This window comes from Pseudochaenichthys georgianus, chromosome 22 (assembly GCF_902827115.2).
Source record: "Pseudochaenichthys georgianus chromosome 22, fPseGeo1.2, whole genome shotgun sequence".
Taxonomy (NCBI): domain Eukaryota; kingdom Metazoa; phylum Chordata; class Actinopteri; order Perciformes; family Channichthyidae; genus Pseudochaenichthys; species Pseudochaenichthys georgianus.
Window position 1 is genome coordinate 32,045,003 of NC_047524.1, and position 144,179 is coordinate 32,189,181.

Sequence of the window (144,179 nt, forward strand, 5' to 3'; positions counted from 1 at the left end):
GTAATGCACTGTTGATGAATCTGTGACCCACGTTTTTCATTCATTGCATAACTACACTATTGTGTATATGATATGTCAATAAACCTTAGAAAATCTTGAAATCTTGAAAGGGATGTGCAAAGTAGCAATTATATACAGTCTTAGAGAATAACGAGTAATGAATATGCTTTAAAAGGATCTGCAGATAAATATTTATTTCACTATTTTTTCTGTGTAGGCCTATTTGTTTTATTGCGTAGCACTGTTGGAGGAGCCTGTGACCTAAGGGGGGGGGGGGGGGGTAGGACACGTTCGATTCCTGTTTTGAATAGTGTGCCGTCGATGGGTTTCATTCCATTTCAAAGTCCTTTTTGACGCTCTGTGTAAACTTCGCACACTGCCACTCCAACATCCAATCACAGAGGTTGAGGTCTGATCACGGGTTTGTCAAGCTAAGCACATGGTGTCGTCCCAAACGATAGCTGAGGATTCTGGGTAGTGTAGTGTCTTCGGCCATCCTAAAACTCCGAAAAAACATTTGTTTCTCCGAATCGAAGGGGGAAAATACAAAAGCATTGCACACAATTCAAACCAATCAATGTTGTGTAATTAGTCGATGAGTAGTGCAGATATCACTGTAAAATCAGTTGACAGTAAGGAGAATACTTACTTCCGGGTGTACAATTCTCCGTTATCCAATGGGAATGGACGCTCGTAATACAATACAGGGGACATGATCATTATCTTTTAAATAACGTTAACTAAAGGGAACAATCTATTTGACACAGCTGAAGCTCTGGCCTTCCTTAAAAACTAACTAATTTAATAAAAATCACAGTTGCATTACACACAATGCACTGTTTTTTGAGAACACAAATTCGTAACTAATGTCATTTTTACATTCTGACGAAAAATAAAAATAATTATGAATACAAATAAAATAAAAGAAGCCTCCCGTGAGTTACTACAAGCTATAAAGTAGATTTAAAAAACATTTTATAGAATAAAAGCTCACTGCGGTGTGCACCACGACAAAGGAGCCTCATTCACTTTACATTGGGGTTGTTTGCGTGGTGCCGACACGTAAATGTAGCAAAGTTCGTGACTCCACCACGCATTGTGGTGTTAAGGAGTCGTGGTGGAGTCACGCATTCGGGTGAGATCAGGTTGGTTTGTCACTGTCACTGGCTGCTTCTCAGGTCGATTAAATTAAATCCTTGCTTCCCTCACTTGCGTCGTTTCCCTGCGTGTAGTCCCTCCCACCAGGGAAGCATGGAGAGATGCAAGGAAACTACGAGAAGCAGGGAAATTAGTTTTAAGAGCAATGGGACGTCCTTTCCTCCGGAGCGTCACGTGAAGCGACGTCCGTTTGTGATGACGCTGCACAGCTGTTCGTCTGGCAGCAGCCAGCTCTGTACCCGTTATTTCCACAAACACCCCCGCCTCTGTTAGTATGTACAATGTACAATCTTAGTCTCAACACTTTCCCAGTGGTACAAGCTAACAGTCATGGCAGCTAGCTAGCTGACGGCAGCTACTGTTAGCTGTTGTCAGCAGTTAGCAGTTAGCCTTATGAGCAACAAGTCAAACGTTCTGTCCATCAGGAAAGGTAAAGCAGCTGGATGACCAGAGAACATTTTTCCGTAAAATTTGTTCCACTTTCTTAAGTAGTTCCTCCAGGGAATCACCGCTCGCCAGTGTTACATAGTGAAGGAACAGACATTCAGGGCGAGAGTGTAACTGACAGATAAATCATGCTCCCTGATACAAGTCAGAGTAGCATCCAACTCTTTTTGAAGCTGATATTTTAGGTAGACGATGATATTCTTTCTTTGACATGATCAGAATGGTGGTTTATTTTCTGTGGGATAGGTTTTACGGGTGAAATCTAATCTCATCATTTACATATATTTCACATATCTTCATATTTTCTCTCTTACCCTGTCATTTAAAATGAGTCCTCTCCATTTTATTAGCATAGATGGATGGATTTAAACATGTATACATTAATATGTCTTGTATCAACCCAATGAGCATCATTGCGATACACACCATGATACAAACCCACTGAACTGATTACCCAAGATCCTCAGCTATGGTTTAAGCTTGGTGATTGGATGTTTTAGCCGCAATGCTCGTTGGGATATGGTGTTAATGCGATATGAAATCCGAAAAAAACTTCGGAGTTTAGGATGGCCGAAGACACTACAATACCCATAATCCTACAGTCCCTTTGCTTGACAAATCCTGTGATTAATCTTCAAGCTCTGGGATTGGATTTTGGAGTGGCAGTGCACCAAGGTTACGCCAAGCGTCGAACGAAACCACGGCAGACTATCCAAAACTGGACTCGAATGGGACCAGCCCCCCCCTCCAGAACAACACACTCTCACTCCCTAAGCGTCCAATAGTGACGTTTGGTCAGTGTCCGTGGCGTCCAATTGTGACGCTCCTAGGCTCCTTCAGCGTCATAAAGGGACGCAAATAGCTTTTAACTGATTGCAATGTATTCCCATCTGCGTCGGGATTTGACGCTCATGGAAGCACGGCATTCGTTTATGCCGGCTGCCCTTAAAGGCAATGTGAGCATCCATTCCCATTGGATAACGGAGAATTGTACACCCGGAAGTAAGTACTCCTCTTACTGTCGATTGATTTTACAGTGATATCTGCACTACTCATCGACTAAAAAACACCAGATTATCCTTGTTAATTACACAACATTGATTGGTTTAAATTGTGTGCAATGCTTTTGTATTTTTCCCCTTCGATTCGGAGAAACAAATATGTTTTCTGAGTAAAGGATGGCAGAAGACACTACACTACCCAGAATCCCCAGCTATCGTTTGGCCTACACCATGTGCTCTGTTTGACAAACCCCGTTTTTTTCACCATTCATTCCGATGGCTGGCGTCTATGTCACGTGATCTTCAAATGTGAAAACATGGCCGAACTTCGTTTTATTCTAGGTGTAAAATGCCTATTTTAAAGTTAGTTTGGCCATTAAAATGCGTTTTGATGTCATTTGATGCGAGAAATATGAGTTGTTATTTCAGATTATGTGTGCAGTGGATGTACATGATCTTTAGTTTGCTAGTTATTACGAAGATTACTTCAGGAAATCGCGACGTTTTCATTGTTACCAAGGTGGTTGCTAGGGACGCTGCTATCGATATTATTTCTGTTATGTTGTGTAACTGTTTAATGGTGTTATCTTTATTGCTACCCCCTTCCCCATCAATGTATAGTGTTGGTCCACAGCCTAAACATATTAGTTTAACAAAATCCGCATCTAAAGATACGTTATTTCCCCCCTGTGCAATTCCAGGCTCACATCTCAGAGCACACCGTCATTAACAAATACCGGAAACAGACCGAAATAATAATAATACCTTATTCCGAGTGTGCTTGGTTTTCTCTTTGAAAGTCATCACATAACGGCATTGTAATACACGGTTTGGCTGCATTACATATTACATATCTGCCGTAGTTCTGTATTTATAGAGCCCTGATGAGAAGACAAACATGAGGAACTGAAAACGTGACGTGGATCATAAATATATCAGCCATTAAACAACATCTTACATTTCTTTTCACACAATGCGTCTCCTTGCAGTATCAACACTAATTCGGCTCACTTTTATATTTGATCCAATTGGTAGATAGGCTGTATTTACACCATAAAGGTGCACAGCTGATATAAAGGGACACCTGGTGGTTAAAGCATGTTATTGAATTTCAATATTTTTATTATTAGATATTAATACGATCCCTATAAAGTATATTCATTACTCGTTATTCTCTACTAATTGTTAATTAAAGACTGTATGTAATGACTATTTTGCACATCCCTTTCAAGATTTCAAGATTTTCTAAGGTTTATTGACATATCATATAGGCCTACACAACTATGGTGTAGTTCTGCACTGAATGAAAAACGTGGGTCGCAGGTTCCTCAACAGTGCATTACAAGACATCTATCAATATGTGTGCATACCTCCAGCAATGTTAACTATGTTGAAGCACTTATTTTAACTGATATTATACATAATGTATTATACTCTTATAAGATGTATGTAGATATTTCATCTCCGGCCTTGTCAGGTATTGAACAATCAATAAATAAAGAACACAGAATTGTTGAATATAAAACACAGAATTTATGTGATTATACTAAATGATTTTCAAATAAACACAACTGCATTTAACTGTTACACATGCTGATGTAACGCAAATGTTCCAACTTGGGATCAATAAAGTATATCTTATCTTAAGCTGATCGATGGCTACTGCCATATTTGCAAAATGTGCCTCTGAACCTTGACAAGTGCATGTTTCAGGCTTATCAATTAATTTAATGTAATGTTATCACAGGGGTCACACACATAAGACCAGCTGTTAAATAAAGCTCTTCTGACCTTAGCTGGCATGTGGGTATATATATTAATGCTGCCCATAATGGGCACAAGCAATTTTCACCCATTTATTAATTATATGTTTTAAATGTGAGTGTTTCCTGTCCCCTAAACCTCCAGGGATGTACACAGTTTAATACTGGCAACTTCTTATTATGGGAAATACGAAAACGTCTTTTAAAACTACAACTCCCAGTAGAGACGTGCCATAGAGAACATGTTGCGAAACAGAATAGCCAGCATGTGTAGTTCTGGGGACGGGGTGGGGGAGGGGGGACGCGGTGGACCCGTTCAAATCCAGTTTTGGATAGTCTGCCGTGGTTCCATCCCATTTCAAGTGCTGTTCGAGAATCGGCTTAACCCTCGGAGCACACTCTCCAATCACAGAGCTTGAGGACTATCACGGGGTTTGTCAAGAGCACATGGTGTAGTCCAAACGATAGCTGGGGATTCTGGGTAGTGTAGTGTCTTCTGCCATCCTTTACTCCTGGGAATGGACGCTCACATTACCTTTAAGGGCAGCCGACATAAACGAATGCCGTGCTTCCATGAGCGTCAAATCCCGACGCAGATGGGAATACATTGCAATCAGTTGAAAGCTATTTGCGTCCCTTTATGACGCTGAAGGAGCCTCGGAGCGTCACGATTGGACGCCACGGACACTGACCAAACGTCGCTATTGGACGCTTAGGGAGTGAGAGTGTGTTGTCCAGAACTACACATGCTGGCTACTGTGTTTCGCAAAATGTTCTATGGGACGTCTCTACTGGGAATGTTTTCGTTTTTCCCGCAATTAGAAGTTGCCAGTATTAAACATATTGGTGTTATCAAATGTAAAACATATAATTAATAAATGGGTGAAAATCACTTGTGTCCATAATGCGCAGCATTATATTAATGCCGTATACCCACATGACAGCTCATTGCTACTTTGTAATTCTACTCCACTACAATTCAGAGGTTAACCTGGTATTTTTACTCCACTGCATTTATTTGAGTTACTTTGCAGATTCTGATTAATGATGTGAAATATAAACAACCCTTAAATCAGACTTTAGTTACACCTGAGTCAAATTCAGGGAAGGTGATTGTCAAGTGCCAACAATCAGGAGAGATATTTGATAGTTGGTGCTTGAGAAGACTAAACATTTATCTGCAGATCCCTATAAAGTATATTCATTACTCGTTATTCTCTACTAATAGTTAATTAAAGACTGTATATTATGGCTATTTTGCACATCCCTTTCAAGATTTCAAGATTTTCAAAGGTTTATTGACATATCATACACAACTTGGATCACAGGTTCCTCAACAGTGCATTACAAGACATCTATCAATATGTGTGTACCTCCACCATTAAACTGTCATATTCTGCACATTTCTTATTCTATCTATATACATAAGAGTATAATTAATGTGTATAATATCAGTTAAAATAAGTGCTTCAACATAGTTAACATTGCAGGAAAGCAATACATTAGACGTTAAGTACTTTGTCAGGCTTAATATTTATCTGTAGATAGATACCCCAAAGCTTTTTTCTTATTTGAAAGAAGACCTTAATCTATAATATTATTTAATGTTTCAATAAAGGTTAATTCGTTTTTCTGTTTTGCACCTCCTCCTATTAATATCTTTGTACATCCTGCACTAAACTGTTTTATTGTAGAGATCACTTCCAGTATCTTCTTAATTTTTTATATTCTACATTTCTATCATTGACCTTCTACTTTACCCCTATGAAAGTATATACTCTTAATATTTTTTTCATCAAATATAACATTAAAAAAAGTATTCAATAATGTGCTTTAACCACTAGGCGGTGCACACAAGGTACACACAGCATGCCATAATAACTGTTTATTATTAGTGTAGGACACGTATGTATGTATAACATCTGAAGATGTGTAGTTTAAGTTTTATTCATATTTTCACATAATTTTACAGGATATTGCTATACTATTTCTCATGTTTTACTTCTACACATTAATATCTGATTTGTAAAACATCACAGACAGAAAGGTATATCCGTCATTTAATGGTAAGCTATTGAAATTGTGATTCCATAAATGTGTATCCCATCATCCAAATCCCCTGACTATTCCCTCAACTCAGTATTTACATTCTTTAATTCAAAGAAAATCAGTAATATCTTTAAAAACTACAGTCCTTTTCTACCAGCTGTGCACCGTTATGGTGTAAATATAACCTATCTACCAATTGGATTAAATATAAAAGTCAGCCAAATTACTATTGATACTGCAAGGAGACGTATTCTGTGAAGAGAAATTGAAGATGTTGTTTAATTGCTGATATATTTATGATCCACGTCACATATTTAGTTTTGGTGGCAGTTCTTCCAGTTTGTCCAGAAGTCTTCTCATCAGGGCTCTATAAATAAAGAACTACGGCAGATGTGTAATATTTAATGCAGCCAAACCGTGTATTACAATGCCGTTGACATGTGATGACTTCCAAAGAGAAAAGCAAGTACATTCGGATTAAAGTATTATTTTATTTAAACATTTCCCAACGTGCATTGCGGCTAAACCATCGAATCACCGAGCTGAGGACCTTGCCTACGTCTGTTTCCGGTATTTTTTATGACGAATGTATTTTTGTTATACACACATTCCTTCACATTTACATTTTAATTTACATTAAAGTATTTCGTGAGGCCTTCTAAAATGTTTTTAAATATAACTACGGTTCTAGTTGAAGACTTTGTAAATTAACATGAACCGAAGCTGTTGCCTGGCAACGCAATCGCACAACGTCACGTCCGTTAATTCCACATCCACACGCATGGGTTAACATCGATTTAATGCATTAATGTAGCCTTTGTTTCTGCTAAAAAAGGTGTCGACTAGCTGGGGCAACAGGAAAATCGGCGAAATCGAGTGTGATTATTAAAAAATAAGTCATTATTATATTAATATTGACAATAACAACCGACCGTCGGGGTAGCATTTGCTTGCTTCCGGGTATATCTCCACTGGTTGGGCCATGTTAACAATACCGTGTAACTGTTACGTTTGAAGGGACGAAATCGTGGCATCTTCACGTCTCCCAGCATGGTAAATCGTCACATGTTCACGTCTTGCCGTGATACCGGGTTGGTAATATGGCTTGATGAAAGATAATCAAATAATGATATCCAAGATGGCTGATAACATGGATTAGTTCAGATCAGGGCCCATGATTTCTGAAAGCAGTTTGGTTTGACCTGCTGGTCGTCTTCCAAACATATACATGTTGTACACATTTTTGCACATTACATGGCAGCCTAGCTTGGAGCTGTCAAGATATGATTACTCTCTGGACTAAAGTGATGACTGCTTACACTTTGCTACTACATGGACACAAGTCATACACTGTGGAATTATCCGTAAGGTTACTCAGTACAAAGGTGCCCATCTATCCTTCAACACACACACACACACACACACACACACACACACACACACACACACACACACACACACACACACACACACACACACACACACACACACACACACACACACACACACACACACACACACACACACACACACCACACACACACACACACACACACACACACACACACACACACACACACACTGACATCCAAATCCTAACAGTGCTTAGATCCACATTGCTGTTAGATGGTGTTGCTGAAGCGGCTGTATTCAGACTCGGCACGTATCAGCACATTTACCCTCCTGTCTGCACTTATCCTCCGCCTTTGATCTGCAGCAGCATCACCTTATCCTCACTGCTGGCTCACCTTTCAGAGGGTTTCATCTGCCCATTGAACACTACGAGCTCTGCAATCATTGGCTATGGACACAAATAAAGACTGACTCGAAATACAGGGGGTCAATTCATTTCTGAATAATCCCAAACTCTAGCTTTTCCATCAATAGGCGGTAAAATCTACATGAAAGTGACATTCAGACCAAATGTACACCGTAATAGGAAAAGGCACTGTCGAGTGCTTTCCCAGCACATATACAGGTCTACATTCACACCCACTCATACAGAGGAAAGGCTGCCATAGGTTGCACCTGCTCAGAGACTAACATTCACACCCACTCACATACAGTACCATAAGCAATTTAGAGCGAGTTAAGTATTTTGCCCAAGGACATCTTGACCTGTTGACCTCAGGGGCTGGGGATCAAACCATCGACCTCCCAATAAGAGGACCTGACTCCTTAGCCAACGTGCAGTTTTTTAAAACGAAAAATACAGACTCTTGTACTATGCAAAACCTTGTCATGTAAATACAGTATTGTTGCAGCTTTTCAGTATGACTCATATCACACACACACACACACACACACACACACACACACACACACACACACACACACACACACACACACACACACACACACACACACACACACACACACACACACCCCAAGCTTCTGAATTCAGGGCTGCAGCCGACAACTTCAGAACCTTCTTCTTATGTTTACATTTAATTGTATATTTTATTGCACATTATAATTTAACTTAATATGTTGATACAAATATCTCTATTTGATCTTATATTGCATATTCTTGCTACGTATTTATACACATATCTTTTTTTTATTTCAAAACCCAACTCTCCCCGGGATAACATAAAGTGATTGTTACTTGATGGTGACTGCAGTCTGCAGACAGGAGGTGGTGGCAGACTCCATCGGCTTCATGTGTGTGCAATGCTCTCTTTGGGAATTAGAGAGCATTGAATGATTTTAAGTCTAATTGAAAAACCTTAACACAGAAATACAGCTGGAAATGTTTTGTGTGCTGAACCTACCATGCAGTTGTTAAACCGAATGTCATCCCACCCCGGAGACAATAAGCGTGTTGGCGTGGATTTTCAGGCATCAGCAACAATTGAGAGTTTTTGATTCTTGACTTAAATGACATTTACCAAAAACATTTAATCAGAGTTAAAGTTGCAATAGATAGTACGCATGTGTTGTTTACGAGTTCATCTAAAGCATGAGTAATATGCATGTGTGCTTACCCTCTGAAACCTCAGATCTTTAGTACTGAGTGAGAGTCACGTGCAGTTAGCCTAAGCTCACAGAGTGGAAGCATCATACATGACATTACATGTTAGACGCTTGTATCCAAAGCGACTTCCATCCACTCAGTACTGTGGATAACCTCCACAGGAGCCATTTGGGGTGAAGTGTCTCAGGGACACAACGACATGCTGACTGCAGCGGGACTCGAACTTGCTACTCCCTGATTTGAAGTCCAGCACACTTTCCACTGAGCCACAGCCACAAACCATACATGTAAAAACTTGATGACCTTTTTGTTAATTGCAACTGAACCATCCTTTTTACCTTTTATACGTTGTTTTAATGCGTATTATGTGATTAAAGGGGACTGCATGGTAAGCTAGCTAGCAGTAGCACATCATTACAAACTGCTCATCTAACCAAATACAATTACAGACACCAGAACTGATACGTTAAACAAAAAGTGAGAAAATAACACATGTATAAATGTTTACCTGACCAACTGCAAGCTAGCTGGTGCAGCATTCCACCCTGTACTTTGTGGCTGTTATACATGTGACATCCAGGTACTTAAAGTGCACTGTGTTCGGCCATATTTGTAAAATAGTACATGATTTGAGATACAGCGACGGACTGCAGATTGTATTTGAGCCAAGCTCAGACTGAGTGCACAGGCTGCCCATGTTCCATGAGGGTTCAAAGTATCTCAACTGAACTATTCATTCACTTTGTCTTCATATTTCCAGTCTGAGGAGTTGGAGGAGATGAGGTCACACAAATCAGAATTGTATCACTTGGGCGGTGGCTAATTATAATTAATAAAGTTGGGTTCAATTCGTGTTTCCATATTAAATGACCTGCTTTTGTTCTTGAACTCTTGACACACTGTCTATCTGACACAAGCAGCTTCTCAGCGGTATTGACTCAGATCTTAAATATAAAAGGACCAGCAGCTCTGGCATGTTCAGAATAGTGAGAATTGTCTTCCCTTACTAATGTATATCAACTAATCTGATCTGAGAAGACAGAGAATAATATGAAATGTTTTGCAGCATGAGAGTATATTGTCCTTTTAGTGTTAGAATGCAGGACAGTGAATGTAACAGCTTGATGCCTCGAATGAACATCTCTGATCAAATCCATAACAGAAACATGATCAAAGTAAAGACCATGTTTCTTCTTGTTAACACATGAAGACCCACAGCCTGACACACCCCCTTCCTCAGTGCCATAGAGCTCCATTGTTGTGAAAACTCATGGGAGACACAACGCGTAACCCTGCAGTGCATCATGGGAAGTGCTGATGTCACAGACTGGAGGCTTTGATGGAATGATAAAAGCAAGTGGGAGCTGAAATTGGTTTCTCTCATATCATCTTCTGCATGCTATTTAGGCAGGAACAATACGCTGATACAGTTACTTAGCAACAGTAATACTATTTCCCCCACAGGAAGTTTAGGTATCATGAAGGATATTTTATTTCTTTGAATGTGTTTCCTGGGGGTGATTAAATAGAAGTGATATTAAGCTTGAACAAAGTAATAGAGTTGTGTTTTGATTGACAGGTGTCTCTGCCATTCACAGTCTGCTGCTGCGTGTCACCTACTCGTCCACTCGTCCTACAGTTACTGTTAATACTGATGATGATAGTTATAGTGAGGATGGCAATACTGATTGTGATGAGTGGTAAAGCCAATTTCCAGCAACGAGAATCCCATGAACGCTTCTCCAAATACTAATATATTATTAATACAGTAATATTACTGTAATATGTATAATTATCATAGTCATTCAGGACTACATGTCATAGTAGCTTTTTTCATATGACTCTTGACATGTAAGAGATACTATTCTGAATAAATATATGCTATCCTCTTTCATATCACATCGCATATGGTGCGTGTACTGTACTATACTGTATCTGATAAATGTCTTATGGCAGATATTTGTATGTATTCGGCTAAAATGTTTAGTTTATTCGCTTTGCGCCCATTGTGAATTCCTTATGAGGATGAACACTAATGAGAGTTTTGCTGCAGGGGCCTCCTGATTGATATTTTCAGCTCATCCAATCTGCTTCAAGTGAAATGAAATGAAGATATGGAGCTCACTGCCAACACAGTGACTCATAGCAACAGGCCTTTACGGGCCCTACACACGGCGGCGTGCGTTGCCGCTTGAGCGGTGTCTTGAGCTTGGGGAGTCAACGCGAGCAACGCGACCAACAACCAACCACATGAATGTCCCGCCCCGGACTTACAAAGCAAAGCATTCATGCTACATCCATGCTGGCTAAATATACTGCCTATGCTTGCTAGCTGTCCATTCAAACGAAGTGCACTGGATATAAACTCCCCAAACAGGCGAAAACCTACCAGTTTCCCCCACTGTCTCTGCCACCCCCCCCCCCATGCCTGGCTCCTCCGGTTTGTATCCCTGTATGTGAAGAGGGACTGGTCATAGAGGACTGGTCATAGAGTAGGTTTGATTGGCTAGCGCTTGTACTGTCAGATTTACATACGAGGGATTTGATTGGCTGACGCCTCTGTCGAGGCGGCAAAAGTAGAACATTGCTCTACTTTTGCAGCGAGCACCTCGAGAGAAGCTACGCTTTGCTCCCACAATGCAGTTCGGCGAATCGTGACGTCACCCCATTCAAAGTGAATGGGCAGAAGCGTTGAAGCGGCAACGCACGCCGCCGTGTGTAGGGGCCGTGAAGGTGATATCAAACACTTCATACTGTGTGATCCAAAAGCTAACGGTACGGGAATTGATTGAAATGACTCCTTACTAAATGTGACTCGTGTTATAGTAATACAAATTAAAATCTAACCTTCGCCATTTTCAAGCTGCCATGTGCAGATATTGCTGAAAGCAAGAGAGAAATGAAGAGAAACCATCATCATTCAGACAGAATGTTCCAATATGAATGTTGTTGCTGAGCTGAGTACAGTATTTTCAAAAACATATATTTATAAACTTATTTAGTGCCACAAAAGTAATACATATTTAAGAACAATATCAAATGATTCAAAATGTGTGCTGCTCAGGCGTTCAGTTGAATAAGAATGGACACAATCCAAAAATACTGATGATTAAAAATACAAATTGTTTTTCTTTTGCATTATTATTATTTTTATCTTTCTCTCAATTGTTTTGATGCGTCTTGGAGCACCAGGAAAAGCGTTATAATATAAATATAATATTGTTTTTTTAACCATTCACAGAAATAAATTGTACAAGTTGTTCTCAAGAGTTTAACTTTAAAGTGTATATATTTATATATATTATAATTATATTACTGCTTTGACCTTGGGCAGGGGGCAGAATGTAAAGGATGCTGCATGGTCACCTGCACGCGCCTCTACCAGCAGCGCGTGCACAGCTGACGTGAATGTGAAGCTGCTCGCATACATCTGGGCGCGTATCAAACAATAAGACACATCTCCCATCCCATCACTCAGTCTGTGTACAGGAAGTCAATATGATTCCGCGCCGCAGCGTGCATGCGAGCGCGGCACTGCAGAGCCTCCCCCCTCCCTCTCACATCCTCCCCCTCCTCACACACCATGGACACGTTTCTCACACGCTCCCGCCGCTACCATTAGAGTACGGTCGCGAGCTGCGGACAGAAAGCTTCCCGCCTCCCTCGCTGACTCCGGAACCCCAGTCCCCCCGGCTGGAGGAGACATGAAGCGGCTTTTGGTGAGAGCCGTGCGGGACAAAGCCATGAAGCCCTGGCTGCTGCTGGCTCTGCTCGGATTGAGGTGAGTGTGTGTGTGTGTGTGTGTGTGTGTGTGTGTGTGTGTGTGTGTGTGCGCGTGCGTGCGTGCGTGCGTGCGTGTGGTGCAGATGTGTTACCTGTGAAGCCGGTGCAGTGGCGGCCTGATGGAACACATTCAACCTCTGCTTTGTCTGTTCAAAAGAACCAACCATGTTCATATCCTCTGTGCGTAAATCCGGTGGATGTTCCGGTGACAGGTTGGTGTGTGAACTGTGATTCACAGGGTCTGTCAGTGTGTCAGGTGGGCTGTATGGACAGAAGACCTCTGGCAGTTGGTCACAAAGGTGTTAAAATGTGCTCATGTTAAATAGAAGCTGCTAATCTTTTTTTATAGATTTTCTTTATTCAACACATCACTCTGCATAGGATATTCTCTCTGAGGACATTCTACAAAGGCAGATTTGGAAGGTTTATAAATGTCAAGACAACACATTAATGAAATTACATTACTAATTTTAGATGTTGATACAATTATTTGTGAATATCTTTGTTTTGGTCTATCACCAATGTTCCTGCCGTTCATAATCCATCTCACAGATGATCGATTTACAGTTTGCATTTAGTGATCTGTTACATTGACATCTCTGATCCACTGCAGCTCCTATTTCTTTTGTTTTGAGAATAAAATACAATTTAAAATTGCAGAGATATGCTTTAGTCCCTCCTGGATACTGCACCTCGCATTATCCACCTTCATATCGCTCCCTCCCTCTTCCCAGTAATTGGCTCTGATTTTTCTCATTCTATGATCATAGTTTGTAACGTATGTTTAAATGTTCAGTCTAAGCTAAGATTCATTCTGACAGCATCAGATAAGATATTACAATGGTTTTCACAGGCTGAACCTCTAGATTGACATTTTATTGTGAGTACAGAAATAGTTTTCTTAATGTTCATTCATCGAGATGTTTGTGTTACGATGTGTGAAGCAGGTAGGACCCAAATGCAGATTAACGTGCAATTCCTTGATTTCAAGGCTATCAGGACAATGACAGAACAGAACACTCACAGAGGACAAGCCAATACTCAAGACGAACCGACAAAGACTGACAGAAAAACCAGAACTTAAAGACACACAAGACTAATCACACAAACAAGACACGGGTGAGGAGGGAGGAGAAAACACAGGGGCCACAGGTGAACACAATCGGGTAATCAGACACACCAGGGAAACTAACGACAGGGAACCACAGACAGATCTAAACAAGACAAAACACAACGCAGACAGAAAACCAAAAACAGATATAGACAAGACAAAACACCATAAAGACAGATCGTGACAGAACCCCCCCCTCAAGGGACGGATTCCAGACGTCCTAAAAACCCCCCCACAAAAGTCCAAAACCTCAAGCAGGGTGGGTGGAGGGGGTCCAGAGGAGGGACACAAAACTAGGGCCACCAGGGTGGGTGGAGGGGGTCCGGAGGACGGGTCTGGGCTGACAACCCAGGGGCACAGCAGAGGACCAGGAAGGGATCTCGGGCGGACGGCCCGGGGGCAAAGCAGAGTTCAAAAAGGGGTTCTCGGGCGGACGGCCCGGGGGCAAGGCAGAGTTCGAGGAGGGGCGAAGACCACAGCTCTCAGGGGACCGGGCAGGAGCCGGTGTTGACCGGACAGTAACCAGAGCCAGTGGGACAGTTGTCGGCAAGATTCCCCACGGAAGAGGACAAGGAGTTGGCAGGACCCCCGGCGAGACATGTAATGTCGAGGCCTCCAACGAAACAGGACATGGGGTTGGCAGGACCCCCGGTAGAAGAGTAGTCGGCGGGGCCTCCAACGGCACAGGACACAGGGTTGGCAGGACCCCCGGCAGGAGAGTTGACGGCTGGACCTCCAACGAGACAGGACAAAGGGTTGGCAGGACCCCCGGCAGGAGAGTAGTCGGCGGGGCCTCCAATGTGACAGGACACAGGGTTGGCAGGACCCCCGGCAGGAGAGTAGTCGGCGGGGCCTCCAATGTGACGGGACACAGGGTTGGCAGGACCCCCGGCAGGAGAGTTGTCGGCGGGGCCTCCAACGGCACAGTACACAGGACTGGCAGGACCCCCGGCAGGAGAGTAGACGGCGGGACCTCCAACGTGACAGGACATAGGGTTGGCAGGACCTCCGGCAGGAGAATAGTCGGCGGGGCCTCCAACGGGACAGGACAAGGAGCTGGCAGGACCCCCGGCAGAAGAGTAGACGGCGGGACCTCCAACGGGACAGGACAAAGGGTTGGCAGGACCCCCAGCGGAACCTCCAACGGTACTTGAGTAGGGACTTTAGTGGGAACTCGAGAGAGGGCTTGAGAGGGAACTCGAGAGGAAACTTGAAAGGTAACTCGAGAGGAGACTCGAGAGGGGACTCGAGAGGAGACTTGAGAAGTGTCTTGAACAGGGACTCGAGAGGGGACTCGAGAGGAGATTCGAGAGATGAATTGAAAGGGAACTCGATAGGGGACTCGAGTGGGAACTTGAGAGGGAACTGGAGAGAAGACTTGAGAGTGGACTCGAGAGGGAACTCGAGAGGGAACTGGAGGGGTGTCTTGAAAGGAGACTCGAAAGGAGACTTGAGAGGGAACTTGAGAGATGACTCGAGAGGGGACTCCAGAGGAGACTCGAGAGGGAACTCGAGAGGAGACTCGAGAGGGAGCTCGAGAGGGAACTGAAGAGGGGACTGGAGAGGGGACTCGAGAGGGGACTGGAGAGGAGACTGGAGAGGGGACTCGAGAGGGGACTCGAGAGGGGACTCGAGAGGGAACTCGAGAGGGGACTCGAGAGGGGACTCGAGAGGGGACCTGAGAGGGAACTGGAGAGGGAACTCGACAGGGGACCTGAGAGGGGACTTGTGTCGGTCGGTACGCCGACAGGACACGGGAGCTGGCGTCGGCTGGAGAGCCAACAGGAGACAAGGAGCTGGAGTCGGCCGGTACGCCGACATGCCTCGGGGAGCTGGCGTTGGCCGGTACGCCGACAGGCCTCGGGGAGCTGGCGTCGGCTGGAGAGCCAACAGGAGTCGAGGTGCTGGAGTCGGCCGGTACGCCGACAGGACACGGGGAGCTGGCGTCGGCCGGAGAGCCAGTCCTGGAGCCGAAACTGGAGTTGGGACCATGGCTACTGGGGCCGGTACTGAAGCCGGAACCATGGCTGCTGGGGCCGGAGCCATGGCTGCTGGGGCCATGACTGGGGCTGGTACCATGGCTGTGTGGGCCGGTTCTGTAGCAGGGACAGTGGCTGCATGGGCCGGTTCTGGAGCCGGAACCATGGCTGTGGGGACCGGTTCTGGAGTCGGAACCATTGCTGCTGGGCTAGGAGCGGAAGCCTGGACCCTGGCTGTGTAAGCCAGGTAATGGAGAATGGAAGCATGGCTGCGTGGGCCGGTACTGATGCATGGATCCATGGCCTTGTAGGCCGGTTCTGGAGCCGGAACTGGGGCTGGAACCCTGGCCTTGCGTCTCTTAGGAGTCTTTTGGAGGCTTCGTGGACCTCCAAACGCCAGACCAGACCCCAAGAATGGGTCAGAACATGAAGACTGGCACTCAGCGCTACGTGAGAAAACCCTAAGCCACTCGGGCAACAAGCTCCAGAGCCAGGGCTTGCGAGCAACCTCCTGACGTGCCTCCTTCAACGCAGCCTCTCTACCCTGTCTAGATGAGGCGCCTTTCCACGTATAAAAATGTTACTCCAGAGAGTATCCAAGACATTCCGCCTGTAGCGTCAAATGGGCTGAGTCTGCTGGGTCCATAATGGTCGGTTCGTAATGTTACGATGTGTGAAGCAGGTAGGACCCAAATGCAGAATAAAGTGCAATTCCTTTATTTCAAGGCTATCAGGACAATGACAGAACAGAACACTCACCGAGGACAAGCCAATACACAAGACGAACCGACAAAGACTGACAGAAAAAACAGAACTTAAAGACACACAAGACTAATCACACAAACAAGACACGGGTGAGGAGGGAGGAGAAAACACAGGGGCCACAGGTGAACACAATCGGGTAATCAGACACACCAGGGAAACTAACGACAGGGAACCACAGACAGATCTAAACAAGACAAAACACAACGCAGACAGAAAACCAAAAACAGATATAGACAAGACAAAACACCATAAAGACAGATGGTGACAGTTTGAGCCTCACCGCTTAGTGTGTGAGGTGGTTACTCAGTTCATCACAGTTTGGGAGCCAGTGATAATCACATGTGTGAAATAGAAGACATCTTGTTCCTACAGTAGAACATTAACTCATTCCCCCTGTGTATGGACTCTGTTGCCTCAGCATCAGCAATCAGAGCAGACACACAGCACTAGTTAACCAACCAGAACACCTTTGGTAGGACATGTACCCTGTACCAGGTTTCCTCTGTCAGAAGTCACCATCAAGAGGTGACAGGTAACACCAGAGGCAGGGAAGAGAAGACTACTACCCACATCAGACACTGTGAACACTGTGAACACTTATTCAGTGTGTGAATTTATTCAGTGTGTGAATTGTAGTGTGCTCTCAAATCGCACACGGCTGCTGTGCCCTCACCAGAAGTGTCGATTGGCGCAATTAGCTAGCGAGCATGTTAGCAAAACTAATTCCCTCCAGCAAATCAATACAGAATGCTCAATGTATCCAATACAATTAACAGCCATTATTTTCATCAGTATAATGTTATGTCACTGGAATAGTAAAAAACACCCACATGTGTCAATGTTATTTGTATAGTGCTGTGTTCACCAGAGTAACCGCAAACACAGCTTAAGACTTCAGTTACGTTGGCAAGATGGCGGTCTTTGGGTGTGAGGAGTGTCCAGCGTTCCACACTCCACTTTTTGACTGTCATGAGTGCACCATCCGAGTACTCAAAGTGCACTTTGCCATACTTCCCATAGGCATGCACTTGTGCACTCAATACAGCAAATGTAAGTACAGAAGTATGCAATTGAGACACAGTAAAGCACTCCACCGTGGCAGGGAAACCCCCCTCAGGGAAACACCTCACCTTAACCGTGCCCCTTCTCTAATATGCCCTTTCTTTGCACAAGTGCCACACTTAATATTTCAGATTTTCAAACTAAACAGAATATATGGTAAAAGACAACCTGAGTGAACCCAACAGACGTTTTTTAACCAAGAAACCATCTTGTAATTTGACCACACCAGCTGTTATGCCATATGGGGCCAGGGGTGTAAAGCGGGGGGGGGGGCCTCTGGTGCCCCTCATCCTTCTCCTAACGTGTTCTGCCTTTTGATCTCAACTAAATGTAAAGATTTGTGACCGGACAGTTGCAGTGCTAATGCATTAAAAAACCTGACAGAGTCAGACAGACCATAGACAGAAATAAAAACACCTGGCAAAGTATTTGAAACTTTCCGGTACTTTAGGTCCCATTGTCGTGCCAACAGGAACAAAACTTTCTTGCAATCACCCATGTGAAAAACGAGTCCCTGAACTCGATACCCTTTAGCAGAAACACCTGCAACCAGAGGCTTCAGTAAGGCGGGCATTTCCAGCACGATTCAACCCTGGTCCAAGTTTTTGGAGAGGATGGCTCTCAGTGGTTGGCTAGAGTCCAACAGCCTCACTAATGACTTTGTATCCTTTTCCAGACCAATATATTGCAATCACTTTCATTCCGAGTGTGTTTCATGAATTTAATCAAGGTTTTAGACGTTATTCCTTAACAAATATCAATCCCAAAGCAGGTCAACTACGGCAAAAAACAGGAAGTGTTTAGGACAGGTCTCTAAATAGGGAGAGTTAACTGCACACTGTGCTGTTCCTTGAGCTCTTTCGGCCATCTTCACATTGCTAAAAAAGTTCTCTTAAAGTGATGTTTGGATCCAACAGGGCTGGCAGTAATCAAGCTTTATTGTGTCTAGGGGTGCAACAACTAATCGACTTAATCGATTAAAATCGATTACCAAATGAGTTGCCAACTAATTCAGTCGTCGATTCGTTGGTGACGTCATCACGTGTGTTTTACGCCCCGTTAAGCTCTAACTTTATTGGTCTTTGTATCGGTACTGAAGACATTTAAAAAATATATGTCATGTATTATTGCTACAAAGACATTATATCGCAGTCTTAGTGTCGCCAGCTCGTTTCTAATATGCAAAAAGACAAACAAATGCGTCTTTGATGTATTTTCGATCTTTCTCTCCCCCGCCTGCTTGCGAGGGGGCGGGGCAGTTTACACACGGGCAGCTGCAACATGCAGCAACACACACACACACACACGTGGGAGATGGCGGAGAGAACGCGCTCCGAGGTGGTTAAACCTTACCCGTCTCGATGTGGAGAATGCTCGTTGCCAAAAGTGGAATAAGAGTTTAGCATGTAAGGGCGGTAACACGAGCTATTTGTCTAAACATTTAGCAAAAGTGCTCCACATCCAGACGGAGGAATGCACCGGGTTCGACTGTCTTTCTAGTAGCTCTGTAGCCCCGTCCACGGTAACGTGTCCACGTCAGGTGTTATGTATGCTAGCAGCAACACACGGAGCTAACTACATTATACAAACATAATGATTAGAGGTAACAGAGTTATTTGCGGACTTTTGGTGACAGAGCCTTCAGTGTGGCATCCCCCACCCGCTGGAACTCTCTCCCTCCCGAAATCCGCAGCGCCCCAACCCTGGACATTTTCAAAAAAGCCCTCAAAACGCACCTTTTTACCAAGGCTTTCCCCACTGTATAGTTAGTTTAATAAGTTTATTTTTCCGCTACTTCCCCCCCCCCCCCTTAACCTGTCTGCCTTTTTTCCCCTACTCCCCCCCCCCTACCCGACTTGTAAAGCGACCTTGGGTTTCCTGAAAGGCGCTATAAAAATATTATATATTATTATTATTATTATTATTATTTAGTTTGTTAAAGTTTCAGCTATTCTGTTTACAGTTGTGTCATCAGATTATTTAATACGATTTGTTAAAACACTGTTGTTTCTTTTGATGTGAAATATTATTTATTTAATTTGAATAAAAAGCAATGTTAGTTTTGTTCACAATTTAAGTTATTTCAATAATATATGTATTTTTGAATCAAGTATTCATCTTTATTGTCTTCATTGTTAGTTTCCACATGCCTAAAACAACCTCAAGCTAAATCTAAAAGTTGATGGCTAAATAAGAGCGTTTGAGAAATTGTGCAAGGCATACAGTAATAGTCCGAATAGTCGATTAATCGTTTCATTAATCGATAGATTAATCGATTATCAAATTAGTCGTTTGTTGCAGCCCTAATTGTGTCTAATTAAAGCTAGTTAGCAAGGTAATGTGGTCCATTGGTTGAACTAAACAGGCAATTGCTCTTTAACACAGGACTTTTGTGTTGGCCACTTTTCCCTTCAATACATTACATTTTTAATTTAGGTTGTCTCTGTTGTATACTCATTTTTGAAGATCTGTAATAGAAGAAAAACCATGAAGGATGCACATACTTTTTTCATAGCAATATGTCCTTCCTCCCTGACCCCTCATCCTCATTTAATACTTGATTTACTTGAATTGTACACACTGAAAACATTGAAACGTTGACTTCAATTAAATGTATTATGTCATCAGATTACACATAATTGTATTTGCAAGCAATAATATTAAGTTGATATTGCTTTCAACTAACCTTAGGCAGCTTTGTGTAATCTGTTGACATAATACATTTAATCAGTCAACTTTTAAATGATTTCAGTGCAGTACTTGGTGATCTGGTGGCAGCACAGGCTTTGTCGGTTTTAGCTTACGTAGCAAACCACTAGAAGAGATGACATTGGAGGAAAGTCTCCGAAGGAAAAATATGCTGATACGGACTGAACTGGTGCACAATCAGTACATTTACACTGGTCTCCGGGGCTCCAGTGTATTCAACACACTGATGCCGAGTTAGAAGAGGAGTGGGAATCTGCCTCGCTGGCTTTTTCAACTTCAGATGAACTCCAGCAGAGGCACAGTGTTACAGAAGGCATGTGTTCGTCTAAAGACCGCCACAGGACACTCAAAATGTTATCTAACGAGCTGAACAATAAAAACACCCAACATTTGACTAAAAGTCAGTTTTTCCACCATTGTATGTAATGCTTGCTAATTGCTTGTATCTAATTATCGGCCCAATTTCCACCTACTTTGTTGACATTTAAATGTAGTAATTTGACTCCAGACTCTGTCAGAACCTCGGTTTTTGCAACAACATTGAAAACTTATTTCTGAATCAAGTAAACCTGACTCATACATGATATAAAAATAACTATTGTAAGGTTTAAAATGAATCAGCGACAACTGACAAAGCATCTATTCTGAGTTTGTTCAAAATGTCCGATCACCTTTTTTTGCTCCCGATCCGATTCCGATCATTTGATTTTGACAATCTGCCGATACCGATTTTTCCCGATCCGATCTTTAAAAAATAGATCTTTGAAATAGTAGAACTCTACATAAACATATATAGAGAACGCACACTCATTTCATTATGCAGCCCCCCACACAAATGTCACCTGCTTTCCTCTCTGAAAGCTATGCTTGGATAGGTTTTAACCGTCCTTGTCCCATGACCTCCCCAGGATCAGTCAACCAACAAAAGTTAACGGTTCCCATAACCTCAGGCCCTCTTTGAACTTCCCTCCACCCGAAGTCAGCTTACTTGGAATGAATAAATGTATTGATAATTCAGGCCGACTATTGTCTCCAGGCCTCTTTATGAGCCTTGCAGGGAATGAGTCATTAACTAACAAGACTTTAACTGCATTCTTTCTGAGGAAAATCTCTCTTGGAGTTCCCCTGTTCATTGCAAAAAACATTGATGATTAACAAAGAGACTCAGGGGCCTCTCTTGATATCTGGAAACTGCAACAAGACTTTCTGCCATTCGAATGTAACACACTTCTTATATATCAGGTGACATAATAAAATGAATATACCAGAAATACGCTGTATTAAATGTTCTACTATAACATTTTACTTCAACACATGACACAGCTGCAGAGGGCAGGTAAAGACACTGGAGGGTCTTCTCAATTGAATATTTCACCTCCTCCTTTCCCTCACTCGCGTCCCTTCCTTGCGTCTTAGCTCCGCCTCCGTAAGATGCAAGCGAGAGACACGAGGAGGAGACGCGAGGACAGAGGAGTCCTCAGAAAGGCTTCTCAATTCTCTAATTTCCCCTCCTCGACTCCTATCCTCGATACTTAGTCCCGCCCACAGGAGATGCGAGCGGAGGAAGGAGAAGGGGAACCGAGGAGAGAGGAGGGGAACCGAGGAGAGAGGAGGGGAAGCAGCAGGCGGTTAGAGAAATGAGAACTCCTCTCCTCTGAGCGGTCATCTTAAAGAGACGTCCATTAATGATGACAGGAGGCACAGCAGCCCTCTGTCTGATGGACAGATGTGTTCATGATGACTTATATATTTACTTTGATTCATTCACAGTGCGGGAAATGAGACAATAACAGGCTACAGATGCGGACATATACACACACATTTATATAAATATATACAATTTCAGAATCAAACAAGTATGAGAATACTCTCATAATAACGTAACACTATCAGAGACTGGATATGTCCCCCCCCCCTCTCTGCCCTCTCTGGTCGCTACAATGAGGAAATTAAATTACAGGCCAAAAGTTTTATTTACAAGTATTAAAAGTAAGGACACCAAACCAACGCACGCACGCGCACACACACACGCACGCACGCACGCACGCACGCACGCACACACACACACACACAGTACACAGTGTCGACTGGTCATTAGGGTCAGGTGCACAGCCCCACCTAGTGTCAGCAGAAAGTATTAAAATAACGATTACAAACAAAATGCAAAAAATAAATTAAAATATAAATAAGATATATTTTAAGATCATGTTTAATCATCTGATTCGTCTGTACATTGCTGTTTTAGTATGTGTTCTTCTAATTAGTGTCTACAGTGTGTGCCTATTGAGCTGTTTAGAGCCATGTGGGACAAAACCCGATCATGCCCCTCCCTCTGACTGTCTAAGTGAACGGTGACTGCAAAAACTACACTGCGCATGCTCAGAGTATTTTCCTATTTAATGTGTGTGGCAAAAAATAATGACCAGAGGGGCATATAGCTGCCATCCCCACCATACGTCATCTCACATCATTCAGAGCTGATTGGCTGTAAGTACGTGTGCCGTGAAAAGTGTGATGTGTGATGTGTGAAGAGGAGACGAGAGAGCTGCAGTGACGCGTCCTAAAACCCGGAAGTAAGCTGCGCATGGCTTCCCTTGACAAAAAAGCGATGAGATTTCTCCATAGGATTTTAGAAAATAGCTCCAAATAAGATCTGTAGGAAACAAACCTGTTAGATAAATGCACGTTTTGTTCAGCCGGATTATATCCACATGTCTACCCTACTTTTATAATTTTCGAATCATAAATCCATCATTTAGATTTATGATAGACTTTTGAAACTACAAGAACATAAGGAGGACTTTTACAAAAAAGTAATAGAGATTTTTGTCCAGAAGGATAGGCAAATGGACTTAATCTTCAAGTCAAGGTAAGACCGCAATGTTATTGAAAATGGGATCTTACTAAGAGAGAACAATTCAATATGTAAATGATACAATTACATTTTTGTGGGTATCCTTCTGTTGAACTGTCTGTTTAAAATTAATTGAAGCATCAGACAAAAAAAGCTTTTGAAAATAATATTATATTTTGATTTAGGTCAAAATATAATATTTGTAAACCCGAAGAGTCAGTGCCAGAGCCTCACCAGCCATGAACCTCACTGCAGAAGCTTATAGACATCTAAGTGTGTTGTGCCCCACCACTGACTTTACCACACGCACTACAGCTCCTGAAGCATATGATATCAGACTGCAGCCTCTCTTTGGTTGTAGATATCTACTAAACTACAGCATACAAATACAGAGAGTAATGTAGGCCTGTTATACTGAGTGATATATATTATACACACTGCTCTGCTTTCTGCACGGACCTCACAGCTGTTCTCACTGTAAACATTGCGTCGCGATGAAAGCAGTTAATAAAATAATATCCAGGGGATGCATGCAGAGCTGTCATTGGCTGAGATAAGTCCGGCCGTGCGTCACGACTCTTTGAAACATCTCTGTTGCCGGAAATGCATCCACGAAGGAGCTGTGGAGGACCGTGGAGGACCCATCAGTGTATCCTCGGTTAGAGCTCCTCCAGAGAGCCTCCTCGGTCCTCGGTCCTCGAAGTGCATTTAGAGAAATGAGATGTCCTTCAACATGGCGCGGTGAAATTCATTTCCGGGTCACTACCAGAGGACCGAGGAGTCGAGGAGGGGAAATGAGAGAAATAAGAAAGGCCCATAGAGACAGACAGACAGACAGACAGACAGAGAGAGATGGATGGAGGGATGGATGGATGGATGGATGGATACTTCAGGAATTACAAAATTACTTAAAAATGTAATAAAATAAAGATAAACATTACAAATGTAAAAACAATACATATCCTTACTAAAAAATACCTATATTCAGGAGTATCTAAACATTGTAAAATATACAGAACAAATACTCTATAATTGACGAATCATCTGAACATATAAACATAGTGTACTATACATATATGTGGCTAGAGTTTTTAAAAAGCAAGTCGTCTCGATCCATAATTCATGTTCATCATGCAGGCATGATTCAGATAAACATAGGCTTGTGTTGGACATCATATCTCTGTTCCAGTGAGAGCACAGAGTGATGTTCTGCTGCACTGGGCTATGTTGCCAGGGTTGAGGTTATGTACTCGTACTACAAGTGGTCCAAGAAAGTCCCAAGGTCTCTTTTGAGTATCACTTTTATCTCATTAACAGAACAGAAGCAGCACACCTTCTGCTGGTCCCACACCTCTTCATCAGCTAAATGGTATGGTGTTGGCAGAGACCACTGATGTTGTGTAATGTCTTCTTAACATCATTTGTTCAGTTCCTTTAGCAAACCCTGGCTGTTGTCCTTGGAGAGTTCTGTTAGATCAGCACAATTCTTGATAAACTGAGAATCACTTTCAACATCATTATCCTCCTGTAACCAGAACAAAGTACTGCCCTCGCATTTCTTGTCAGCAAAAGTGTCCAAAAAGAACAAACTCAACTTGTGGACTTGTTTGCTCAACATAACTCCATCTTGAAAATACCTTTCCATTCAGTCAGTGACGACATTAATGTAATAATGTAAAGCAAAAGTAGATCTTACCATAGACGACCGTAACCAAATGGAACAAAACGTTACGTTTGCATTCATGCAGGTTACTGATAATAAAATAGTTATTTCATAGACTAAACAATAAGCAATGTGACGTTGTGTTTTACAGGCTACACTAAAGATGCAATGTGCAATGCACTGCCAGCAGAAGAGTTGCTTCTCTCTGATAAAGCTTATAGTTAGTGCTGGCTCCGGCTTACCATGTATACATGTCCCATACGTGCGTGTTACTCACTTTGCACCCGGACCCTTATCCCTGTGCTATGTGTGTGTCTGTGTGTGTGTCTGTGTCTCTGTGTGCAGGGGGCAATGCTGTGCTGGGTAATCGTTGTGTCTGGATCATGAATCGTGGCCATGCCTTGTTCCGTGTTCCCTGCCCACATTAGCATTGTTTGCAAATAATATACAACACATCTGTACATAAGATATGGGGTTTTCAAAGCCTAATACTGTATCCCCCCCCCACCCCCCACCCTTTAGTTGACTTGCTTAGTTGTGCATTCAGTTGATCAGATGTTACCATAGTGAGTGTCTGTGCCTTGGTCAGGAGGGACTGTACCTGTGACCCACAGACCACACCGAACCTCTGCCTGTAGACACCTCATTGTTACACGTTATGCTTTTTACTGTCGCATCATTCCATTTGTTTGGAGTATCATCTGATACCTTGATAAAATCACAAAATGCTCTCTCTGCCCCAACAATAAATGTAAACATACAGTCAAGGTCTATATCTAAGTTTTTTATCCAAATATACTCAACATAAATTTGAGTCACTAACAATCATCAGCTGGATAAATGTCTGAGCAAGACAATGGTCTGATCCTCATTCCCCGTCACCTTTCAGAATACATCTAAGGGCTTATTCTATTCTGTCCTATTCTGTTCTTAATTATGTTAAAAACAACAAAGATGCAAAGTGAGGAGTTGGTCCGTGCGATCAGAGGCTTGCCATGTCCAAAATGCACTAAGTACTATCTACAAGCAAAGAGGCTTCTTTCTTTCTGATGTTACTGCCTGTTTATTTGCATCTCAAGTTCACAAACTAAATGGATATTAGATATAATATATAGATGCATGACATGGAGTTAAAAGCAAGCCTCCAGTCAAATGCATGTTAGAACTATTCTAGAAATAGTATATTGTGTTGTTGTCTACTACATCAGGAGAGACCTCCAAGTGTGTATATCACTAGCCCTTTGTAAGCTAAGGGGATAGCCAGAGAGGAGAGGAAGGGGGCCAAGACAGGACTTGTTCTGAACGGTCATGTAATGCTCATTAAACATATGAGTTGAATTAGTGAAAAACCTGCAACGACAAGTGAGTAAACAATCATAAATGTTGAATCTTCAAAAGTCTGTCGGCGTGTGTAAGGGAAACTTCTGCAGCAATGGAGAGTCAGGACTCAGAGAGACACAAGGAGAGTTGGAGCTTTGATGTCAAACACTGATGTTTATTCACAAGTATCGGCCGGAGAAATTCACATCACAAGTCACACAGCCAGAGATTCTGACTGCACGGTGGGTTACCATGTCAAATCTGACCAGCCTCTCTCGATAGACCTTTTAACTAGTTTACAGAGAGTTAATCCACATATCGGGGATGGTGCGTAAACACTGGGAACACTGGAGATATCCCCGATATCTGGAAATACTCAATCACCTGTCTGTGGGGCTTAGAAAGCCAGCGTTCTCACAGTCATAAAACCCTCTATGACCGATAGTAAAACTGAGAATAACGTCACATGACTGCATTATCACATTCCTTACGGGAGATAACGTCAACACACAGAAAAGGTTAAATATCTTAGGAGTAAGGAAGAATTATTCTTTGACAGCGTGTGTTTACCCCCCCAGCACAGCCCTGGGGGTTGACAGTCTGTAAACACTCATTTCTAAATTGAATTTGGCATACCCTCAAACACTGTTGAATACCTCGAGGACGCCAACACATATGTTCTGGCATGCTCTCGCACCCATTTGATAATATGGAAATACTGTCTGTCTTTGTTTCTTTCAATGTTTCCTTGTTCTGCTCCACAGTGCCGCATCTGGGCCCAGTAAACAGGAAGACGAGGACTATGAAGACGTGCCCATAAATAAGACATGGGTGTTATCACCGAGGGTCTACGAGAGCGATGTGACTCTGATCCTGAATAAACTGCTGGAGGGCTACGACAACAAACTGCGGCCTGACATCGGAGGCAAGTCAAGTTCATCCTCTGGAAATGTGCTTTGTTTTAACTTTGGAACCAAAAAACACTAAAGGTTTAAAAATATCCTCTTGCAGTGGTGGTGGGTACTGCCTTTTTTGTTGCCTGGAAACATTTCTGAAATGTGAACAAGCTGCTGCTGTCTGGGGAGAACCTTGTGTTCAACCTTGTTCAACTTTGACTATCTACTTTGACTAATCACCTATCCCCACAGGCCTTATAGTCTCTATAGGAACAAAACAGTCTGCTGTTGTATCTCTTTAGGTTGATATGACATACATTAACATTTTGGTCATCAGCTAACAAACATGTGAAGTTTATTCTGTCAATGTAAATGCAGTATGTTTTGTGTTATGTCTCAGTGAGGCCAACAGTGATTGAAACCGCAGTGTATGTCAACAGCATTGGACCGGTGGACCCCATCAACATGGTGAGACTGCTGCAGCTCAATCCTCTTTCAAAGCATAATAATACATGGATATATATCCTTTATAATGCTGCCTTCTCTATGGCCTTTCTATGGAGAGTGCAGAGCCGTCTGACTACATAGAAGTGCTTTATGGAAGCAAACAAGAGACAGAAGTATTTTAATTTTATTAGACACCAAATGTATAGCATTGAAAATAATTACATTGAAAATCATGTATCTAAATGTTTTTGCTCCGAATTTACCTATGTGAAATAAAAATGTAAAAATTCAAGGGAAAACAAATTCGAATGTTCAAATTCAGATCCCAAAAATGCAAGTGAAAATAATTCGACGTCAAACAATTCGGTGTATAAAATACGATGTCCAAAATTGCGATGCAGCATCATCCGGGCTACTCAGACAGGATAAGCAATCGAGTCCTAATGCAATCAAACCGACTTCTGGCCTAACAGAGCACAGCTTTGACAGTCATATGATCACAACAACCCGGGAGAAAAATGACGGAGAACAGCAGGGCTCGCCGCTCGGGTAAGTAGTCAGTTTGTGCTCTTTATTTTACAAGCAGTGAGGGCTCGACAGCATTTGTATCTTACCTTAGCTAGCTAAATGAGTGAAGTAGCCTTGTGCCTTGCTGTTAGCAAGCTCTGTAGTTATCATTAATTGAAGTGAATCACAACGTTACCGTGTCCTTTTGTGTGTGTGTGTGTGTGTGGGGGGGGGGGTTGACGGTTTGCAAAGTAACGTAACGATCACTTCGGTTAGATAAGTCAAGTAGACCATGCTACACTATTCTTTCACACACACATACGGGTATTGGGCCGAGGGCGACACCGTACTTCCGGTATCCACCATTTCACGCGAGGTGCAAGTAGAATATCATAGTCTATTGCCTTAATCAATATCTAGTCAACTCTAAAATACCACATATATGCAATGGCATGATAATATTATTGTGACAAGTGGGGTATTCACCTGGTGTTTCCAGACATTAGACGTAGATGCTGCCAAAATCGACGAAGGCCACTTTGGAGGGTCGTTTTTCCATACATCTGCAGGCAGTCTGTAAGGGCAATCCGACAACCCACACAGCTCTAGTTCACGCTGGTAACGACCTAGAGCACACCCCTCAAGTCCAGAGATGTAATCCGAAGACATGCAGCGATTTCTTCGGTCGTTAATTCAGAAAAAAAACCTAGTGCGCTCTGCCTGGCTACGTTAGCTAGCTGTTTATATTTGCACCTCCAGGATATTTGCACCTCCAGGAATATGGCGTATTTATATATATATGGCGCACGTTGCATTGTGGGTAGCTCGTGACGTCACTGTGTGTGAAAGAATACGAAATACTCTCTTGCAAAAGCCCTGCATTTAAACATGTTAATGTTACTTTAGTAAAAGTATGCTAGTATAATTATTAAAGTGTTGTTAAAGTATTTAAAGTAGACACAAGTTATACTATTATATTATATCATTTGTTTTATTGTTATTACCGATGCAAGAGTTGACTTAACTGTTGTAGTTGGAGCTCATTTTGAACAATGAGCTAACTAATGATTACTTTCATAATGGTTTCATGTGCTGACTATTTTCTACATTAATAGATGCAGGTCCGGTTTGTTCAAACTCTCAAAATAGTAGGACATGCTGTCATAATTACCCAGAGTCCGAAGTGACACCTTTACAATGTTAAAGCTGTTAGATAAATGTAGTGATGTAAAAACTAAAATATTCAAGATAGTGTAGTGGAAAAGAGAATGTTTTACTAAAACACAATCTCTTGTTTTGGACTGACAGTAATGATTCAAGAAATAGAAGATACATAAATACACACACATCAAATGGTGCTCTTACCTGTGATGCCTCCTCCAAACATTATAACCAGACTGTATCATTCAAACTATAAGTAACAGTTCTAGCTACTTGACTTTACACAAACAATTCAAAAGACAAAATCAACACAATTTATTGAAAGACCAATCTTTATTTTACGGTGCCTCTCCTTTTGTTTGTATTATTAAACCCTGTCAATCTAAAAAACTGAGCAACTCAACAGTTAACTTTATATTTCTTATTGTCCAAAGCATCTATTACACTATTTGTTCCCCTCTCATATTCACAGGATGGATGATTAGAGATTTGGGGGAAACCTCAGCTTTATGAACGTCCTGTCTGTTGCTTTGGCCAAAGAGGGCTGAGGGTCTTTCCCTGCAAGGAGGACCAGGCCTGAGGGAGGAGGACCTGCACCAGCTGCACCTACAGAACTTAGCCCATGCTGGGCATAGCTGTTATAGTACCACCTGCACAGGTCTAGCCTGTCACTTTATTTGACAACATGTGTTTACTTAATCAATTAACAGATTAACATTTAGTGTAACTTATGTTATTATTATTTCGTTTTTATTTAAAAAAAATTGTGATGGTTCATGCTTGATAACTTTTAGTTCACATTTCAATAAATTGTATTTGTACTCCTTTTGTCCGTTATTCTTACTGAAAATGTTAAGTTACACATTCACATCTGACTGAAGATTGGCACCATTTATTTGGGTATATAATACCTGATATACTCTGATAGTGTTACGTTATTATGAGAGTGCTCTGTTTGATTCTGAAATTGTATATATTTATATAAATATATACATAGGCTATATGTAAAGTTACATGCATGGCTTACAGACTTATTTACATGCAAACAACTTTGTATCTTCTTTTAAAAACAGGTCATAATCTTATTGTTATACTTAAGAAATTGCTGGATATCACAGTCCTTATACTGTATCAGTTTGAGTAGGTCCTTTATTTTTGGATGAGTTTGAGTCAGTCAAATTAATTTGTTTTCATATGCCATATTCATATGTATCCAGTGTTGGGAAAGTTCACTTTCTACATGAACTAGTTCAGTTCACAGTTCACACATTTTAAAATGAACTAGTTCAGTTCATAGTTCATAATTCTAAATTTTGAACTAAAGTTCATGGTTTCAAAAATGAACTAATTTGTAGTTTTATAGTTATTTTTTCAATACGTTGCTGTGAGCTATTATTTGTCTCCTGTACGATGTTAATGGGATTTGGGTGGTAGTGGATCTGTTTTGGCTCTCTTTTTTATTCGCCACTCGCACATATCGTGAAAGGCTAGTCGTGTGCTTATTCTCAATGTGCCGTTTAAGGTTTGTTGTCGACGTCGTCGATGTACGGACTTGCTTTTTCAAACCGGGCGGACACAGTTTACAGGCAAACGTTTGATTGTTTCCGTCTGAGTCAGTACTGACTTTAACGTAAAGCTCTTTTAAATGCTCATACGCCGACGCCGTAGAGTCTCACTCTGAGCGAGTGCTGCTGCAGCTGCTCTCGGCTTCGTCCATACTAATTCATTCATGCATTCAATGCTCGCCGGTTCCGCGGTTCCACATTGTTTGTTGTGAGGAGTCTGATATATTTAGTATATTTATATTTTAGTGCGACAGCCAGGGGTGACAGGCGCGTATGCGTCACAGGCAGCTTGCTGTTGCCAGATTGGGTGGTTTTCCGCATTATTTTGAAGCCTGTTTACGGTTTAATATTAAAAATGACAATGTTTGGGTCGTTCGTCGGATAGGCGTTTAGCTGCAATAACTAACTCCAGTTCAACAAACCATATTACAATATCTAAGGGAGCGTTATTTCTGGACCATCTTGAAATGTGACGTTCATATTTTAAAGATACACACATTTCATTGTGAGGTTGATTTAATATACACTAAGCCTCTCTTCAACAATACGTTGACGTTAGCTAGTCTATTTTATGTTATAGTAGAGCATAGCGAATTTAAACGAACCTTAACAATGCATACAGTAACCTAACTAGCAAACTAACTATCTAACGTACAAGGATGACCTTATTTTAGCAACCTCACACAGAAGCCTTTTGGTATACAGTAGCATCCCACTTAATAGGGCTGCACGATATTGAAAAAAACTGACATCGCGATTTCCCCCCCCCCCCCCCCCCCCCCCGCGGTATATATTGCGTTTTTTTTAACCTGTTAAGCCCCAAAGTCCCGGCGGGTACTTTACTTTTTTTTTCACGACACTGTGTCTCAGGGGATCTTAATATTTAAGAACCTATTAATGTGTTATACCAGATTAACGGAAATAATCTCAGCTAACTGACGATACAAACCATTTTTACCAAAACAAAACACAAGTCTCATAAGAAGCATCTAAATGACCCCTGAGCGAAAAATGCTAACGCACTTTGGCACAGAACTCAAGATAAAAGTACCCTTATTACTTATCGTAGCTGCACATACAAGATATCCGATTAAAGCTGAGGTTCCACAGATTATTTAGGTATATAGTATCATCACTGAGTGATCCGAACTCGGACAGGGGAAGCAAACACAGACATCACAACACGTACCTTTACGTAGCTTCTAGGGGAGATGTCTCACCGTAGCTGTCAATCTGATCAAAATACGTGTTCAATGGCATTAAAACGAGAAAAACGCGGCTGAATCGGTTAATCCATAGGTTTTTAACGTCTTTGTATAAAAAAAATATTTCATTTATAATCCATAATTCCATTTTTATGTAAAAATCGCAGAGCAAAAGTTAGCTGCTAATGGTAGCCACCAGAGTGGCTGCTGCTTCCGGTCTTGGCTATGCTGCAGTCTAAAACACACACATTACCAAATAATGAGTGAGAGTGACGCGTAGCCAAAACCGGAAGCTGCATACACTCTGGTGGCTACCATTAGCAGCTAACTTTTGTGCTCCGATTTTTACATACACATGGAATTATGTATTATAAACAATTGCTTCAAAGCCACAGATACATTATCAACCTATGGATCAACCGATTCAGCCGCGTTTTTTCTCGTTTTAATGCCATCAAACACGTCTTTTGATCAGATTGACAGCTACGGTGAGACGATCTTCCGTAAAAGGTACGTGTTGTGATGTCTGTGTTTGCTTCCCCTGTTGCGAGATCGGATCGCTTAGATACTATACTTAAATAATCTGTGGAGTCTCAGCTTTAATCAGATATATTGTATGTGCAGTTTCGATAAGTAATAAGGGTATCTTTATATTGAAATCTGTACTAAAGTGCGTCAGCATTTTTTTTTTTTAAATGAATAAAACCGCACGTCCCTGCGGTGTGAATATCGCGCATGCGCATATCGCGGTTATCGCCATGACACGGTATATCGTTCAGCCCTACCACTTAATGTTATATACTCTTGGATGCTACGCATAGCATCGTTAGCACAGATGGAGCTACGATTGCTCAAATGCTAACCCAACTCTAAACATTCATTAACGTTGGCTTAATAAAAACACCAGTAACATAACATAAAGTACATAACATAAAGTTGACTTACCGAAGAAACTGCATTCATGGACGGTCTGTTTTAACTGCAGATAAATCCTATATTTGCATGACGAATAGTCCACCAGGAGTCAACACAACAAACACGGCCGAGTTCAGTGTTCTCCTCATGAGCTGAGCCGCTGTAGCTTCATGGAGCTAACGGAGCTAGCAGTGAGACTAGGAGCTAGGAGCAGCAGTCCCGTTGTCATGAAGGGGGAATCCAACTATAAACAGAATATGTTTTTGTGGATCCAGGCTAGAAACATGTTCATTTTCTGATGTTAAGTTGGACATTTTAACATAGGGTCTACGGGAATTGCTCCCATCTGCATCCATCGCCTACAGTTTGCAGCATTGGGCTTCACCGCACTGTCCCCCAGAAGTCGGTTTGATTGCATTGGGCTTCACCGCACTGTCCCCCAGAAGTCGGTTTGATTGCATTCGGGCTCGATTGCTTATCCTGTCTGAGTAGCCCGGATGATGCTGCATCGCAATTTTTGACGTCGAATTGTATACACATTTTTTTTGACATCGAATTTTTTTCACTTGAATTTTTGGGATCTGAATTTGAACATTTTTATTTCACATCGGTAAATTCTGAGCAAAAAAAATTCAGATACATGATTTTCAAAGTAATTATATTCAATGCTATAAATTCGGTGTCTGATAAAATTGAAATACTTCTGTCTCTTGCTTGCTTCCATAGTGCTTCCCTGATTGTTGCGTATTCTCAAAATTGTCGCCAAGCACAAATTTGAACTAAAAAGTTGAAATTATTAAAACGTTGTCCTAGTGTACCGCTGAACTTTTTTATTCGCAACCTATAAGATGACAGTTTTATGAGGCATCGCAAGCTAGCAGGGGACCTTCCCATAGAACAAAACGTAACTAGCTGCTCTGCGCCAAACCTCGCGCACCTTAATGTTTAAAACAATGAGTGGCACTGAACCAAATCTCCATTAAGAGCATCCTATTCTCAACCTGGTATTACCTCGCTAAGCTAATTATCCAATCGCTATTTAAGCCGGTCGTGAGAAGATACACTTAGCTTCTCACTGCTAACATTCCTACCCTGCTTGCTCTGGTATAGCACCAGACTGTATAATTATATCGCCCCATGCTGCTACCAGTCATGTCCGTTAACAGCAGCTCTCTTGCTCCCTGTGCACTGGGTACGGGTGCTCGGAAAACTTGTGGGTCCTTGAACAATAAATCATAAGGGTCTGTTTATGTATTGGCTAGAGAAACCAATAGGAACCTTAAAATATGTTGTACACACTATCCCTTTAACACAGGGGTCGGGAACCTTTTTCCTCTCAAGGGCCATTTCAATTTTTACAACATCTTCGGCGGGCCGTACAAATTATTTAACTCAACGTCTGCTTAAAAAAACTAAAATCACAGCCCATTCATTTAGCCTTTCTTTCATGCTGTGCAAAGAAAAAGCAACTTCTTAATCCAGATATCTTACCATGACTCGTGCATGCATGCACGTGCACGGTGTGGCATGACCACCAAAACAGAAAGATATGGACACAAGATGTGTGCAAATGTATTTAGTTTCATATCCATGTTTTAAGTGTTGGGTGGACCTAACCTCCTCTAAGGGGGTCCGGTGGAATACTCCCCCGGGAAGATTTTATTTAAAATGTTGAAGTTAAAAGCATCAATCTGGTGCACTTAGAGAGCAAAATTAATAGATCTACAGTATGGAAACATCTCTCAACACCCATATGAAACAGAACTGTAAGCAGATTTTATTTTTCTTTATGGATATTTTACAAATCACTCCCCTTTCAAACTATATTCTTGTTTATTAATAACTTTTTTTACTGTCATATAGTATTTCATACCTGTTTACTTTATTCTCTTGTTTTTTTATAACTATAATGATCATATAAAGATGTGCCTTTACCCCACTGGTTGGAGAAAACGCTTCTTATATTCGTTAGCATTGCTAGCTAACCAGATGCTAATAACAACAAAGTTATTGACTGTATGATCAGTATGACAGATGAACAGATCGCCACTGGGCTTTCAACTAAAGACACAGCCACGCACAAACTGCGGCATGTGTACGGCTCCTTATGGGTGCTGCAATCTCTGAAGTTCTGGAGCGGCGTTCCGGTGCTCTCCGTCAGCACTGCACCCCTGTCAGACGAGACATCTATACCACGTGACGTCACGTTAGGCTCGTGTTGACTTCAAGGACCCTGACCTTGGCCAAGAAAAACAGGCACTCGCTTAGTGCTGCGTACCGGTACGCCGAACCGGTACTGGACTTGTAAAAAGTTTCGGTTCAAGTCCGGTTAAAACCGGAACGTCGGGAACCGGTACTTGGACTCGCAAAAAAACTAGCACTTACGTATATTCTCCTTTTTGTTATAAACCATCTAAAACCTCCCTGAAGGCAGGAGAGACTGAAAAGAGTCAAGGGAAGCTTATAAAAGTTAACAGCATTTAATTACACAAAAGATGCGGTGGTGTACAAATGAAATTGCAAAAGGAGGCGCTCTCCTCATCTCCCGTCAGCCCAGGTTGGTGTCTGTGGTTATTTAAACATTCCCTGATAAACGTTATTCAGCGTCAATAAATGAGTGCTAATCCCAGTGTGCTCAGTGTACAACATCACATGTCATTTCACCTTTGATTCACGGTTTGACAACGTAGCATTTTGCCACATGCTAATACTCACCGGAAGTGGATAATTTTCAGAATAAAGGTATTACGTTAGTGTGAACTTCCGTTTTTTTCAGTATAAAACTGGTTTAAATTAAATAGTGTATTTAATTCAAATTACGCCATATCAACATTGATTTTAATTTCTAACAGTATGTATGTACATCACTATGTATGTAGTATGTACTGTATAATGTACACATGTAGAGTTGTAGAAAATACATGGTGTACAGACAGTACAGTACACTCTGACTGTACAGTCACTACAGTGTATACTGTATAGTAGGTGTGTAACAGTGTAATGGGTATAGTCTACTCTACACTCTACCTTTCAGCAACGTTTTAGGGATTTAGGCTGAGTCAGCTCAGGGACTGTTTGGTTACTTTAGTTTGGTAAATGAAATAAATGTTTGAACTTTGTAGTAGTTCACTGTAGTTGCTGTCATAAGTCATTTGTAGACTAAGTGGCAAAAAGTGTTTTTTTTTACATTTGTACTGAGAGAAATGTAGAGACAAGTTGGAAGGGAGCACAATAAACCTGACGCGTTTGAATTTGAGTTGATTATGAGTTTATTTTCAATTGATAATTAGCTCACAATAAGTTCACTTTAGTTACTCACACAACTTGACACAAGCCATGGGTTCAGGTCCGGACTCTGAACCTCTGGACTTGAGTCCGGACCTGAACCTGAAAGTGAGTCCAGGTACGCAGCACTACACTCACTTGTTTAATTATTTTGCGGTCTAGATTTCTTTAATTTTTTTTCTTTTTTGCGTGTGTTTATAAATTACCTTGAGGGCCGTACCAAATGGTCCATATACGGCCCGGAGGCCGGAGGTTCCCCACCCCTGCTTTAACATTACATCCTTAAAGAAGTAAAACAACAGCTACAATGTTATGAAGTCCTCAGGATTCATTCTCTGCCATTGGTTTAAGTACAGACAATAATGGTACCAAAACCATCTAATGAGTGCAAACGTTCCTTCTTTCCAACTACCATAAGACAAGAGCACATATATTTGTCTCATATACAGAGATATTTTATAATGTTGACCTGATGATGGCGCTACATGAAAAGTCGGGATAAATAAAGTGAATACAATTCCTCCTGAGGAAAACACATGTGTTTGAAACAAATTCCATATAAATCCATCAAATCCAATAATTGTTCTTTGGCTCTGAGAAATCTAAGATACACGTTGAGATATCTTCTATTGTTTTTTGTTTAATTGGCCTTTTGCCCATGTTTTATCCAACTTTGTTGCAGGAGTACACCATTGACATCTTCTTCGCCCAGACATGGTACGACAGCCGACTGAAGTTCAACAGCTCGATGAAGCTGCTCATGCTCAACAGTAACATGGTAGGCAAAATCTGGATTCCTGACACGTTCTTCAGGAATTCTCGCAAATCGGACGCCCACTGGATCACCACTCCCAACCGCCTCCTGAGGCTGTGGAGCAACGGCAGAGTCATGTACACACTGAGGTAGGACCAGAGGGCAACCAATTAGCCAACATTTTAAGTAGCCATTTAAAATGTTATCAACTATTTAAAAAATATGTGTTGTTTGTGCAGCTTTAGTGTTTGCATCTGTATCTGTATCACATACTTTCTGTCTTGATTTCTTTAGGTTTCATGATCTTTGAGTACTATGTTGAGTCACATTTGGGAGGGAAAAACCAACGCTGAGATTTGCTTTTTCTCTGTCACAATTCTGTTTTTGTCAGGTTGACTATTAATGCGGAGTGTTACCTTAAGCTGCATAACTTTCCAATGGATGAACACTCGTGTCCACTGGAGTTTTCAAGCTGTAGGTTGTCAAACGTTTTCCCCTTCCCATTCTCGAACCCGCCATCTCGACTTCAACTTTCGTAAAAATGGCCAGAGAGAGGAGCTTCTGTGTGGGCTAGGCCATTGTTCCTTCTCCTTGCCTAAATGCCCATCTGCTTGAGGCTGCCCTCTTTAAGCCTGTACCAATCTATCATCTGCTCCACCGGTCGAGAGAGGAGGTCATCCAACCCCATTTTCCCTGACAGACTTAATGAATTATGCACCTTCTCCCAGTCTGATTCATGCTGTCTGTGTCATCCTTCATTTTTCTCTCGCATTGTGCTTTAGCTTCTCCCGTCTTGTCATGATCTTTATATTCCACTCAGTATGGAAAAATACAAAGACCATTCCATGGAGTCAAGAACAAACGCCAGGACCAGTACAGTCGCACTAAATGTCATCAAATGAGCTCAAACCAGGGTTAATTTCCTCAACTAAGACTTCTTATCAACTCAAGACATCTCATCAAAATAAATGTGTTAGTGTCCCTAAAAAAACAAAAAACACATATTTCTTATTAGCAAGCATCCTCTTGTACTATTATCTACCTAGCAGGTAGACTGATATTGTTTACCAATGCAACATCTTTAAAAGAGGAAGATATGATCAGAAGTCAAAGCTTGTGACTTTTTTTTTAACATTAAAGCATGTCACAGTAGAGGCATAACATAGAAATATGAACCTGAACATTAGCACAATAGGGCCCCTTTAACCATAAAGGCGGCATATCAAAAAGCATTCTATTTTGAAACCTTGCAAACATAATACATTTTATGTAAAATAGTCAAATTCAGAAACACTCAATTTAAAGTGTGAAGAATTAAATCAAAAATACAAAAGATGTGTGCATGTCCAAAGACAAATGTTGTTTCGCCTTAATGTACGAATCAGGTAAAAATAATTACTTATAGACTGCATATGTGAGCTAGTGCTTACTCCCAGGAATTACACGGCCTTCTATTAACGACTAAAGTACTGTAATGCACAGAATGTTCTGAATATGAAGAACTCTTGCTCATTTGAAAAAGTTTCATGAGACTGGGCAGGTCAGTTCCATCGTGAATGTTCCATTTGCTTTGCCATGGTGCAATGTTCCCTTGTGACATACAGCATATTGAAGGACAGAAAGGCATCAGTAAGGCTTCTTATTCATTAATGATGTGTCTGTGTTGTGGGGTTGGGTTCTGTAGATGGTTATCCTAAGAATGAGATCATGTACCGGTGGCAGAGACGGGCAGTGGAGGTGGCAGATCAGCGCTTCTGGAGACTCTACCAGTTTGCCTTTGTAGGGTTGAGGAACACTTCAGATGTGGCACACACCCAGTCAGGTGAGAGTATATTGACAATGTCCTATTACATGCTGCCAGTCCCAGTTTTATATGTAGTACTAATAGCAATAATAATTCAGATTTTGGATTGGATAACCGTTACCTGCAATGGGTAACATTAAAACGAATCGCTTCACTCATGCCCTTGACTTATCGTATTTATCTCTTCACCCACCTTATTGTTTAACTTTCAGGTGAATATGTAATCTTGACAATCTTTTTTGACCTGAGTCGGAGAATGGGCTACTTCACCATCCAGACCTACATCCCCTGCAGTATGATCGTGGTCTTGTCCTGGGTCTCCTTCTGGATCAACAAAGATGCCGTCCCAGCCCGCACATCTCTAGGTTTGACATTTTCCTATTACATATGCATACACTGTTAAACAGAGTCAGAATGGCATGTGCTTTTTTCTGGAATAACGGTTGGTTGGTTGGTTGGTTGGTTGGTTGGTTGGTTGGTTGGTTGGTTGGTTGGTTGGTTGGTTGGACCGTCAATCAAACCTGATCAAACCACGCTCACACAGTCCTGTTGAAGCAGGGCAGCTGTTTTATTTTAAATTGTTGACAGTTTCAACACCCCCTTTTGAAAAGATTCAGATTAGTCAGACTAGATGTTAAAACATTTAAATAATTTATTTTCAGCTCATACAGATGTAGCGCTTCATTTCAGACGCCTACCCGTGCGGGTCCGTGATCGGCACAGGGTGGGCCCCTGCTGAAAAGGAAAACCCCCCCCGCAGGACTTGATACACCCCCTTGATAAATAAATGTAATTTTAATGAAACCAGCTGCAATGGATCAAAAGCTGCCACACTGGAACTCATGTGAAATAAACAGCTGATAGATCTACAGGTATCTGATCGGATATTTGTTAAGATCCATATGTCACGGATAGGATCATATTCTGTGCTAAATAAGAGACATGTAATCATTTACAAAACATCCCCATGTTTTTATTTAACAAAATAATGTTGTTTAATTCACGTTGGTATAAGTACAAAACCATCGCTATGTTTTTTCATCAGGAAATGCAGCCCGGCTCAAACAAACGATTTTCAATCATCATCCTCGCGATCATTTAATGTATCATATGTTCGCGAATTGAAATGAATGCACTAATACATGTAGTTTAATCCACGTGAGTTTACAACAACAAAAATAATCGCTTTGTTTTTATATCACATCCGACCGGAGGAAAATGCAGCACGGCTCTCACTACTGTATTATTAGTGTCTAATATTACTGCTATAACAATCACACATTGAGTTGTTAAAATCAGACCGTTGTTTTTTTTAAACAGTCTGAATGAAACGGCAGCTCTCAGATGATCAAGTGTGTGTTTACCAGTGTTGGGACTAACGTGTTACAAACTAACGCATTACTGTAATGCAACTACCTTTTGCGGTTACTAATAACGTTACTAGTTACCTATTCCCATTCAGTAACGCCGTTATAGTTACTGTGATTTAAATGGGTGCGTTACTGCGTTACATTATGTGATGGAACTGAACCGAATCTCCCTGCGGATGTAGTTTACAGGCGAATACAGCGATGTCCTCTCACAGCACCATGGAAAAGTGAAAGTAACCAGAGAGGAGTGATGATTGGTAACATTTCAGGGTAAGCCAATCAGAGACAGAGTTGGGCGGGTCTTGCCTTATGGGGAAAATACACAGACACACAAACACTTGCTACCACACACATGGCAACGCTCACCACCAGCACACACACACACACACACACACACACACACACACACACACACACACACACACACACACACACACACACACACACACACACACACACACACACACACTATGGCAGATGCAAATATCAGCGAGAGCAGCAGCGCATTTACAACTTGGAGATATAACCACTATTTTCAATTTGTGGGGATAAAGGACGCACAAAATATTACGGTCAAATGTAAACTGTGTGCAGGACAAAAAGCATTGTCCACATCGAATAACAGCAATGCCAATCTCCTGAAGCACCTAACTAATGTAGCTACATGAGGCTATAAAACTAGTCGCCAAAGACCCCACCGTCTCAATCACCGGCAGTGACCCAGGTGGAGCAACACCATCTAAACAGCCAAAAAACGCCGTTTGTTTGTCTTCAGTGTCAGTCTGACAGTTTATTATTTATCTAATTGTTACTGCCAAAAGAGTGTAGTTCTTGTTTAATTGTTACACTGCCAACATAGTGTAGTTGTTGTTAATGTGTACACTGTGGTGATTGACATTATTCACCCACGGATCTATGGGTTGGGGTATTGTTCTGCACGGACATTTTAGTGAACCGGACTTCCTGTTTCCGCCGGTCTTCGCTTCCCGGGAATGAAGTTGTGTACAATGGTTTTCTGATGCTAAATAAAAGTCTAGCTTGTACCTTTGATACCCCGCCTCCGACTCCCATCTCTCGGCACCACAACACTGCCAAAAGAGTGTAGTTGTTTTTCAAATCAAATCAAGTTTTATTTATATAGCACATTTATAAACGATTTTTGGTCGAGCCAAAGTGCTGTACATATAATAAAAATAGCCTACAGTAGAGACACTTTACAGCAAATACAACAGCACAGATTGTTTTAGTTTTTATTTCATATATATATTGAGGCTACAATAAAGATGCCTGCTTTATTGTTATTGCACAGATTACAGGTACTGAGACAACGAAATGCAGTTTAGCTTCTAACGGTGCAACAAGCAGTAAAGTGAAAAGTAATGTACATAATCTACAGAATAAAATATAGAATGAATTGAATGATGAATAAACAGTGAGCTTGGGTATGAATACACTAGCAGCCTGTGAGCAGTATTAACAGTGTGTATGAATATGCAAGGTATATAAAGTATGAAAACGGTAAGCAGTGCAAGTATATAGTATAAAATATATGGATATTAATTTCATAATAAACATTGTGGAACAATGATGAAAAATGTGAATGGAAGTGGCGACGTAAAACTGACACAAAACAACAACAAACAAAAATCTTTTGAGAATCCCCCACCCCCCATGTTGCCTGTGCTGTATGCTGCAAACTCTTTGTTTAAAACTAATTGGCCATCGGAATGTGTGGAGTAAGTCTCCCAAGGGGGAAGGTCACATTCCACAGCTCTCCCCCCCTCCTGTGATCTCCCAACCCCCAGTCTGTAGGTTTGTGTTCGCACATTTCAGTGTTAATTTTGGCAGCTGTTTTTGATTTAGTCTTAGTCTTTAGACGAAAATGGTTATTAGTTGTAGTCACATTTTAGTCATTCCTATCCTTCGTAGTTTTAGTCGACGAAAACTCAAAACGTGTTAGTCTAGTTTTAGTCGACGAAAACTCAAAACGTTTTTGTCAACTTTTAGTCAAAATGTGTCTCTATACTCTCTGAACGCTCCGTCCCCGGCAGATCTCTGTGTCCGCTGCAGCGTGTCTGTTAGGCCCCGCCCCCCGCACACAGAGAGACACAGGGAGATCGCTCTTCTGGAGTGAAGAGAGCGGAAATAATGATATTGCAAGTTAGAAACGTTTTGATACATTTTGACAGACAAGATGGACACTTGGGGGAAAATATGCTGCATTTTGAATGTCCGATAGTCCACCATTAACACCTTAGTCCCGTCTCGTCTCGTCAACGAAAACTAAATATACATTTCGTCATAGTTTTCGTTATCAAAAATCTATTTTTAGCTCGTCATCGTCTCGTCTTAGTCATGTAAAAAAGGTTGTTGACGAAATTAACGACGAACATTTTTCGTCATAGATTTCGTTGACGAAATTAACACTGGCATATTTAAACTGTCGCACTTTCTGTTGTTTCTATCGCGCATTGCCGGTATGAAAGGGTCTGTCCCGGAAATATCAAACATTTAATAAAAGTGAAAAACAATGAACAAGACTTAACGTATTCCTCATAATTAATTATATTTATTCCGTTTGGATGTAGGATTTTTGACTTTGTTTAGAGCAGTGATCTTCTCTGCAGCAGAGAGCTCAGCGCTGTCAGACCGGACCTAACCCTGAAAAGTATTATCATCTGAAATTAATCATTATGTTATTAATATTAAATACATAAGTATTTTTACAACTTGTATTTAGAAATACTCTGTTGTAATTATTGATGCATAAATGTGTTCATCCATTCAATGTGGCATCTGCTATAATGGGGTTAATGTATGATATTACTTAATAATACAATACATTACAATTAGGGCTGTCAAGTTAACGCGTTAATAACGCGCTAACGCAAAAAAAAATTAACGCCACTAATTATTTTAACGCGATTAACGCATGTGTATTTTTTTTCCTCGGCCGCCCCGTAGTTTCAGAGCGCATCGACTTTAAAATACCATCTACAAGCTGATGCTGACAGCCCCGCTCCTGCCGCCCGCTTGTGGTAGACCACACGTCCACGCTCACCGGCAGGCACCGACTGGCCATCTGGAGGACCGGGAGGGTGTGTGTATGTGTGGCCTGTGTGGCCCGAGCGAGAGAGAGACCTTACGTGCATTGTTGTTGTTAGCATCTGGTGCTAGCTAGCTGCGCTAACGGATATAAGGAGCTGTTTAAATGAAAACAGAGGAGCGACATTTCGCCACAACTGCGCCGAGCACTTGACTTTATGCAGGAAGCCAGACAGCGGGACATGGTAGGAGAAGTCAGCACACTCAGCACGGATAGTGCAACATGATTGCAGCGTCCAGGCAGCTCCCGTTCGAGCATAATATGCCTTGAGTTGCACATAGCTCCATCGATCACACACACACACACACACACACACACACACACACACACACACACACACACACACACACACACACACACACACACACACACACACACACACACACACACACACACACACACACACACACACACACACACACACACACACACACACACACACACACACACACACACACACACACCATTTGTATTGTATTATTGTATGAGAGAGGTTCCAGGTTGAATTGAGGCGAATATTTGTAATGTTCAGAGGTTGTTGTGTTTAATATTCATGAGAATATTTGTCATTGTTCAAATGATAATAAACATTAGCATAAAGCATATTTGTCCACTCATATGTTGATAAGAGTATTAAAAACTTGAAAAATATTCCTCTAAGGTACATATAGGACAGATTAAAAATGTGCGATTAATTTGCGATTAATCGCGATTAACTATGGACAATCATGCGATTAATCGCGATTAAATATTTTAATCGACTGACAGCCCTAATTATAATATATGATATGATAATTATATTTTAGTTTTATTCATTTCTTATTACATAGTTTGTCATTATTATTTTTATCGCTCATCTTATTTTTGATTTTATTAATCTGTGTGAATCTGTGCTATCCTGTTTTTCACTGTCCCTGTTGCTGTTTGAACTACTGAATTTCCCCACGGGGATTAATAAAGGTCCATCTTATCTTATCTTAATGTATAAGTTGATTTACTTCAATCTACTGTACTGTGTAAAAACACCCCAACAATATTACAAAAAATATACTGCATAAAGCAAACTATATACTTTATTTGATCTAAAACTGATGTATTTTCATTATACTAGCCTGTGAAAACCATAACAAATAAGTGATTAAATGCTACAGTATTCAACAAACACAACTGCAGAGCTGCAAACATTGCAAACAGACTAAGGTCTACAATAATAATAATAATAATAATAATAATATATTTTATTTATAAGCGCACTTTTCATTTGCGTATACAAAACTCAAAGTGCTACAAAATTAAAAATTAAAAAGGGTGAAACAAAACAATAAAAAACAATTTAAAAACAATTAAAACAACATAATAAAAGCTGTGACATTCATGCCGGCATGGCATAATGTGGGGGATTTCAAAATCTAGTTAAAGGCTATTCTAAAAAGATGCGTTTTTAGGGCTTTTTTGAAAGCCTCCACAGTCTGTGGTGTCCTCAGCTGGTTTGGGAGGGCATTCCACAGTCTCGGAGCAGCGGAGCAGAAGGCTCGGTCTCCCGTGGTCTTCAGTTTTGTCCTTGGTGGGATGAGGAGGTTTGCCTTTACTGAACGTAGGTTTCTCGTGGAGGTTTGTGGGGTGAGCAATTCCTTGATGTAGGAAGGAGCATTTCCATATATGCACTGATGAGTGAAGAGGGTGATTTTGTAGTCACAACACCCAGTTCTCTTTGTGTATTTGTGAATGAAGCGCCATCTCATGGTTAAATCCTGTAATTGAACAAATGGGGAAATTTGGCAACGCCCTCTAGCAATTTGGCAACACCCCCAGCCACTGGGATCCGCTGGGCTTTTGACTGGGACACATCCATGTGAGTCCTATCTGGAGTGCTACATCTGTACATCTCAACACCAAAAGGTTGCCAAATGTAGGGGAGGACTGACAACATCTCAAACGGTGTAACTCTTTAAATGTTGAAACTGCAAAAACTTGAGGGATGGCATTATCTCAATGTATTTTGTAAAGGATGGGCTGTGTATCCTAGGCTAAAGGAGATAACAAGGGAAGCAGTGAAGCTCCTTTTCTTATCATCAAGAATATTTGAACAGTTCTTATCATGGCTGCCACTTCGGAATTCCTTTGTCATTTCTATCCGTAAGGAACCTTTCCCTAAGCAAAAAGACTATTCGACCGCAGCCGGCAGGGGAAAAAGAGGAATAGCAGGAGGAGAAGAAACACACATGCACTTTATAGGCTAGTGACAATTGCCCCAACATTTTGAGATACCCCTCCCGGAGTTAGGACAAAACACAACTTACTTTTTCCTCATCTCTCAGGCCTTCCATACATGAAATGGATAGTTGTATACAAATATTTTACTGCAAAAGTGGTGAAACTGATATATAAAGTTAGACACCCCACACTAAAAATAAAGGTTGGCCGTCTGGGGGTTGAGGCATATAAACTCATGTAGATTCACAATGGAAGGTCTGATAGGTTTAAAACGTGGCATACCTGAGGTCAGGACATCCCTCTGCATTATAGAAAAGACTGAATGTCAATATCTTACTGTAAATTGGAGATACAGTCATTTGAACACATACCTACAATAGGCGGAAATGTATCTATGTCACTTTGTGACCCTGACATGGATTGCCATAGCAACACACACAAGCGCTTGTTGAAAAGGTGTGGTTCTACTCAATCCAGCAATACCAATTGTGTAAAGGTAGCTTACATACTCATCGAGTTATGTCACTAAACGTTTATGGTGTCTTTATACACTGTTATGCCCAACTGCAGCCAAAATGTGCCAGGGACTAGAAGGTGAGACACAGAGACAAGGAAACAGGTTTTTAGATTAACAAACTTTAGTATTCAAATTAAATGTTCTTATCTAAACTTAAGTAAACCTAAGCCAGTGGGAGCCGGGGGATACATGCATATAAACACATCTCTATCACTCATCCACATTGTCATCAAAAACAACATGGCTCACATTTGGGCAGTCAGAGCAAGAGCAAAACTCTGTGCAGGTCATGCCTACTGAAAGACATTGGCATTTGCTGCTATCATTGCACTTTCCGTCCTTACAGTATAGGTGGGTGATGTCTCTGACTTCTTTAGGTGCAGGTTCTTTGACGAACATCACTGGTTCAATCGACCCATCTTCTCTGAGCCTCCACCCTCTACCAACTGGGTTCCAGAGATGAGGCTTGGCCACATGGCTGTGACACCACACTGCGCTCTGGTACATGGCTCTTAATACATGTCGCTGGAAGGCATCTTCTGTTGGGGGTAGATTTGCAGCTGATGAATCTGTTGTAGATGCTAGTGTCTACCTCAGCTCATCCAAGGTGGTGCAAGGACGGCCATCCTCCCTTTTCTTTTGGCCATACAGAAGGAGGGCATACTTTCTTGCCACAGGAATAGCCTCCTCCAGACTTCCAGAAAGTCCAAAACTGGCCATCTCATTTAAGTCACTCAGATGGGTCTTAAGTCTTGTAAACACAGTAGCCTTCCCAATTCTGTACAAGCTGCTTGTGGTATCACAACCTGTGAGGGCGCGGCATGCAGGTAGACATGCACAAAATGCTGTACCAAGCTTCTTTGCGATGGGACAGACTGGGACAAACCTCTCCCTTGGGCCATGTCCAGAGTGCATGAACACCGTTGAGGATCCAAACATTCCTTTGCTGGAATAATACACAAGCAAAACCAGTACGTCGGGATCATCACATCTGATGACGGGCCCAGAATGAGACTCTGCTAGATGTATTGCATGTAATACCAATCTGGTGTCAGCCTCCTCCTGGTCACTATACAGATCTGTCAAGTTGTCAACAACTGACTTGTTGACCACTTTGACCTCCTCACCATTTTCGAAGCCACCTGCCAAAATGACTGTGTTCTCTGAGGAGATTCTCTTGGGCCCTGTATTGGCTATGTAGTTGCTTACAAAGCTGCATAAAGCAGCATTGTTACCACTGACCTTGAGGTATTTCCTGTAGTAAGGAACTTTGGCTTTGCCTGTGATGACATGTGTAGATCTGCTTGCTTGGATGGTGCCTCTTCTTTGCCTTTCCAGGTCTTTGATTGAGTGTGGATGATCATACCTATCAAACACTAGAGCAACACAGTTGTTGTTTTCGTTTTCCATTAGTGTTGTGATCTTCTTCCAGACACACTCACCCAGGTCATTGAATGTCTGAACGCCTGAGTCAGGGAGACTCTGTAGAAGAGCCATGCCATCGATGATGTATGCAGATGGTTCAGCAACATTAGGCAACTGCTGTGTCTCTTCACCTACTGACTCCAATTGTTTAGCAAGGTCGGCTTTTGTTGTCTTTCTCATGCTTCCATCATCATAAAACAAAGAGGGGGGACAGCATCAAGTTCATGAGACATCACAGTCTCCATGGATACCTCTCTTTGCTTGGATACAGCAAGTAATCTTCGAAAGAGCACATCTGAGTCCATGTGAACCTTTCTAGTACTGACTCCACCTGATGTTTTCATGTCTTTGAAGGTTGCACACTGTTTCCTTTTCTCAGGATCCCAGAAGCTCTTTGCCAGGCGTTCTTCAATAAAGATGGCATTCTGCTCAGCACCATCTTGGAGGACACTTGACAGCTCTTTTGCAACTTTCTCAGATGCAACCTGACCACTTGCAATATTGATCAGTTCCTCAGGGATACTATCAAGGTCAAAGGGGTTCTGCTTCTGCTCCACAGCTTCTATTATCTTTTGTATGTCTCCCTCATCTCTGTCCATTCAAGAGGCTCCATGTTCTCTGTGTGCTTTTGGGCCCTTTGCATCAGTGTCACAAAGGTCTTTCATGGCATCCACGTATGCTGTGGTCACATGCCTTGTCATCAACCATCTTGTGAGAGCTGCCTTTCGCAATGTGAAGCCAACAACTCCACCCTGACTCTTGCTTCTCGGTTAATGGTTTGCTCCAGTGCCTGATCAGTCGCCACACAGTTGAAGCTGTGATCCTCTGACCGGCGGACAACAAATGTGCCTTCTTGCATGAATGTGTATGCTTCTGGTTGTTCATATTCAAGAGCTTTCATTTCTGCAACGTAGACCGGCATGTATTTGGCATAATTGGTTCTTCCAGCAGCTCTGAACCAAGGGATGACTTCACACATGCTATTCAGGTGAAGTTGAAAGTCTGCTTCACGTTCTGAACCAAGGATCCTTAGCAACAGATCAGCACCCTTGAGGAACATTAACCAATATCCAAAAGTTGCTGATTGCTTAGCCCCTTCAACTATGAAGGTCTTGATAATGTTCTGGATCCCAGTAAGTTCCGTCTCCACCTCACCGATAAGCTGTTGAGCAGTGGCCTTGTCATTACCATGACATGCATGCTGTACATCTCGTAGGAGTTGCTCTTGTGCTCCAGTTATTGCACATTTGCCTTTCTTTTCAAGCCATGATTGCATGGCTTTCCAGAAGAGCCTGAACAGAGCCTCAGGGGCTAGCTTTATGCTCCTTATTCCTCTTGCCAGCTGCTTCCCCTGAAGCAACTGTCGGGCTGTGCCCTCTGCATACACGTCTGACTCAGTGAGTATGTCAAACAGTCCGCCATCACCATAGAGCTTTCCAATGCTTGCAAGGTAAGCCATTGTGATATGCATACCTCCTAGTCTCATTGTGATCTTCCCTTTTAAGAGCTCTGGTTTGTTCCACAATATCTGTTGCGCTTTGCTATAAATTGCAAGGTCTGCAGTCACAAGCACATGGTATTGTCCCAGTTCTTCAGCTAGCTGCACAAGATGTATCATAGCTGTATAGATGGTGGACAAATCTGAGGGCGATTCTCTTATGAAGGGCACGTATAGTACACTGGCTACTGGACAAGGTGTGTCTGATGTGAAGGCATTGAATGCAGACCACGCAGGAATATGCTGTTGATTCTCGCTCTGGTTTCGGGCCAGCTTCCATACCAGGTCTCTGCCTTCTGCTGCTTTGGAGACTGCTGTGTTTATGTGTAGTATCTCAGGTTTGGGAAGTTCGGGCGGTTCTGGTCGCTTTGGAGGTTTGATATATCTGTATCCAGAAATAATAAGATAAGCTTGTTATCATATGCATTAAATCAGAACACTAAACCTCACCAAGTATTCATATTGAACACCCCCACCAATTAATTTGTCCTGTGACTATTCACATGTAAACGGAATGAATACAAATTCAAAGAATCCAAACATACCTGTGAAGTTTCTCTCCATTCAAGTCAGCTGTGTTCAAGGCTGAGAGAGACCTCTCTGGGACTCGTGCTAGACATTCATATGCAGTGGAGACATGGCCTCTTCGCTACACAACAGATGCCATAGCATGAGTTGTTTGCTTCCCGTCCAGAGTATCCTCATTCTGATCAAAGTTATCGATGGCTGCATCAACAATTCCATGTTCAGTGACTCCAGTGAGGCCAGTTGGGATGTAGACACCACTCTCTGTCCTTGATATCTGGTCTGCTGCCACAGATGTGAGGAACTGTCGAACCTCTGTATAGGAAACACAGTGCCCCATTGCACCGAGCTCATTGATGAGTGACTTACTGCCAAATTGATGATGAATCAAAAGGGCAAGTCCCAGTGTGATTGGCGTATGGATGTGACGGCACTGTGCAATGAGATCATGGCAGATTGCAATGACACGCAGATTGTCCTTCAAAGCTGGTTCCTCATCACAGGTCTCGCAATTTCTGTGAGCATTTGAATCAACACACCAGTTCACAAAGTCATAAACATTGTTTGTTACATAGTTGCTGCAATGTAGACGTGATAGTCGATCACTGCTGACATATGATTTATGGTCATGGTCAACCTGCTCCATGCTCTTTCTCAATGCGTCTGCAGCTCTATGTAGTATTAGCCTGTCAGAGAGACCTTGACTTTGCTGTTGTGTCTCACAGTCTGCTGTAGAAGCTGTTGTCTCTTCTGGCTTGTCTTCGAGTTGTACAGCTCTCATTGCCAATCCCATGGGCACACTTTCAGAGCATACCAAATCAGACTTTCCAGCTCGTTCTACAAATACCAGCCTGTGCTTGTAATGCAGTAAGAGCTTTTCCTCAGTTTCCAGGAGCTGTATTTCGTGAGTTGGACCGTCTCATCTTCTTCCCCAGACCTCAGTGTCTTCAGTGTGTCATCAAACCTCCCAGCCAAGGAGTTGAGGGTCGTCACTTTCATTTCTTTTGAGAAAACAGTTTTGTCAATGAGTTCAGTGAGCTTAATAAAAGCTTTGTCCTAGATACTGGTCTGCTGTTCTCATTCTTTTTTTCGTCTGGCAGCTGCTATATTTAGTTTAGAGATATAGTGTTTAAGGCAGCTTCTATGATATCTGGCATCATATGCAAAGAGATCCGGATATGAGAGCAGCCGAAGATGTACAACTTCATCAAGCCTTTCTGATGCTGCATGAAGGACCTTGTCTCGGGTACTCTTACCTGTACCAGTCATAATGGCTGTCAGAGGTTCTGGTCTTGATCTGGCCCCCCCACAAATGAAACAATCTCTTCGTATGTCAAACGATAATGTATCAACCCTACTCAGTCTTCTTGAAGACACTGATGCAGGTATGCTCTCACTTTCAACATTTACAACTTGTTGCTCACTGATATTGGTCTTACTGGAGTAGTTTGCTCGACATGATCGATGATATGATACCTTTATTTTAAACGAAAGTATATCATCTGTATATGGAGAAAGAGTTTTATGAACATCATCATCTCTCTGTTGAGCAACATTTAGTATACGTTGGAGGCCTTCTGCTGTGGGATCTTTGACATATGGATCTTGTTTCTTCCCTTTTTCAAAATGTTTACCACAGATGATACAACGATTTGGATCCACTGTTTGTACATCACTCTCCGTTCTGGTAACATTTAAGAAAAAAAGATACACTTCAGAATTTGTACAGTATCTATGTTGTACTTAAACTGTTTTTGTTAGGCTCTATTTACAATATTGTTACCAGTGATACTAATTAAGCCAGGAGAAACAGAGTCTATTGTGAATATAGGCTACTGGACAGGCTCTGTTACATTAATGAAACATTAAGCTAGGTCACTTTCCAGTTAGCTAATTAGCCATTTTATTTGACAAGGTCCCATCTTTTCACAGTCCAAAAATATTTGCAATGATTTACCTGTCAGTTTGTGAAGAAACCCACGTAGGCAATGAGATGCAGATAAAGCAGGTGGAGTCAAATACTGTAGTATAACTTCTTGATTCTCTACAGAGCTGAATGACTTGCTGTTATGAGGAGCATAAGCTTGAGTTGCTGGGCCGTCGATAAACAATGTGAGCAGAGACACATATTGCCCTCTTGAAGGTCATCCTACGTGAAGAAGACACCTCCAACACCACGTTTGCCCCCACCGACCTCAAAGACAGCGTCAACTCCACTCTGTATTTTATCGACGGCATGACGTGGTCGGAGGTTTTGCGCGCGTACTGCGAGAGCGACCGGGAGTACCATCAGGTTCTGCCCTATCAGGAAGTAGATGAGTATCCTTATGGTCCTCTTGAGAGTAAAATCAAGGTGTTGCAGTTCTTAGTGGATCAGTTTCTGACCACCAACATCGCCCGCGACGAGCTGATGTCCAACTACTACTTCGTTAGTAGTTCTATTGCATTTTAGGCCTGCATTTTCTCTGCACTAATGTTGAAGTTGTAATATTTTACTTAAAAAAATAGCAATTCTCAAGTTGTCATACCTTTTAGGGACTTCTACTCAAGATAATTTGTTAATATTTTCCACCCCTGATAAGTGAAGTCAAAATAAAACTAATTGGTGATACTATAGATTTAATTAGGACTATTTCATATTTTCCCCATTTGTGACACCTTATACGTTTAGTGACATAACTCCATGAGTATGTAAGCTACCTTTACACAATTATTATTGCTGGATTCAGTAGAACCACACCTTTCCAAAAGACGCTCATATGTGTTGCTATGGCAATCCATGTCAGAGTCACTACAAAGTAAAGAGAACATTCTACATAGATTTACATTTCCGCCTATTGTAGGTATGTGTTCAAATGACTGTATCTCCCATTTACAGTAAGATATTGACATTCAGTCTTTTGTATAATGCAGAGGGATGTCCTGACCTCAGGTATGCCAAGTTGTAAACCTATCAGACATTCCATTGTGAATCTACATGAGTTTATATGCCTCAACCCCCAGACGGCCAGGCTTTATTTTTTGTTTGGGGTGTATAACTTTATATATCAATTTCACCACTTTTGCAGTAAAATATTTGTATACAACAATCAATTTCATGTATGGGAGGCCTTAGAGATGAGGAAAAAGTAAGTTGTGTTTTGTCCTAACTCCGGGAGCGGTATCTCGAAAACTAAAGCCCTTTTTGGCTGTTTGTCACAGGCCTACTAGGGGCTGTAACATGCGTCTTCATAATAACACCTGCTTGTTGTAAGTGTAATGTAAGTGTATCCAATGATACCCAGGACGAGGTAATGGTTTGACGCTTTAAGAAGACTCTTGATGTGGTTTCATTTATCTGTCCAAACTAAACCCATTCCAGTCCAAGTTTAAGGAACTCCTCACATCGTCATTTCAACAGTGCTTTTGCTGCTACATACATATTCTGACAAGTTCTTCATGAGAAAGTATTTGATATTCCACCTTAACAATCCATGTAGGTATTACTACGGTGCTGACGATGACTACTCTAAGCACCATCTCCAGGAAGTCCCTGCCTAAGGTGTCCTATGTCACCGCCATGGATCTGTTCGTCTCCGTTTGCTTCATCTTCACCTTCGCTGCCCTCATGGAGTACGGCACTCTGCACTACTTCACCAGCAACAGACCGGCCAAGAAGTCCAAAGTCAACAGCAACACACAGGTACCCAGCACTCACTCCTTTCTTCTTCTTTCTTCTGAACCGAATGAGTCTAATGGTAACATACTCAAATATGCCTTTGTTTGCCGCCACAGCAGAAAGCATCCAGCATGATGAATCTCCGCCCCGGCACGTCCCTGCTGCAGATGAACACCATTGTGCCCTATCACGAGGAGGAGGAGGACTATGCTTACGAGTGTTTGGATGGGAAAAACTGCACAAGCTTCTTCTGCTGCTTCGATGACTGCCGCGCAGGTGCCTGGCGTGAAAACAGGATGCATGTGCACGTTTCCAAGATTGATACATACTCGCGAATATTCTTTCCCACTGCTTTTGGCCTTTTCAATCTGGTTTACTGGATTGGATATCTGTATCTATAAAACCAGGACATCTAAAAAAAGACAACTGGAGTTTAACATCTGCAAGCATTTACAAGCATCGCTGCTATTGTATCATTAGGAATATTAGCTTTGTTGGCAAACAAGAAAACCAAATTGCAAACTAATTATGAATGAACTCTGTCCCTACAGCCTAAGAACAATATGGATATTTCCTATCCGTAGTGAATAATGCATTAATGATTATTGCGACTCATTGACCTTTTCGTCTGGCACCAAAATGAAGATTCCTCTTTACATGCATTTTAAAAAGCTAAAGGATTCATTCCCATTCATTTTCTTCTGGATTTTCTCATTAGCAGGGGATTAATTCCATTTGATATGAGCCTTAACCGTGAAATGGAAAGTACATACTTGAAGATCTTCCCTTATGGAATTGCCTCCCTCCCAAACTAAAGGGGACACGACTTTCCTTGTTGGTCGGCATAGCAGATGATGCAGATTAAGTCTGCCATTTGCGCTCGTGTTTTGTAATTGAACTATTAGCTAAGAGCCCTGATTATATCATTCCTCTAACATCGGGATCTTAACATTAAGGTCAACCTAAAAACTCAATAAAGCCAAATGAAATGTTTCTTCTGTCGGCCAAGTTATTCATGTTAAGAGCTAAATCCCCTCCTTCTTGATCTATGGCTCACCACACTCAGTGCGTGTGTCTGCATAGCATTCACTTCTGGCTCATTGTGCGACAGACACGCATCGCCCGTTTGCTTTTTATTATCTGTTTTGCAATGCTTTGGAGAACTGGATACGGCATTCGGGAAATGTGATCAGTGTCGCATTGAGCCACAATGGCCTGCCTATCGAGAACAACAACACCTGGACCATCCTGGGTCTTGGAACCATAGAGCATGCACACTTGCGATTTTGATCTTGTCCTTATAGTATGGATGATTGGACTAACGCTGTCTCTCCATCGAGAACAATTGAGAAACTGCACCTTTATCTCCTGTCATTCTTCTTTCATCAGCAAAGACATGGAGGAACATGTAGGCCTGAATCTGAAACTCCAAACTTTCACATTTTGGAATTAAAACCTCCTCAGATTTAAATAGGACAATCATTTGAAAGGCTTTTTTAAGAATCAGCAGTTTTGATACTTGATTCAAATTGGTTTGCATTCTGTGAAACCCTAACCCTACCCACAGCAGCGTTGAATACAGAAATGTTTGCACGAGTTAGACTCCAGTCGAAACAGGAGATATTGCCATCAAACCTAAAAAAAAAATACACAAATGTGTGTTTACTCTTTGCCGCTGTGCTATTGATATTGTTGAGAAGCAGGATACAGAGGCCAATAAGCTCTTCTGATCCTTTATTGATTTGCTACTATTGGTCACTTCACCACCAGAAGGGAACATACCTTTAATGTTCATAGGGTTCTATTTTTCTAGGCGACACCTCACAGCGTTCTGATTGGTGGGGTCCTACATGGAACGCATTTATAAAGTTATTCAAACAGTGAATTCATGAACAATGATGTATGTACTTTATACTCTGATATATCATGTGTCATAAGACTGACCGTTTTTCAGACAGGTCAGGACAATGGTCATATACTCTTTAATTCAGTAGTCAAGTCCTATTTCGAGATTGATACAGCAAATTGATTTGGTTTCTGAAAAGGTTTGAGAAAAGAATGTCCTTTACTAATTATAAATGACTTGTATACATTCTGTTGCATGTAGAAGACTCACTGTGTGGACAGATGTGGTTGCCACCCTGCAAACCACCTGAAACACACAATGAACATAAACTGACATATCTCCAGCAACATCCTCTCAGAATGACTCTACATCTAATACAGTGTGGGCGCTGGGCAGCCACTATCATAGACTTCAAACTGATTTGCTTCCCTCCATTTCTTTCTCTTTGGGTTCTGTCTGCACAGAAACAACTTACATATTTGATCCAATCCCAGTTTACTATAGAGCAGGGGTGTCAAACTCAATTTCATCGAGGGTCACATCAGCATTATGGTTGCACTCAAAGGGCCGGTTGTAACTTTAAGACTTTATAAATATACATATATAAATATTTAATATATATAAAATAATGTAATTATATTACATGATTGCCTCTGCATTGGATTATTTTCCGATAGGGTAATAACTTCATAATTAACTATGTCTGAAAGAAGAAGTCTGGGGCAAATAATTGTAAGTCTCTTCAGTGGGAATGTCACAAAATTATTTAAAAAGAAAATCCAAATTCTGGAAAAAAAAAAAAAAAAGTATATGAGCTTTAGATAACAGTTCTGCAGCTCCAGACGGAGGCAATTAGGAGGAAAATATAATATGAACTACCTTGATATCAAAGCTGTCTAAAGGCATTGTTTTATGAGGTCATATATATAAAACAAGTGACGTTTTGAAAAAAAAGAACAATTCTGAGAAAAAGGGCATATCTGTGATGCATTGTGGGACATGTAGTTTATGGGCAACATGCTTCTGTATATCGCCATGTAACCGTATAACAAACATATTATATTCTTTGCAAGCTCTTGTGGGGCCACATAAAATGAAGTGACGGGCCAGATTTGGCCCCCGGGCCTTGAGTTTGACACCCCTGCTATAGATGGACATCATCAGGTTGAATCATTTTTCAGATTCTAGTCAGTTTGGATCAATTCAAAGATTAAGATTGACCTTTAAATCACACCACAAAGAGATTGCATGAACATTCATAACAGCGCTGTCTCGGACACGTTTTTTTATTCAGATGCAAGTTAAGACTGTTGCTGGATCCAACTGTTCCTTCACTTCAGCACAAATCAACCAACCAAAGTAACCGCCTTTCTGTTCCAACTCTCATGATTGTTCCTGCAGCTAACTCTCATTAAGCTAACCAGGAAGTAAGACTTATGACAAAGCAGAGCGTACCATGGCATTTTCACTTGATAGTGATGGGAAAACAGCCTATCTGTACAGTGATACAAATCTCAAGCACTCAATCCATAAGTTGTGATTAAATGAGCAGCACCAGCAGTTCTTAACAAGATGCTAAGAGTGTGGTTGTTAACAGTCACAGTTCGTGAACAGGGAGCACCGTTTGAATGTTCGGATATTCAGAATGGCTGACCCCTCAAAGCTGCAGAGCAAACAGAACGGTTACTTTTAAGCCCAACTCATCAATAAAACATTTTGCTAGCTAACATTGTGTTAGCTGTAGCCTACACTTTCTTATTTATTTCATAGGCACATGTTTCATCATCATCATCATCATCCTCACTGGTACGTAAAGAGGCAACACATTTTTTAAATATACATGTCAAAAGGAAAATGTATTTGTGTAGAAATAGAATGCTTGCTTTCTTTGAACAGTAACATCATCATTTTAGCGTAGAGCTTCCGATCGGATAAACAAACAGAACCTACGAGCAAGTCTCCCTGATGGCCATCTCTACGTGCTCTGGGACAAACAGTACGGAAGGTTTGTTCAGGGGGCAAGTGAGGTAATGTCAGCTACCGCAGGACATACAATAATAACCCAAAACATCATCATTCTTTTCTCTGCAGCTCAGTACCGAAAGTATAAGAGTTTTTGCAAAGTAAAATATTTCGTAAGCTGACAGTGTTTTATAGAATACGCAAGATTGTCAGTATTTAAAATGGCTGCCATTATTGGAGAATATATACCATAACATACATGTCATGGAAATGTATAAACAGATCCAGGTTCCAGCCCTAAAACAACTGTACTCTTTTTAGATCCTCTGTAACTATACTGTCCATCCATACATCCTAATTCCTTTACACTCTGACCCAGGTGAGTATTGCTTCAGGTATCTTTCTCATGCTCTGAAATGTAGGAATGGAAATGTGAGACATGCAGATACAGGGAGAGGAACGTGACTCACCAACATCAGCCCTTAACAAAACCACCGACAAGAGGTTTTTGAACTTGTTCACAAACACCAAAGAACTGTCGTAAACAGTGGCATGTCCTGCCCAGTTCTAATTGCTGCACTTATGTAAAACATCAAGTAGTCTTTTCACATAAAACAGCATTTCTGCATCGTTGAGATTCCATATATGTTCATAACATGTTCAAGGGGACACTATAGTTATTAATGAACTGACATTTCAGTAAAAAGTCATGTCTGAGGTTTATTCAACGATGCAAAGCTAACACGGAATGTACTGATGGCTGCATTCATCTATGCAAACATGAACTGTGTTGCAGTTGTTTCCTTATGGTGTGGTAACTCCTTATTGAGTATTCATGGGATCATCAATAAGAACACCTGATTCATGTATTAGAAACATTTGACACAAAAAGTATCTGTATTTCGTTTCTCTACTCAGCTCAAGTACTAACTCCACTTCCAAAACACCTAACGCAGTTTGAATACACGGCATACCAAACCAATGTGTGTTCTTCAGATGTCCCTCCTCCATATTGGTACACCTTGCAACTAAATTAGTACAAATTCCAGAACACAAATGCAAAAAGATTTGGTTATATTAGAGATACACATGTTGTCCTTACTGTTGGTGCGTTCACCCCGGACGATGTGTTGCTCGTCAATGCAAAGAAACAGATGTTGCTGTCTGCACTGGCGTACTGACGTTGTTGAATTAGAAAACAAAACATCATCCTTTGGCTTTGCGCGTCCTGTTTGAATGACTCGAGTAAACACAACTGAGTGCCATGGTGAAAGTCGTGCGAGCAGGCGATAACCACCTTTAGGGTTAGGGTTATGTGCATAAAGCATTTCCACAGCACAATACTTCCAGCATTTATCAATCTGCTGCTCTCAGTTTCTTCTTTCAACAAATACTGCCCTCATCAACTAATTAAATGCAGGTAGTTGTACTTTGCAATTCCTGCAAGGGTTTTCCAATCAAAGCCTTCCAGTAGCTTACAGGGTCTACTGCATACCCCTTTGAATAGCCCTTTGGTGTGGAGCACTCAACGTAAGTGTTTGGTTCCGATATTAGTTTAACAATGAAAAAAATAAAATAGCAATCGGAATTTGTTAGAAAAATCTCACTCGTCACCGGCTTGGTCTTAAATATCAGGACACGTGTATTTATTATCACACACAGAGGCTGCGTGGGACAGAGAGTGGTACACAGCCACACGTTGCAGAATACAGGCTCTCAGCAGTGTTCTGGCCTTAGTTCAGATCAGCTAAGGTCCACGTAAACAATAAACATGACAGTCACATGTCTGTCTCCACAGAGGCTGACTCATCATGTTAATCACATAGCTATCACATGCCTCAAACAGTCCTGACGCTCTTCTGGTAATCATACGTCCGGTTACGCACACAGCTACGCAGGGCCTTTGCTAGCATGTGTACTCTGATATTAGAAGAGCACATTCAGTATTTTCCCAACAGCATTGGAAGGGAGCTGACACAGCATTTATTTTTCATTGGATTTTATTATGCATATCGGCTTGACCCAATCAGAATAATAAAAGAATGTGTCCCACAATATTCACGAAACTAAAAAGAAGAGACATTTCACAAATGTAATCCAACATTTTATAAACACTGACCAAAACATTAGTTAATGCAACTCACACCCATTGCATCGAAAGAGAAACTGGAAGCAGCAGTGTGACAACTTTGAAATGAACTGTCGAAATGAGTGCTGTTGAAATGCTTCGTACATCACGAATGGATTACTGAATGTATGTGATCCAATATAGTGTTTTTATTCAGATGCCTTTCAGGGTTTCACTTTAGGATACTTTGTGTTGGTTTGTACTAGCCAAACATAGCAGATGTTTTCATTGAAGAATGATTATAGGCTAGTTTAACTACCCACCAGTAAACTCTGTCCACACACACATGCACTAGAGTCTGGTTCACTTTGAGTCTCTACAGCCAACACACACACAGTTCCTCTTACCTCTGCTGCAGTCAAATCTGTTAAGAAGTGTTGCTGCTTCCTTTCACATTATTCTTTTAAAGTAGCAAACATAAAACAAGGAGCATGTGCAATTGGTACATATTCTTCTAATGTAGCACAGCAGGCTTGCTATTCCAGTTATACTGTACCAAAAGGAAATGCTATCGATACATGGGTTTCAAATGATCATAATGACAGTGCTTTTAAATATAGCATTTTAATAAAGTGTTGGTCTTATATCTTTTTTCACTAAATGCATATGTTCATATTTGGGGAAATCAATTAAAATTAAAAAACTGAATGTGCTTAAATATTTATACCACAGATTACATCAAGCATTAGAAAAAAGCAAGCACCATTTGCTTTTCAGCGCTTCGTTGCCCAAAAGTTGTAGCCGCGCTGCTGATTATGTTAATTGCAGAGTATCATTTCAGGTATTTTTGCACGTTTTGGCAAAGCTGTGTTTTAGGGTTAGCTCTGTGGGCTCATGCCTGCTTGTGGCAGGAGGGTCCATTAGACTCGATAGGGCCCTTTGTTCCCCCAGTGGCAACACTCATCTGTCTTGGCTTAAAAAAACGATTGTTTTCATAATGTATGTAAAAAAAAACAAGTTTATATGGCTTTTAATCTTTGTAAAGTGTAACTCCAATGATTCATCTAAGTGCTTCACAGGTTGCTCTGTAACTCCTGTAAATGTCTGACATCTTGTTGTAATTAGCTGTAGACTTCAAAAATCAAATGCTGTATTTGTTCAGCCCGACAACCTCAACGTGTTCAATGATCCTGTGAAAAGGAGAGCAGGGTTGTCTGGTATACTAATTGCTAATAGGCATACTGCTATGTATTGCATTCAACTCAAGCAATATAAACACATATCATCTGTGTACAATGTCATTCTCTGTAAATGTTATTCATACTGTATTGTGACTAACAATTCAAAACACTGTGAAAATAAAGCAGTGCCTGGAAAAAGTCAAATCAATGTTGTGAGGCTTGTGTTGTATGGGCCCACGGTTGCTCAGGAGGTAGGTGGTCTTACTACAATTGGAGAATCGGTTGTTCCATCCCCTGCAGATACACGTCGATATGTCCTTGGGCAAGCCACTTAACCCCAATTGGATCCCAACAGTGTGTGAGTGTGTTAGTCTCCCTGAGCAGGTGGACCTTTGTATGGCAGCCTCTATCACTGTATGAATGTGTGTGGATGTTGTGAATGCTGATTTGTAAGTGTAAAAGCATTTAGAGGGGTAGCAGACTGGAAAAGAGCCATATACTGTACATTTTGTCCATATTCTATTTAAGTAGAAAAGACCAAGCCACATATTATTGTCTTTTATATAAGACTGTTGATTGGAGAAGGGACCCTTTTATTTGCCTTGCATGCTAAAAAGGTACCATTTGCCATAGCAAACCATTTGGACTCCTATAGTGAGTAGATTATCACTCTCAGTATGGCCAGTTTGAACTGACTCAACATTTCCCATCTGCCTATTTTTAAATCTCAGGTTCCTAATTTGGACAACTGACTGTCCTTCAGTGAGAACCCATTAATATAGGAATGTCAGACCTTGGCTTTGATTGACATATCTTAATTATGTAATAGATTGTCATGAAATCCACTAAAGGTATCTCTTCAATTTGATCTCTTCAATTTGTTTCTCATAAGCTTTTTATTCAGTGCCCTGAGGTCTAAAGACGCTACTCAAGATGACGCACACAAATCAACTTCCGGTGAGACCGAGACCGAGGAGCGAGGAAATTAAAAATAAGAGAAGTGAGAAGGGCCCCTTGCGTCCCTCATTTGCATCGTTTCCCTGCGTTTAGTCCCTCCCACCAGGGAAGCATAGAGAGACGCAAGGAAACCACGAGAAGCAGGGAAATGAGTTTTAAGAGCAATGGGACGTCCTTTCCTCCGGAGCGTCACGTGAAGCGACGTCCGTTTGTGATGACGCTGCACAGCTGATGTCTGACAGCAGCTCTGTCCCCGTTGTTTTCACAAACACCCCCGCCTCTGTTAGTGCACATTTACTGACACAAACATTTGTATCATCTGTTGTAGATCCAAATAAATAAAATAAAATAAGAACTAATTCTCAAAAAAGATAAACGCCATTCTTAAAATGTATAAACAAACAAGTTGGATTAATATTGATTAGAGTGCACAAAATAAATAAAATAATTGAGTGAAGAAAAAGAGAGATGTTATCTATCAAAACCCAGTTAGATTGACATTTATTGGATTGCACACTTTGTTTGTTTGTTTGTTTGTGTGGATATGCAGCACATTAACATTGTAATAGCACTTAATGACTGAATGGAAATGACAAGAAATGAAAATGTAAAACGAAAAAAGCGATCATGAAAATGTTTCCAAAAAATGAATAAAATGATTTTAGACCACTTTGTTGTTCAGATGTATCACATATTTGTAACTAAATGATAATTAATTGAAACAAAACACGGTATAAACTGAGGAGTGAGTCCCGTGAGGTTCATGTGTTTTCTTCACTCCGCTGGGAAACTGCTCTCATGTCAAGAAGCATCAGATCAGTGCATGCACTGCATCGTCGAATCAGTGAGCGATACACAGTAAGGGGGCGGGGCGAGTATCTGAGGATTTCATCGGAGGATGGTCTGGTGGTTCCTCGGTTATCGCTCCTCCATTATCGCTCCTCGATCCTCTGTCCTCCGGCAGAAATAAGCACCATGGGACGGTACTCAATATGGCGCAGACAAATCAACTTCCGGTGAGACCGAGGAGCGAGGAAATTAAAATAATCGACCTGAGAAGGACCCCAGGTTACGTGCCAGTTGAATAAAGATGGACACTCGAAATGAGAGAAGTAGTCCGCGTCGTCTGTTTATGTAGACAATTATATGTCCATAGAACAGAACATTACAGACAGATTGATAGATAGTTATAGATAGATAGAGAGATTTGTACCTAAACAAAACACACGTCTAACACCAAGCACTCTTAGCGATATTTTATACTTCATGCTATCTGCACAAACTATATCATATGAAAAGCTGAGAGTCCACAGATTCTATTGGTATAAGTTCCATCCCTGTGCGATCAAAACTCACTGTTCTGTATGATAAATAAAAGAACATTGTACCTTGAAAATCAATAGCGGGTACATTTTACCCGTTGGTGGTTTTAGGTATACAGCGACCGCCGACCCTGGCGGTTCTAGTGTTAATGTGAGCATATTAGCATACTGTTAGGGTGACCAGACGTCCCCGTTTTCCGGGGACAGTCCCTGTTTGTATTGCCTGTCCCCGGTTGAAACTGTCCCCGGAAATGTCCCCGTTTTTTTATATACGGTAAAAACACATAGCAAGGTGAAATTAAACGTTTCATGTCAGAAAACACTGGGTAAACAGACTGTGGTCAAGCCAGCCCCCACTTCGGAAAACACAGTCAAGCCAGCCCGCACGTTGTATTGCGGTGCGCGAATATCCTATGCATTACGGTAGAGGCATGTAAAAACTGCCTTCAAAATAAAAGCGTTTACTCGGTCAATAACAAATATACCTAAAAAACACACCAAACATATTCATATATATTGGAGCTTAAATTAAAAAATATGTACTATATAATGTGATCAATAATAATTTTAAAGAAACTACATATAACTACCACATTGTAACTGAGTGAATGTAAAATGTAAGGATACAGTTATGAAGACATATCTGACATTTCCACTGGGTGACTAATTTCAATTGATGTTGACACCATCTCACAACACTCCTAAAATAACATTACTTTCTGAAGCACAATTTAAAATGTATGCTATTTAAAATCTCAAATTAGATCTATTGTCCATCTATATTTTGATTATTATTTAATGTAAACCGTCCATAATGAAAGAGTCATTTGAAGTCAATCAAATACTTATTTCACTTCAGGGTGATAGCAGGAGACCCCATCTTGTCATTCAGAGAAAATCAGGACAATCTGATGTAGAGTTTCAAAATAAAATACTTTTGAAATCTCATATATGGGCTAGCGTCCTTCTGTTTGTATACAAGAATAAATAAAAAATGGTCAAATTATCAAAGACTTATTTCACTCCAGGGTGATAGCAGGACACCCCATCTAGTCACTCAGAGAGAATCAGGACAATCTGATGTACAGTTTCAAAATAAAAGACCTTTGAAGTCTCATATGAGCTATCATCCCTCTGTTTTTAGATAAGAATAAAACAAGAACTATCCAGTATCAAATACGTATTTCACATTTACATATATGCGCTATCGTCCTTCTGTTTGTATTCAACAGTTAAAATGTTCGAATTACATTGAACCAGAATTGTCCCCCTTTTTTATTTAACAGTGAAGAAAATTGGATATGTTAATGATATATTGACCGCAAAACTCAAAATGTCCCCGGTATTCATTTTGAAAATCTGGTCACCTTATGTTAGCATGACTGTTGACACTCAGCTTTGTTGTTTTAAAACCTTTTAAAATGTAACAATAATTACTGTAAATGATTATATAATTATTTATTATAATTAGTGCTGTCAAAATTATCGCGTTAACGGCGGTAATTAATTTTTTGAATTAATTGCGTTAAAAATATTTAACGCATTTAACACATGTGCAGAATGGCCCGCCCCATACGTGCCACCAGTGGCAGCGCCAGGGTATGGCTGGGGTAGGCTACACCCATACCAAGAAATGGCTTAGCCCCACCATGAAAAATAATGTTAAAGTAAGCAAAATAAAGTCTGCCAACTCGCGCGGAGTAAATTGCACAGACAGCAGTTAGTAAGATTGATTTCAGTAGCCACGGTTTTGAAAACTTTTGTCACGTAGTGATCGACTTCTCAATAGAACATCTTTGATAACGGCGTGGTGTTGTTGCAGGAAGTCCCCACGGAGAATACCTTTGCTGTAGTACAGGCAGGGGTGCACATTACTGGTACGCTGGTTATGTACGTAATCTGAAATGCGTACCGTCACTTGTGTCACACAGCGCATTTGCGTACTGTGGAAATTGATGTGAGATATTGTACCAAAGAATTGAGGCCGCATATTTTTGGTATGTTCATTTTAATGTCACCCATCTATAGGAGGTGTATTACATCATGTCATCCCTAATATATGTGTGGGTTTATACATTCCTGTGTGTTAATAGTTGAAGGACCAAAAAGTACATTTTTCCTGTTATTTATAGAGATTTTTTTATAGATTCCTGAAACAATGTTCCCTTTTTCTTAAAAGTAGATTAGCGCAATAGTCTTTTTCTTTGACTTTTACCTGTTTATCAAAAGGGTGTTTTTAGGCTATTTTTGAAGAAGGAAAATGCAGAATTAATGTTGAGTTCTGTTTTGAGTTAACAGAGGTCCCTTTGAGTTTCTCTGGTAATTATCAATAGTAGCAGTTAAGTGAATACTGTTCAAACAATACCTGTGTTTGTGTTTTATATTGATTTCTCTGTTTTATCCTTTCATAAATGTGAGGACTAAAATGGCTATAAACAAAGGGCTGTTTAGAGTAAACAGGGTTGTATTGCCCTATGGGGGAGGTGTATGTATGCAGGACATGGTGCTAGGTGGGGGAAGAGTATATTCTGCTTAAGATCTCTAGCATGTCATGTTTCAGGGAAGTCTACATATCTTGAATAGTATATGTGTGGGTTTAATTACTTTGTATTTTGTGTAACCAGAAGTTGGAGATATGAGAGATGAAATATTTGTGTTATCTTAAATATCCTTTAAGACACATCTGAGGTCTCTGGAATGTGGGGGGGGGGGGGGGGGGTGTGTGTGTGGAGGCTGAGTAAACTCCACCCCTTCTTGTTTCTGTTGGTATGAAAGCCTATTCAGCTTGTTGTTCGTCCTCTCTTCTCGCGCCGCCCGGACCGGAAGGTCGTGGCAAGCCCGTGAACAAGGCCAGGAGTAGGCATACTCCTGACATTACGCATATGATATGGCTTTGTATGGTAATGTATTATATTGTATTGCATTATTACCTTTCATGATTAAAACAGATTTTTGTTTAACCCTCGTCCTGGTTGTTTTGAGTGTTCCTTCTTTTAAAGCAAGCTCATAGGAACGGCGCGGAGAAAGTGCTACCTACTCCTTCAGTACCGACGTACTTGTGAAGCTTTTCCAGAAGGCGGTTAGATCACCGGACGACAGAGTCGGTGCACACGGAGTGCACCGACAGGGAGCTGTTAACGTCGGTCTGCACAACGGACTTGTGCCAAAACTACACCAACCGGCTGCGGAGGGAGACTCCCCCCCCCCCCTCACTGGAGAACTGCGCTGAAACAGCTGATCACAACGTTCACACACTGTGGTCACAAAATACTCCACTAGCCGCCGCGGCCCCCCCCCCCCCTCTGTCGACTTTTCTGAAGTACTCCCCCGTTGATAGAAATCAACACGTAATGAATTAAGACCCCACGGTTTGATGATTGATAGGTGTGTGGGCTGTCTTTCATTTTGACATGCAGACAAATGTTATAATAAACATAGATACTGTATGTTAAATGGATATATCCGCCTTATTTCATTTAACTTTCCATTCCCACAACAATATACATAAATAAATGGCATATTTTGGACATAGGTCGAATGGTGATTAATCATGATTAATTAATTTTTAAACTGTGATTAATCTGATTAAAAATGTTAATCGTTTGACAGCCCTAATTATAATAGATGCTTTGTATATGTTCATCCTTTCTGGTCTAAAGCACAACTCTACATCCTCAGGTGGAGAAAACTTGCTTCAAGCTAGGCTAACAGCTTTTATTCCAGCTGAAGACCTCTCTACGGTTCAGCAAAGCACATTTTATATATATCTGAAAATCCCCAGTTACAAATGTGTCCTTTCTACAACTAATGGCAATTGCCCTTTGACATTGTAGTCTATTATTCTATGTATGTATTAGTATTTGATCTATTTTGATTTCAAACTATTCTGCTTTTTTATTTTACATTTTTCAGTCAACTTTATTTAGTTTAAAAAGTGCTGCTGTATACAGCATATATGACGTTTGTTATTACTCATACGGTGCTTGAAAAGGGAGTGTGGGGGGGGGGGGTGTAACATTTGCTGACTTGATATTTGAGCGGTATGCGTCACAGCCTGAGCCCACTTGTCAGCAACTGTTAACACCTAGTTATATAACTATTTGGGATTGGGATTACAGCAGGATCTGACTGGAAAAATGCACCTGTGACTTTATCTGTCTTGATCTGAAAAATAACCACAACGAACTGACAGTTCATGGACATACGTAGCACATGTTGGTGCTAATACAAGGTACAGGACATAGAATTAAAAAAGCAAAAATCCAATGAAAATACAACCATACTGTGGAAATAGAACATTAAAAGAGGCTATATAAAAGATTCAAATATATTTAGTAGTTAAGGATAATGCTAGTTTGCAAATGATTCATACAATCTCATTTTATAGTCATCAGTTATTCAAAAACATACTTTAGTATACAGGGCATTTTGGTTGCCAACACTGAAAATACGGTTGCCATTTTTAGTCACCTTATATTTTATATAATTAAGATACTATACAATTATACATCAACTTAATAATGAACATGTGACACACAATAATGTTCAAATGCTTTACATTAAGTAATTAACACAATTATTTGAAACTAAAGTGGTAGTAACTTGTCCTCCCTCAATTGCTGGTATACAAAACACCAGTAGTGCCGCTGTTGTCATGTTCTTCACAGATCCCCCAAAAATGAATTGAGCAAGTCACTAGTTTCTTGGTCATCCGTTGTCTCCCTTTCAAATGTGGGTTTCCTTGACCTTTGTGCTGACCCCCACCATACAGTAGATCCACTGGCCCTTCAGCATTGAAGTCTTGGATTGGCCAGACTAATACATTTATAATGTTAATTAAATGAAAACCATTCACAATTAAGAATATATTAATTATTAATACTGTAAATTATTTATTAAAAAGGTCTAACTATATTTAAAATGTGTTACCTTTTTATAGAAGTGATTATATTTGATTATTTTCCTATGGTAAAGTTTCGTTTAGTACTTTTCGTTTAGCATTTTGGTAGTAATAAGATCGGGACTCTTATTTTGAAGAAACTTTTAATACATATTACATGTTACTTGTTAGACAAGCGACTTACACTCAATACTGTGGGCAATCCCCACAGGAGCAATGTGGGGTGAAGTGTCTCAGGGACACAACGACATGCTGACTGCAGTGGGGTTTGATCCCCAGACCAAGGCTCTAACCACTGCGCCACACGCGGCCCCGGGTGAATGGACAACGGAGCAGAATGTACTTATATATTTCGCCTCCCAAGACTTTACACATTTCCTCTTTGCTTTTCGTTCGGGTTCATCTTGCGCTTTATCAGTTGAATCACTTTGAACATTCGTTTGAGATTGTTAAACTAATAAAGTATGTGCAGTCATTGTTCTTCTCTCATCCATTTATTCCGGGATAGGAACCAGCAGCATGGCAGTGCTGCGTAATCAACAAGAGATATATCGCTCCGCGCTTGCTTATGACGTCACATGGGACGTACCATTAAACATGGAGTAAGGGTGCACAATGGGACGTACCATTAAACATGGAGTAAGGGTGCACAATGGGACGTACCATTAAACATGGAGTAAGGGTGCACAATGGGACGTACCATTAAACATGGAGTAAGGGTGCACAATGGGATGTACCATTAAACATGGAGTAAGGGTGCACAATGGGACGTACCATTAAACTTGGGGTAAGGGTGCACAATGGGACGTACCATTAAACATGGAGTAAGGGGGCTATTACAAAGTAATACTTAACACTCCCACTCAACCTTAACTCTATTGGTTACATGAAAACAAAACAACAGTATAATAAGGCTTCTCTTTTGCCTTAACAATGTGAATACACTCGGGCACTTTTAAGTGCCAAACATGTCTTGAGCAAACCTCTTTAGTTGTGGCTTTGTAGCTGGCTTGGTCATGACATCAGCAATCATTAACTTACTTCATATCAATGAGTTTGCTCCTGTGCCTGTTTACTGGGTGTGTGGCGAGGGCTATAGCACCTTGGTTGTCCCCGTACACCTTTGTTTGTGCATACTGCTATGTGTCTATACCTTTGAGTAGCTGATCTAAATAGATACATTGTTGTATAGCTGATGCTAAAGACATGTATTCTGCTCACAGGTGGATAATGCCACTGTTGGTTGTGTCTTTGTTTCCCATGAGATCAGAGAGCTTCCTTTACTTCGACTGACACACTATCCTGATGTGCTTCGCCTGTCTGCTGCATCTGATGCCCAGTCAGCATCACAGTCCACTTTAGACCTCGTGCCTCTCTGTCATTTCTCTTAAAGCATAACTCCTGTTCTGTAGATATCTGAACACATGTGTTACTGTGTTCCAATGTTCCTCTGTTGGTTCAGCCAAGTGCTGAGATAGTTTACTGACCACAAACCTATATCTGGTCTAGTACATGTGGACAAGTCAATTAAACTTCCCACCGCCTCTCTGTATTTGTCCACGTGTTGGCTCACATGGGTCCCCCCCCCCTGGCCTTGCAATCCTGCATTTCAAACCTCTCTAGGATTGTGCCTATATATTTCTTTTGAGACATTTTAACTTCACCTTCTGTTTGGTAAAAATCAATTCCCAGGAAATGTTTCAACTTTCCCAGGTCCTTCATTTTAAACCTGTCAGAAAGCATCATCTGTACACCTTCCAGTACATGTGTGTTGCTTGCTGCTATGGTCAGATCGTCAACCCATACAATCATGATGACCTTTTCATCATGTTTCTCTCTTGTATACACACAATGATCAGCTGGACTCTGTATGAAACCGTTCTCACTCAGACATGTGTGTAACATAGCATTCCAGTTTCTACCTGATTGCTTAAGGCCATAGAGAGACTTTTGCAACTTACAAACTAGGTTTTCTCCAGTATTGACTTTTCTTCATAGCCTTCTGGTTGCTCCATATAGATTTCACAATCAATGGGTGCATGCAAATAGGCTGTCTTAACGTCCATCTGGTGTCAAATGAGGCCCTCTTGTGCTGCTTTCTGCATGAGTACTCTTACACTTGTCATATCAGCTGTGGGAGAACATGTCTCTTTGTAGTCTGTTCCTGGTTTTTGACTGTAGCCTTTTGCTACAAATCTTGCCTTGTATTTATCTGATCCATCAATGTCACCTTTGAGTGCATAGACCCATCTTCCCCCCACTGCCTTTTACCTGGTGGCAACTGGGTGAGGTGGAAGGTCTCGTCCATGGCATTCTTCCACTGCCTTGACTTTGCTGACACGATGGCATCATTGTAGCTTTGAGGGATATCACAGACTGCTCTGTAGCAAAAGTCCATGCATGTGTGTGCTTGGTCCTCTGCATCCTCAGTCTCAACATCCTGTAGATGAGTTGGTCTCCTTTTGTTTCTCTGTGGATACCTTACACAGCCTTTACTCGGTTGTGTACGTTCAGTCTCTTCTAGTAAAGTCTCAGGCACACAAATCTGAATACCATGACTTGATACATCTTCCACATTTATATCATCGCCTACGGCCCTGGAGTGTGCATCCTCATGACCACATGCTATGTGTGATTCAGATGTTTGTGTTTCCTTTTCTTTTGCGCTTTTGGTTGTGAATGTCACCAACCTGTGCTTTTGCACCCTCTCTGTTTCTGGGTAATACACCAGATAAGCTGGGCTGTTTTTATCATAGCCAATGAAAAGCCCTTGCTCACATCTAGAGTCTAGCTTCCCTTTTTCTTGTTTGTGAGCAAAACATGTTGTACCAAATGTTTGCAGTTTGGATACATTTGGTTCTTTGCCTGTGAACAACTCGTATGGCGTTTTCTTTGTGTGCCTGCTGGAGCACCTGTTTCTTACAAAAGCTGCAGTCTGCATAGCGTAGTTCCATAGCTTGTCTGGTAACCCACTCTCTATCAGTAGGCATCTGCTCATATCATAGAGAGTTCGCCAGCTTCTCTCTGCTGTACCATGTTGGTGTGGTGAATAGGGTGCAGACGTTTCATGTCTAATCCTATTTTTAGTTAAGAGTGCCTGAAAGTATTGGTTTGTAAACTCAGTGCCGTTGTCTGAACGAATACACTTGACTTCTCCATAAGGTGCTATGTCTGCCAAGAACCTTTCTGTGGCTTGCACTGTATCACTTTTTGACTTCAGAAAATATACCATCACGGTGTCTGAATAGTCATCTGTAAATGACTGTGCATATCTGTGGCCTTCTCTGCTCAGTGTTGACATGGGACCAGTTAAATCAGTGTGTACTAGCTCTAAGGGTTTCGCAGCCTTTCTGTCTGGCTCCCTATTTCTAGTCTGTGTGAATGTTCCCTGTGTACACACTTCACATAACTGAGTAGGCTTAACTGCTGTTCCTTTTATCTTCATACCTGTCACTACACTTCGTAATTTCTGTACATCTTCATAGTTGCAATGACCCAAAATGTCATGCCAAGTTTGCATATCATGACATCCTTTACATTTTTCAACATTTTCTTTAACAGTTGGCAAGTAATACAAATGTCCACTCTCGTGGATGTCAAACCTGCCACTGTCCTTGGTAACCACGTGGCTTTCTCCTTTCTTGAAGGTGATTGTCGCTCCTCCATTTGCAGCTCTTGCCACAGAGAAGATGTCATGTGGGTATGAAGGTATGTACAGTGCATCCCGTAGCTGTGCTCTGTGCTGTCGTCCAGTGTCGTCTAGCAGATGCACGATCGCTGTTCATCTGCGTTGTGCTATTCTGCTGCATTTGGTCCCGTCAGCTAACTCCACTGAATGTGTCCCTGAAAGGAATTTGGGTCGGGACGGGTGGCGCAGTGGTCTGTGCATCTGATCATCAGATCTAGGGGGGTGCTGGGGAACTCCAGTTCGAAACCCGCATCTGCTGCCACTGCGTCAGGCCGTTGTGTCCTTGGGCAAGACACTTCACCCGGATTTGCTCTTGTGGGTATTGTCCACAGTACATGTATAATATCAATGTGTACTTGTAAAAGCGCCTCGATGACTTCGAGGCGTGAAGATGGACGGTGTGGCGCAGTGCGCTGTGCAATGATCATCAGATCAAGGGGTGAAACCCGCCGCTGCTGCGTCTGTAAAGCCGGTGTGTCCTTGGGCAAGACACTTCACCTGAACTTGCTCCTGTGGGTATTGTCCACAGTGACCATTGCATGTATAAAAAAATATGTGTAATCTGTAAAGCACTGGAAAAGCGCTATAATAAATGTAAGGAATTATTATTATTATGTCTCAAAATTAAATATCGTTGCACTGCTGTCTTACATTCTAGTCTGTTTGCCAGCTCATAGAGTACTGTGGTGAACCCGGAAAAGTTGAGTACCCCAAAGTTTTATGTGAGAAATGTATGGTACGGGTCCCCAGCACATTCAAACTGCCGGATGATAACTTGCATATGTTGTGCAATTTGCACAACAAGTTGCGTTCATTGGCATTCATTAGCATTATAGCCTATGTCCACAGTGACCATTGCATGTATGTGTAATGTGTATTTGTGAAGTGCTTTGAGCATCTGGAAAAGCGCTATAATAAATATAAGGAATTAATGAGTCATCAAAGCTGTCAAACTTTTCCACATCGTTCACGATGTGGGATATTGCTCCAGCGTCCACCATGATGCCTCTCATCTCTACGTTGTCTGGAGGTCTACCGCTCTTCGTGTGCTTTGCCTTGTAGAATTGGTCTTGTTGGCTGTTTTCCTCCTCTGTCAATTTTCTGACACCATCTTGTCCCCCTTTTTTCTTGCACAGGGATTCTTCGTGTGTGTTATTTTTGCAGTAACCACACCACACTTTTCTGTAACATGTTCTTGCCTTATGCTCTCTTATTCCACATGTGTAGCATATAACGTTAGCATCTTCTTCTTTTCTATTGTTAGCAGACATCCTGCCGGGGCCTCTGCCTCGTCTAACATTAGTTTTCATCACGTTATCTGTGGTTTCTTTTATCTTCAATTTTTCTGCCTCTTCGTATCCACGCAGTCTCCTTTTAAAGTCTATGAATGTACGTTATCTTCATTCTGCGTTACATGAACAGCCAGTGGCTTAAAGATGTCTGGTAGTCCTCCTATTATCATGGCGATTATGAGTCCGTCGCTCATGGTCTCACCTGTTTCCCTCAAAGCCGTGATAATGTTCTCCGCCCGTATAAGGTAGTCAGTAACACTTTCGCTGTTTGTCATGTGTAGCTTGGTCAACGACGTGTAGAGGTTTATTATCCAGAATACTTTTTCCAGAATAATGTTCTTTCAATATTCTTAGAGCCTTCCTGCCATCATCAGCGGCATCGTGTCTTATCAGTGATAGGCTTTTATCATCTATCAGTCTTATTAGCTCAGCATAGCAATCAGCATTCTTTCTCCTGTCTTCTGTTAGCTGTTCAGGACTATTTCCAGTGGGTTCATGGAGAATAGTTTCTTTTAATTTCAGGATATGTAGGCAGCCTAAGAATCTTGTTTCCCAAAGGTCATACTTATCGTCGGTTCCATCGAACAAAAGCTGTGGCGCGAAAACTCCCGTTGCTCTGCTTGCCATCTTGTTAGCACAGCTCTTAGCTTGCTAAACTAGCTTGTTAGCATTGGGTTCTCATGTAATACGTCGCGTGTAATATCTCCCGCCACTTCTTTACTTATTGGTCCACATAGTTTGTAGAAGTCCCGTGTAATACTTCGCTTTAAACTTCTTCCAGAAAACTAACATGAGTCCAACTTTGCCTGGGCCCATAACCTGTTAAACTAATAAAGTATGTGCAGTCATTGTTCTTCTCTCACCCATTTATTCAGGGATAGGAACCAGCAGCAAGGGCAGTGCTGCGTAATCAACAACAAGAGATATATCGCTCCACGCTTGCTTATGATGTCACAATGGGACATACCATTAAACATGGAGTAAGGGTGCTATTACAAAGTAATACTTAACAGAGATGTTGACGGGTTGGCCGAACATTTTACCCCACACAGTCAAACAACTTAATTTGCTTCGCCATCCATCCATCCATCTTCTCCCGCTTATCCGTGGTCGGGTCGCGGGGGTAGCAGTTCCAGCAGAGAGCCCCAAACTTTCTTTTCCCTGGCGACATCAACCAGCTCTGACTGGGGGATCCCAAGGCGCTCCCAGGCCAGCGAAGAGATATAATCCCTCCACCTGGTCCTAGGTCTACCCCTTGGTCTCTTCCCAGCTGGACGTGCCTGGAACACCTCCCTAGGGAGGCGCCCAGGTGGCATCCTAACTAGGTGCCCGAACCACCTCAACTGGCTCCTTTCGATGCGAAGGAGGAGCGGCTCAACTCCGAGTCCCTCCCGGATGACCGAACTTCTCACCTTATCCCTAAGGGAGACACCAGCCATCCTGCGGAGAAAACCCATCTCGGCCGCTTGTATCCGCAATCTCGTTCTTTCGGTCATGACCCATCCTTCATGACCATAGGTGAGGGTAGGAACGAAGATGGCCCGGTAGACAGAGAGCTTTGCCTTCTGGCTCAGCTCCCTTTTCGTCACAACGGTGCGGTAAAGCGACTGCAGTACCGCTCCCGCTGCTCCGATTCTCCGGCCCATCTCACGCTCCATTGTTCCCTCACTCGAGAACAAGACCCCGAGATACTTGAACTCCTTCACTTGGGGTAAGGACTCATTCCCTACTTGGAGTGGACAGTCCATCGGTTTCCTGCTGAGAACCATGGCCTCAGATTTGGAGGTGCTGATCCTCATCCCAGCCGCTTCACACTCGGTTGCGAACCGATCCAGTGAGTGCTGAAGGTCGCAGACCGATGAAGCCATCAGAACCACATCATCTGCAAAAAGCAGTGGTGCAATCCTTAGTCCACCGAACTGCAGACCCCCCACCCCCCCCCACGACTACGCCTCGAAATCCGATCCATGTATATTACAAACAGGATTGGTGACAAAGCGCAGCCCTGGCGGAGGCCAACCCTCACCGGATATGGGTCCGACTTCCTGCCGAGGACCCGGACACAGCTCTCGCTTTGGGAGTACAGAGATTGGATGGCCCTGAGTAGAGACCCCCTCACCCCATACTCCCGCAGCACCTCCCACAGTAACTCCCTGGGAACTCGGTCATACGCCTTCTCCAAGTCTACAAAACACATGTAGACCGGATAAGCGTACTCCCAGGCCCCCTCCAGGATCCTTGCGAGAGTAAAAAGCTGATCCGTCGTTCCACGACCAGGACGGAATCCGCATTGTTCCTCCTCAATCTGAGGTTCGACAGTCGGCCTGACCCTCCTTTCGAGCACCTTGGAGTAAACTTTCCCGGGGAGGCTGAGTAGTGTGATGCCTCTGTAATTGGCACACACCCTCTGATCCCCCCTTTTAAAAAGGGGAACCACCACCCCGGTCTGCCACTCCTTCGGTACTGTTTCCGACTTCCACGCAACGTTGATGAGACGTGTCAACCATGACAGTCCCTCAACACCCAGAGCCTAATTTGCTTCGCCATTTTTTGTAAAACAAACGCACGGCACATGTGAGTAAACGTGCATCGCTTTCTGGCTCCGTAATCACACCAATGCACGTGCAACTTAAGTATCAGTTTCTGACTTGTCACAACAATAATTAAATGTCACTCTTAATACAACAACTAATTAACATTTATCTATTTTGGGGTGCACATGTAGCTGTTTGCTGTCCTTATATCTTCATGTTAAAAAGTGGTTGCCACTGATGGCAACCAAAGGCCAAGAAGAAGTGGTTGACGTTTTTTGTGAATGGTTGCCAATGGCAACCTGGCAACCGTTACTGTCGAGCCCTGGTATATTATCAGTGGTAATATGTTAATTGAAGTGATTCAGCTGTGTAATGTCGGTCAAAGTAACACTGCTATATTATAATATCGAGTGATGTGGAGAAATTATATTACGTACTGATTTGTATTAATCCAATTCCAAAACCACTGATAGAACTGTTTAAATTATGAAACGCTATAACCCTTGAACTGCAAAATGGTCAATGATGGTCATTTTAATCCCAAATATTTCATTCAAATGGGCGAGAAGGTGAGTGGGGCAACACATTCTCACTCTCAACTCCTACTAGTGACGTTATGTCAGGATCCCTTGGCGTCACTATCAAACGCAGTGGGGGCCCTTTCGCGTAAATCTTCAACTATCAGGGAGTCCCATTGACTTGCATAGAGCTCCCTGAACGTTGGTCATAGACGAGTTGGGATCGCGGATAAATGCTCTCCACAGATCCATTCTCACAGCGTGTATCAACCTTTTTCTAACTCAATATCAAGCCACACTTACTCTTCTTTATTATAATTGTATCATGTTGGACTTGTGTTGCCGTCAGTTAGGGGGAGAGTAGGGGTTCAGAATACTGAAATCTGTATTGTTTCATCGTTTTTTCCTAAAAATATGTAATGGCAATTTTAATGTTCCAATGTCCTATATCCTTTGCCATTACTTCACAGGAGGGTTTAGAGAGTGATCCAGACAGATGATTTTCCGGTCTTTTGCTACAGTTTAGAATGATGTTTATTTAGCTTTACATACCCAGGTTTAATTATGCTGTGTCAAAGGTTGTGGCATGAGCATCTGCCGGGCTGGTGGAATCGGTGTGCTCTTCCTCCTGTGTCCTCGTCCTTCCCTGTCACCTGTGACCCCTTTTATACACCCGGTGCAGCTAAACCCCGCCACCAAGTGTTCAAAATAGTATTGCACAATAACTATAAATAAAGTAAACTGAGACACCACCAACACCCATAAAATGGCTCCTACAAAATATATGGAGTAATGTTCCTCTGAAATGGCCATTTGGTTTTCTGGTAATGGAGCTTTCGGCATACAGGCTTTCAATTCAATGGGAAACTTTTGGGACACTTGGGGTTGGAATAATGGACTATTGGAGCCAAGTTTATAACAAAGATTGGCAAAACTGCCAACTCGAAATATCATATCTTTTTTAGGGGGGGTGATGAAGCCTCCAGTGGAATAAGATACACCCACTGGTGAATACACACTGTTGGTGATGGGATGAAGAGAAGGAGGAAGACCTGGATTTGTTGAAGAGTGGACCTCTGATAAGCTCAACCTGCACCCATGATTACTGGAGGTGGATGGGCTGGAGGACGGCTGCAGCGTTACGCCTGAGAGAAGAGAACAGATTTAAAATTAGCCAGGAGCACAATTGTTTGTTTGTAGCCTTTATTTCATCAGGTGAAAGCCCCTTGAGATCAAAAGATCTCTTTTTCAAGGGTGACCTGCAGTGACCTACAATGATTGGCCGTTGGAGATCATGGCAAAATAAGTTAGTTAACTATAAGAGTGAACAGCGGATTAGAGGCAGCTGGAGGAGTGAGAAACAGAATTAAAAATAAATGAAGCATTGAGGTATTCTTCCTGATTGAACCTACGCTGAGTCTCTTTAGTTGACTCAACAGTAATTCATGCCGGTTTGGGAGTGCTTATGCAGGTCTCAAAATTAAAGACACATTTCCATAACCCCCTTCTTTCAGTCCATCTGGCATCATTAGCTTTACTAATAATATACTACTGCCACTGTTTTGGGCTACTGTAGTGGAAACTGTTGGAAAAGGAACATGTTTTGAATAAGTACTTGATTAACAATAAATGAGATCTCCTGCACATCTCCAGAAGGAACAATAAACACTGTAATTCTCTGAATATTACCCTGGAAGCCTGTTAGAATTTCATAGCTTCTGGGTATTTTTCCTTGATTAATTTTTAATGAAATATAATGATGAAACATTGGGTTCCTGTGTATTATTTTGTTTACATGCAGGCATTCTCAGCTGCTATGTAGAATATTACAAAAGCCCTTTTGAAGCTGAGAAAAACAAAGACACTTTGAGGTTTCTTTGGTTGTTTAAGTCTCACATCCCGGAGGCGTGCCTCTTTCTCTTTTTCCTGGAAGGTTGCAATTACCATGTAGGCTCAACGGGAGAAGTCAGTAGTGCCTGAATACGGCTGCGTGAGGGGATGGAAATAAAGCCACTGTGAGAGTTGATAATAGGGTATGAATATGTGAGACGTTGAGAAGCTCCCACCTCCAGGCTGGCAAAGGAAAGAGCAGAGTGAAACCCAGAGTGCAACATGAACTGAATCAGTGTGGGGTCGCTACACAGAACATGGATTCTACTGATGTGACACGTAATACAATGTTGGTGATCTTAAGCGGTGAATGCCCTAAGGCCTTTAATATTGCAGACAAGACAAAATAAAGACCATGACATTACATTACGGTTTATTTTGCAGACGCTTTCAAAATGATGACAAACTTAATAAATCCCAGAGGGGAAATTCAATATTCAACCCGTTGTCATTTACATCACACCCACACCCGAAATGCAGACATGCACAATAAGTGCATTCAACCATGAAGATACAAAAAACAAACAAGTATACCAGCTTTCAATAAGGCGAACCATTGTAAGTGCTGGTACACCATTGTAAGGCTTAAAATAAGGCAATCATTACTAAGTGCCTTATATTATTTACTTTTGGAAAAGGTCAAATCAAAAAAGGTGGGTTTCAGTCTGAAGGAAAAGGTGTAGACTTTCTGCTGTCTTGATATCAATGGGGATCTCGTTCCACCATTTCGGAGCCAGGATAGCAAAGAGGTGTGTTTTTGTTGAGGGGTACCTGGGTAAAGCTCGAAGTGAGAGAGTAGCAAGCTCATTGGTCAATAAAAGTTATCAAAGACAAAGTGTAGTGTATGGTTTAACCATGTCCTTGATCCACCCAAATCCCTTCAGTCCAAGTACACACATCTTCTGAATCCTCAAGGGTGCCTCTTCAGTGTTTCTGGAATCCTTGGGTGTTTCGGGTCTCTAAACATCCTACACACTCCTTTAGGTCACCCAACTATGGCTGATGATAACATAGAACTGCTAGCAGCCTATATTGAGGACGTTTTCTTCCCTCTGGTGACTCTGTACAGCCGACTCAAGGCAGCTGGGTGTCTGTTTTCTTCGCAGTCCCAATGGATGCACACACCATTTTATAGAGTCTGGCAAAGCTACTGTGCTGAGCTCTTTATTTGTATTTAGAGCAACACGATCATCGACCCGACGCAGTTGTTGTTGTTGTGAGCGCTGTAATGGCTGCCGTTGGGGAGCAAATCAGCGATGTAAACGGTGACGTCATGACGCAGCAGGGGCAGCTCTGGAGCGCCAGTGGGCGGTGTGCACAGAGCGGGAGCTGAAAAGGGAAACCGGAGCTGAACCAGAAAAGCTCCCGCTTGGAGCTAGAAACTGAAAAGCGCTGGTGTGAAAGCTGCATAACAGTCTATTTCCTTAAAATGGTACATATCGATGAATCTATATTTTCATCTTCAGGTGATTAAATCTGCATAATGTCCCTGTACAATAAGATTCAAGCATTTTGTAATCCAGTGAGGAAATTCAAGACCAGTAAATATTGATTGATTAAACAACACTAAATAAAATGTTAGTGCTTTCTTCAAACTCAGACTCTCTGCTGCGGCTGTACCTCAAAGACAAAACAATTGTCTTATGATCTTTGTTGAACAAGGTCTGATTGTCCTGTACATGTACAATGTGGGGTATTTTTAAATACTTTACTAAACCACATTCAATACTATGTTAGACACAAGTTAGTTATTACTCACATATCAAAGTCTTTTCATCTCCAAGATGGAAGAATAGCTGGGTGCTGCCTGGAGAGACTGATGAGGGACACAGGCTGGCGTCAGCAGCTTTCCACACAAAGCCATCACATCTTCTCTTCCATAGTCCTCGCTGTCCACTGGTGCTCTGTAAAAAGAGTGAACATCACAGCCGTCATGTTAACCCTTTCTTACACAACAACATACAACCAACATGTGTCAAAAGTGACCCGAATTAGTTTTAATTGTAAATATCTTTGCAATAAATGACTTTAACCATTCAGGATTCCAGGTATTCCTCAATTAACCTGTTTTGGATCAACACCAATTTGTATTTTTCCCTTTCTTACTTTTTGAATAAAAATAATGTTTATATCACTACACTTCTAAGGCACAACATGGGTCAAACATTACCCGTATTATTTTTGCTATGTTATTTCATGCATGGCTGAGTGTTTCTTTACTATACATTTTCAAAAATAATTAATTTTAGCAGTGATTTGGACCAAGCATGTATGATGTAGTAATACAAAAAGTATTTTAGTTCACACAGTGTGACATTAGCTAGTCATGTTAGCTTGTAATATATAGAGCAGAGCTAACTAGCAAGTTAGCCAAACGTTAGCGGTTAGCTGTTTATGCTATGCTAGCTGTTACTGAACATTAACAAACTAGATTCCGCTATAAGAAAGCTGTGAAACTTTACATTAAACTTGGCAACAACATTGTGACACCCCGCTGCATGTTTATGTGTAATTCTCCCGTGTTGGAGACGAGAGGGTGGGGGGGCAGCACTGCAATAAACTGTAAGCTAACGTTAGCAGCCACCTGTTAAGCCAGGTTTTCCTGGCGCAACATCTTGCAAGAAACAGCATGTCAGGGCTTCTTAACATTTAACAACCTATTAATGATGAATACCAACTTAACGGGAAGAAACTCAGCTAACTAGAAGAAGAAATGTAACCTTAAATAAAAAATAAAACATTCACAAACTAAGGATTATCTAAATACATATTTAACTCCATTACAGTTGCAGGACTCACCAGATCTCAAGTCTTCTGTTCTTTGTTGACGTCCCGATGCTCATATTTAACGTGTAAAACGATCCCGATATAAATCCATAAAATCCTGCAGCAGACATACAGTAGCTTGCAGGAGGAGACCCACTCAAACTGACGTGGATGTTTCAAATGTGAACGACAGGCGCGGACAGTTCTCATTGGCAGGTTTCTTCGATGACGTTTATATTAACCAATCAGGAGTGTTGTGGACTCATTCCAAACATGCCTGACTTGTCTGCCGTGTTTTGGCTGAATTCTATTTCAATTGCCGTAGCTCTGGCTGTCGGCCAGAATCCGAAAACCATACATTATACTGTAAAACTAAGGCTTATTACTGTGTATTGACCAATGGGAGAAAAGAAAAAAAACAGCAACATAAATAAAACAAGGATAACTGTGACTTGTTGAGTAAATAACAGTGTGTGTTTTAAACCTTGATCCTCCCTGCAGAAATGTCTCCACTTTCTATCATTTTAATTTGTTTTAATGATATTGTCAACTGTAGATGTTTACAATATAGTAAGTTAGGAATTTAATGAGAACATATTTATTTACTTTTGTTTCAACATTGGATATTTTGTGTTTGTGGTGGATTCAATCGAATATTGAGAAAATTATGTATGTAAAAAGGTTTTAATTACATTTTACGTTTTTTTTAGTTGACGCTTTTTTTTACAGTTTTATGATTACCTTAAAATTACAAAGAAAATCTTAAAGTCTTATAATAGTAATACACTTTTATATTACGAGGTACATATTTAATTACAGATAATACTTTTTATTTGACGTACATCTGCATTTATTTTCTGAAAGTGCAAAAATACTGTAAATATTATATAGTAAATTTACTGTAAAAAAAAAGGAAATAAACGTTATTTGTGGTTATTGTCAAAATACTGAAAATAATGTTTTGGGTTGTTAATTTATAGTTAATATCTGCCATTTTACAGGATTTTGCAAGTTATTTAAAAAAACATGATACTTACTATAAACATTTACAGTTATTTCCTGTAAAATTACGATCTTTTTTTACAGTATATAATAGACTGCAAAACAGAGTAGAGTACTGCAGACTCCAATGAGTTGTTTATAACAGACTCACACTAACAATAGATATTGTTATATGTCACTTAGCTTTAATCTCCAGTTGTAACAGATAATTAGTTACATAACAAAAGTGATCAATGTATACATACAGATGCAGTCACAGAAATTCTGGAGCATTGACATCAGATTACAAGGACAGTGACATTCATTCAGTTTAGAGTTCCATTCCAATATGTTGTATGGTTGTATATGGTTATGTATAGGTTACATAATTTAATTGGGCACATAATCCAGTATACAGTTGTAAAGATTTCAAAGGGACCCATACAGCTTTTACAAAGCAGCTCAGTTCCACAAAATGATGTAGATTACTATGATTTTCTCTATTCCAATTTAAAGACGAGTTTTATAGAATTCTATAGAATTCTATAGAATTTAGTATAGGTTGCATCAGAGAGAAAATGTCATGCATGTTTTCTTTGAATGCTATAGATTTCTACAAATTTCTATAGATTTCTATAGATTTCTACAGATATGTCATGAGTCGGTTCTGTCCTATAGAATTCTTTAGATTGTTATAGTTTTAATTATAGAAGTTTATAGAAAAGTACACATTTATAGTATTCTACAGAATGATCTAGAGATTTCTATAGTATTCTATAGAATTCTTTAGCATGGCTTACAAATACGACTATGTTCTATAACATGCTATAGATTTCTACAAGATTCTATAGGATTCTATAGGATTTTATAGATTTTTTTGCTAAGGGAATGAATTGACAAACCAAGCTTTTTTCCTTCTCACTGCTCTACAATCTCTTTGCTTCTTTATTTGTATTCCGGATTTACCCCTCTCGTTCTGTTCTTTTCCTATTTAACAGATAGTAAATTATCAGATGGCTGCACTTTGGTTAACAGACTAACATTGATTTCCTCCATTTATAAATTGGCTCTGTAATTATACCATAACCTTTTCTCCTCTACCCCTTAACTCGTCTTCCTATACAGATGTTACTTACTTACTTACTTACTTACTATCTATCTAGAAAAATGTATCTGGTTGATTTTTGAATGTTCAGACCAAGGCCTAAAACCTGGCATTTCATAAGAAAGTGACTAATATATAAACCAAATGTAATATTGGATAAAACACTACACCAAATGGAAAGACACAGATTAAAAACAAAGTCCCCTGGTTTGTCTCTAGAGTCAAACTGCCATGACAAAAATTAAATCAATGTTCCACAATCCGCCACTAGATGTCGCTCATTGTACCAATACGGTTTATATAATACAGATTACCACAACAGAGCTGTGCAAATGAATTTCCCCCTGGGGACAATAAATCTAATCTAAACTAATGTAATATGCAATCCCATACTTGGCGATTGAGAACATACATTCGTAATTGACCTCGTTTAAAGTACTTTTGTTGTAATACTATGGATTTAGTTGACACTACTAAGAAGAAGAAGAAGAAGAAGAAGAAGAAGAAGAAGAAGAAGAAGAAGAAGAAGAAGAAGAAGAAGAAGAAGAATAAGAAATACGCTAACGCTACAAAAAGACACAACACTGTTACTCTGTTTTTACTGACATGTAACATTTTATTTCACCTTGCTCTGTTTTTTAAGGCACGTTCAAAAACGGGAACATTTTCGGGAGTTTCAACCGGGTACCGGCCACCGAAAACGGGGACTTTGCCTGGAAAACGGGGACGTTTTGGTCACCCATCCGACTGTGTTTACAGCTAAGCACACACGCTAACATTAAGACTACAAGCTCACTTGGGGTTGAGGGGTTGGGGTTGTTTACACGTTGATTGAATGCCGGCCCACATATCTGATCTAAACATAGTAACGTGTATTGGGGAAAATAATTATTTAAAGTTATTTATTAATTGTGACATTTATTGTACTTTTTGATGGATGAATGATGCTCAAGGTGAGGGGGCAAAGAAGACAACTGAGGGGGCAATGCCCCCTTTTGCCCCCTCGTGGCACCGGGCCCGACAGATACACACAAGTAGTATATAGACTCATGGGATTAAAATGAATAGGGTATGTCATCTTTATTAATGTAAATGTATACATGATGAGTGGTGATGCATTAAAAATATGTTTTATGGGGCAGGCAGCATTAGCGTGAATGTACTATTCCAACCCAGTCTCACGGTATTTCATGTTATAGTCAAGGTAAATCAGGCATATCTTGCCTCAAAACGATGCAGAGAAACTAGCCCATGCATTTGTTACTTCAAGGCTGGATTATTGTAACTCTTTATTATCAGGGTGTACCAAGAAGTCAGTCAAGTCGCTTCAGCTGATTCAAAATGCTGCAGCTCGTGTACTAACCAGAGTTAGGAAAAGGGACCACATTACTCCTGTTATATCTCTCACAGGCGGAGCCCTCTACTGGACTCTATGGGTACTACCCTCTATGCAAGCATTCTCCCACTGAGACTTCTCTAGACGTAGCCGGCCTTGGGCGGGCCTACCTGAATGCGCGCGCATCACACCGTATAAAAGGAGGCCTCGCCTCCTGACTATCATCCTTTTCCTTTCAGCAGCGGAAGTGATTCCACGAGAGACTGAGACATTTGAAAGAAGAAGAAAGAGTTACTTATTGCTAGAGATGCCCCCGCCTCACCAGGTCAGAGCAATTATTATTAGCTTGGTCCACGAGCCTTTCCCCAGGCCCGGTTCCCCCGGGGACCGGTGCGCGGTGGCTTCACGTGATATAGGGTCGACCCTACTTCATCACAGGCCGTCACCGCTGCCCGCCGTGTGATGTCCCTGGGATATCACGCCGCGTGGCACTTTCAAAAGAGGATCGTGTTGATCTTCTGGGAGCCCCCGTGTTTACGGAAGGGCTCTTTGGATCGATCTCCTTACTCACGGGATAAGGAGTAATCGCAGCGTGGCTGCTTCTTGCCCATCTCCAGCGGAAGAAACACTGTCCTACACTCCCCGCCCCCGCTGTAAACCCCAGTATAGGGAGCCAGCAGGTGGGCGTGTGCACGTGAGTGGAATAAACCGAGTGCTGTCAAAGCACTGTGGGCGCACGGCCCTCGTGAGAGTGGCCGCGATGCGTTCAGGGACCCCCGCAGGAGAACGGTGGTTTACGTTTGTAAACTCTAGTTCTGGAGTGAGCTGTGTGTGTGTGGGAAACATGCATTCAGTAAAGACTATTGCATTTATCCCAGAGTAAGAGTCATTTCTCTCCACAATTCTACTTTTCTCCATAATGTCCGTTTCAAAGAGACGGCATTGTGACGGCGCGCGCGGCCCCCCTCCCCCGAGGGCGGGCCACGATGCATTCAAAGACCTCAGTAGAGAGGTGAGACGAAGGGAGAGGTGCCGGCACGGAGATCCCGTGCCCGTGGCGCCCTCCACCTCTTCGGGCCACCCCGTGGAACCGGCGTGCCGGCACTCACGGGGACGGGCTTTCCGTCTTTACGGATCTGACTGGCGGGGGGAGAAAATCTCTCGGGACGAGAGGGTGAATCCGGCCTCCTCCCTGTATAATGCACAGATCACTAAGTTTTCTAATAAGAATGAGGTTGATCTGTATCCAAATCTAAGTGTCTTTTGTTTCCACAAAGGCTACACTTAGGCCTACACACAATGTTAACCATACAAATTCCCCATTCGCTGCCCCAGCTGTAGCTCCTGTAAAGGAGGTGGCTAATGGGCGTGCGCAGAGAGGGATGAACCGCAGGGAGTGCTATCTAAAGGAGAGCGCTATGCGGGTACAGGGACATTATGGCCGGCGTATTGCTGTCAGAGAACACACTATGCCTAGAGCAAAGACTCCAATGCAGTTTACCCGTAGTGGTAAAGGCTGCATTACGTTCCAACCCAGTCTCACGGCATTTCGTGTTCACCAACACGATTTTTAATCTATTGATTCGTGTTCACCATCACGATTTGCCCCTTTTTTTCGTGTTGCACAGCACGATTTTAAAAGCAATGTATTTCTACTGGTAACGTGTTTCGTGCCTGCAGGCTGCAGCACGTCTTTTTCTCCGGTCGGGTCGTGGAAGACCGGAAGCTGTGTGGTTCATAAAAACATGTGTTCTTACTCAATATCAAGCCACAATTATTGCTTTTATTTTAAATCGTATAATTTCGGACTTTTGTTGCCGTCTGTGAGGAAAATAAATGGGGCTCAGAGCCTCAGGATACTGAAATCTGTATTTTTTAAATATTTTTTTCCTTCTAATTTGTTATTCTTTTCAAAATAACACACTGTTATTTACTCACCAATAACACACAGTTATCCTTGCTTTTATTTATTGGTTTAATTCTATAATCTCGGGCTTTTTTGGTGTCCGTCAGGAACTGAATTTCAAAATAAAAATAACCGGAAACAGACGTAGGCCTATAAGGGACATTTCGAGCATCATTGCGATTGTCAACATTTCTGAGTTTAGAATGGCCGAAGACACTACACTACCCATAATCCCCAGCTATCGTTTAGGACTACAGTTCCCGTAAGGTTACGCAGAGCGTCAAACAGCTGTGTGAAATGGAACGAAACCAAGCCAGACTATCCAAAACTGGAATCGAACACCCCTCCAGAACTACACATACTGGCTATTGTGTTTCGCAAAATGTTCTATGGGACGTCTCTACTGAACGTTTTCGTTTTTCCCACAATTAGAAGTTGCCAGTATTAAACACATTGGTGTTATCAAATGTAAAACATATAATTATTAAATGGGTGAAAATCACTTGTGTCCATAATGCGCAGCATTATATTAATGCCGTATACCCACATGACAGCTCATTGCTACTTTGTAATTCTACTCCACTACAATTCAGAGGTTAACCTGGTATTTTTACTCCACTGCATGTATTTGAGTTACTTTGCAGATTCTGATTAATTATGTGAAATATAAACAACCCTTAAATCAGACTTTAGTTACACCTGAGTAAAATTCAGGTAAGGTGATTGTCAAGTGCCAACAATCAGGAGAGATATTTGATAGTTGGTGCTTGAGAAGACTAAACATGTATCTGCAATTGACATGAATGGAAACGAGTAATAAAGTATATTCATTACTCGTTATTCTCTACTAATAGTTAATTAAAGACTGTATATTATGGCTATTTTGCACATCCCTTTCAAGATTTTCAAAGGTTTATTGACATATCATGTACACAACTACGGTGTAGTTATGCAATGAATGAAACACTTGGGTCACAGGTTCCTCAACAGTGCATTACAAGACATCTATCAATATGTGTGTACCTCCACCATTAAACTGTCATATTCTGCACATTTCTTATTCTATCTACATACATAAGAGTATAATATCAGTTAAAATAAGTGCTTCAACATAGTTAACATAGCAGGAAAGCAATATATTAGACGTTAATTACTTTGTCAGGCTTAATATTTAATATTTAATGTTTAAATAAAGGTTAATCCGTTTTTCTGTTTTGCACCTCCTCCTATTAATATCTGTGTACATCCTGCACTAAACTGTTTTATTGTAGAGATCACTTATAGTATCTTCTTGATTTTTTATATTCTATATTTCTATATTTATACTTTCCCCCTATGAAAGTATGTACTCTTAATATTTTTTTAATCAAATATAACACATAAAAACAATAATTCAATAACGTGCTTTAACCACTAGGAGGTGCACACAAGGTACACACTGCCATAATAACTTTGTATTATTAGTGTGTATGTACAACATCTGAAGATGTATAGTTTTATGCATGCTTTCACATCATTTTACAGCATATTGCTATACTATTTCAGACTCAGTATTTACATTCTTACATTCAAAGAAAATCAGTAATATCTTTGAAAACTACAGTCCTTTTCTATCAGCTGTGCACCGTTATGGTGTAAATATAACCTATCTATGAATTAGATCAAATGTAAAAGTCAGCCGAATTAGTGTTGATACTGCAAGGAGACGTATTGTGTGAAGAGAAATTGAAGATGTTGTTTAATTGTTGATATATTTATGATCCACGTCAAGTATTCAGTTTCGGCGCCATTTCTTCCAGTTTTTCCAAAGGTCTTCTCATCAGGGCTCTCTAAATAAAGAACTACGGCAGATCTGTAATATGTAATACAGCCGAACCGTGTATTACAATGCCGTTATGTGATGACTTTCAAAGAGAAAAGCAAGAGCACTCGGAATTAAGTATTATTTTATACTTTTAAAATGTTTTCCGGATTTCATATAATATAAACACCAAATCCCAGCATGCACATCTAACACATCCAATCAGCGAGCTTAAAACCATAGCTGAGGATCTTGGGTAATCGCTCGAAATGCCTAGTCTGTTTCCGGTTATATTTATTTTGAAATTCAGTTCCTGACGGACGCCAAAAAAGCCCGAGATTATGGAATTAAACCAATAAATAAAAGCAAGGATAATTGTGTGTTATTGGTGAGATTTAAAAAAATACAGATTTCAGTATCCTGAGGCTCTGAGCCCCATTTATTTTCCTCACAAACGACAACAAAAGTCCGAAATTATACGATTTAAAATAAAAGCAATAACTGTGGCTTGATATTGAGTGAGAACATGTTTTTATGAACCACACAGCTTCCGGTCTTCCACGACCCGACCGGAGAAAAAGAAGTGCTGCAGCCTGCAGGCACAAAACACGTTACCAGTAGAACATTGCTTTTAAAATCGTTCTGTGCAACACGAAAAAAAGGGGCAAATCGTGATGGTGAACACGAATCAATAGATTAAAAATCGTGTTGGTGAACACGAAATGCCGTGAGACTGGGTTGAAATAAACATTGATTGATTGATTGATATAGTCACGACATTTAATCTATTGTTTCGTGTTCACCAACACGATTTTCACCTTTTTTCGTGTCACACAGAACGATTTTAAAAGCAATGTATTTCTATTGGTAGTATGTTTCGTGCCTGCACCATGTATTTTTGTCCGGTCTGGTCTTGGAAGACCGGAAGCTGTGTGGTTCATAAAAACATGTTCTTACTCAATATCAAGCCACGATTATTGTTTTTATTTTAAATCGTTTAATGTCTGACTTTTGTTGTCGTCCGTGAGGAAAAGAAATGGGACTGAAATGTGTATTTTTTAAATCTTTTTTTCCTTCAAATGTGTCATTCTTTTCTAAATAACACACTGTTATTTACCCAACAATAACACACAATTATCCTTGTTTTTATTTATTTGTTTGATTCTCATTTCATTTCATCACTTTAAACCTTTATTTATACAGATAAATCCCATTGAGATCATTGATCTCTTTTCCAAGGGAGACCTGTTCAAGTAGTTCCACATGAAACATAAAAGCATAAACAGAACAACAAAAGGACATCATACAGCATCATTTACATAATTATCCACATAAACAGGTACCAATAGATTCTATAATCTCAGGCTTTTTCGCCGTCCGTCAGGAACTGAATTTCAAAATATAGTCACCTGAAACAGACGTAGGCGATACACACCCACTGAACTGATTACCCAAGATCCTCAGCTATGGTTGAAGCTCGGTGATTGTATGTTTTAGCCGCAATGCACGTTGGGATATGGTGTTAATTAGTGCTGCGTACCTGGACTCACATTCAGGTTCAGGTCCGGACTCAAGTCCAGAGGTTCAGGTTCAGGTCCGGACTTATGGCTTGTGTCAAGTTGTGTGAGTAACTAAAGTGAACTTATTGTGAGCTAATTATCAATTGAAAATTAACTCATAATCAACTCAAATTCAAACTTGTCAGGTTTATTGTGCTCCCTTCCAACTTGTGTCTACATTTCTCTACAAAGTACAAATGTAAAAAAAACACTTTTTGCCACTTAGTCTACAAATGACTTATGACAGCAACTACAGTGAACTACTACAAAGTTCAAACATTTATTTCATTTACCAAACTAAAGTAACCAAACAGTCCCTGAGCTGACTGAGCCTAAATCCCTAAAACGTTGCTGAAAGGTAGAGTGTAGAGTAGTAGACTATACACATTACACTGTTACACACCTACTATACAGTATAGGCTACACTGTAGTGACTGTACAGTCAGAGTGTACTGTCTGTACACCATGTCTTTTCTACAACTCTACATGTGTACATTATACAGTATACTACACACATAGTGATGTACATACTGTTAGAAATTAAAATCAATGTTGATATGGCGTAATTTTGAATTAAATACACTATTTAATTTAAATCAGTTTTATTCTGAAAAAAACGGAAGTTCACACTATTAACTTAATACTTTTATTCTGAAAATGATTCACTTCCGGTTAGCATTAGCATGTGGCGAAATGCTACGTTTTCAAACCGTGAATCGAAGGTGAAAAGACATGTGATGTTGTACACTGAGCACACTGGGATTAACACTCATTTATTGACGCTGAATAACGTTTATCAGGGAATGTGTGGTGTCTCGTCAATTGTGTTAGTCGTGTTTGTTTTATGTCTGTCACTTCATGTTTAGTCAGGTATGTAATTCCAAGTCTAGTAAGGTTTCTATGTAGAGTCACGTTTTCTTGTTACTTCATGTCTTGTCTGTCTATTTCATGTCATGTCTCGTTTTCCCATTTCCTGTTTTATTTTGTACTTACCTCTTGTCTTTCCTTTCAGGTCCTGTTAATTCCTCACTTTGGGTGATTTTCCGTCATCATCAGTGTCTGCCCCGCCCCTGATTGTTTCCACCTGGTCCCTATTCCCTCATGTATAAATAGTCCTTGTCTCCCTTTGTCTTGTGCCAGTTCGTCTTGTTTCAGTGTGCTTCCATGTCCAGAGATCCAGCGTTAAAACCAGAGAGAAGAGTTTTGTTTGTTTGAAATCGAGAAGTTTTGTTTTGTCCTCGCTTGAGTGATTTTTTGTTAAAACTTTGTTTTATTTTTTCATTAAAATCTGAGCCGTCGCATTTGAGTCCAGTATTTTTGTACCCCGTTCTAACAGAACGAACTGGCCAACATGGACTCAGCCGACTCAGAAAAAATTAAAGTGGATGTCGAAGAACAGAGAGCAGAGCTTGCTCACCATGCTGCACAGCTGGTCTCCATTAACAGAGGAGTTGGTAACCTCACTGATCGCCAAGCAGAATTCCAGGAGGCTGTAACGAATCAAGTTAATCACCTGGTGGTTCAAGTGCACAGAGCTCTTGCCCAGCTCGAGGCTGGATCATCTACATGGTCTCCTACTATGCCAAGCCCATCCGTTGCATCCGCTGGTGCTGCTGCAGACCACATTCCCTCTTCTGGAACGTCGCTTCGCCTTGCATCTCCAGAAAAGTTTTCCGGGGACTCTGGGGACTGTCGCCCCTTTCTGGTACAGTGTGAACTGCATTTCACCCATAACCCCTCAGCCTTTATCTCAGACCAAGCTAGAGTAGCCTTTATGCTGTCCCATTTAACCGGGCGAGCTGCTGCCTGGGCTACGGCCGAATGGTCCTCTAATTCTCCAGTGAGCCAGTCAGTGAACATGTTCTCAGAGACTCTAAGGCATGTTTTTGATCACTCTTCACCAGCCAGAGAGGCCAGCCGAGTGTTAATGCAGATTAAACAGGGACCCAGAAGAGTGGCAGATTATGCGATACAATTTCGCACTTTAGCAGCAGATAGCGGGTGGAACACCCCAGCCCTTATTGATGCCTTTATGAATAGATTAAAGGATTCTATTAAGGATCAATTAGCACCCCTGGAGCTACCAACAGATCTTAACTCTATCATTGCAATGTCTACCCGCATTGATATTAGACTTAATGAAAGGAACAGTGAAAGGTTAAGGACCAGCGTGCGCCCATCTGCCCCACAACGCCCATGGATAAACAATACACCTCTGACAACATCATCCGAGGAACCAATGCAGCTGGGCGGAGCCAGGATCACGGCAGAGGAGCGACAGCGCCGTTTCCGTGAAGGATGCTGCTTCTACTGTGGACAACATGGCCATGCTGCATCTTCCTGCCCGTTAAAAGGACAGGCTCATCGGCGCGACGGAGGGCGCTGGTGAGCCGATTTTCTGCAGCTGACTTTCCTCCACGTTCATTGACCAAGGTAAAATTACAGTTACGTGACCACACCATGACTCAGGGGGTACTAGTGGATTCAGGGGCGGACGAAAGTCTGATGGACTGGGGTCTTGTTAAAAGACTGGGTATTACTACTGTTCCTTTGACTTCTCCTGTAGATGCCAGTGCCTTAGATGGCAAGCTGTTATTCAGAGTAACCCATATAACTGAACCCGTTCAAGTAACCATAGATGACATTCACACAGAAACATTAAGATTCCACTTATTTGACTCTGCACTTCACCCTATAGTTTTGGGACTTCCATGGCTCCTCAGGCACAATCCGAATATTGACTGGCGGTCGGGAAACATTATGAACTGGGGCTCTGATTGTAAAGTAACCTGCTTAGCCTCCCCTGGGAACTCCAGACAGTCTGTTAATCAGACAGACATCCCCAATAGAGTTACCACTGACATCAAGTCAGAGTATACTGACCTGTCCAGAGTGCCTGCATGTTATCTGGACTTAAAAGAGGTTTTTGACAAGACTAAGGCTACTTCGCTACCACCTCATCGACCTTATGACTGCCCTATTGACCTTTTGCCTGGAGCTCCGATCCCTAGAGGTCGGCTTTACTCCATCTCTGCACCAGAAAGAGGGGCCATGAAGACGTATATTGACTCTTCCCTTAAGTCTGGACTCATTGGACCGTCGTCATCACCTGCGGCTGCAGGCTTTTTCTTTGTGGGCAAGAAAGATGGTTCCCTCCGTCCATGCATAGACTATAGTCCACTCAATGGAATAACTGTCAAGAATAAATACCCCCTTCCACTAATGTCTACAGCGTTTTAACTGTTGCAGGATGCCCAAGTATTCACCAAACTGGACCTCAGAAACGCCTATCATCTCGTCAGAATTCGGGAGGGGGATGAGTGGAAAACAGGGTTCAACACTCTGAGTGGCCACTACGAATATCTTGTTATGCCTTTTGGTTTATGCAATGCTCCAGGTGTTTTTCAGGGTATGATCAATGATGTGTTGAGGAACTTTCTCAACAAGTTTGTCTTCGTCTACCTTGACGACATCTTAATTCTCTCACCGGATGAGGAAACTCACATTCAACATGTCCGCCAAGTACTCCAGAAACTGTTGGAGAATCAACTGTACTGCAAAGCTGAGAAATGTGAGTTTCATGTCAAGACGGTCTCCTTCCTGGGTTATATCGTCACCGCTAACCATGTTCAGATGGATCCAGTAAAGGTTAGTGCTGTGGAAGATTGGCCAACTCCCACAAACAGGAAACAGATCCAACAATTTTTAGGCTTTGCCAATTTCAACAGAAGGTTCCTAAGAAACTTTAGCACCATTGCGGCGCCATTACATGCACTAACCTCTTCTCATGTTGTTTTTAAGTGGAACACTGAGGCGGAGAAAGCCTTTCAAAGACTTAAGACGTTGTTCACAACCGCTCCAATCCTCACAGTGCCTGACCCGCAGAGACAATTTATTGTGGAGGTGGATGCCTCGAACGAAGGCGTCGGAGCGGTGCTCTCCCAAAGGTCTGCTCAGGACAACAAGCTCCATCCTTGTGCTTTCTTGTCACGGAAGTTGACAGACGCAGAGAGGAATTACGATGTGGGGAACAAGGAACTTTTGGCAGTAAAGATAGCCTTAGAAGACTGGCGTCATTGGTTAGAGGGGGCGGAACAACCATTTATAGTATGGACTGATCACAAGAACCTGGAATTCATTAGAAAATCCAAAAGACTAAACCTACGCCAGGCTAGATGGTCATTGTTTTTTAGTCGCTTTAACTTCACCTTGTCATACAGACCAGGCTCTCAAAATGTGAAACCAGATGCTTTGTCACGCATGTACGAGCCTGAACCTGCTGCCAAAAAACCTGAAAGCATCCTTCCACTTCATTGTGTGGTTGGGGCAGTTTCATGGCAAATAGAATCTGTGGTGAAGCAAGCACATGGTGAGAGCCCGGCTCCTAGTGGTTGCCCGCACAATAGGTTGTTTGTACCTGTTTCTGTTCGCTCACAGGTAATTCACTGGGCTCACACGTCTTTGCTCACCTGTCATCCGGGGGTTAAACGCACAATCTTTATGATAAAGCGACGTTTCTGGTGGCCGGCTATGGAGGAACAGGTGGCAGAGTATGTGGCAGCCTGCACCGTTTGTGCCAGAAACAAGACCTCCAAACAAGCTCAGATGGGTCTGCTGCAGCCTCTTCCTGTTCCACATCGTCCATGGTCACACCTCTCCATGGACTTCGTCACTGGATTACCCGTTTCCGAGGGAAACACCACCGTCCTGACGGTGGTGGACAGATTCAGTAAGATGGCACATTTCATTGCATTACCCAAGCTCCCCTCTGCCAAAGAAATGGCAGTCGTCATGTTACGTGAAGTTTTCCGCATTCATAGTTTTCCCAGGGATATCGTATCGGACCGAGGCCCCCAGTTCATCTCAGGTTTTTGGAAGGAGTTCTGCCATCTCCTGGGTGCCACCGTCAGCTTGTCTTCGGGTTACCACCCGCAGTCCAATGGCCAATCAGAGCGGATCAACCAGGAGCTGGAGACCTGTTTGCGGTGTCTCGTTTCCCAGAACCAGGCATCGTGGAGCAAGCACCTGGTGTGGGTCGTGTATGCTCACAACACACTGCCCACCGCAGCTACTAGACTTACTCCTTTCCAGTGTGTTTATGGTTATCAGCCACCCTTGTTCCCTGCCAATGAAGGTGAGGTCACGGTCCCGTCGGCACACGCCATGGTCCGTCGGTGCCGCCGGATCTGGGCAGGTGCTCGTCGTGCTCTCCTGCGCAGTGCCAGCCAGATGAAGAAGGTGGTGGATCGGCATCGCAGACCTGCTCCATCCTATAGGCCTGGACAAAGCGTTTGGCTGGCTACCAAAGACTTACCCCTTCATGTCATGTCCAGAAAGCTAGCCCCAAGGTTCGTGGGTCCTTTCCAGGTGTCTAAGGTGATTAACCCAGTGTCTGTGCGCTTACGTCTACCCAGGTCGCTCAAAGTCCATCCGACGTTTCATGTGGGGAAGGTCAAGCTTGTAAGAGAGAGTCCTCTGGTGCCCGCCTCTAAGCCCCCACCGCCTCCCCGGATGGTTGATGGTGGTCCTGTCTACACTGTTAAGAAACTGCTTGGAGTCCGTAACCGTGGTCGAGGGAAACAATTCCTCGTGGACTGGGTTGGTTACGGTCCCGAAGAAAGACAATGGGTCCCTGCAAGCTTCATTGTAGATCGGAGTTTGATCACTGACTTTTATCAGGATCATCCAGGAGGGCCTGGGACTTCCGGAGCAGTCCCTAGAGGGGGGGGTACTGTGGTGTCTCGTCAATTGTGTTTGTTTTATGTCTGTCACTTCATGTTTAGTCAGGTATGTAATTCCAAGTCTAGTAAGGTTTCTATGTAGAGTCACGTTTTCTTGTTACTTCATGTCATGTCTCGTTTTCCCATTTCCTGTTTTATGTTGTACTTACCTCTTGTCTTTCCTTTCAGGTCCTGTTAATTCCTCACTTTGGGTGATTTTCCGTCATCGTCAGTGTCTGCCCCGCCCCTGATTGTTTCCACCTGGTCCCTATTCCCTCATGTATAAATAGTCCTTGTCTCCCTTTGTCTTGTGCCAGTTCGTCTTGTTTCAGTGTCCTTCCATGTCCAGAGACCCAGCGTTAAAACCAGAGAGAAGAGTTTTGTTTGTTTGAAATCGAGAAGTTTTGTTTTGTCCTCGCTTGAGTGATTTTTTGTTAAAACTTTGTTTTATTTTTTCATTAAAATCTGAGCCGTCGCATTTGAGTCCAGTATTTTTGTACCCCGTTCTAACAGAATGTTTAAATAACCACAGACACCAGAATATACGTAAGTGCTAGTTTTTTTGCGAGTCCAAGTACCGGTTCCCGACGTTCCGGACTTGAACCGAAACTTTTTACAAGTCCAGTACCGGTTCGGCGTACCGGTACGCAGCACTAGTGTTAATGCAATATGAAATAACTATCAACAGAATTGCGTTGCCAGGCAACAGCTTGGGGGGAAAACAGTATTTCCGGTCTCAAAGTTTTCATAGTAATCTGCAGTAGCCTACTCATCCACTAAAAAACATCAGTTTATCCTTCCATTGTGTACAAAGCTTTTGTGTTTTTAACCTTCGATTCGGAGAAAAAAATAGTTTTCGGGGAGTTTAGGATGGCCGAAGACACGACACTACCCATAATCCTCAGCTATCGTTTGGGACTACAACATCCGCTTTGCTTGACAAATCCCGTGATTAGTCCTCAAGCTCTGTGATTGGATGTTGGAGTGGCAGTGCGCCAAGGTTACGCCGAGCGTCAAACAGCACTTTGAAATGGAATGAAACCACGGCAGACTATCCAAAACTGGATTTGAACGGGTCCAGCGAATACAAGCGTAACAGTGCCAGATTTAGCTTTGAGCTAATTTCCATCAGCAGTCCCTCACATAAAACATTTAAGAAAATTAAATTTTACAAACATAGCCAAAATACATGATATGCAAAAAGTCCAAGAGAGCAAGAGCAGCATACACAAGTATTTATGACATGGTAATACAATATAGCAGCAACGACATATAAAGTGCAAGAGAGGATACAAGAGATACATAAAGTGCAATCAATCAATCAATCGTTTATTTATATAGCCCAATATCACAAATGTTACATTTGTCTCAGTGGTCTTCAGTGTGTACAGAATATCAGTATGACAATACGACACCCTCTGTCCTTAGACCCTCACATCGTACAAGGAAAAACTTCCAAAGAAAACCCAGTTTAAAGGGGAAAATGGGAGAAACCTCAGGGAGAGCAACAGAGGAGGGATCCCTCTCCCAGGACGGACAGACGTGCAATAGATGCCGTGTGTAAATTGAAAAGATAATACATTTGCAACATAGGTAGTCCAAATGTTTGGAAATGCATGTGTGTATAATAGGAAGATGAATCCACGAGGATATCCATCCAGGACCGATGATCCAGGACCACAGCCACGGCTCAAGATCCAGCGCTCACGATCCAGGACACAGGACCGCAGGATCATCCATGACTCCGGATCCCAGCATATATAGACACCAAAAAGAAAGACATTTGGGGAAGCTGGGTTAATCGGAACATGAGAGTACACGGGTATAGACAGAGAGAAGGAAGAAGTAAGATGTCCCCCGACAAACTAAGCCTATATCAGCAAAACTAGGGGCTGAATCTAATCAGCCCTAACTATAAACTTTATCAAAAAGGAAGGTCTTAAGCGCACTCTTAAAAACGGATAGGGTGTCTGCCGCCCGAACACAAACTGGAAGCTGATTCCACAAATGTGGAGCTTGATAAGAAAAGGCTCTGGCTCCCATTGTACTTTTAGAGACTCGAGGAACAACCAACAACCCTGCATTCTTGGAACGCAATGCCCTAGTAGGACAGTAGGGTATCATGAGTTCTTTAAGGTAAGATGGCGCCTGCCCATTAAGGGCTTTGTAGGCGAGAAGAAGAATTTTAAATTCTATCCTGTGTTCTATAGGGAGCCAGTGTAAGGCAGCCAGAACAGGAGTAATGTGGTCCCTTTTCCTAACTCTGGTTAGTACACGAGCCGCAGCATTTTGAATCAGCTGAAGCGACTTGACTGACTTCTTGGTACTGCCTGATAATAAAGAGTTACAGTAATCCAGCCTAGAAGTAACAAATGCACGGACTAGTTTCTCTGCATCGTTTTGAGGCAAGATATGCCTGATTTTTGCAATGTTACGTAGATGGAAGTAGGCGGTCCTTGAAATTGATTTTATGTGGGCGTTAAAGGATAAATCCTGATCAAATATAACACCAAGATTCCTTACAGTCTCACTGGAGGCCAAATTAATGCCATCCATAGTTAGTATATCTTTAGATAATTTGTTTCGTAGATTCTTCGGGCCAAGTACAATAACTTCAGTTTTGGTCGTGTTTAACATCAAAAAGTTTAAGGTCATCCACGTTTTTAAGTCCTTGAGGCAGTCTTGAATTTTATTTAGATGATTAATTTCATCAGGCTTGATTGATAAATATAGTTGAGTATCATCCGCATAACAATGAAAGTTTACAGAATGATTCCTTATAATATTGCCTAACGGAAGCATATATAATGTGAACAAAATAGGTCCGAGCACTGAGCACTGTGGCACTCCATGGCTAACTTTGGTTTGCGTGGAAGATTCATCGTTAACACGTACAAACTGAGAGCGTTCAGATAGATAGGACCTAAACCAGCCTAAAGCAGTTCCCTGTATGCCAACTAAGTGCTCTAGTCTTTGCAATAGGATATCATGGTCGATAGTATCAAATGCAGCACTGAGATCGAGCAAAACAAGAATAGAGACAAGTCCCTTGTCTGAGGCCATTCGATTATCATTTGTGACTTTAACCAGAGCTGTCTCTGTGCTATGATGTGTTCTAAAGCCAGACTGAAAATCTTCAAATAAATCATTGTTTTTTAAGTAATCACACAACTGTTTTGCGACCGCTTTCTCAAGAATTTTTGAGAGGAACGGAAGATTAGAAATAGGTCTATAGTTGGCTAAAACCTCTGGATCGAGGTTGTGCTTTGTAAGAAGCGGTTTTATCACTGCTACTTTAAATGATTGTGGAACATAGCCTGATAATAAAGACATATTCATAATATTTAATAAAGAAGTGCTAATTAATGGAAAAACTTCCTTCAACAGCTTAGTTGGAATTGGGTCTAACATGCACGTTGATGGTTTAGAAGAGAGAATCATTGAATGTAATTGTTCAAGGTTAATGGCTGAAAAGCATTCTAGTTTACTATCTAGTGTAATATTAGAACTTACGTTTCCGGGAGCTGTTGATAACACTATACTGGTCAAAGGTAAGAGGTCATTAATTTTGTTTCTAAGAGTAACAATTTTATCGTTAAAAAAGCGCATAAAATCATTACTACTGAGTGCTATGGGAATAGAAGGCTCAATCGAGCTCTGGCTCTCTGTTAGCCTGGCTACAGTGCTGAAAAGAAATATTGCATTATTCTTATTCTCATCTATTAATGAAGAGTAGTAGGCTGCTCTCGCTTTACGCAGTGCTTTCTTATATTCATTGAGAGTAATATGCCAAATCAAACGAGATTCTTCAAGTTTAGTGGAACGCCATATCCTTTCAAGTTGTCTAGACTTTTGCTTTATTTTGCGGGTTTCGACATTATGCCATGGAGCTAATCTATGTTGTTTTATTTTCTTCTTTTTCAAAGGAGCAACAGAGTCTAATTTTATTCGCAGCGCATCTATAGCACTATCAACAACATGATCAATTTGGGGTGGTGTACATTTTGTATAAGTTTCCTCCCCTACATACAGACATGCTATCGAGTTAAGTATTGGTGGAATCTCTTCCTTAAATGTGGCTATAGCACTAACAGATAGGTTTCTGCTGCAAGAGCTTTTGACTAATGCTTTGTAGTCTCGTAATAGTACTTCAAAAGTTACTAAGAAATGGTCGGATAAAGCAGGATTATGCGCTTCGACTAATAGTTGCTCAATTTCAATACCATAAGTCAGAACAAGGTCGAGAGTGTGATTATAGCAGTGGGTTGGTTTATTTACACTCTGACATAAACCAACAGAATCTAATATAGAGTTAAATCCGACAGTAAGGCTATTTTTATCATCGTCAACATGAATATTAAAGTCACCTACGATAATTACTTTATCTGTTTTAAGAACCAAAGTTGATAAAAACTCAGAGAATTCTGATAAGAATTCTGAATAAGGACCTGGTGCACGATACACTGTAACAAATAAGATTGGCTGCAAAGTCTTCCAGGTCGATGCGTAAGACTAAAAACGAGGCTTTCAAAGGAGGTATAATTTAATTTTGGTTTAGTATTGATAAGTAAACTTGAGTCAAAGATTGCTGCAACTCCACCTCCTCGGCCCGTGCCTCGAGCAATATGAGTGTTGACATGGCTGGGTGGAGTGGCCTCATTTATGCTGACATATTCTTCATGTCTCAACCAAGTTTCAGTGAGACAGCATATATCAATATTATAATCTGATATTAAATCATTTACCAATATTGCTTTAGATGCTAGAGATCTTATGTTTAAGAGACCACATTTAATCTTTCTGTTTTGTTGCACTGTAGTAGTTGTTACATTTACTTTTATTAGGTTATTATGTATGACACCTCTATTAGGTTTTACCTTAAATTGTCCTTGGGCAGACACACACACCGCTAATATTGGGTATTTTATTGGGTTCGGGATTCCTATGGATGACTGCCTAGGAGAGAGCGCAGAGAAGCGTGTAAGACTGCGACTCCGCCTCCTGGTCTCAACTCCAGTTTGTCATGGATTAAGTCCACAAAGCCCTGAAATGTTTGCCGAAATGAGATCTGCACCTTCCAAAGTAGGATGAATGCCGTCTCTCTTAATCAGACCAGGTTTTCCCCAGAAGGCTGTCCAATTATTTACGAAGCCCACATTGTTTGCTGGGCACCACCAAGACAACCAGCGCTGAAATGATGACATGCGGGTATACATGTCATCATTGATCAGATTGGGGAGGGGACCAGAGAAGATTACGGTGTCCGACATTGTTTTAGCATAACTACACACCGACTCCACATTAAGTTTGGTGCATTCTGATTGGCGTAAACGAACATCATTACCACCGACGTGAATAACAATCCTACCGTATTTATGTTTATTTTTAGCCAGCAGTTTAAGATGCGCCTCAACGTCGCCCGCTCTGGCCCCCGGAATGCGTGTGACTGTGGAGGCTTCGGTCTCTAGATTCACGTGTCTCATAATAGAGCTACCAATAACCAGAGTTGGCTTCTCAGCGGGTGTCTCGCTGAGTGGGGAATATCTGTTAGATACGTGAACGGGTTGGTGGGGACCTGCGGGTTTCGCGTTATGCCCCTTCTGAACAGTCACCCAGCCTCCCTGCTGCTCGGGAGTTGCCGGGGGACGGCTAAGAGGAGCTATCTTTTGCCGGTCCGCACATGCTAACATGGGCTTTACTTTAGCTGAGTTACTTTCTAAGATGCGGAGCCGGGCTTCTATGGCTATGATTCCCGCCTCCAACCTAACAACTATACTACATTTAACACATGTATCCTTACCAGTAAAGGAGACCGGGAAGTAACCAAACATGAGACAGGAAGAGCAGGAAATAGCACCAGAGGGTGGGGAAAGAGCCATGGCTAGCTATCAAGCTAAAGTAACTACCGTTAACAAACACGAAAAGAGTGTAGGCAACTGTGGAGTTACAGTTACAGTCGCTAAGAGAAGGAGAGTTGTGAGTGCTTAAGCTGTAGTAACGTGTGCAAGAGGAGGTACCCCTGTATTAAAGTGCATTTAGCGGTGATTGCATGGATGTTTGTTTCTCAACCATTCTTTGAGTTGACCTTTAGAGCTATTGAGAGTGGGACAATCCCGTATCTCAGTTGGGAGGCTATTCCACAATGAGCTGCCTTTAACGGAGAGGACATTTTGTCCAGAAGTGGTACGTCTGCGGTAGACTTCACAGTCTCCTCTGGTTTCTGACCTAGTGCAGCGTCCAGTGTGTTTTTTGTGGATGAATTCCCCTAAGGGAGAGGGGGCCAGTCCATGTAAACATTTATAAAAAAAACACATACTTTTAAAAGACTTAAAATGGTCAAAACTCAAGAAATTGTGTTTTTCAAGGATTGTACAGTGGTGGTATGAATGTGTCTTTCTGTCAAACACCTTGATAGCTCTCTTGAACAGCTGTTATGGGTTTCAGGTTGGTAAAACAGTATTCAATGTGGGATAGAATCATACAGTGGAGGTATGACTTGACTGCAGAATTCACAGTTAAGAAAGGTCTGATTTGTTTAACATTTTGCAAGTTGAATTTAATGGTATTGGATACTTTCTTAATATGTTTCTTAAAAGTGACAATATAATCTCAAGCACCAATATATCTATGTACAATGTATGATACCAATATATCTGTGTACAATGTTTGATTGTTTGGGAAAGAATAGTTTGTGTGAAACCTTCCTTGGGAAATTAAAGGAGTGGAGTCCGGTGGAAGATAAGAAGTGACTCTCCGCCCCAAATATGTCCATATATACTGTTGTTTATTCATGCACGATGCCCCCCTGTTTCTGACTGGCTGGTCCCGATATCTGTATCGCACGGCAGTGGAGCGGGGAGCCCGGAGTGCTCTGTTACAGGGCACTCTGTATTTTCGTATTGTGTTTTTTACCATTAAAATCAGATTATTGTTATAATTTTTATGCCGGTGTTTTGAACTCCTTCTTTTATTAATCTGACCAGGCTCATCTAACGGACGGCGCGAAGCAGATGGGCTTTAAGCCACCACTACTGTGTTTGCTCCTACAGTTGTGTTAGCTAGAAAGAGAAAACAAAACGGCAAATGAACACTAGAAGCGCCAAGGGATTCATTTTGACTAACCCTCATACTGACAGGCTGTCAGGAGAGGGAGAGAGAGAGAGGAAAAGAGATGCCTCGTTTATTTCCCCTGTGTTATTATCAGAAGTTACAGTAAACTTTTGAATAATGTAGTTCATCTACTTTTAGTAGTTTGTTTAAATGTTTTAATGATGTTGTTTTTGTTTGTAGAAGTGCATCATTCTTTGATTTATTGTAAAATGAATATTTTTGATCTGTTATGATGATAAACTGAAGCAATTTCTAAATGAACCCAATTAAGTGAGTTTTAAATCGTCCTACTTAGTTTATAAGGAAATTATGAAGAGGAACAAATGAAATTATTTGAAAATGATATGTAGGTGCTGACGCTGTTGGCGGTTCTAGTGTTAACAGACATTTAAATTAAATATGTGTAATGGCAAATGCCATATATGATTTTCTTACCTGGAATTCTGCCTTTTTGAACAGACTTTTTGAGTCCTAGCTATATTGTCTGCAGTTCTAGGGTTAATATGAATCTAATATGATTGTCATCGGTCTAAATTAGATTTCAAATGATTAACTGTATGTAATGAAGATCATAGTGTGGGTCAGAGTTCCCGTTAGCCGGTAATTACCGGACTACGACCGGTAAAATATGCTGAAGACCGGCAAATCTAAATCTCTCCGGTCAAAGTGTCCGTTCAAAATGATTTCCGTTTAGCGCAATACCGCATCAGTTGCACAACTTGCGCCATTTATGTGACAGACAAAAGAGTATGTGACAGACAAGAATAGTCAATTTTAATGTCTAACACTTAATGTGGAGAAAGAGATGTCCTGTATGGGTTGATTGTGCGTTGATCGGTTGGTAATGCCTCGGGGTTCCGGTGGGCATGTAAACAAATGCATAATGCTGCGCTATACTTTGCGGTCTCACCCGGTTGCATTGCGATGCTTATTGTTTAGGTGTCTTTTAATAAGCAGGTAGCAGTGGCGGCCGGCCCATAGGGGCGCTAGGGGCGCCGCCCCACCTCTTCCCAAATACAAAAAAATATATAAAAAAAAATATTTAAAAAAAATATATATTTTATATTAATTTTTAATGAACAAGGTAAATATCATACAATTGGTATCAGTAAAATGTATAATCTACAATAAAATCTCGTTTAAAATTGTGTTACGATGTCTAAAGTTACTGATAAGTCACATGTTTCCTGCCTGGCCTTGCCCGTGGCATTAGTTTATCATTACCGGGCGCCGTGCAAGGAGCCCCCGAGCCAAACAGCAGCAACCAGCACGTTGCAAAAGTCTCAATAGTAAACTGTGCCGCCGAAACATAATTTCAGCCAATCAGCGCCGTCTAATATTTTGGTCACAAGGGCGCTCACGTCGGCGCCCACGTCGGCGCCCACGTGGCTTACGTGCGTTGACGTGGGCTGTTATTTAGACTCGTGAGTGACCAAGGTGACGCAGAAGTTGGATGAGAATGGCTTTGTGTGCAGGTGGAGTCGCCGGACCTCGCCAGACCTCGTGCAAAAGCTACTCTCCAATCCTTTTGAAAGGAGAAGTTTGGGAGATAAACTGTTGCTTAAAGACCTTGGACCGGACCAACCCGTGAAAAAGACAAAACGTATCAACGAGGCTTCTCACGTAGCTGGTACACCAGAAAGGCATGGCTATCTGGATGCAAACAGGTAAATGCTGTCTTTTGTTTCCCATGCTTGCTCTTCAAACAGCCGGGGACAGATACGATCTATTCAGAAACTAGACAAAAGTTAAACAAGTACAAACCACAGACTGTCTGTGTCATGGAGAATACAGTCACTGGTGTATTTATGTCTGTATAGGCCGTTGTTGTGAGTGTGGACGGTCGGAGCATATATAACGTTAGCTTAGCCAAGCTCCATTTAGAAAACACGCATTTTAAAAGGGTTTTTCACCTGCCGTCTGTCTGCAGACTTGTCAAAGTGTTAATTCATGGTTTTTACTAACCGGTATCAGTATGTTGTTACGTCGGCATCATTTTGAAACGTGTATTACAATTTAATCACGGTAAAATATGTTCATTTTGTTGTAGGTGTAGCTCCCGAGCCAGCGCGTCTTGTTTGAATGATGCGAGTAAGCCGCGGTGAAACTCGAGCGACTAGAGCGATGCGATAGGAGCGTTTAGAGCAAAGCGAATATTCGTATCGCGTCCGGTCTGAACGCAGCATTAAAGCGAGCTCTGCGCTGCACTGGAAACACGCCATTATATCACCAGAAGTCCTAATTTAAGGGGTCATTTCTCCCAAAAAAAAATGTTTTACTCACTATATCAACAGCCCCACCAAAAATGTTTTCCACCAGCCGCCACTGGCTGATAAGTCATATCATTAGCTAGAACTAGCTGGATCTGATTGATATGGACATAAACGCGAGTAAAGTCTAATCTGGCGGGAGAGAGAGATCAGCTGCTGCTGACGAGTCGACATGCGGCTCTGCATGATCACATGGAGCGGTGAGCGGACAAAACACACACTGCAGGTTAGAATATCACACGTGGCTATTTTAATGACCTCTCAAACTACCGTAACTAGTTATAGATATGTTTAGTTTTACTGTCGGGTCACTCATTACTGATCCGCCAGCTGCATGATACTGACGGGCTGTCAGGAGAGGGAGAGCACTCCGTTTATTATTCCCGTGTTATTGTATATTACTGTTCACTTTTGAATAATGTAGTTAATCTACTAGAATTAGTTTGTTTAATATCGAATCATATCAATTTGTTTTAAAGCACAATAAATAACAAAGAAGACCTTTGACCGGCACTTTTCTCATTTTGTCCGGAAGATTTAAACTTTAACGGACATGTTGACCGGCGAAAACATATTCTAACGGAAACTCTGGTGTGGTTCGAATCCATTTTCATAGCCACTGTCTTTTAACTGATTTAAATGCGGAAACTGGGCTTATTCATCAGAATTTTGTATGACTTGACTTGCTTGACCTGAGCAATGACTTGACTTGACTTTCTTGACTCTCATCACAGTGACTTGGGACTTGCTTGATACTTGTAGGTCAAGACTTGAGACTTGCTCATGACTTGCACATGGAGGACTTACTCCCACCTCTGATAATTAATATGTATAATATCAGTTAAAATAAGTGCTTCAACATAGTTAACATTGCAGGAAAGCAAGCACACTCGGATTAAAGTATTATTTTCTTTCTTTTTTTAAATGTTTTTCGGATTTCATATCACATAAACAACATATCCCAACGTGCATTGCGGCTAAAACATCCAATCACCGAGCTTCAACCATACGCTGAGCGTAAGGATCTTGGGTAATCAGTTCAGTGAGTGTGTATCGCCTACGTCTGTTTCCGGTGACTTTATTTTGAAATTCAGTTCCTGACGGACTGCAAAAAAGCCTGAGATTAAACAAATAAATAAAAACAAGGATCATTTGGTGTTATTGTTGAGTAAATAACAGTGTGCTATTTAGAAAAGAATAACAAATTAGAAGGAAAAAAAGATTTAAAAAATACAGATTTCAGTATTCTGAGGCTCTGAGCCCCATTTATTTTCCTCACAGACGGCAAAAAAACCCCGACATTAAACGATTTAAAATAAAAACAATAATCGTGGCTTGATATTGAGTAAGAAAATGTTTTTGTGAACCACACAGCCTCTGGTCTTCCAAGACCCAACCGGACAAAAATACGTGGCGCAGGCACGAAACATACTACCAATAGAAATACATTGCTTTTAAAATCGTTCTGTGTGACACTAAAAAAAGGGGAAAATCGTGTTGGTGAACACGAATCAATAGATTACATGTCGTGACTATAACACGAAATGCCGTGAGACTGGGTTGACTATTCGTCGCCTGCTCAAGGGCGCTTCCATATTGCCTTATTTTGTCATGGTACTTCAGGTTAGAGCGTAAGTGCTGATACTTTGCATACAGTAAGATTGCCACATGTATCAACCTTTATCAAATAAACTGTTAATGAGCTTTCGAAAAACTGTTATAAACTTTTAACACTTTTTCAGGCAACAAACTAACGGTTAGCATTACCATGTGATTCGTTTACTGAAATAACGTATATTTCAACCCATTCTCACAGCATTTTGTGTTACAGTCACGAAATGTATTTAATCTATACAGAAAAGAAATGGGGCTCAGAGCCTCAGAATACTGAAATCTGTATATATTTTTTTCTCTTTTTCCTTCAAGTTTGTTATTATATACATTGCTTTTAAAATTGTTCTGTGTGACACGAAAAAAATGCGAAAATCGTGTTGGTGAACACGAAATAGATTAATTTCGTGTCTATAACACGAAATGCCGTGAGACTGTCTTGCATATTTGGGATCTTATGGTAAACATTTGAGCTGACGGTCGGCTAAAAGAAACGCGTCAATAACATAACAAACACAGGTCTGCACTGCAATTTTAACCATGTTGCCATAGCAAGCTACATTGCTAACAATTGATAGCTAACTAGTAGCAATACAAAGCAAACGTTAGCTAGCTTGTAAAGTACTTTACTTCTACTAGCTGTTTACTTGTAGCTTGTTGGATATACAGCGAACGATTGCTTGTTAGCTTTTTAGAAAGATCGTTATTCTATCCACATAATATCAACTTTTAACTAAACTGCTATTGCTAAACCAGAATAACTAAGACATTATACATTTGAATCACAAGTAGGAAAAGGGTTGGGGCTACAAGCTGACACCATATTATGCAAGTAACAAAATTCATAATATTTTATACATAATTTGAAATAATGAAGAATCTCTCTGAGTGTTTAATCACTCATCAGTACATTATCCCTTACACACCTATTCTTTTTTCATTTTCAATCAATTATGAGGAAATCACTATTTCTTGGTTTGGGCTGAAAAATACCAAACAGATGGTGAATATAACAAATATTTGCACATTTCCACTATCTTTCAATTACTTCTTAAGGGCCTCAGCAGTCAGGCTGAAGTTATCTGTGATTTCTGCCAGATAATTAACGCTAACAGCTGGAGTGTTTCATCCCGCCCCTTCCCTGTCAGTCACACTGGGGGCAAATATGCAGACTAATCTCTGGAGGGTCAGAGGTGCTCGTGGCTCTGCCTGCCTCTGGAGAGGTTCTGTTCACACCTGCCTGAATGAGAGGAGGACAGTGTGTTGCTATTCCCTTTGTTCATCTAAATTATGTGAAATCACTCAGGTTTGGAGGACATGCTGTGTGAGCAGCTGTGGAAATCAGACCTGGAAAAAACGGCGTGCCACTAAAAGCAGGAGTGTTTTTCTGTGGTACACGACACCTGGCGTGCAGTCTTCAATTCTGAGTCACTTAAAGCATTTTCTTGCAGTTTTTAGCCATGCGTAACGTGAGCTTTTGGAGAAGCACTTGATTAGGCTTCTCTTCTTCCCATTGATGAGTGGCAGTACATGGCTGATTAGCTCAGCAGCACATCATCTGATGAAGGAACACGTGACGTCTTCCTCCTCTCCCGTGATGCTTTGTACTGAAGTAATGCACTGAAGCCTACAGGCTGCCAGCATGACTCATCACTCCCGTGCCACGATTGTTTGCTCGTGACTGACCCAGGTTCCTTCACTGTGGATTATGTATGTTTCTGTGGGTTTCCTCTGGCTTAGCATAAAGGCTTGGATATCATAAATATGAACCACGATGAAGTGGTGGTCTGTCAATGCTGTCTTCTTGCTTTCCACCCAGTGCATGATGAGATCTGCTTAAGGGCAAAAAAGCAAGATATAGGAATACAAACAATAAGGAACAGTAAAAAGAAAAAGGTCAGAATACAATCCATTCTCTTCTGTAGATTTAGTAGTTTGCAATATTTAACAATGACAACAAGTGACAGGATGGTAGACTCAAAAATGGCTTTTTTATAGTTTCATTTTGTTTCATTCTCTATTTTATATTCCAGCAGTTCTACAAAATCTTGAGCTGATTTGTTTCGGCTCTAAGGGGCTTCTGGTTGGAGCTGTGTGAATATGCTCTCACTAACCAGGACTAACACAGGTTTTGGATTTAATCTGATTTAGTTCAGTGGGAAACTGCACAGTCCGCTGATTTAAAGACGTCTCTTTACGTAAGTCAATGTATTACTAAGCCTAAATATCGTCACACACGAACACGGCAGTTTGCCTAAACGCCCAGCACACTTCTGGGGAACTTGATTTATACAAGTATATAGCATTGACACTTCCGCATACCCCCCCTCTTCTCTAGAAGCCTATTCCCTCCTCGCATCTTAGGAATCGGGATGTTCTTCAACATGTCGTGTGTTGATCGATTTCCGGGATGAGGAGTGAAGAGTAGAGAAGGGAGGGTCGTCATTCAAGTCCCAAATGGACCAAATCAAAATTAAGTATGGACTGGTAGCTGTAGGTGTCAGTTCACCTCCTGGGCACAGCACCTAGAGCAAGTCACCGAACACCAGAATGCTCCTCGAACCTGGCAGCCTCTCCGCTCTGACATCGCTCAATGAAAATGTGTAAAGGTCCTGAGTGTTCATTAGAACATCGATTCTAAGTGAAATCAGTGTGTGTGTGTGTGTGTGTGTGTGTGTGTGTGTGTGTGTGTGTGTGTGTGTGTGTGTGTGTGTGTGTGTGTGTGTGTGTGTGTGTGTGTGTGTGTGTGTGTGTGTGTGTGTGTGTCAGCTTAGTTTGAGTGTTAATCATGGTTCTGACAGTTCATGCTTAAATGAACCGAGAATAGGAAATCCGAAGATACCCTCTCTCACCTTCTTCATTTACAAAGTGAAATCAGCGGAAGAGCCACAACTGTGAACAACAGATAAACGGTCATTGTCCTCCAGAAGCTCATCTCCAATGTAAAAGGGAAGAGGCTGCCTTTGGATAAAAGTGTCAGCCATATGGAATGAAATGCCTGTTCAATCAGGAGAGACGTGATGTATGAAATACATGTTTATTACCGGGACACATAATATGAATGAGAAGTGATTGACAGATTATAACGAGTGAATGAAATGGTGTTTGGCGATAAGACCCCGGTTTGCAGGATAATCATTCAGGAGGGGGAAAACCGCTATGATGAAACCCCCCGGGGTCTAGACACTGGTGGTGGTGATAAGTAGTTTGGTCCGGTCTGAAGGAAGAAGGTTTTAGCTTGGCCCTGTTGTCTTACTCTTCACAGCTTCTTAACACCATCAATGTTAACTCCACTTACTGCTGCTAAGTCATTTACTGTTGTCTTATTACTAATTAACAGTGAACGTGTGATTATACCTGGTCATTGGCTTTGCAGTAAAAACATTTTCAGTCAAGTCAAAGGTGCTTTGTTTCTTATTTCTTCACCAAAAAAAACAGTTGACAGAACATAATTGATTCAAGTTCATTTACATATGAAAGGAAAATCATCTATACATGTTAGTCTTCCTCACAGGAGGCCCCAAGTATAAACAAAGGAGTACAAACTCCTCCACCACACTTCCCTTTTACAGTTCATTTTACTAACGCCCACAACATTCCAATAATCCTATCCCAAACAAATAGCCTGGTTAAAATGAACCACAACTGGAAATGTACTCATGTATCTGAGAGCTGCCAGCTGGTCGTTCAAAAGAAGAGAGAAATGTAAGCTTCCCACGGTATGAGAGCCCGTTGTTAAATCTGTGTTCTCGTCGCCAACTCAATTAAAATAAGATTTCGTCTCTGGAGTTTGCATGTGGCATTAGGAGGAATAATCGGGTGAATGGCTGCAGTCAGCGTTTTCCCAGGAGTTGCCCGTGTCTTGGCTGAGTAAACATAGACACTCCAAACATGGCTGACTGTTAACTGACTTCAGTGGTCTACCGTATTTTTTGTAAAATATTACTTAGACCAGTTTTAATTTGGGGTTATGACAATAATGGCTTTACCTTTTCTTTAGAATGTGTCATTATTATTCATGTTTGATATAGACACAGCTATATACGCTAACGGATATAAGAAGTGTTTTCAACAACACAGTGGAGGAGAGTCCTCTCCTGTCAGACTGAGAGACTCAGTGAGCTAAAGGACTCTCAGTGTTGTCTCAGTGGGTCTCAAACGTTTTGGTCACCATTAATGTAAACAATTATTTCCGAGGCACACATTTATATGATCATTATAGTTATAAAAAAATAAGAGAAGAAATGAAAAACAGCTATGAAATAAAAATGAAATGACATGACATTAAAAAAAGAATAAAGTTTAAAAGGGAGTGATTTGTAAAATATCCATAAAGAAAAAGTAAATCTGTTTACAGTTCTGTTTCATATGGGTGTTGAGAGAGGTATCCATAGATCTCTTAATAATGTTGCTCTCAAAGTGCACCAGATTGATGCTTTTAACTTCAATATTTAAAAATCTTCCCGGGGGCGCTTACCCCCGGACCCCCCTATGTGAGGTCCACACACCACCTATAAAAATAGCACTTTACCCCTGCTTACACCTATATGCCGTGAGCTGATATCGAGCCTTCATTGTAACAGTCGCGGGTACACTGTGTATATGCGTGGGGATTGTTGCAGTAGAAAATTCCACTGTAGCGCCCGGTACATTAATGGGAAACCCTAAATGTTTGAGCACCCTCTATGAAACGTCAAGCTACCGCACAGCACCCCCAAAATAAATCTCTGGCGCCGCCACTGAGCCTGACTATTTGTGTTGGGGGGACCAGACTTCTTTTTTTCTCCATAGGGGGGGCCTGACTGAAAAGGTTTGAGAACCACTGCCATACCCTAAGGCCTTTTCTGAAATTCCTTCCACCCCGAAGTCAGCTCACTTAGAATGAATACATCTATTGATAACTCAGAAGGACCATTGTCTCTCTAACTGTGTGACTCAATAACACACATCATCTCATGGCCTCTTCTAATGACTTTCTGAAAAATACTTATCAACGGGTAATCATTTTACTCAAGGCAGAAATCACAGGTTGTACTGTACCTTACCTACTTGTCAAAGCATTAATTCATGGTTTTTACTAACCGGTATCAGTATGTTGTTACTTCGGCATCATTTTGAAACGTGTATTACAAGGAAATTATGGTAAAATATGTTCATGTGCCAGCGATTCTCTCTGACCATTCAGCAGTCGAGAGTGTTTACGTCACTAGTTTAGCATATTCAGCCCGGTTGTTGGCCCGGTAAGAACCTCGATTTTGGAGGGCCAGAAAAAAGGTGAAAAAGTAGCCCTGAGCCGGAACTACCCCTATTGGAAAAGTAAAAAAAAATCAGCCCGCTTAAACCGTGCTACGTGCTGCAGTGGAAAAGCGCCATTACTGCGCTGATCTTCAGATCAGTTGGCACTGGTTCCAACCCCACTGCAGTTAGCATGTCGTTGCGTCCTTGGGCAAGACACCTCACACAAAATTGTTCCTGTGGGGATTGCTCACAGTATTGACTGTATTGAAGTTGCTTTGGATAAAAGCGTCTAACCTGTGACATGTAATGTAATATAAATACCTGTTGTGGCTTTTAAGTCAGTTTCTAAAATATAATGCCACTTCCATTTGTTGGGGTTGTGGGTTCTTACTCTTCCATTTGTCTAATTTAACACATCATCACACAATAATAATCTTAATAAAGTAAAATGGATTTAACAATACCAGTATATACCTCACTGGTGAATGTCTGAAGCGTGTCTAAATGAGACGCCAAACTTTAGCCGCCTTAAGCTTAGTGGTGGTGACGTGAAGTCATGTGACCTTGATGTAGTTTGTTAACAGCCTAACGTTAGCTTTTTACTTGCAATTGCAATACACTTATTAAATCATAAAAGTGGTGTTAATATGAGGAGATCATCTTGCTGAACAAAACTTCCACACAAGTTTACTAACGGTGTTTCACCGAAGAGCATATTTTCCGCAATATTCCCAAAAAGGAATAGAGATATCCCATTGCTTTTTGTAAAGGGAGCCCTTGCGATGCTAACTTCAGGGTCGACGTACACAAATACATCATGGGATAGATTTGCATCTATGTAGCACCATTCTAGTCTCCCGTCGCCTCAAAACCCTTCCACTATACATTCTAGCATTTACCCTTCACATGCACAGATGGCAGGGCTCTCATACTAGGTGCTCATCAAATCTAATGCTCATTTCCCCACGCTCACACACTGATGGCTGGGCCTTTTGGGTTCAGTTTCTTACCCAAGGACACAGGCTGGGAACGAACCGCTGATCTCCAGATTAATGCAGAACCTAATATAGAAGAAGTGTACGTCATCTGCAAGCTGTCAACCTGAATATTGGAGATGCAGCTCAGCACTGTGTGTTTTAGTAACAAAACAGAAGAAAAAAAACAATTCATTTTAAATAAATGGTGAAAATGTGTACGGATTTTGGCAATTTAATGGTAGTATGGTGCCGATTACTGTGCTTTATTAATTATCATAGTTGTTTTTTTGTTGATACCATTTGTGACACATATTTGTTGCAATTCTTAAAGCCCCTGTCACACTGTCCCGAAATTGACACCCGATGGACACACGATAAAGGAAATGTTCAAATTCGGCTCTGATCGTAGCAACATCGGGCCATTCGTGAGGGCTTCTAATCCATCGTATGACCGCCGGTGGAGTTTCTCAGACTCCGGCAGCAACTTCGTGAGCGGCAACTTCGTAAGGCACTCGTGAGGGCATCTTGTCAAATCGTGTCATCTTCGTGTTATCATCGGTGCATTCACCCTCACTCTGATCGGGGCGAATGCCCGATGGCACCGATGATAACAAGATGCCCTCACGATGGCCTTACGAAGGGCAAAATTGACACACGAAAACGAACCTTCGCAAGGTCCTTCGGCAATTGTTTGGCATGCCAAAGATTTTGCCACCGCTCACAAAGTTGCTGCCGGAGCCTGAGAAACTCCACCAGCGATCATACGAAGGCTTAAGATGCCCTCACGAACGGCCCGATGTTGCTACGATCACAGCCGAATTTGAACATTTCCTTTATCGTGTGTCCATCGGGTTGTTTTATTGCACAACAAAATCATGTAAACATATTAAGTAAATAACCCTATTTGTGTTCTGTGAAACTAAAAAGGATATAATATATTATTTTGAAGGAGAGTTGACGGGAAGTTGTTGTTGCTATGGAAACAACATTACGGAGAAAACGTAATATTTTCTACATATAAAGACGGATAAAGTAAAGAACAAAGTCTGAAGATATCAGTACAGTATCATAGTACTGTAACATAATTGTTTTTGGTACTTTCATTGCAGTTGTATGTCTTAAATGTAATGTAAATGTTGCCTTCGTGTGTGGTTCGGGGCCATCTTCGTGCGAAATTCACAATTCCATATTCGTGTGTCCATCGGGTGTCAATTTCGGGACAGTGTGACTGGGGCTTAACCATTTTAACCATTTGGGCTAATTGGTTTGGAAAAAGGTCAGAAACCCCTCCAGAAGAAAAACCAAGACTTTGAGGAACCCAATAATAATCCATGCTGTAATTAGCATCAAGAACTTCTGACATTTGGAGGTTTTGCCAAATATTGCATTTTTTAGCACTTCTTTTCTTGTAACTGGTCAGAAACGTCCTCCCTTCGAACGCATGCATCCTCTAGTTTGTGGATGTACAATTTCATGAGACTGGGATTATCCTTGAAGCCAAAACAGCTCATTGTATACAGTGAGGTCACATCCACAAGCCTTTATATAGCTAATTTACACTAAATGGTTAAAATGTTGTTTTGCGTTGTATATAATAGAAAATTACATTTATTTTTACACAGGTTCTAAAGCTCAATCTGCTTCCCACAAGGCAAGCAGAATGAGAACTGGCACAGACTCTCTCACACACAAAAAGATAAAGATAGATTCTGAGCATTTTCATGAAGACATTTAGAATCTATCATCTTTAATAAATAATATTACTAATTTTAGCAGCCATCTGAAGATTTGAACAGAATCTCCTTCCTCCAGTCCTGATCTGTGTGCGGCCCAGAAGGAAAGTATAGCAAGCCTTTCTCCTAGTGAGACGCATCATAAACAATGCATGGCACATACATGTCAGTGGAAGTGCTCTCTGATGCCCTTTCATTTTGAAAGCATGAAGGAAAGTGTTCCATCCCATCTCCTATAGCCAAAGATCTACAGCATTCTGACCTGCACTCTGGATTGAATGTATTAGATGTAAATGGGTGAGATGGGGGCACATGCCATATTACACATGTGTGTTTCAGCATGTTAGTAGATCAGGGACACACTGAATAAAAAATGTCTCTTTGATTTTTGACAGAATCCAACTAGCATGACGACATCACCCATAAAGAAGCAGTCAGTCCATCAATGAAACCTGCTGATATTGTACTGGTACTTCTATTGACTATCACTTATATTGCTTAGGATGAGGCACCGCCTTAAAAATAAATTAAAGCCAGGGAACAATATCCTCCTCTGTACAATAAAGAAAAGGAAAAATTGTAGAATAACTCTGAAGACAAGCTCTGAAGATGTGTGCGGATAATTATCTTTCAACGACCTCTAGGGGAAGGTTGTTACAAAACAAAATACATGAATAAAAACTATAATAGTTGTTCAAAGAGCTTATATTTCCCCTGTCGTATAAAAAACCGGGAAAATAAACAGGTTGGAGGTTAATTAGCACATCTGCTGCCATGGAATGGCACACGACAACTTCAAGGAGAGAACATGTAATTGTTAGTGTTTCATGTTTAACTAATTATTACAACCACCACCCTCTCGATCCTTCATCAAGCCTCTGAATATGGACAGCTGTACACAACTTTGCCTCCTGGCGTGGTAAGACTGAAACTCGAGCAGACTATTTCTTTCATAGGAAACACCAACCCTGCCATACAGCCATGCAAGTGATATTGAATTTGAAAACAAAAGGAAATGTAATTGTTTTGTAAGACACTCAGTTGTTCTCTATCAGCTGTAGCAGTGACAGAATAGAAACACTCAAAGATATAATTTCAAAGACATTTTTATTTCCTGCAAATACTATTAGCACCTCTGAATTGATTTCTTAAAAACAGTCAAAGTTTCCTTGGATACACTTTAAACGGAATCACCTAAATGTGTTCAGAGCTAAACTAAAACAGGATAATGCAATGTAACAACAGTCAATAGTATCAAATAAAAACATATGGTTGTGCCAGTGTTGTAGTCAAGTCACCAATTCACGAGTCCATGTCACTCTCTAATCCCCACTTTTCGAGTCGGAGTCCAAGTCCGAGTCACCTAGGGAGAGTCGAGTCCGAGTCACCTATAGGGACAGTTGGAGTCGAATCCAAGTCCGAGTCACCCAAGGAGTGTCCGAGTAGAGTCCGAGTCATCATTACCTGTGTTCAAGTCTGAGTCCGAATCACCCAAGAAGAGTCCGAGTCACAAGTCTTCATGTTTTCATCTCAGTGGGTGTTGAAATGTAGCTGCTCCTCTACATTGCTTTTATCCTGTCATGTTATACTAATCTGTCTATTGAACTGCTGTGAAGCAAATGTGGCTACAATTATTGTATAAAAGGTGCTATACAAATAAAGCTTATTACTAAAATTAATATTATTATTATTGTTTATTAATAATTAGGGCTGTCAAGTTAACGCATTAATAACACGTTAACCCAAACATTTTTTAACGCCACTAATTATTTTAACGTGCGATTAACGCACGCCCGCCCCGTAGTTTCAGAGCCCAAAGGCTTGACGTTGTTGTTGTTGTTGTTGTTAGTTGGATGGTGGGAGATTCTAGCAAGAGATATGGATACAAAAAAGGTGTTTTTAAACAGCAAGCCAAGCATACAGCGGATGCTGACAGCCCCGCTCCTGTCCCGCCAGGACAGATTACATCTGACTCCAGACAAAACTTGCTCGAATACGAGTCCAAGTCGGAGCATCAATGTACAAGTCGAGTCAGAGTCATCGTGCGCGAGAATTCACGAGTCCGAGTTTGAGTCCGCGTCAATCACACAGTGTGGATCTTTGTCAGTCGATAGTGCCTGTACTGTAAAAACTACAGCTATCTACAGATCAGGAAATAAAGGACTGCATGCTGCACATTTTAACTGATTTTAATTATATGGTTCACAAAGGACTATAACTTTAGTCCCTGGGGAACTGCATTCTTGGCGGAGGTCGAAGAGCAATCTGTAGTCCAGAACTCTCTTAAATGATTGATCTCCTGGTCCGCCATATAGCTCAGTTGATGACCCATATACTGGGGCTTGGTCCGACTATATGATACCAGTAAATGGGACATAGCCCCAGTATCTTTGACCCTAATTATCCTGTCCTTAAACAAAGATAGGCTAATTAGGATTACAGTATCTGCTCTGGCCCTTGGTCAAATGTAATTGATGAACCCTGGGTTAAGGAGGACATGGCTTCATTATTCCCTGCCATCATAAGAGTACATAAATGCTCTCAGATTTCTTTTTAGCTGACAGAACAGATGATGTATGGCTACATTGATCAGTTTCTATATCATCCTGCGTCTGCACAAAAGGAACATCCATCCCCACTCCCCCCCCCCTCTCACCGGCAGCTGCTGCATGACTTATTAATACAACAGGGCATCTGGGTTCATCATTTAAAGAACACAATGGGCCGCGCTGTCCCCTCACTCCTAGTGTAATGGAATCTGAGGGACTTGCAAGGCATCATGGGAGGTATGGAGGTCTTCAGGCATACTTAAAGAAAAACCCTCTGCAGATTTTAAAGCAACTGATATTTACACAAAATGTATCCAGAAAGCACAGATTTCTGACAGTGAACATTTGTAAAAGTTTAACTTTTAACCACATTTTGTCCAGTTTCAGTAGACATGCTGAACTGATATTTAATGGTGACATGTATGAAGCCCAGTCTTGCCTTTTGCTGTGTAGTTATTCAATAATATTTCTTTCAGTCCTACACTGAAAAAAGTGCAATAACTGTGTCATTTAATCAAAGTACCGTTTTTGACATGATTTTTTCCGTTTGCCCAGAAGCAAAACACACACCCCCTGAAATAACTTAAAAACAATATCCAACCTAAATCGTTATTTTCACTTCACAGCATGTCACATGACGTGCAAAGCAAGGTGACTTCAAGATGTGTTGCAGCCGCCATTACACCGCTACCCACTGTCTGTGAAAGTGTCTGACCCAAAAACACTTTTAAATAAGGTAAGGATTTGAAATGGTTGCTTTTTTTGTTTGAAACTATGTTTAAATGTTTATCCATTTAGTGTCGTGTCAAGATAAACAACTAAATTACCATCTGTCTTTGAATTTGGCTATGTGTTAGCTAGCAACGTCTAACCATTTTTTAAGGATGGCTTAACCAGATAATTTTCATACATTTATCATGCAAGTGGCGATTTTTTGTTGTGTCGGTTTGACTAGTGAAAAGTTTAAATAGTTGCAAATGTTATATTGGTTTCACATAAGGTATTTTATATGGGGCTATGCAAGTTTAGCTACGTGCTAAGCTGTTAAACCACGTCATTTTCAATGCGTGTTCACTCATAAAAAACACCGCAGCATATTAAACACACTAACAGCCAGACCCCAGCCAGCGTTAGAGATATAGTTATGTGGCTGATGGTGTATCTCTGCTCCGCAGCAACCCGCACTCGGACCACGCGGCTCCGGAGGGGACTGTAAACAGTGGGGAGGGGGAAACAACCCGAATCTCCTTGTAACACGCTGCCCGTCTTGTTGACCATGCTTTGAGGGTGAGGGTGTGTGATTTATGCTGGGTTAAGATTGTTTAAATACACCTTATTTATTTCCTTTGTGTTTACAGGTTTGCTGTTTCCACTGAAGGTCACAATGTATGCTGATTTGGTAAGTTCCAAAATGAACTGCAAGTAGTTTTCATGTACGTTTTAAAAAGGATTGAAAAACCCAAAATGGAGACTTACTGTCACGATTCTCATGTTATGTCACGTTTGTAGTTTTGTCTGTGTTGGTGTTTTTCTTGTCTTTGGGTTTCCTGTCTTATTGTGTTAAGTGTTCACCCCCGTTTCCTGCCTGTCTGCTTTCTGTCTGTTTCCCTCCCTGATTACCCGATTGTGTTCACCTGCTGTCCTTGTGTTTCTCCTCCCCTGCCCAGCTGTGTCTTGTCCTGTGATTACCCTTCTGTGTATTTAGTCTAGTCTTCCCCTGTGTTCCATGTCGGTTCATTGTTTCCCCTCCATGTTATTCCACGGTCTGTGTTCCTTGTGCTGCTCGTTGGTTTTGGATATTTTGGAAACTGCCTTTTTTGCCACAGCTTTATATTATTTAATAAAGCTCGCTTTTCGTTAAATTCTGCATTTGAGTCCTACCTGCTTCACCCAATCGTAAGAGAATGAACCGACCAAATTTGAACTCAGCAGATTTCAATGTTTTGGCCCCACATGCGGAATGTCTTGGGTACTCTCTGGAGTACATGTTTTACACCTGGAAGAATGTTTCAGGTGACTGATCAGGTTGGAAGTATTATAGCTCGTTGCCTTTTCCCTCCTCGTGGAACTTCTGCATTGCATTTGTTAATACAAATAGCAAGCGAACTATCTAACTCTGAAACTTTGAAATAGTCCCATACTACCGACGACATGTTTGTTTACTGTCCTGGCTTCACGGCTGCACGCCATTTACGTCACAGCCAGGCATGAGAAGGGAGCGCTGGATTTGTGAAAAACTCCCCTCTTCCTAAACCACTAATACATTTTAGACTTTTATAGTCTATGGCTATGACGCCCATAATGCTAAATGGGAGCAAATGTTAAAAGAGGACCCAATTATCCCAGTGGTGGCCGCCGGAGTCCGCCGCCGAAGCTAACCGGAGCCGGAGCCCGGCGTTATACCTGGAGATCAAGGAATGCAGCGAAACGCGGACTTGGTTCGCCTGCAGCCCGCTATAGTATTAGCTAAAGAAATGATGTTGAACAAGGCTTATTAAGCTGAACATCACCACAATTGTTCTGATATGTATCGATACTTATTTTATTTTCTTAACGTGTGAATGACAAGCATTAAGAATAACAACAAATAGCTATTTATCTTGCATATTGTCTCGTTTGATTATGAATGCAACGTTTATATAGTGGAACTACACTGTTTTATCAAAACAAGTGCCATGCAGTAACTTGGTAGGCCCATGCATGTATTTCAGCAGGAAATGTGCAACCCAGATTACATTTACCAACAGACTATATAGAAATATTTGTAAAAGTTGTTCATGCGTTACTAAGTGAATATGGCATTAACCCTCCTGTTGTCTTTGGGTCGGTTTTCATGTATTTTTGAATAAAGGTTTCCTTTAGGTGATCCAGACAGGCTGGACCAGTGGGTGCTGAACATCCGGAGGAATACATGGACCCCCAACGTTTCTTCTCGCCTGTGCAGTGCACACTTTGAGTCATCCCTTCAGCACGGACTCATGGGTACAGATCCTTTTTAAAAAAAAAATAACTTGGTTCCATTTGTGAGTGTAAATTGTTGTTACTAATTAAATACATGTTATACATCATACAATGCTAAATAATTGTTATGGCACAGCTTGCACATCAGTGATGAGTAATGCTCTTTTGATTAAAGGCCAAATTAAGATTTAGCCAGTTAAGTAAAGAAACATAGAAATCGATTTTTTTGCAAACCATCACATTTCTCTTCAATTTATGCAAAGACTCTTTATCATAGATAGAGAATTGCCATTTCCCCAACATACTCTATGTTAAAAACAGATGAATTATATGACCTTTTTTTACATTATTTTAATAGCAACATTCATTCATCTGTTGTCATCTTATAACTTATTTATCTTAACAGCTATCACTGTAAAAAAAAAAAAGGATTTAATTTCCTTTTACTATACAATATTTATCTTTACATTCTGTTCTTGCATATGTCTTATTATATTTACATGTATATAGATTTCTGCCTGCACTAATTTATTATTCTTAATTTAATTTTGAATTTCTTTTATTGTTTTATGTCTTATATAACTATGTTGCATTGTTGGAGGAGCTCGGAACAGGTGATTTTCATTGCCATTCCTACACTGTAGCCTATGTGCTATGACATCAATCCTTTGAATCTGAATCTTGGAAACACGTAATTGTTGAATGGATTAACTGCATAGTTAACATGTTGGCCCTCTATTGTCTTTTATAATGCACTCTTACATTTAAAACAACATTATTCAAAAGAAAGTTGAATATCTACAAACCTCAAAAAGTTATTTTATGTGTTTTTGTTTATTATTTTTATTAGGAAAGGAGATGCCTGAAAAACACTGCAGTGCCCACCATTTTGTATTTCACCAAAGAACAACAGCCTGGAAGGAGAAGCAGGTGAGTAGCAATGACGAGGTCAGTGACACTCCTAGTTCGACTGTTGACAGCAATGAGGAGGTTGCAGATGTCGACCATGGTAGTGGTGAAAACAGTCTTGCTGCTGATCAGAGCAATATCATTATGATACAAGGCACACCTGAAGAAGCCTTTGTTGTTCCACATGTGGAGCGTAATGACATTCCAACAGCGAGGATGTTGGTTTGGGGAGCAGCAGCCAACACACAGACTCCGCCTCTGTTCACTCTCACACTTGGGCTTTAAACCAAGACGGGTCATACTGAATAGTTTGTGCACACATTTGTAACATGTGATCTTTCTTTCATGTAGGACGCTTGAGGGAAGTTGCAACGCCTCGGCCAATGGGATGTCTTCTCCACGTGAAAGACATTGAAGGCATCATTTATAACTTGAGACAACTTTCCAAAAGTGATGACTTGTATTGGCTTAGGCAGTAATGGATTACATCGAACACGAATCAAGATCGTATTGAGAAAAAGGAAAGTGTAATCCTTAGATACATAGGAAAAGATGTAATCGGATTAGTTTAACTTTTTTTTAATAATAGGGAAACTCAGGATTACAATCTTATTCAAAACCTAAAAAGAGCATATAGTGCTTGTTTCAAAATGATCAAATGGTATCTCTTCTCTGAAGCGGTACTGTTCTGTAGGATAATACTTTCATTGTGAATCTACACCTACTGCCTGAATCTGCGTTATGGTATTATATTATACATTTAAGTAAAAAAATCATATTCATATTCCTTCTCTCCTGTGTTTATTTGCATTGCATTTGATATTGAGGTAATCCAAAACAAAAAGAAAGTCATCACGTTACATTACTTTTATATCTTGATACTCACATGAAGTTACTGGTTGTGTTTTTGGCAAGTAGCCCTCCCAACCCTGTGCATAAGTTATATCATTGTAATTACTGATACAGGTGTTGCACATATTTAATTTATTTTCTAGTGTACTTAAGTCATAAAATGATTCAAAACCTTTACTTTTCATAAAACGCAAGATGTAACTTTCAATGTGGCTTTATCACATTTTCAATGTAAATAGATCTGATTAAATAAAGAGTAAAAGCACAATCTTAAATGTTGACAGTTATCATTTTCCTATGCTTATTGTTAATGTAGTGGTGTTATTAACAAAATGTTGTCGTAAAGGAAATTAAGATGTTTTTTATTTGTTGACAAAAGATTTAAAGTTGATGCTCACAACATGTGGGAACATTTATGGAGAAAAATGTTTCTATTGTAAAACAAATATTTATCTGCATACTGAACAAAACTCTCTAAAAGGTATTATCTTCTGTGACGGTACGACCCTGAAGGGATTGTGGGTGTTGCACTTCATAATTACAGTCTATGGTAGGCTTATGACATTGATGCCAACATACATGGGACTAGAGGAGACCTTCTTGTTGTTTGCATTGTCACTGATAAATGACAGCGTAGTATTCATTGTCAAGATGTTGTGTTTTTAAACTTGGGACTCCTTTCAGACTGCTCCGGCTTGGGAAAAGATTTGAGCCTTAATGTGTAATGTTTTCTGTATTGTATGGTAAGCTTATCCTTTCATTTGATAGTCCCATTTGGATGTGATAGCTAACACTTTCAGTAAGCACTGCAGTAGACAAAAGAAGTGAAAATATGAATGTAATTTATTTACATAAATACAGAATTATTTTAACAAACAAAATAACAAAAAACATAACAAATACAAAATAAAAGGTTTGACAGACAGCTAGTTTACAAAGTTTAGTTACAAATGACATTTATATTTGAAAAACGGTGAACCACTTACAAAACAATTGTATAGTGTAGGTTCAAGAACATTTAAATGAGGAATGGATTTAACTTCTGTTAGACAGCTATCATACTGAATACATATTTACTGTCAATGTGTGCCAACATGTATGGCATATGGCTGTCTAACAGAAGTTAAATTCATTCCTCACTTATTCTGACAATGTACTTAACCCCAAATAAAAGAACCCAATACAAAGAGTTGTTAAATAATAGTGAAGTCACGTTGTAACAACAATAACTCATCTCTCTCGAGTTTTCTTTTTGAGCTTTGCTAAAAGCCACTGTGTCAAGTGTCCATCTGGTGTTGCCGTCCGGAGTTGTCCAATATGGCGGACCATCTCGCACATGCGCAGTACCGATCGGGCAGGGTGACGGATCGGGTAGTGACACTGAGAGCATGTTAGCTTAGCTTCTTAGCCTGAGCTAGGTCTGGAACGTCACGCTTGGTGGCAGCAGGTCCTGCCCTGTCCCGCCTCAGCACCGCCTCTTTGCCCTTATTTGGAGCAGGCTGGAACAGACGTCACTGTCGAGCCGTTAGTGGCCGATTCCGCCTACTAAGGGCTTCTCGACAACTCTGCAGAATCCTGTGGGTGACGTCACGGACCCTACGTCCATTTATATATACAGTCTATGGTTGTAACATATTCAATATTTCGAATATGGGCGAGGCAGCGCATGCTAGCCACATGAAAGTCATTTAAAATCATTGGTGAAAAAGTGTATGAACCCTGTATTGTAAATATTGCGATTTTACAGTTTCTTATGTTAACATAAATAGTTGGTTGAAAAAAAAAATTGTAATGCTCAATTTGTATTTGTACATGAACCTCAGTATGGAATATGAAGTCATGAATCAGTCCTGATGTAGCTTTTCTGTGGTGAAAGTAGAGTGATAGAACTATTTTAATCCAAATTCTAATTTACACATTTTCATTTTAGACATGAACATTACATTTATATAGTCCTATAGTGTAATTCATATATTTCACTACTTTTGTGAACCAAAAACGTTGGTAAACCAAATCTGAAACACCAAAAAAATGGATGACATGAGTACATCTGTGTTTTCACAAGAGTTTTTAAGTTTTCCAAAAATCTGATTTCTAAGCTAAGTATCTCATAAGGCAGTGCTCTAAGGTGAGTGACATTGCATTTCTAGCAAGACCAGAGACTGAACATTTTGATATGTAACACCATGCCATGTTATAAGAAGTACATTTAAAAGGTGATTTAAGGAGACATAAATACCCTTCACTTCAGTAAGATAAGGTAAGGTAAGGCGATTTTATTTTAAAAGACAATGAAGGCAGGTTATATTGTTTGATATATTTATTATATTGAAAGCCAAATTAATACATCGTCCCCTGAATCTGGAATAACGTACAATTTACAGCTTCACAATGTCAGGAACTTTTCACCTACAGATTGCTTTGGTCTGGTTTTGCTCTTGGACCTTTAATAAACGGACCTCCCCGTTTATTAAACAGACCTCCCCGTTAATTTGCGCGAATAATGGCGCAAATGGCTTTCGATACTATCACTCACTCGCTCGCGGAGTCTGTCTACGCGCGCGTGAACAGTTTCTGGCACTTTGGGGCGGAGCCACTGGACTTTGATTGACAGCTGCCAAATATTATTGCTGGCGGACCAATGGTCCGTGGGCAGCCTGTTGCCGACCCATGTTATAGGGGAGCCATCTTCAAGTGTGTGTTTATTGCAGCAGAAGTGGTTCTACATACATGTTTAGCTCATCTCTTCCTTTTCTATGTTATGGTATGTGGGCCCCACTCACCTCCTCATCTTCAAACCCGGTCAGGTCCCACTCATAGTTCAGTCTCATCTGCCTCCTCTTCCAATGCTCCATGAACATGGCAGCTGAACCAGACATAACATAATTAGATAAATAAACACAGGAACTCAGACACGGAAATTAATAACACTTCAAATATACCTCAAATGAAAACCTTGGCAAGTGTGCGACCATGTGCATTAATCAGCAGTGGTGAAAGCACTTGAGCTATTGGTCTGACGAAGATTTCATCTTAAATTAAGGCCAATATTTCTGGAGCTTCAGAAATCAGTAGAGTGGATATCCTTGTTGAGATTTCCTCCACATCCGCCAGCTATAGTTTACAGTCTGATTAGCAACTTTGATGTCATGGGACGACATGACGACATGTTACAGCGAGTTGATTCACAGGTATCCAGTTCACACTGCATTCCATTTGTGGCCAATGCGGCAGTCTCACCAATGTTCCTCTCCAAATGGGTTGTTTACCTGCATGCAACTAAAGCATGCTCAATGGTGGTACTCCGATATCAAACGTAAACCACACCAAAATCTTGGGTTTATGTGTCAAGACCATGTAGATGATAAAAAACATATAAATCTACAATTACTTTGTATCTTAAGCCTAACTACTGCCCGACTGTCATGGTGTACTGGCGATGAGCCATTGAAAAATATACAACCAACATTTCTGCTGGCAAAATCTACATGACAACAATGAGAGGCCTGCTTTCTGTCCGATATATACCAATTTGCACTATTACAGAACATTTCAAGTCTTCCGACGTTGTCAGGTAATTGCATTTAGCAATACATTGCTAAAATTGAAAGCTTGAAAGGTGTAATAACAGTAATACATGGAGATGGGGTTTAATGAAGGGTTAAACTGCACCACAAACGACAGCCTCAAAGATGACCGCAAAGATAAAACAGGAAATATTCATGAAGTTGACAGTGTTTGCATGTGTGCTTTTTTAAAGTGAGCAGATGTGTGTTCATTCACCCCACAGAGCCATGAAGATCGAGAAGAAGACGGTGGCGGGGTTGTCGAACAGGTGGCTGGCCCAGGCCGTCCCACAGGCCGTGCTGAGCTTCCAGTAGCTGCACACTTTGTCACACAGAGGGCACATGGTGATGCTGTTCTTCGGGTGGCAGATCTCCATGCTGGAAAACAACACACAAACACATGCACACAGAAATACACGCACACACACACAGAGGGTCAAAGGTTCAATCCCCAGTCCCTGTGTAACAATTGTAAATATGTAGTGGTGTTTAGTGTTACATATTTCTTTGTAAATAATTTAGTCACAAATTCTGTGTGTTGTATTTAATAATTCTGTGTTCTTCATTAATTAAACGTTAAATACCTGACTAAGTCGGAAATCAGTGGTCGGAACCTCCAAAATGCAGTCACTGTACTCAGAAGATTCTTTTTTGTGGGGACTTCCCCCCCGCTTCATATTGTGTCCCTCACGTTTTCCTCATCCCTTTTTGTGAATGTGTTCCACGTGAGGGAAAACCAATTAATAATGACTGATTTGTTGTATGTCTGTTGTCAGTCAGTGAATAAACGGAGATCGGCTCAACTGTATGCTGACTCGGGTCTCATCCTTCAACGAAAGATACACAACGAAAGATACACAACGCAGACACCGCTAATCAACACCGGTTACACCTGTTGCTAACAGATGCCAGATGCTAACAGGTAGTGCGAGCCTGTAGAAATTGCGACTGCCTCCAATGACAGTGATATCATAAACCTGTTAATGCATACCGCCACCCCTCGAAAGTTATCGCTGACTCATCCATGTGTATGAAGCACTGCACGTGGAGATGTGGACGCGCATGTCGCGCAGAATACGTACATATAAACCTGCGGCGGAAACCCCTCTTGTCTGTCAGTGTGATTATGACTAATTTTATAAAAGTAACGAAGTAACGCGTGGCGGGGCAATGTTAGTAACTGTAGTGTGATTACTGAATTATAAAAGTAACCCGTTACATTACTCCGTTACCGACAAAAGTAATATTATCACAGTAACACGTTACATCCAACTCTGGTGGTGGCTGGCCTCTGACAGAAACTCGGCATGTCAACCGTCTAGAGCTGCGGGCAGTAGGGTTGGTCCTACAGCACTTCAAACCCTACTACAGGGCAGACATGTGCTGGTGAGGGGCGCTGGCTCAGGAAGCAGGGGCAATAGGGGCGTTACCCACTCTGGGCCAACCTCTCCAGGCTTGGCTCCTGAGAGGGTCAGGCTGAGACGGGGTGGACTGTCTGACAAGGTTTTACAGACTATCCAGGCAGCAAGAGCAGGATCCACCACAGCCTGTTACAGGACGAAGTATAGAGCAAAAAATGAAATATTTTCTGTTATTGAGATAATATTAAACAAATATTAAAAATGCTTCCACAAGTTTTTACATCTTTATAAGTGGTTAATTGCAACACTTGATTTCCTCAGGACATGCAGCAGTTTAGCTAGTGTTACCATGAACCAAGCACAGCTGAATTTAGATTTGATCATGACTTACGTCAATATTGTGCAACTAAACGTTAAAAAGCTAATTAACATGTAATGGTAGCCAGTTAGTGTTCTTACCATGGATATTTCATCCATTTTTATGGCGCAATTTATTGCCAAATAACTATAAATGTAAGAAATATAATGCTACAATTTGATCCCACAGAAGAGCAATTGAAAATGTATAATTTAAGTCTCAGTGCAGATCCATCAGTGTGTACAGTATACCTTACATTAAAGATTATAACTCCCTACACTGCTATTACACAAGGCACATATATTTATGGTTTTACAACATTTAAGAAGTCTGTTTACAATTTATTTGGCTTTTAGGAAAGAAAAGCATTTGTATTTTCCTAAAAAGGTGCTTATATCTTTCAGTGCATCAGTAATTTGTATGTTTTGCTCAAGAGTATTTGTGTCATAACTTAGTTAAATGATGCTGTCGCCCTCAGTGTGCTGCCAGATGTGTTGGGGGAGGAAGTAGCACTCAGTGTGATGAGGTGTGTGTGGAAGACCTCAGCTGGACCCTACTCTCTCTATTCAAAGTGTGATTGTCTGTTATCACACTGATGCATGCACTCACTCAGTGTCACTGACAGTTCATATCAAACAAGGAGAGATGTCACTTCAAATACACATGGGACTCTGAATACTACTACTGGAAATGAATACAGGAGTCATAAATATAACTGTAGGTGCTATTGGAGTTTTAACCTTGGAGAATATAATGTGCTTATGTTTGTCTTCACTGTGATTCAGCATGACTTAAGGTTTAATCAGCTGGTAGTCATTTCACCTCAAAGAAACTTTCTGGAAGAAAATCAGTATCAATTTTGTATCTGTGTGTAGTTGGGACACTGTCTTATTCAATGTGTCCTGTTTGCTAGAGCCATTTAGGAATCAAAGCATTACAAAACACAACTAATACATACAAAATAAATATTGTGTCAAGATTCTGGCTTTTGTTGACCTGATCAAAGGTTTTAATGTAATTTGCACATAAGCTGCAGTGTAGAAATGGCAATGAAAATCTTGTTTCCCATTTTATTCTAAAATGATACTAGGGTGTCATGCCTGACATTGCTTCCGCTCATTGTGTTCTCCCACCATTTTAATTATCTGTTTGCTAGGAAACTGATTAGTTTGTATATTATTACAGGATTGCAATGAAATCGTTTATATTGCACAGGAGTGGGAGATAGCGGACCAGGTCATCACTGTGGAACAGATCGTACTTGCAATATGAATACTACCACACAAGCATTTGCCCTGCAAGTATATGTCCTGTGTAGCACACATTATACAGAGGGGAATTACAGTATGAATACTTCTGAACAAGCATCTTCCTTTATTATCTCCTTTAGCTAAGGACACACTGGGCCATCCTTTATAAAAAGAAAGGAGATTGCTGTCCCACATTTCCTCACAGACTCAACATTCAGAGTGACGCACCTCCGGCTGAAACAACCAGTCGTGATCACCCACAAACGCAAGTTACGCAAGTTACGCAAGTTACGTGAGTTTGTCAGCAAAAAAGACTTTATATTTTAAATGTCATGCAGTCTCATGTAGATGGGAACCATGGCCTTAGTTGAGTTTTCCCTGAAACATTAAGCCTCATGAATATTTTACAGTGTTCAACAGACACCATAATCATACTCTTGATTATTAAATAATGAATATTAAATCAGAATTGCAATAAATACAGACACAAACATATGAATAAATAATACAAACACATTCTATCTGCAGAGAATGTCCCTTCTGAGCAGGACACAGAATAACTACAGAGGGCAGGGTGTTGATCGTGCAGGTGTTTGAGAAACAGGTAACAGACTGATGCTGCTCTAGCAGTGATACATGTGTATTCTTCATAGAAATAGAACATCAGACGTGTGCAGATACGACCTCCATTAAAAAGTTAATCAACATCAGAAACTGAGGCGCGTTCAATTATTCAGAAAAAAGGGCGTCTAATTCTTCCAAAAAACACATTTCCAATGTTCCTCTTGTAGCATGGTTCCTCTTACTGTATCTTTGGTGGGAGGTACTAGGATGCAAGAAAGAAAAGAAAAAGGGGGGTGGGGGGGATTGGAGTTGAATTGGGTAAAATACATGATGTCCAATGCTTCTTTTCTCAATCAATGTTGATTTAATAAGACAAGAATGTTTGTTTGGTGGGTATGACTTGGAACATTCACGGAAAAAGGTAAAAGAGAAGTGTATGATAAGAATATGAAAATGTTCTGGTACGTACGGTGGCCCTGAAGTGCAAATCAAAACAGCATTTCAGGAAACACCACAGCATTTCAGAAAATGTGGTGTGTTCTGAAATGCTGTGGTGTTTCCTGAAATTCTGCGACTTGTACTTCAGGGCCACCGTAGGTATGAGGCCCTGGGAGGAACATTGAAAACAAACAGATTTGTATTTTTACAAGAAGCCAGAGTTGTAATCAAGACGAACAGGGTCAGAAGTGCTGATTGAAAAAATCCCTCATATCATATCATCCTATTTTTTAAGTAAACACAATTTGTTGGAAGAGAATACACATAGAGTCCAGAAATGTCCAGCTACACATATCCACAGAGAACACTGAGGAAGCAGGATGTACGATGAAGAACATGGCACCATGTTATCTTGTGTTGATTGAGATGCATTCAAAGACATGCTGCTGGGAGTGAAAAAAGGTCATATATTTCCTGTGCTGAATATGTCAGAGCAGTGTGAGTTACGAGGCGAGGATACAGCGTGCGTGCTGTCCTGCACTAAACCTGGATTACTTCTTGTCACGTTCATTCTCCATTCCTCATCACAGCAGCTCGGTTTCCATGGAAGCAGACAAGACAGCCACAATTGCCATGGATAGCATACGAGTGTGCAGAGCTTCATGGTCAGAGCCCGCTCGCATGCACTATGAGAGGAGCTGTTATGACTCACAGCAGGAGCAGCGATGAATCATGGCCAGTGACGCAAGGTAAAACGGTAAGAAGTCAGAATATCTGCTGGGAGGAATCGATCCACCTGACGAGCAAGGGTTCCTGGGTCCAGTGTTTTGGGTTTCACTTTAAGTAATTGAGTAGGATATGATGACTCATATGTTGTGTTTAATTACTTGAAGAACTGGTCTTAAAAAAATGTGTATAACCAAGCTAATTCATTGTTTAAAAGTTGATTGGTCAAGGGGAAGGGGCTTAACGTGTATAGGCTTTTGTCAACCCAATGGCCTGTATGCAGGAGTAGGGAGATGTGTGTGTTGGTGTGTGTGTGTTAGGGTACATTCAAGGAACAGAAGGCCCATGGTTTGAAGAGTTGAGAGTTCTGAATAAATAAAGTTAGGAAAGAACAGCGCCATGCTGTTCTTTCCTAACTGAAGGAACTAGCTAGTCACCTTCCTAAAGAAGGTGTTGATGAGGTGCTAGAAAACAGAAAAATCTATGCAACAATGGGGGGGCAAGTTTCAAAATAGAAAGAGATGTCAAAACATTGCGAGTGTTAGTGGAAGATGAAACAGCAGGTCTGGGACTGTTTAAAAAGGAGCAAGCAGGTTCAGATCTTTGGTCTGATTGTCCAGACACAACATCAAATTCTGCTAATCAACTGCACTGAAGATTAAGATGTTGTTGACCACACCACCCCGTCAAGTAATGTTCGAGCTATTTCCTATCTATTAGCAGTGGCGTTTTCTCCCGGAGGTCAAGGGAAGCCAGGCTTCCCCAGTTTTTTCGGATTGTAGTTATAATTTAAATAAATAAATAAAAACACTTTGTTTTGTTTCGATAATTCTCCTATGCTGTGTGTTGCTGCCGGCCCGTCTCTCCCCCATTCTCATTGAGTATTTTACAAAGAGTGAAACAAACAGCGCCCCTCTAGATGTTATGGTGAAACAGTAGATTGCACTCACTTTTGCGAGAGGAGGCCAGCCGAATCTGGCTTCCCTTGGTGAAAAAAAATGGAGGGATTGACCAATCAGATGAGGCTCACGTGATGCCCCTGCCAACCTGTGATTGGTCAGGGCCATGCCAAGGGAAGCCAGAGGCGGCTGGCTTCCCTTGCCTCACAATCCAATCAACTCGCATAGTGTTGCAGTGACGCGTCCTAAAATCCGGAAGTAAGCTGCGCTCGGTTTCCCTCGAAAAAAAGCAATGAGATTTCTCCATAGGATTTAGGAAAATAGCTCGAAATAAGGTCAGTGGAAAACGAACCTGTTTTGTTCAGTCGGATAATATCCACATGTCTACCCTACTTTTATAATTTTCTAATCATAAATCTAATCGATAGAAGATAGATAGCGTCACTGCATCACTCTCACCGCCGTTAGAAAGTAACACATGCAAATTCTCTACCCTTTCACCCGCAACGATTATAATCTGCTTTGCTTCTTCTTCGGTTTCTCCATTATTAGCTCTGAATGTAATCCTTTCTGGGGCTTCTTGTGCTTCTTGTGGTCTGTTGAATACCTGGCGTAGGATTTGCTTAGCTGTAAGGACAGGTACCATATAATTGTCTTCAAAAGCTTTGTCTATGTCGTCACACGTTTTGGCGTATCCTTCGTTGTAATGACAACCGATACTAGAATAGAGATCCTCCAACAGTCTTTTAATACATGTTCTGAAACTGTCGCCAATTTGGGCAATTCCATAGTATCGCGCTTTTTCTCTCATTATACTGAAGCAAAGCTCTGCCATTGCTTTTGGTATTTGTTCAACACATTCGCAGCAGTCGGTTAGCGGTAGATGATCTATAAGATTATTATGATCCGGTAATGGCTCTACAACACCATCAGCATCCTCTAGTTTACATTTCTTCACTTTGTTCCTTTTTCTTTTCACCTTCCTTCTTTTTGTCTTATTCGTTTTCCGTCCTATGGTCCCTTTTCTTTTCATTCGCATTCTGTGTTTGCTTTTCATTTTTCTTCTCCTTTTCATTTTGCTTTTTCTTCGTTTTTCTTTACTTTTTCTTTTCTGCTAATTGTCGTTTGCGATCTTGGCGAGTGGTATGAGATATACTGTTTCTATAAAGGTTATCTATAATACCATCTTTTAAAGAAAGATATTCTTCATATGTCATGTTATCATGGTCCTCTTTTGTCCTAAAGACCTTACATGGATATGATATAGAGGAGAGCTCTTCTTCGGGAACATCCTCTCCCCTACTTTGTATCATCCAGTCATTAAGCCCATATCCGTTATCCTGGTGATAATAAGGGGATGCTACATCAGACTTGGTTTTTCTCAGATCCATGGCTAGTTTTCAACGGTCATCTTAGTGGGGTCCTTAGTTTTATATGATTTGCTGAGTGGGGTGGGACTTATTGCGTTGAGTGGGAGGAGTCATCTGTAGAAAGTACTCTGTTTTATTAGATTTCGTAAAGCATCTGACTCTTAATGGCAGTTTGTGATTTTGAGGCTAATTCAGTGAAACAAGGCAGTTTTGAACATTTGACAGATTTATGCTTAATTCTCTCAAACAGATACTGAAAAGATACACTTTTATGTTTAAAAGCTGACCACTAACATGAAAGCACTCTGTTTTATTAAATTTCGTCAAGCATCTGACTCTTAATGGCAGTTTGTCATTTTGAGGCTATTTCAGTGAAACAAGGCTGTTTTGAACATTTGACAGATTTATGCTTACATTCTCTGAGAAAGTTACTGAAAGATACACTTTTGTGTATAAAAGCTGACCACTACCATGAAAGTACTCTGTTTTATTAGATTTCGTTAAGAATCTGACTCTTAATGGCATTTTGTGATTTTGAGGCTATTTCAGTGAAACAAGGCTGTTTTGAACATTTGACAAATGTATGCTTAATTCTCTCAGAAATTTACCGAAAGATACACTTTTGTGTTTAAAAGCTGACCACTACTATGAAGTACTTTGTTTTAGTAGATTTAATTAGGATTCTGACTCTTAATGGCAGTTTGTGATTTTGAGGCTATTTCAGTGAAACAAGGCTGTTTTTGAACATTTGACAGATGTATGCTTAAATTCTCTGAGAAAAGTTACTGAAAATATACACTTTGTGTATAAATGCTGAAAAGTAGATAATGAAGTACTTTGTTTTAGTAGATTTCGTCAAGCATCTGACTCTTAATGGTCCTCTCTAAATTTGATTCAGGGTTTGTTTTAAATGATTTGTGCTTTGTGTGTACAGACACACAGAAAACACTGAAAAACACAAAAAGAAGGACTGTAATACACATGTATCAGACACGTTCCCCTTGCTATAATGAAGACAACAGTTTTTAAATGTAAGAAAACCACTTTTTTTATTTTTCACACACAAAATCAATAGTTATACTGATTGTAGCATCCCCAGGACCGTCTCCAACTTAGAATTCCCCATATTACTGGAGATATCGTGATGGAGTTTTTTCACTTCAGTCAAGATATTCATGTGTATGCTGTTTTCGACACAAAGATGCATTACATCTACAAACAGAGCATACAATGAGAGCACATGATACACTTTTGATGTTTGTTTCATTTCTGAGATAATGTTACAGAATGTTTCGGGAAATGAAGATTCCAGGACCACTTTAAATGTTTCGTTTACAATCGTCTCCCAATGACCCCGAATAGTACTGCCTGAACGAACGATATCCAAAATGTCTTCCAGTTTACAAACTTCAGCCATTCTTTTTACACAGGGGTCCCTACTCGTTCTGTTTTCAATCGTCCTCATCACCACATTTATTAAAAGGGTATTGACTACATTCTGATCAATATATACAGAGCGTTTTGCAAAGTAGTTTCCCATTTTTATTTTACTTAATGAAAAAAGTCACTGCATTGAACAAGTCCCTGGCTTCAGTCAACTGCTGGTTGTTAGTCTTCTTCTTCTCCATCCAACTCGGCATGGATCTTTCAAGTCTCTCCTTGAGGCATCTGCATTTTATAAGCTTGTGCAGAAAAGCTTCCGAAGCGCGTCCGATCCTCAGTTCATCCTCACAAATGCCTTTTTCAATAAGACTCTGGTCAATCACTGTAATGAAGTTGGCGAGCCAAAGTCTTTTCATTAACGCTTTGTAATTGTTTCTGAAGAAGAAATCGGGCATGTCATTCCGACAATTGTGTTGCCTCTGGACGGGGTGACTGCCTCGGCATCCTTTGCAGATTTCTTCTCTGTACCGATACATCACCATCTCCAGAATATGAAACAACTCCGATTTCACTGTGTCCCTAAACAGAGCATCAGCACCAGTAGTACTGCAAGATTCGGGTTTCCCAAATGGTGGTGTTGATGGTATTTCAAGAGTCTGTTCCTGGATGCAATTCGCAGGGGGAGTCTTGTTTTTTCTCAGATCCATGGCTAGTTTACAACTGTCGTCTTAGTAGGGTCTTTCGTTGTAGATGATTTGCTGAGTGGAGGGTGGGGCTTATTGCTTTGAATGGGGGGAGTCATTTAAAGAATTGAGAGTTTTTAGAAAAAAGTTCTTTAAGCGTTGTAGCTTTTTCATCTCATCTCCAGCAATAGGTCATCATTTAAGAACAAGTAATAGTTTTGTCAAGATTCTACGGAAAAAAGTCAAAAAAGTATAGTTTGTCAGAAATATGGAAAAGTCATTGTGTACAAATAGTATGTTGAAAATCAAAAAGAAAAAAGAAAACTCAATTCAATACAAATTAATGAATATTTTACCCTGTTCTAAAGTTTTGCACCCCTTAAAGAAAAACCCCTTCCTTACCAAGTACTTCATATTAAACCCTTTTGTTAAGTGTTGCATACATCAAGGTGTATCTTAAAGTATCTTGGTAGCAGAAAATAACTAAAATATGTAAGGTTATCAGAAAAAGAAAAAACCTTGTTTAACTGAACAAGTGTTGCATACGCCAAAGTGTGTCTAAAAGTATCTTAGTAACACAATATATATTTAATTTATATAGCGCTTCTCATCTGTCAAGACAAATCTCGAAGAAAAGATAAGAAAGCGTTGATGTTAGCAAAAACTGGATTGTTCCACTGAAATAATAAATAAATAATTTCAGAAAATGCGTTTAAAAGGAAAAAATGTATTCAGATAAAGTATTTTGTTAGACTAATAAGTCCAAGATGGTTACATTTACCCCCTAACCCATTTGTATTATATGTTTGTTTTCCTAATAAAAACAGAGTCATCTGAATACATTTTGTCTCCAGACCTTTTTATTTTTTACATTTTGTAACAATCTTAGAACATTTGTAGAGAACAAACACTGTGGTTAAAATGAGTGTCTTTATGACGTCTCTCACACAGTTGGTAATTTTCACAATATTCATTTTTAAACACATCGTCTTGATACAGAGATAACACATTTTCGTAAGACAACCCCGACGCTCTTTTTACATAGGTAGAAAGCACAATGTTTTTCTTTGAGTGGTCCTTAGTTTTAAATGATCTGTGAGGAGGGTGTGACTTGTTATGCTGAGTGGGAGGCGGAGTCCTCTGCAAAAGTGAGAGTCTTTTTCACCAGTATAATGTCCATCGATGTCTGACTCAGTTTAAAAAGTTCAGTGGAGGTGGAGCCCTTGTACAAGCTGGAGGCTTCATGGAGTGAAATGGAGCAGAAAACACATTTTAAGAAAACTTCTCTTTAGGAATACAGCAAAATTCTAATATTATCCCTAGTACAACCTCACACAACTTCATATTGGGTTTCCTTATAGTGGTGTAAAATAATTATAAAAAGACAAAGATCATGTTTTTAAAATTGTTTTATTATTTCCCCTCTTCAGAGAGACTTTTCTTATAGTTAGTAAAATAGTACTTACACATTAGTTCACAGTCCCTACAATAAAAAAAGAGAATATCCTCAGGTATCACTATTAAAAAACCTAAATAAGATCTTTTAAAAATAACATGAATACCCCCTTTGTAAAACATATACTGCATTCGTATACTTCCAAGAGACTCTACATCTACTTGGGCAGTGTGAATTGAACTATAAACCGATCACTGTAAACGAAACGCGGAGTGAAGCAGCAGTGCAAATCGTTAAGTCTATTACCATGTTACGGCATTAACTTGGTAAAATGTAATGTGTTTTCATGAAAATGTGTTCAATGTTGTGTTTTCAATTAAACAACCATTACAAAATGAAAATGTGTTTTTTTATAGATGTAATGCGCTTCTCATCTCACAGATAGTGTCCTAAATCAGCATACATTCCAAGCTTATCTCTACCCCCACATCAAAAGGCCAGCTCCTGAGAGTCTTTTACAGTCAGACCGAGGGGGAAAATCTGTCACTTCCTCACAGAGTCCCTCCTCCAACACACATGACCAAAAGAGGGTGCGAGTTTGTGCACAGATCTTTTGGCTGTACTCTGAACCCGGCCCAGATACTGCATTCAATTATTGACTGGCGCTTCAGACGGATGGTGGTAAGTTGTTACACAGGCCTCTCGATGATTAAACCCTTATCGAGACGTCTCTCGGCCATTTTTCTTTTTTGAAAAAGGTGACTTGGTAAGCGGAATTGTCTCTCTTTTTTATTTTTGTTTAGTTTGAGCATATCTCTATACACTCCTCTGCTGGCTCATAGCCTCAGGAGGGGTTGGGCAAAGGAGGGAGGCTGGGAGGGTAGGCACTTATACAGAGATTAACATCAAAGGGCATACATCAGAAGGCTAATTACACAACTCTGAGGGGCAGGGGTCAAATAACTTTAAAGAGACTGGCTTAATCAATACATGAAAGAACTAGACAACAAAATGGACTGCCTGGGGCTTTTCACTCCTATCTGATTACAAGGCTCATTATTCAACTCTCAGGGGCAGGGGTCAAATAACTTGACTTCAAAGAGACTGTCTTAATCAATACATGACAGAACTATACAACAAAGGGACTGTCTGGGGCTTTTCACTCCTATCTGATTACAAGGCTAATTACTCAACTCTCAGGGGCAAGGGTCAAATAACTTAACTTTAAAGAGAGCACTTATACAGTACATCAAAGAACTACGCCGGGGGCTTTTAACTCCAATCTGATAACACACACATCAAAGAATGGGGGGCGGGACAATGGGAGGCGGGACTTAGGTCATTGGCCAATGGGAGGCTGACGAACCATTTGCATAATTGGGGGCATGTCCACCTGTCACTTTCTATGCATACTAATGTGATTGAAGTGGCATTTGTATAACTACTCATATAATATAAACATCAAATCCCAGCATGCATTGCGGCTAAAACATCCAATCAGCGAGCTTAAACCATAGCTGAGGATCTTGTGTAATCGCTCGAAATGCCTACGTCTGTTTCCGGTTATTTTTATTTTGAAATTCAGTTCCTGACAGACGCCAAAAAAGCCCGAGATTATGGAATTAAACCAATAAATAAAAGCAAGGATAATTGTGTGTTATTGGTGAGTAAATAACAGTGTGTTATTTTGAAAAGAATAACAAATTAGAAGGAAAAAAAGATTTTAAAAATACAGATTTCAGTATCCTGAGGCTCTGAGCCCCATTTATTTTCCTCACAGACGGCAACAACAGTCCGAAATTATACGATTTAAAATAAAAGCAATAATTGTAGATTGATATTGAGTAAGAACATGTTTTTATGAACCACACTTCCGCTTCCGGTCTCCCACGACCCGACCGGAGAAAAAGACGTGCTGCAGGCACGAAACACATTACCAGTCGAAATACATTGCTTTTAAAATCGGGCTGTGCAACACGAAAAAAAGGGGGAAATCGTGTTGGTGAACACGAATCAATAGATTAAAAATCGTGTTTGTGAACACGAAATGCCGTGAGACTGGGTTGTGTAATGCCATTGGGTGACATCAGACCCCTAGCCCAGGCATTAAGGCAGCATTCCCCCCTCCCCTTGGACCTCCTCTCAAGATCCAGAACCTTTTCAAGATTTCTCTGCTGCCTCTCAAATGTTCTTGATGGCTTTTTTCCTCTTCACTCCGGTGATGCCCAGAGCACTAAAGGCTTTGTAGAGAGGTTGTCCACACACACTGTGTCTCCTTGGCCAAGATTTTCAATTAACCTTCATTATTGTAAGACGTCAGTTCCAGCTTCCAGCAGCCTCTTTGTGTTATTGCTCTGGAAAGAATTTCCATCACACCGTCTCTTAGCAATCTTCAGACCCAATGAAACAGGCTTGAATTAGTGTGATGCAGACACAACAAGACAAAATATATACATGGAATATTGGTAAGATAGAGATGCTGTCACAATACAAATGCACCATCTTACCTAAGGCTATTCAGTAACCAATCCTGCTTCAGGTGAGAATCTGTTTACCCTCTAAGGCCGACGACATTGTACTCTCTTCAAGGCTAGTACACAATTTACAGCTCATTTCCTCCCTATTCCGATCACCCACAGCTGTCCTTCACTGCCACTCTCTTACACAAACACACTCTAAAGCTTTTGGCAAGCCGATTTAGCTTTTATTAATTTCTGGAGGATATCAAAAAATCTATTCTTACTAGTAAGAATGCAAATTCTTGATATCAGAAATTCAATTCTTACTAGTAATAATGTTTATTTCTGATGTCAAAAATGTAATTTTAGCTAGTTAGAATGCAAATTCTTGATATCAGAAATTCAATTGTAACTCACAGCAAAATCAAAAGTGTTATATTTTCAGTGTTGGAGTTGGGAATTTAAATATAGAGTTGTTTCAACTCATTTTAAGTGTCATTTAACTCCAAGATAGTTATTATTCAAAACCAGTTGGTGTTGAAACAGGGAGTCAATTGTTGAATTCTCCAAACAACTCTCGAGTGTTGATTTAAATACAAAGCCAGTGTTACAATCTCTCTTTCTGTGGATCACTCACTGGCTGTTGCTCAGTGGGGTGTGGCTTTGACTGTGCGCAGTCGAGGCGGGAGACCAAGTCGGAGGAGCATACCACCACATTCTATTTGGAGGATACACTGAACACATTGTAAGTACTTCAGTCAATGTTTCGAACCAGTAGCAGAGTGATTCTACAATTTAGGGTACATTCCATGTCCATTGATGTCCATTGATGATAATTATAATTATTCTAACTATTTTCTTCAAAAATATCATATTTTGCCTATTATAATATCACACAAACATTATGTGCATCCTATGCTTTATTTAGCTTGAAATGTGTCATGATGTTCTTAAATTGTCAGTTTTTGCTATGTCCGTTTTTCAGTTGAGGATGTCTTGGTTTCAAAATAATGAATAAAAACCATTAAAGTAAATAAAAAAAATTATTTATTTCAAAAGTCTAAATACTAAAGAATAAAAACATTTTTTAAATTGATTTCCTCCTTTAAATAATTTAAATATCTTAATATATGAAAGTTCGCAAACGTTCTGTCAACTATGTTACTAACAGTTCAGGGTTGCCAACTTTGGGTACCTGGCTGGAGTGAGATTTTGATATCATGGGTTTAATTACACATATGCGCACTAAATGACTGCTATCGTGTCAGTAGCGGGACCTTAGCATATATATATAGGATATATATACAATATATACAAATACACAATATTGGACACAGACTATAAAGGGCACACAGTTTATGATAATTTGAACTAGTTAAAATGCAAATTTCTGATATCAGTAATTCAATTGTTGATATCAGAAATACAATTTGAACTAGTTCAAAATCCTTTTTTTGACATCAGGAATTCAATTTCAACTAGTTAAAATGCCAATTGTTGTATCAGAAATACAATTTGAACTAGTTCAAAATCCGTTTTTTATATCAGGAATTCAATTGTTACTAGTTATAGTTACTAGTTACATTTGAATTCCTGATATCAAAAAAAGGATTTTGAACTAGTTCAAATTGTATTTCTGATATCAACAATTGGCATTTCGACTAGTTGATATTGAATTCTTGATATCAGAAATTGGTATTTTTACTAGTTCAAATGTAATTGTAACTAGTAACAATTGAATTACTGATATCAGAAATTGGAATTTGAACTAGTTCAAATTCCAACACCCATTGAAATGAATGAGAAAAACAATACAAATATCACTAGTTAAAATTGCATTTCTGATATCTGAAATACACATAACAACTAGTTACAATTTAATTTGTGATATTTTTGATATCAGAAATAAACATTATTACTAGTAAGAATTGCATTTTTGATATCACGAACTCGCATTCTTACTAGAAAGAGATATTTTTTGATATCCTACAGAAATGAACAAAAGCCTTTTTATGGTCAGCAGTACAATACTCTGCTCTGGCTCTGCTGTTGTTCCTATGGAAGGATTGCAACGCACTAAATTGTCACCAAGCTGAAGTTTAAAATGATATCAACTATTACCTCAACTGATGCTGACCTTTCAACATGTAATCAGATAACAGCTGCATGAAGCGGCTCACGCTATCGGGGGGCAACAATAGATGAGAGCAATATTTCAGGATACTTTTAAGCTTGGGAGCTTTTGGGACCCGTAACACATTTTTTTGTGCAGCTGAGTATCAAGAACTGTGCTTCAAATAGTGATAGGATTAATTGTAGTGCTCCACCTGTATACATGTATGTTTGTATGTTAATTTGAGTAAAGTTCCATTGTGATTGACATAATTGTTGTTTTCTATGGTTGCCAATTGACTCACAGTCAATGGTTCATGAACAGTTCATGTACATGAACAGTTCATGAACAGTTCATGAATATTCAGTGACTGGGTATGAACTGTTCATGAAGTTGTTATGAACAGTTCTTGAAATGTTCTTGGTTGAAAACTGAATATCCCTACACACTCACTGAAAACTCCATTTCATGAATTGTTCATGAACCTGCCTAAAACCATAGTCCATGAATTGTTCATGAACCATTCCAGCACAGGAGTTTCATGAGTAGTTCATGAACTGCCCTAGTGCCATTTAATGTTCATGTCACTTTCATGAACAGTTCATCAACTTTGTTATGAGCTGTTTATGAGCTGTTTATGAGCTGTTTATGAATATGGTTCACTGATATTCCATGAACTTTTCATGACAAGTTCATGAACAGTTCACTATCATCTCACTGGGGCCACAATGTTATTGGAGATCGATGATCGGCGTGGATTCATGGTTCAATTTAAATGGATAGAGGATCGATGTCCGGTCAGGATGCCGGTGGAGGAGGGGCCGGCAGCAGGATTACACCTATACTAGGATTCCCTTGGCTTGTCAGTGTTTTATTTCTGTCAACGCAGTACAAACTGTATATTTACTACTTTGACTTTCAACACTAAAAACTTGACAATTGACGTTAGCCTCATTAGCATCATAGTGTATCTGTGATGAAGTGTTTCTGACAGACGTACATGTACATGTATTGACCATAAACAGTCTATGGTATTGACTGACAGGGTCACATTGATTACGCTTTTCGTCCGCTCTGTGGAGGCCTGAAGACACAGACTGTCCTTTTTCTTAGAGGAAGCAAAGAAAATCAAAACTCTGGATTTCTGCTGTCGTTTATTTGAGCAAAGAGCATAGTGGGTATCATGTGAAGGCAGTTTCAACTATTCCTGCTACAAGGGAGATTGTGTTTTGCCTCCAGGGCAACGTCGATGCTAGACGTCTTGGCCCAGCAGTTGGAAGCCAGACACAAGATCTTTACTTGGCTCTTGAGTAGCTGCGTTTAGTGTTTAGTGAGACAAGCTGAAACCTACACTGTACATTTCTACCACTTGGCCACCTAACTGCTAATTTCCTCTCTGCTCCCATTACCCACAGCTGTCCTCCACTGTCACTCTAACACACTCTGACATACACTAAGCACCAGGCTATTCTTTAAATGATCATTGGCCTATTACATTTTCTTTAATGTTAAAGAATGTTTTTTTTTTTTTTTTTAAATAGTTTATATATTATTCGAATATAGGAATAGTAGATAGGATTACTTAAAATATAGTACCTTATATTTAATCTTTTTTCCCTTTAGACCCTTGCGGTTTATTCTTAAAAATCCTTACCCTTATCCACCCCCCATTTTCCCTCTGCTGGTCTATGGCCTTGTAGAGGGTAACGGTCCTCTCTGCTGGTCTATGGCCTTGTAGAGGGTAACGGTCCTCTCTGCTGGTCTATGGCCTTGTAGAGGGTAACGGTCCTCTCTGCTGGTCTATGGCCTTGTAGAGGGTAACGGTCCTCTCTGCTGGTCTATGGCCTTGTAGAGGGTAACGGTCCCCTCTGCTGGTCTATGGCCTTGTAGAGGGTAACGGTCCTCTCTGCTGGTCTCTGGCCTTGTAGAGGGTAACGGTCCTCTCTGCTGGTCTATGGCCTTGTAAAGGGTAACGGTCCTCTCTGCTGGTCTATGGCCTTGTAGAGGGTAACGGTCCCCTCTGCTGGTCTATGGCCTTGTAGAGGGTAACGGTCCTCTCTGCTGGTCTCTGGCCTTGTAGAGGGTAACGGTCCTCTCTGCTGGTCTATGGCCTTGTAAGGGTAACGGTCCTCTCTGCTGGTCTATGGCCTTGTAGAGGGTAACGGTCCCCTCTGCTGGTCTATGGCCTTGTAGAGGGTAACGGTCCCCTCTGCTGGTCTATGGCCTTGTAAAGGGTAACGGTCCTCTCTGCTGGTCTCTGGCCTTGTAGAGGGTAACGGTCCTCTCTGCTGGTCTATGGCCTTGTAGAAGGTAACGGGGTACAGAGTCGCTTAGATAAGCGGGGGAGTGCATCTGACGAAGAGATAGGTTGTTGTGCTCCCTATCTCTGTTTCTTATCCTATATCTAATAGAACTGCTCGGGTCTTGATAGATTGAGTGGGGAAGTTCATGAGATCTTTCTAGAGGGTTATCAAGAATAACTTTTATCCAATGACCTTTCCCCTCTCTGTCTGTCTGTGTATTCTCTTGTTCCGATTAACCCAGCCAAATCTTTGTTCTTGTTTTGTATCTATATCTACGCCGGGATCCGGAGTCGAGGCTGATCCTCTTGCTGTAGTCCTGTGTCCTGGATCCTCTATTCTGAGTTCTGGATTAAGATGTGGACTTGGGGTCGTGGCTGAACCTGTCTCTGCGGTCCTGCCTTGGGTCTCGTCATGCTGCTTCCCTGATGGCTTCCACAGGATTGTAGCTGACATCCTCGTGGATTCATCTTCTCATTACAGACACATGCATTTCCTAACATTCGGTCTATATGCTGTAAAATGTATTATCTCTTCGATTTACACACGGCACCTATTGCACGTCTGTCCGTCCTGGGAGAGGGATCCCTCCTCTGTTGCTCTCCCTGAGGTTTCTCCCATTTTTCCCCTTAAACTGTGGGTTTTCTCTGGAAGTTTTTCCTTTTACGATGTGAGGGTCTAAGGACAGAGGGTCGTTTTTCTCATACTGATATTCTGAACAATCTGTGCTGTTGTATCTGCTGTTAAGTGTCTCTACTGTAGGCTATTTTTATTATATGTACAGCACTTTGGCTCGACCAAACATCGTTTATAAATATGCTATATAAATAAAACTTGATTTTGATTTTCCACTTACTTCCTAAACGCAGGACAGCTTTTAAGGTTTATTACCCGCTCACTGCCAGGCCGTCCTCGAGTTCTCAACTTGAAACATGCTGTCATTTAACCTCTGATCAATTTAGATCTGTCTGGTCCTAACAATTACCTGCCAATCTCAAAGCTCTCCTTTTTATACAAATACCTTCAAATAGTAGTTTTCTCTCAACTCAATTTTCTTTTTGGACAATTTCAGTATCCTGGATACATTAGTCAGGTTTTAGGATGTTATTTTTGTTTTGTTACTGCACTATCTGCACTCAATTTGTTTACATGGTTATTTTGTGGTGGACCACTGATAAGCTTTATTTTGTTTTGATCCAATGCTGCACAACTGAACTGATCCAATGCTGCATGTTGGATAGAATGGATAGTTGGGTACTGTCATTTAAATAAAAAATAACCTTAAGGGACAACTTGAATGCTTTTTTCCTTTTTTTTCTCTTAATGCGATCTTTATGTATAAAGATCGGATCGGGGAAAATCAGTATCGGCAGATTGTCAAAATGAAATGATCGGAATCGGATCGGGAGCAAAAAAGGGTGATCGGGACATCCCTACCCGAGAGAATTGGGGTGATAAGCCGGATCTAATGAGAACTTGCTTAAGTAATGTGATGAGGGACGCTAGTCTAATCTTTTAGATCCAGAGAGTGTGATAATAAATGTGTAAGCGATAGTGGAATCTGAGCGGCCGCTATGCGGATGATCTCATGCAGATATCCCCCCCCAAAACGGAGGATGTGCAATGCACGTCTTTAAGGGACGTAAGTATGGTTGCCAGGTGAGGAAGAGCAATGTCGTTGGAGATGTTTGCTGTATACGTCTTGACGTTTATGTGGATGCATGCAGTTTGGTTAGAGGAACTTTAATACCATGAGCTTGATGTGATGTCTAGGCACTCCAGGTGTGTGACTAGGCCTATAGTTCCTCATGATTAGGCACGCTGTGCTCCTGGAGGAGTCTCTTCTTGTTTCTTCTTCTCTCTTCTTCTCTTTTCCCAGTTGAGCGGGGTTATAGGTTAGTAATGTTGTATTTGAACACTAGATGGCGTAAAGCAACGCATGAGGGGATCTCCCTGGGCAGTGGGTGATTGAACTGGGGAGAGACACTATTAATATTATTTACCCGAATAGCCGGTGCATGCGTAGTTTCTCCTTACTTGACTCCCGCTTAAGGCTGAAAGACTTCCGCTGAACGGATGATGGGAACTTAAAGCTCGTCGTTAATATCTGCTTTGAAGAGCCAGCCTTGCCTGCACGCTATTACATTACATTATCTCCGTGCGTAGAAAGGGGGAACATTGACCTTGTCATCGAGATTGCCCTGAGCAATACTAGTCATGCTAGTAGCCTACGCTAAAGCGAATAGAGTTGTAACGAGCAGTAGCGCTTGAACAAAGT

General features: G+C 41.0%; 1 protein-coding gene across 1 annotated transcript; it reads left to right on the forward strand.

Annotated features, from left to right (window-relative positions):
- The first annotated feature begins 12,974 nt into the window (after positions 1 to 12,974).
- gabrg1 (gamma-aminobutyric acid type A receptor subunit gamma1) lies at positions 12,975 to 60,754 on the forward strand. The gene is made up of 9 exons (XM_034111508.2): positions 12,975 to 13,176; positions 27,406 to 27,566; positions 27,938 to 28,005; positions 37,305 to 37,525; positions 37,768 to 37,850; positions 39,061 to 39,198; positions 39,393 to 39,545; positions 53,315 to 53,517; positions 53,610 to 60,754. Exons 1-9 carry the CDS (start codon positions 13,100 to 13,102, stop codon positions 53,892 to 53,894), a joined length of 1,389 nt encoding a protein of 462 aa, XP_033967399.1. The 5' UTR covers positions 12,975 to 13,099; the 3' UTR covers positions 53,895 to 60,754.
- Positions 60,755 to 144,179: the final 83,425 nt, after the last annotated feature.

What these genes read in the sequence shown, in the direction of transcription:
- gabrg1 (XM_034111508.2), top strand. Translation starts at nt 13,100, where the DNA reads ATGAAGCGGCTTTTGGTGAGAGCCGTGCGGGACAAAGCCATGAAGCCC. An exon ending in AGAGTCATGTACACACTGAG is followed by an intron (nt 37,526 to 37,767) that starts GTAGGACCAGAG and finishes TGTTTTTGTCAG; the next exon opens with GTTGACTATTAATGCGGAGT. An exon ending in AAGTCAACAGCAACACACAG is followed by an intron (nt 53,518 to 53,609) that starts GTACCCAGCACT and finishes TTGCCGCCACAG; the next exon opens with CAGAAAGCATCCAGCATGAT.